Below are 144179 nucleotides of genomic sequence, written 5' to 3' on the forward strand. Positions count from 1 at the left end.
GAAATGGGAAAATATTGTGTTAAGCTTGTTGATCTATAAGACTATGTGAAGGATGAGAATAACTTATTTTATTAACTTTTAGGCTCTTTTGACTCTTTTATATATGGTTAATTTGTTGGTTTCTCTCTATTACATATGGGAAAACATCATGTTAAACTTGTTGATCTTTAAGACTATGTGAAGGATAATAACAATTTATGTTATTACCTTTTAGGTTCATTTTTCTCTGTTTGATCTACCATATCTTTTATTTTTTATGTATCCATTATCACCGCTTTAAAGGAAAATTTGAGTCAATGTATCTATAATAAGAGCATTATCTAATTTGAAATCATCATACAGACTAGTGCAATGAATGGTCATGTTATATAGTTAATATTTATCATAGTTGCAAGGTGGTATGTCCAATATACTTTAGATTTAAATGTGGAACATATATTTGTTGTTGAATTTGTCCATGCATGGTCAATTAGTAGTTTGTTGACAGCATGTATTTTGTTAAGGAAAACATGTGTGATGTGTTGTTGCATGTATTTTATGAGTCTTTTGGTTGTTGTGTTTTCTTTAGACATGTCCAAGTTGAAGTCACCCATAATAAAAAGATTTTTCTTTTGTTGGAAATATGGCTAAGTAAGATGAGTAAGAGTTGTCATTGATGGCAACATATTATTGTGGAATAGAAGGCAGATCATACAACTAAAGATTCTATGATCAAGACAAAAATTTGTCTAAGTATCAAATAATTGAATATCACTATAGAGGTAATTTTGATATTATGACATCTATAGTGAGAATTGGCACATGCACAGTTAAGGACAGATAAACTAGAGTGTCATGATGACATACCTAAGTGTGTAAATCAATACGAATGAAGTTACAAGTAAAACACTAGTAAGGATAGTGAATAGGATAGAACAAAGTATAACAGGAAAGGGTTAATAACAGGTTAAGGAATTATTTCGGTCATGAAATAATTACTTAATTATTTAGGGATGCCATCCTAGATGTTTACCCTAAGCTATCATTGGTTAATTTTATGTATAGCCAAACATGTGGAACCATCAAGCCGACTGGACAAAGTTTTGTAAAAGAAAAGGGTATAAGTAAGAAATCATTACTTGCGCAGTAAGTATGCGAATGTAAAGTTTATGGTGTATATGCAAAATAATTATGTGACATGTGAACGTATGTGAGAGATATATGATGCAAATTATGATGTAAGATCAGAGATATGTGAAGTACAATAGTCAATAGATAAAGGTTAATGTATCTATCTTATTTTGTTTAAGGCATTAAATTGTGTAATTACATGTTAGGGCAATGGGCTCTTCTTGCATATAGTTGTAATTGTTCTACCAACTCCTAATAGGGTTGACGCTTTTAACAGGGCCTAATCCTCTAACAAGGACCAAGACATTATATGTAGTTCATGGACTCCTAACAAGGTCAATATTCTTAACATGATTCTTTTGTTTAGTGGATCATCTTGTGGGTACCATCCCCACCAGGGTTTCCCTAGTTAACAAAATATGTTGTTATGAGTTCTCTTTGTGTATGGATTTATTTACTATTCAACATTATTGGTTTACTTTCATATGCATGTTATAAAGTAATTAATAATATCTAGTTGTGGGAAAAAGTTTGAAGAATACTGATTCACCTCGCACCCTACCCCCCACTCCCCCCCCCCAGTATTATCTATTTCTAACAATTGGTATCAGAGCTTAGTTCATAAGAGGCTTAATAGCTTAAGTAAGATTCCTATTGATATGGAACAATCAAAGAGGAATCTTGAAGAAGCCCTGGAGTAAATTGACCTTCTTACAGAAGAAAGATACAACCTGAAAGAAAGGTGTGAAGATGCAAAAAAATGCATTGGGAAATTGAAGGATAAGATTGATTATCTCAAATCTTAAAAAGAATCAAAAGAGAAGGCTAGTGATAGTGATGAGGCAATAACTCTTAAGAAAGAAAAAGAGATTTTGAAACATAAATTGAAGATTGTTGAATTGAAGTTGAGTCTGAAGAAAGATCATGACAAGTTTGATTCCTGTCTAAAATCTAAAATGTGGATCTAAGATCCCATCTGACTCAAGTAACATCTGAATTAGATTCTATCAAAATAGAGCATGCAAAATTAGAAAAATACAATATCATTTGAAAGGAGAGTTGACCCAGGCTAAGCAACAGTTAGAAAAGTTATATTCCAGTAGTGAGAAAATTGATGAACAGTTATTCTATCAAAGATCTTCTTATGATAAGACAAGTCTTGGATATCTTTGTTGGTGTAAATAAATATTTACTATTTACACTTTACTTAAGTTTCCTTAGGTTAGTGCATTATTTTATTATTTTGCACTATTTTATTATTTATTTTGTGAGACACTTAAGAGTTTGTGTACTTTTTTGAGTTGTCATGTTGACAACAAAGAAGTGTGCAACTCTAATTTAGCACATGGTGTCTACAACACTGGAGTTTGCATCATTCACTGTGTTTTCATGTAGACAACACAATTATTGCACTCCTAATTTAGCACATGTTGTCTACAACATAGATTTGTGTGCTACACCATTATAGGCTTATCCTCTCATCATTGCACTTACTTACATGCTTAATGGAGGATAACCCATATCTGGTGGACATGTGCCTATTTGTATGACTTATCATGATGCTAATTCTTTGGCATTCTAGATGCATCTTAAAGGCCTTTATATACAGGCACTCCTAGTGTACTTTTACATTAAATTGAATACTATACAGTTATTATGATCATACTCTGGTCTATTTTGTGCTTGTGTTTGAGTTCCTTGGTCTTGGGTGAATTCTGCCCTAAGGAAAATTCTTACATGGTATCAGAGCAGAGGGAGATTCTCGTCACATAGCCATTGGAGACCTTGTTGCTTCATCTCTCGAAGGGACCTAATTCAGATTTGAAACATCAATTGGGAACATCTAGAGCTGAAGCAGACCTCGTTATTGTGTCTGAAGCGATGATTCGGTGAAAATTGGCTATAAATTTGCCTATTTTAGGCTATAGTTGATTGTAAGGAAAAAAAATTGCAAACCAAAACTCGAAGGCCCGAATTGCAAATCTGGTATGGTCATTGTTTGATCTACAATTTAATTTTTAGATCAAACTATTTCTCTGTATTTTTTGAAAAAAAAAATTGAATTTCACCCAATCAGGCTTGCAAAGAATTTTTTTTCAGAACTGGGCAATCACCTCCCGGCCTTGCAAGGAATATTCTGTATTGTTTAATCAAAGGGCTTCAATCTAAATTTGGTGGATTCAATTTTCGAATGACTACAAATATCGGTGTTCAAAATCCGATGGGCCCAGCATTACATCACGGTGAATCAAATACCACACGTGCTCATTGTTTTATTTCTTATCGTGGGCTCAACTATTCATTTGGTAGCCACCTCACTCTACCCATGAATGTGAGATATTGTTTAAAAAATAAGTGGCTAAAAGAACCAGATCTTGTCAGCGGCTCAATTCCTGTTCGGCGAATAAAAATTCAGGCAAGTGCTCGGCGATCTACGGCTTCCCACCATGTCACTCTCAGAATCGGACATGCGAACAAATAAAATGCCTCCATGTGGTGCTTCATCTGCAAACGTACCATTACACAGTTGCCCCCCACATCATCGACTATAGGTGCACAATTAGTCGGGTACAAGTGACATCTACTACCACATAAGCACTGAGCAGATGTCCACATCACTTGCTAGCCTATTGCAACCGTATTGCCAATTGTCAGTCGAGTCACCATACAGTTAGTCGACCGTATGCCAACTCAGCAAACATTGTTAGTATTTTCCATACCATCCGTACAGTACGGTCATACTTTTTCATATGCTGACATCATCCAGGGCTTGCATTTTCGTTGATGTCAGCAAACTACTAACCTAAATTTGATGGTCATTTGACCATCATTCAAAGGCATTTTTGAACTGCTGCAATGATCGTTTGACCATCAAATTTAACATAGTGTTTTCCTCTCCAGACCCCTTTTTAGATGCAATTTTGATTTGGAAGCCCGACTTTGAGAGGCCATAACTCGATCATCCAAACTCCAAATCAGGTGCGATTTATTTTGATTTTGGGTGAAATTTCTTAAACTTTTTAGTGGTGTAGCTTTTTTCTAGTTTTGGTGCACAAATTTGTCAAAATAAGCATTTTTTTGAGACTGTACCTGTCTAATCTTGCATTTTGCAACTTCAAATGCATCATATGGGCTCATCTGGACTCCTTTTTAGGTTCCATTTTTTTTTAAAGTGCATATTTGTTTGTCTACTTTTCAGATCTGCAGTCATATTGTAGGCTTGTGTGGACAAAAATACCACTTTCAGAAATAAGTCTTTTTTTGCATTGTATTGCTTCATAATTGTTGTATTTTTTAGCTACATTGTAAAATTCCATACTTGTACTCTATACTGAGGTTATAATCAGCAAAATTAGAAGCCCATTTTGTCCATTTTGACAAGTGGCCTATTGTAAATGCACTATATATAAAGTGTCAAAATCATTCATTTGGGGTGGGGGGAATTTTTTGATTGAGTGAAAAGGGGGGGTGTGTAATATGTATTGTGTCTCCTTGATCTTGTTCTCTTGCATTATGGGTTCTTTTCCAAAGTTAACTCCACATAATTATGCTACTTAGAAAGAAAACATTAAAAAACCATTGGTAGAAAAAGATTTACTGCGTTATGTAACTGGTGCAACAAAGAAACCTCCTACTAATGTTGATGAAGCTCGAAAAGAAGACTGGGAATCCAAACAAGAGATGGCTCTAAGAACCTTGTTGAAAAATATCTCTAATACTGTCAAATTTCACATTAGGAAGCTTACCGATCCAATAGAGGTTTGGGCTAAACTTGAAGCATTGTATGGAAAAATAGATGAAGACATGGTTTACACCACAGGGGACAAACTTCTCAAGTTGGATCCTAGGATTTTGAACACCATCAAAGACTATCTTACCCAAATAAACATGTATAGGGCACAACTTAAGGATTGTGGTGAACTCATCAAGGATGGAAAGATGATCAAACACATCATAAATCATCTTCCACCTGAATATGCTCCTTTTGTTTCTAGTTTTAATACACACAAATTAACAATGGGCAGTGCCTATGTTAAGCCTTCATTTGAGAAATTTTTAGAAATGTTGATCTTAGAACATGACAATCTAGTGGGTATGGGAATTCTTGAGTCCTCCAAGACCAAAGCCTTGGTAGCAAATGAAGGTAATTCAAGTGGTAAAAACTCCAATAAGCAGCAGAAGGAGTAGAAGGCTAAGCCACAAGATGATACACAACAATCCTCCTTAAAACACCAATCTTCCTCAAATCAATCTTCTTCCACTCAAAAATCTTCTTCACAACAAGGGAAGTCTTCTTCCAAAAATAACCAAAAGGGGAACAATTCCAACAAAAAGGAGAAGAAAACTTGTACCTATTGTAAGAGGAATGGTCATGATGAACATGAGTGCAAGGATAAGCAGATTGATGAATTGGTCAACATAATGAGGAAACATAAAATTGATGTACCAAATGCATATAAGGATAAGGGATCTTCATCCACTTCAAAGGGTAGGGGACAAGATTTTGTGGCAAGTACAAACAATGTTGAGGAATGGGTTCTTGATTCAGGAGCAACACATCATATGGGTGCTTCAAGGGAGTAGTTTTCCTCTTTAAAAACATCAAATGTACCTTACATCTATGTACACAATGATACTCAAGTGGAAGTAGAAGGTAAAGGGAATGTTGAGTTGGAAAATGGCATCTTCAAGGATGTTCTACATGTTCCTAACCTTAGCACCAACCTTCTTTCCATCTATCAAATCACTCACTATGGATGTGGCAACAAAGTAGAGTTCCTCCCCGATACAGTTGTGGTGAAAAATCTCCAAGATGATTCTATGGTGGTGGTTGGAAAGGCTAATCATGAGACAAAACTTTATTCTTTCTCACATGTTGTGCCTAAGTCCATTTCCCTGGCCTTGTTGACTCATTCAAATACACAAAGTAAACTATGGCATGAGAGATTTGGACATCTTAATTATCACTACCTTCAACAACTCAACAGCAAGGATATGGTCATTGGTCTACCTCAAGTCAAGTATTTAGAAGGTGTATGTCTGGGTTGTGAAGCAAGCAAGCATCTCGAAGGGAAATATGAGAAGGGGAAGTCTTGGAAAGCAACTGTTGTTCTTGAATTGGTTCATAGTGATGTAGCTGGCCCATTTCTAGTGCCATCATTTGGTAAGGCCTACTATGTTCTCACATTTATTGATGACTTTTCACAGTACACTTGGGTCTTTTTTCTTTCTCATAAGAGTGAAGTATTTTATAACTTCATCACCTTCAAAGCTCAAGTTGAGAAAAAATCAGCGAAAGCCATCAAGATCCTATGAAAAGATAATGGCAGGGAATATGTCAACTCCAGGCTTATAGATTTTTGCACACATGAGGGTATAGATCTTCAACATTCAGTTGCATACACACCATAATAGAATGATGTAGCTGAAAGAAAGAATAGAACCCTTAAGAAAATGACGATTTGTATGCTTCAACATAAGTCTCTAGATAAAGTGTTTTGGGTAGAAGCCATGTGTTGTGCCAAATACATCCAAAATAGAGGTGTGCATAAGGCCTTAGATGGAATAACACCTTTTGAGACATGGTGTGGCAGAAAACAAAGTGTAAAGCACTTCAAAGTTTTTGGTTGTCCAGCATGGGCAAGGATACCTCCACAAAAGTGAAAGGCATTAGAACCACAAAGAAAACCATGCATATTTGTTGGATATCCTAACCTTCTCAAGGCATACAAAATAATGGATCCAGAGACTCATGAAATCTTTTTTGAGAGGAGTGTTCACTTTGAAGAAACTTGTCCAAGTTTGGCTTCTTCAACTCCTCCTTCTTCCTCCTTCATGGACAGTGATCATAGTGATGATAGTGACTCGAAAGATGAGATTCCTCTAACTTTGACTCGCAAGACACCACCTTCACAGGGTCAACAAATAGTTGAGGACATTCCTCCTTCTTCCACTAAACCTCATTGGGCACAACAAACCCTTGATGTAGTAGGTTCATTGGTAGGAAATCCTTCAAACACTCAAAGGACAACGTCACAACACAACTCATTTCCACATGCATATATAGCCATTGCTTCAGATCCACAGTCATTTAAGGAAGCATCGGGGGTTCCAGAATGGGACAAGGCTATGGAGAAAGAATATAATTCTTTGATGAAAAATAGCACTTGGGACTTAGTTCCCCTTCCTAAGGGAAGAAAAGTGGTTCGATGTAAGTGGATCTATCGAACCAAATTTGTAGCAGATAAAAGTGTGGATAAGCATAAGGCTAGACTAGTAGCCAAAGGTTTCTCACAGGTTCCAGGTATTGACTATATAGAGACTTTTGCACCAGTTCCCAAGATGAACTCCATTCGCCTGACACTAGCAATTGTTGTGGCTCATAGTTGGGTTGTACACCAGATGGATGTTAAGAGTGTCTTTTTGAATGGTGATCTTCATGAGGAAATTTATATGGAGCAGCCACAGGGGTTCGTACAGGATTTTACTATGGTTTGTAGATTGAAGAAGTCTATTTATCGTCTTAAGCAAGCTCTTCAGGTTTGGTATGCCAAAATGGATTCCTTCCTACTCTGAGCAAGATTCAACAGGTGTCATTCTAATTCAAATGTATACACTCTTCAGAAGGATGACTCACACTTGATACTAATGCTTTATGTAGATGACTTGATCATTACAGGGAGCACTTCATCCATCATTGCCAGTGTCAAGACCTCTCTACAGGATATATTTGCTATGACTGACTTGGGTTTGCTACATTACTTCCTTGGTATTGAGATCACACAGTCTTCAATAGGGATAACACTTTCACAACCCAAGTATGTTCTTGACTTTCTTTCTTGGTTTCACATGAGTGATTGCAAGCCTACTCCCACTCCCTTTCTTTTAGGTGTCATGTTAGAGGCTAAGTGTACCACTCCACTTGTTGATGCTACATTATACAGATAGTTAGTTGGGAGCCTTATCTACTTGACACATACACACCTTGATATAGCTTTTGTAGTTGGCATGGTTTCATGCTTCATGCAAGAACCGCATGAGCTTCATTAGAAGGCCACCAAGCACATTTTGCACTACATAAAGGGTACACATACACATGGGACATATTATGCAGTAAGTATAGGGCTTCAACTGGTTGGATACACAAACTCAGACTATGCAAGGGAGCTTGATTCTTGCAAATCCACTTCAAGTTACATATTTCAGCTTGGTTCCAGCCCTATTTGTTGGCAGAGTAAGAAGCAACATAATGTTCCTCTTTCTTCGATAGTGGTTGAGTATCGAGGAGTTGCCAATGCAACTATAGAGGCTCTTTGGTTACAACAAATCTTGGAGGAGTTTGGATTTGATCTACCTAAGCCTACAATTATTCATTGTGACAATCATAGTGCTATTAAGATCTCTAAGGAATCTTTTGCTCCTCGTAGAATGGCAAGAATGAAAAATTTTCCTTATGATCTTTGGATGGCTCTTTAGGAACCATATGGAGATCCATGTGTTCCTCCATTTCCAGAGGACATTCTACATTCAGTCACTCCAATTATGCTACCTTCAACTCTAGATGAGATTACACCTCCAGATGCTCTTGTTGCTCTTATTGATCCTATTTTAGCCATAGATGCTTTGGATTTAGTGCAGCGGGACACTTTATGTCTTCCTACTTTACCTGCATGTGACAACTTCCTTCCCACCATTGTAGGTCTGTTCATGGAGTCTCACATTGAAGATGTGAGAGACATCTTTGATGATATTCATCTTCTCTTTGAGGTGAATTATTCATCCATTTCCACGGTGATTGATTCATGTACTTCAACATAATAGGGTACACTTTGTCTTCCAGTTCCTGCCTCAGGTCATGACTTCTTGACTGACATTTTAGGTTTGTTTGTAGAGTCACACACAATAGATTTGGAGGACTTCTTTGATGATATCTCACTTCTCTTTGATGAGGACAATGCTTCTACAATTGTTGCGAGGGCCCACTCTAACCCTCATGTCCATTCTCTACATGATCAATCTTTACAAGTTGGTGTGATTATGGATACTTATGTACATCGATTGTAGGAGGTCTCTATCATTTGAGGATATTGTTGGTTCTTTGAAATAGGTTCTACAACAATCCTTGCTATATCTGCACTTCTTCTCAGCATTTTTGGAAGGAGCCACCATCAATATCAACATAGGGGCACTTGAACAAGTCTTAGAGACACCTTTCATCATTGTGATTCTTTCCACACATAGGGGAAGCATCTCATCTATACCTCTACCATTATTTCTTCTAAAGGGGAGGAACATCATTCAATGGTCATGGATCAGCTTCTACATTGGAGAAATCTTGTTGGAGAAAAATAAGCCAAGAAAATTGAAGTTAGAAAGGAACAAGATCCAGTTGTTGAAACTCCTTAGTTGAAACCCCTAAATCTAAGGAGAATTATCAAAATAAGATTGAACCAAGTAAGTATATAGAAGTATCTAAAAAAGTTGAGCAAGTAAATCAACCAGAGAAATGTGATGAACCAAATCAAATAGAGAAATTTAAACCACCTAAGGAGGTTAGACATGAGTTTAGAGGTAGATGTTTAATATGCAATGAAGTTGGTCATATGAAGAGAGATTGCACATGTAATTCTTTTAAACCTATTACAAATTTATATTGTTATAATTGTCATGGTTCTGGACATAAAGTAGTAGATTGTAGAAATCATAAGTTTGATAGTAATAATGGAAATAGTAGAATGTTTAGGGATACCACCATTACCGTTAATGAAAGAAGGAGATCCTCAAGTAGATCCAATGATGAAGAAAGAGCTAATGGAACAAGAAGGAATGTTGTGTGTTATAAGTGTAATAACTTTGGATACATTGCAAGGAATTATAGAGCTCTAGATAGTCAGAATGGACATAATTAGAGAAGAAATAGACATGTATGTCAGTTATGAATTAACTTTGGACACAGCAAGATTTTGCAGAATTGATAGAAGGAATTTTAACATGAATCCAAACTACAGAAGGAAAAATAACATAAATGACTGAAGAAATAATAATAGTAGCAATAAAAATTAGAAGGAAGCACTTAAAGAGCATGATGAATAATTGAAGGAAGTATTTGTGAAGGAAAAAGATCCAAAAAGTTCATGTGTAGTTTTAGAAGAATAGTTTTTTGATGCACCTGATAGAAGATTGAAATTAGCCATAGTGTACAATTCATCTTATTTGAAATAAGCACATTTTATTGAAGACAAAGTATCAGAAAAAATAAATAGGAGTTAGAAATTGAATTAGAAGTTGTGAAGTTATCTGAAGGTAGAACAAATCATAAGGAAGCTTAGGTTAAGAGTGCAAATCATTTGGTGATAGCATGAAGGAGAACAAAGGTAAACAAGCTTACTAGTTAACAAGAACAATTTTTTATGAAATTTGGTAGATGTGCAACCAATGTGAAGTTTAATTTGAAAGATTTAAGGAGTGCAAACAAGATCCTGAGTACCATTCGATTGTGTGAAGAATTAAGGAGCAATTCAAAACAATTTAATAGTGAGAAAAGATGAATTTGAAGTGTTCATATTGTGAAGTAAGAAAAACCCTAGTTACATGATTTCCAAGTATTTTATGATATCCTTGAAGAATTTGAATCAATTGAAATGAAGAATCCTACTGTGTGTGATGTAAGTAAGAGGCCAAGGTATATGTTTAAAAAGAACCCATTCATATCTCAAGTAGATGATCCCTTAGGAGCATTTTCACGAGTTCTAGAAAATGTCTTGCACATAGAAGATATTAGATCATACATACATTGCAAGTTTGAGTGCATTGGAGACAGTGACATTTATAAGGACTTAGACCTAGTTTTCTGTGGAGATTTATCATTGAAATAAGAGCTCACATATTTGAAAGAACTAAACATAGTGAATCATATGTTTTATATGGATTTTGATAATCACGAGTGGAGTAGAATCATTCTGAACCGAATTCATGAAAGTTTTTTTTGGGTTGGAGATATGCTTGTCATGATTGATAATGACATGATCCATAAGTTAACAAGATTGAGCAATGAGGGAAGAAATCCAGTCAATGAGAAGAATGTAAAGAAGATGGTGGAAACTAATTTGAAGACCAAATCCAATGGAAAGAACATGATGATTGACCCCATAAAGTAAATTGATGTAAGGGTGATCAACAAGATCATTGGTTACAAAATGAACCATAGTTTAAGGATAAACTTAATACTTTCTAGGTTTATCCATGCACCATACTTGATGACTATGAAGAGAGAGAAGGTTAATATGTGTGAGATCGTAAGACATCAACTATTAGACAACATAGAGAAACTAAAGAAAACAAGAAGTGTGGTGTTCAGGTTTGAAGCACTACTGACACACCTATTCTTCTAGGTAGTAAGGCAATTCCTTGGTATGCCCGATAGGGAATGGAACAACAACCAATGCACCATGAACTTGGTAACATACTATTATAGAAATAAATATGAGGAGAGGATGGTAGAAGAAATAAAAAAGATGATAAAAAACTTCCAAGTAGCAATGAAGAAAAGATATAGAATTTCACCCTCGCTGGTGGAAAAATATAAAGATGGTATATGTTTCATGATTGAAACAAATGTCACTTGCATGGGGGAAATGGAGCTGAGAGTTAAGTTCATAGACCCTATGGGCTATGAAATGAGTGAAGATATGATAGAAGGGTATGTGAAGATCATGCTCAAATTTGAAAAGGATAAGGATAGTCTTAGAAGGGGAACCTATGCTAAAAAGATCAAAGAAGTAGAGAGAAAGCTCTATAGCAAGGAGATAAAAAAGAACATGAGAAGAAAATTAAAATAATTCTCAAGGAATCTGGCATGACTAGACAAGAATATGAAGAAGTAAAGGGTATAGCCATGGAGATGAAGACCAGTGGATAGACTGGGGTTTTTTTAGCCACACCCCTAACAGTGGTAGGACCTTTTGAAAGTGTCACCATAGTAGAGTCATCTTCGCAGATACCTATTGTTCCCTATGCCGCAGTTGCACAAGTGCAACCCACTCCAGTCCAAATGCATAAACATGAGAGGAAGTGCAGATAGTTGAGAAGAAATATGTTACTCCTCCAAGCACAAGGAATTCTGAGAGACTCGCCAAGGTGAAGAATAAACCCACAGAGTCCCCCAACAAGAAGAGATTCAAACAACAAGCAAGTGGACCTAGTAAGAGAAGAAAATAACTTAAAATTGTTGAATATGAATCAAAAGATGAAGAGGAGACTAAGGAAAAACCTACAAAGGAAGTATTAGGAGAAGCAAGAACTTTAGCTAGAAAGAAGCTTTGGAAACCAAAGGTAGAGAATTTAAATGTACAGATTATAAAAAGTAATAATTCCATTTAGTTAAACAAGTATTATAGTATGTATAGCAATATGTATAAATTATAGTTAGAGAATGCATTTGTGAGAAACATGGTTTTGAAGAATAAAAGGTTTGAAGATGTACAAAGGCACATACTAGAAGACTTGTACAATAGATTGATCAATAGAAGAAGAAGAGTTATAGAAGAAGTTAAGAAAATTAGGAAAAATATGATAAGAAAGCTTTGTGAAGTTAACACTGATGATGATATAAATAGTATAATCAAAGGTATTGAGCCCTTGTTAAGAAACAAGATAAGAGCTATTCTTTTAATGGGAGGAAATTATGAAGAGGTTAACAAGGAAACAGAGGAAGCCATCATCAAATACATGACCTTTATGCCTAAGGTCATATAAGAGAGAACGAAGAGAGGGGGAGAAATCCCTATGACTAATAAGAAGACCACTTTAGCAACAATAGAAGTAGAAGTTAAGGACACCAAAATGATAGATCTATCTTCGCAGATCTCAATTGGGACAAACACCATGAAAATTGGTGCCACAAAGGTATCTATAAACACTGCAAAGGATACTTTTAAGAATCTTGGCCCCTTCATTATTGGCAATATTATTGATTACTCCAACTCTAAGGAGGAAGAGAAGAAAAAGAAAAGAGAAAATAAAAAAGGAAAAGGAAGCTAGTGAGATAATGAAGCAAAATTGGAAGGTTGTGATGCAAGAAACTGCATTCCAATCTCAGCTCAAACATGTCAATGTAGAAGTTGACTAGGTAATTTTTCAACATGAGATAGATGATTTGTTTGTCACACCTATGACAAGTAAGTTACAATTGATCCCTATATTGTCAGTAGCATCAAATGATGATGATGACCAAAAGGGTCTCATATCTTCAATGAGTAATTTATTAGAGAAGAATAAGACAATAAAATCTTTTGAGAGAACATTAGGAGAAGTCTTGAAGAGAATGCAAAATGTAGTAACTTCCAAAGTGATAGAATCAGACTTGTAGAAAAAGGCTAAGGATATGGTAAAAGTGTTTGATGAAGATTTCATAACACTGACAAATATAGCATTGATTCAGGCTCAGGCAAAACATGATGCATGACTGTTTCATACAATTTGCATAAATGTACGCAATGATCTGCAAACATTGGATGTTTGTATAAAAGAGTTGAAAAATTGTCTTGTAGAAGGAGAGAATTTGTATGGACAATGCACTATGTCCTACAACCATCTTAAAGACATTGACAGTAATATTTTGGCCCAAATGAGTGAGCTTCAAACACTCACTTATAGATTACAACAACTAGATGTATGCATTGAAGATATTGACAATGAGTTGTAGAAAGTTCATGATGCCATCCGGGTTAGTGAATTAAAGAGGGAAATGGTGATCAAGAGATTATTTATTCTTAGAGAACACTTATCCCCAAAGATTAGTCTACTTTAGAGGTAGCTAGAAGATGTCTTACTGCTAAGACATCATATGAGAATTTTTCTTACACTAACTTGAATGTAATGGAAGTGGCATTCTATGCCCCGTGCACACTCTTGAGCACTACAAAGGCATTAAGAGACACATAGAAGAAGAAAATGGAGAGGTTAAAGATAGATTTTGTAGATTGTATCTCCAAAATATCAAGTTAAGCCACAAAAGATAATTTAACTTTTGACATGTAAATAAGTTTTGACACCTTTGTCATTGATGTCAAAGTGGGAGTAGTATTAGGAAAATTGAAATGTATAAAATATATGTAAAGGAAGAAAGTGTTGAAGTTGATGAAAGATCAACACCACAGCTCCCAAGAATCACCTACATGCAAACACCTATCACAGAAAGAGAGAAGCAAAAGCTATGGAGGCTAGAATTCTTGGATCCATGGATGAGACATTCTTGATGAGAAAAATGAGTAGTTGCTATTATAAAAAGTGAATGAATTAGTAAATTACAATGAGGAATCAATCCTCATAAAAGGAGATCCAAAACCCTAAAAGGTAAAACCTAGGTTGCATTATAATAATTAACAAAATAATTAATTATTATATGCTTAAAGTTTAGCTTACGTGAAATAGAGTTAATAAGTGACTTAATATTTAAATCAATATGATTTAATTAATAAGTAAATACTTTATTATTCTAACACCCCCCCTTAAGATAACCTTATGGAGTAGCTAAAAATCCTAGAAACTACAACTAAATGAAGAATTGGGTCCTAGCAACAATGCTTAATGAAGTACCAAGCACAACCAAATCTCTACAAAGAGGAGAAATAGAGAAAGCCACATGGGAAAAATCCTACTCCAAAAATAAATGGAAATAATGTTGAAAGAACTAGTGAAGGGCTGAAGAAGCCTCCAAACTAGGGAATGTCCCAGAAGATAGGAAGAAAAGATGATCATGAAGAACACCACTGAAGCATAAAGCTACAGACACTGCCAAACTGTCGATTTGAAGAACCTTCACTGTATAGAACATGACCAGGTAGAGAAGACTAAGTTTGAAGAGCTGATCAATTAAAGATGAAAGGTATCTTCATGGCCTCAAAAAATAGGAATGAAAGAATGTCTATATGGTAAATGATCCATCTCATCGAAATGCATAGTTATCTAGCCACTGCAATCGCCTAGTACATAGGATCAAATACTGAATACATAGCTCACTCCATCAAACCAAGAAAATAATAGAACCAACATAACCCCTCAATAAAGTTGAGAGGTAAGACTTAAACATTGAAACTGAATGCAATATCCCCTGCAGAAAGAAGAACCATGAACATCAAGAGTGCTAAAGAAGTACAAACACCTATAATGGCAAGTGTCATCGACACATTATGAGGCTAATATCATGGAAGGAACACTCACTTGAAAAAGGATGATGGAAAATATGTCCAACATGAAACCCCCCAAGGCACTTTTAATGTAGTGCGAGTACAACAAAACACAAAGATGTTTAAGATCCCAAAATGCAATAGAGGGACACTTTATCTCAGTATGTTTGCAAAAATACTACAAAAGGATGTCAAGAAAGATCAAAAGAGACATAAGGATGATACAAGAGATAGTACAACCCATGAAAAATCATCTCAAAAAACAAAATTGATCTCTAGACTTGAAACAACCAAGATATCCACCAGAATGCAAAAAAAGAAAAAAATTGAATGGGATGTGCCTGGAGTAGAATCTAGAAAATAAAATGTCTCAAGATATGTCTCATGGAGTGAAAAATAGAACCTCTATTTTTTATTGCATAAATTGGAAACCAAATAGAGTCAAAAGTCCAAATAAGCTCAGAACTAAATTTTCGACAATATCTTGTTTGCGAAAAACAGAGTTCAGATGAGCAAGTTACAACCAAAAAACTACATGTAGGTCAAAGTAGAGCTGGAAGGGCCACAAAATAATTACTACCTTGGGATTTGTGCTGAAATGCATTGAAAAGCATGCCCATGAGTACCATCCATTACCTCAAGAAGCGTGCTAGTTTTGCACCTAAATTGTCTTAATATTTGTGTCAAGTTTTTTTATTCAAGTACCAAAAATCACGATTTGCATAGCAAAAAATCTCAATTTTCATGTTGACTCGATTTCTATGCCAAAAAATATAAAATTATTGCCTTGAGAAATGTGCCCAATCTAGGAGCAATATGTTTGCCTCAAATTTTAACTATGTCCAAATTAGGCAAATTTTAAATGAAAATAGGGGTTTTGGGGTGCTCTGAGCTCAACGGTGATGTCTATTTTGGCTCAAAGTGACCCAAAAATTAGTGACCCCCTAGATCCAATATAAAAAAAGCTTTCTAAAAGAAAAATACAAATCTAAAAGCCAAGCCAAACTTCTCATAAACAAAATCGGCCTATGAAGATCTGGAGCTCTGATACCATGTTGAAGTTGATGAAAGATCAACCCCATAGCTCCCAAGAATCACCTACATGCAAACACCTATCACAAAAAAAGAGAAGCAAAAGCTATGGAGGCTAGAATTCCTAAATCCACAAATGAATCATTCTTGATGAGCAAAAAGAGAGATTGCTATTATCAAAAGTGAATGAATTAGTAAATTACAATGAGGGATCAGTTATAAAAGGAGATCCAAAACCATAAAAGGTAAAACCTAGGTTTCATTATAATAATTAATAAAAGAATTAGTTATTATATGCCTAAAGTTTAGCTTAAGTGAAATAGAGTTAATAAGTGAATTAATAATTAAATTAATATGATTTAATTAATAAGTAAATACTTTATTACTCTAATAGAAAGCAATTATATGATAGTATGATAATAGTAGTGATATACTAAGAGGGAGTTTATCTATTTGGATAGGAGTAATAAGGAGAGATGGTTATATATGTAATGTTCCACAAGATTTTGAAATTTTGTAAAGGCCAAATTTTGGAGAAGTTTTTGATGTAACATTTTTGGACTTAGTCAATTTTCCCATATGTTCCCATCAATGCCAAAGGGGGAGATTGTTGGCAATATGGATAAGTAAGATGAGTAAGAGTTGTCATTTATGGCAACATATTATTCTGGAATAGAAGGCAGATAGTACAGCTAAAGATTTTATGATCAAAGATTAAAAAAATTCTAAAAATATCAAATAGGTGAATATCAATACAAAGGTAATTTTGATATTATCAAGTCTGTAGTGAGAATTGGCATGTGTGCAATTAAGGATGGATATACCAAAGTGTCATGATGACATACCTAAGTTTGTAGATCAGTACAATCAGTACAGATGAAGTTACAGGTAAAACACTTGTAAGGATAGTGAACAGGACATAACTGAGTATAATAGGAAAGGGTTATTAAAAGGTTAAGGAATTATTTTAGTCACAAAATAATTATTTAATTATTTAGTGATGAAATCCTAGATTTTTATTGTTGGAAATAAAAATGGGAAAGTAAGTTATGAGAGGGGAGGTGAATCAACACTTAAAAGTTTTACCTCTAAAACATTTCACTATACATCCATCTCATAACTTAACATGTAAATTGATATAATTAACCATTCATCACATATAAAGCATGAAATAAATCAACACATAACACATAACACATAAGATTTTGGTTACCCAGAAACCCTCCAAGGAGAAGGTAAAGCTGAAGTGAGGATGACACCCACAAATCTTCGCTATTGTAGTTGTAAAGTGTGGCCTATTATGGCTACAAAGTTTTAATCATAATCAATGATCTACCCTATGAAAGGTATTCCCTTTTAAAGGCTTACAAGACTATTAGGTCTCACCTTGATTAAAGGATTTAAACTTGCAACTAAGTAAGAACTTTGTTAAGAGATTTACAAAAGCCTGTTAGAACTACTCTATTAAGAGATTTACTCTGTATGACTTGTTAAAATGATTCAACACCTGATCCTTCAGTTAGCACCTTGTTGCTTGATCTCATATCTCCTCTTTAATGATTATCTCTTGATCCTCTTGATCAAATCTATCATCTCTATCCTTTCACTATCTATCTTTGTTCTTCTCAAACGGATTCTGCATTGTAGTTCCATAGCATAACTTAGCCATTATTTCCACCATGAAATGTTCTCTATGCTCTTAGCATTCCTCTCCTTGCACATGTAATGCTTCTCTTCACAACTTCTTCACATGCATACTCCTCCTTAGGTTTTAGCTCTTTAAGTAGGCATTATGGAGATGGGCTAGGTTAAAATCAATTACTATGGTTAATCCTAATTGCCACCTAGCTCTTCCCTTTAATAAATTAGCTACATGTAATGGTATAGGGCATAATATGATTAGATCCTTATTCCTTAATATCAAATATTCATTTTCATGTTAGCCAAAAATGTTTTACATAGAAGTTTGTGCTATAAAAAACTTATATGTCAAAGATTGGTAACTCGACATCAATAGACTTTGATGCTCAGCCTTCACTGTGCTCTTTATATTGATACTTGACTTTTGAATGGCTTGGCACTTACTCTTGCTCGGCATCCAAATCACTCAACACATATTGTTTTCTCAGATCCTTCTATTTTCTTGGCACCTAAGTGACTTGGTACACGTTGATTGCTAGGCACTAATTGTCATATTACTCGGCATGTATTTTCTGAAAGCTTATGCTCAGCATACACTATGCACTCGACTTGCACTATTCTTTGGTAGATAATTACTGAGCATTTTGTCACTACTTTGTCAAAACCACAATGAGATTAATAGTTTACCCTAAGTTAGAATTGGCTAATTTTGTATATAGCCATATGTGTGGAAGTATCAAACCAACTAGATAGAGTTTTGTAAAAGAAAAGGGTATAACTAAGAAATCATTGCTTTTGAAGTAAGTATGTGAATTCAAAGTTTATGGTGTATATGCAAACTTAGAATGTTACATGTAAACTTATGTGAGAGATCTATGATGTGAACTCTAATCTAAGATCAGAGATATGTGAAGTACAATAGTCGATAGAAAGAGGTTATTGTACCTATCTTATTTTTTTTAAGGCATTGAACTGTATAATTGCATGTTAGGTAAGTGGGCTCTTCTTGTATACAATTATAATTATTCTACCAACTCCTAATAGGTTTGAAGAAAATCCTAATAGGGTTGAGGCTTTTAACAAGGCCTATTCCTCTAACAAGGATCGAGACACTATATGTAATTCATAGACTCCTAACAGGGTCAATATCCTGAACAAGGTTCTTTTGTTTAGTGGATCATCTTGTGGTTACCATCCCACTGAGGTTTTCCCTTGGCCAGGATTTCCCTAGTTAATAAATATGGTGTTATGAGTTCTCTTTGTGTATGGATTTATTAATTGTTCAAAATTGTTGGTTTACTTTCATATGCATGTTATAAAGTAATTACTAATATCTAGTTGTGGGAAAAATTTTATAGAACACTAATTCACACCCCCCCTCCTTGTCTTAGTATTATTTATTTCTAACATCTTTGTGAGCGGATGTGTAACTATTTCAATTATCATGGCCATGATTTTGGAAATGGAAGCATTGGGTCATATTTAGACATTGAGTTCATTGTTGTTGTGACAGAGTGTCGATGTTATGATTTTACTACTTTGTGTTCTATGTTCTCTTCTATTCAAGACTAGTAGATTGTTTGTTGCAAAAGTTGTTATGTTGTGTCTATGATTCAATGTATGGCTTTGTATTTTTAAAGGACAGTCTTATGTGATGGAGGTAACTACACCACTTATAGGCACAAGATATGCCATGATATAAGGCCATAGTCATTCTTAATATCATATGTATGGGTTCTTAAACTTTGACTATTCAGTGAGCATAGTAGTATGTGTGATGTTTCAATTAAGAAAGTTGTTAGATTCTCAAGTTGTCATTGTGCATTTGAGTGAAGGAGAAACATTTCATGGTGGATATTTTGTTTGACTTTGGAATATTTCGCTTGAAAATGTTATAATAGAAATAGCGATTCAATTGTCTTTGTTCAAGAAAGTGTTGTGTATGTTAAGCCATGTTGTATAATTCTAGTTGGGTTAAATGCAAGCCCATGCAATGTTAGTCCTTGAGATTGATGTATTGTTTGAGCACATGCAATTTATATTGGAAATAGTAGTTGAATTTTTATTTCCCTGTTGGTTAGTACTTTTGGAATGGTCCTAGTGGTTCGATGTATGGGAACCCAATGTCTTTCAATTGGTATAGTATAGTATTGAGCTACTTTATTTCTTTGTTGATGGCCAATTTCAAGATCATTAAATTGTATCCATATTATATCATGATATGCTTGTATTGTGTGGGTCTTGAATATACCATCCGGTCCATTAAGAAGGTCATCTTTTGTGTTATAGTTTCCTGTAATAATCTCTACAAGGATATTTGGTTTGAGGAGGATTTGAGTTGTCGGTGTTGTTGCATAGTTGTAAAGTCATGTCACATTTTAATTATTGTTTTTATTGTCAATTTCATCTAATATGATATAGTTCCTTGGAATTATGGATATCATATTTTTTTTATGTGTGTCAATGTCCTTCCTCTTGGAGACCATGTATGGAAATATTGGATCAAGTGGTGATGTTCATAAGCAAGTTTGATTGAGGTATTGTATGTCATAATTTGTTTGTGATCCTACGCATTTGCTATTGAGTGTTGCCATGAATTGCTCATCCTTTTATCACATTATTGTGGTTAGTGAGTGACACTTGACATTGTCTCTCAAAAAATTGGAAGGCATTAATTCTATTGGACTTGGTTTATTATCAAAGACATCAAAGTATAATACTAGGAAAGGTTGGTATAGGTCTAGAAAATTGTGTCAATGTTGTCAAGTTATGTAGTGGGAAATTGCATAATATCCTGTAGTCATTTGTCTATCTATCACAAGAAAGTGGATCCTACTAATGAAATCTCATCTATGAGAAGTACATGTAGTTGCTTGTAGTTTTTTAACATCGTAACCAGTGTCTTTGTATTCAATGGGACAAGTTTTGATTTATTGAAAGCTATGTGGAATGTTGAATGTAATGTTGTTCCACCAATGTTGTATGTTTCTTTCCTTGTATATGTGCTCATTATGCCTTTTGGTTTTTCAAGGTCATTGTCAATGTTGACACCTAAATTTGCAGGTGTCAAACTTGAAAGGGAAGTACTTTTTGTACTAGAAAGTTTGATTATTTCATTAGAAATTATATTTCTTATATTTAAAAATTAAAAAATTAAAAATAATATTTACCATTGTCATGCTTATGAAATCTCTTATTAGGGTAAAATTCATCAAAGGTAAGAAATGATTAAGTGTCAAATATTATGATTTACAATGCATATTTGATTAATTTATCCTTTTTTGAAAGTAAATGGAAATAAAAAATGGTTTTTATGTGAAAAGATGGGGAGAAGGAGTTGAACACCCAACCTCTCAACCCTATCCTCTTTCCTATTGTAATTACCCATTATACTCTAACTAGTTGTTCTATTATATTCCTTGAGGATGGTTGTTAGAAAGGAAAGTAATAATTACAATGTTTTTGTAAAAGGGATAATTAATATTTCTTATTAGTTAAAATAATGAAAATTATTTACATTAATACTTGGTTTTGAGGGAAAATAAAATTATAGTTTAATGTAAATGATTACTATGATGCATTTTGCTTAGCTTTTATTTAAGTATATTATTTCCAATGAGATATATTGGTAAAGTATCATTATTGAAAATTTAAAATCATTTATATATCCCTAGACCTTTAGTATAAAATATTTTCATTTTATACTTCATTTATCATATAAAGGAAAGTTTTCAAAGTAAAAATATATGTTACTTGAAATGAAATACTTGTAGAAATATCTTCTTGGCATAGAGATATTATTTTACCTTCATGAAAATATATTAAGGTTTTTACTAGAATGGTTGTTTACTTTGTAAAATTTATGAAACCATTTTATGTGCCTTTTATAATATTCTTTGAATATGATTACTTTGACCTAATACTTATGTACGGGAAAGAGCTTTGAAAAAATCTAAATTAAATGCAAGACTTTAATTTATTTCCTTTATTAAAGTCTATCATTAAGTTATTTTATGTGTGTAGGGTTTATTCATTGAAATTATTAAAGCACTTGTCAAGAGAATTAAAAGAGAGGTCGAAGAGGCATTGAAGACTTGATTACACCTTCAAAGGGATGTGACTTACAAAAGAAATGAGTTTCGAATCAAGTATTTGGTTAAAGATTTTGCATTGTAATAAAGTGTTCAATTACATTTTAGGGTTTTGTTAGGAAGCATCACAATGATCTGAAGCTTGTATGCATCCTTTGAATTTATATAAAGGATACCAAGATCAACAAACATAAAAATTCATTCATGATCACTATTTTTATAACCTACATTTTGTCAATTGAGAAGGGATTTTTTTTATCATTCTGGATTCTGTTGTTATCTGTATGCACCAGCAACACAAAAGTTTGTGATGAATAATATCGAAATAAATATAGATATTTGACATGCTCATTTGATCTTTTGGTGATATCATCTATCTATTGTTTAATTTGTTCCTTAGATTAAATTTTGAATTTTCTTTAATTGCTTTTAGATTTGCACGAATGTTTTAAACTTCTTCAATATTTGTAAAACAAAGTTATCATGTTGATTGTTCAATCTATATCTTAGTCTTATTCATTTCCTAAGGGGAAATAAATTCAATAGGACTTAGTATTGAAGCTATTTTAATCCATTTGTCAATTTGAAGCATTAAAGTGATAACAGTTGTCTTAAAGGGATCAATGATAGTCTCTAAGGGTTACTTTAATATTTTAAGTAATTGATAGTAATGTTATAAATATTCCATTGGTTAAGGAACTAGTCTGTTGATTATTGGTTGAGTTTTCATGCTAATTGCAGAAAGGGCACAGATCTAGGTGACGAAGATCCTTGATCATTACACATCACACACACATATATACAACATAAATAAACTTTTATTCACCTTTAACCTCTATTTATCTTTTTTTTAACTTTTTAATCAACACCCAAGATCCTCAAATTATCTACTCTAAAAAGCCTCTAGGGTGTGAGGTATAGGCATACCAGCCTTGGTTCATGTAGAGCCAGAATTATAGAGGTTCGCATTCATTTGGAGTGGAGCCTGTCAGTTGGCAAATTGCTATCAGGAATTCACTTAATTCCCATAATTTATAATGTTGGTGTTTGGTTGTCTACCATATATCGGTGCATTGTCAACCCAAATTAGGAAATGACCATGTTTATTTCCACAATTTTGGAATTTGGTGACTGAGAATTAGTCTAATACTTTTCCAAATAAAGAGTGATTTGTGAAGATTAGTTTCTTTAGTGCATCTATTTTATGTCTATAATATTATGCACAAGTTATCAAGTCTATCTTGATTATTTGGTATATATCTATTTCATTTTGAAATTGGAATCTTCTTTTGTCGATGAAAAGAGAGAGTTATACAGGTCTCTTAGTGTGTTTCTAAGAGCTACCAAGTTCAATTCAGTGCTAGTAAATGTGAGGAAAAATGTTGGTGTACCTAATTCTAGTATCAACACAAATACAATATGTTTTAGGTGTTGTATAAAGTCCAGCAATTTTTTTTTAAAAAAATTCAGCATAACCTATATTTTATTTTAGTAATGTCTCAAGGTTCAGCTTATATTTGACATCTTTTGTGAATACCTTCCTTCCTTTAAGTTGGCCTTTTTAATTCTTATCCAAATTGTAGATAATAATTCATGTATGGGTATCTTTATTTTTTCGAAGAAAAGGTTTGTTGTATGATATGAAAATTGTGTTTTTGAATGAGATAATTCCCATTGTGTTATGTTATGATAGCTAAATTTGCTAACAGTATCACTATCTCATAGGTAACCAAAGAATAGTGTTGGATTTTCTTCTATATATTTGTCTTGAAATATTCCAATAGGGTATTAGTCTTGAGAAGGTGGTATTCCTATTAGTTTGTCCTGCATTTTATGCATATTTATCGATTTAGTGAATCTGTGTGTTCGATATCAATATCAAAGTCATTGTCACTTTTCAATAATTAATTGTGTTCATCATTGATTCAAAAAGCTTGTCTCCAATTTTCATTGAGTTGCACATTTTGCATTATGTATAGTGTTGTTTTTTCAATTCTTGAAGAGCTTTCAAGATAAGCACTGTGTGTACCATACCCTTTTGGAAGGCATTTCTATATTCTAAATGTCTTTTTAGAGAGACAATATTTTTTGTTGTTTTAGTAATTGGTAAAGACAAAGCTCTTTGTACAATAGTTGTATCAGCAAGAACATTAATGATTGAACCAATTAGGCCCATTTGGGATCTCTTGTATCCTAGGTTCCATATTTGTGCAAAAGCAATTTGTAAAAAGACTAGGCGCTCCTCTAATTGTGTTAATATGTGTACATGTTGCAATGCATTATTGATTATGATATTATGTAAGCTATCATACTTAGGAAGAGTGCAATCTTTTAATGCATTGTTGCATGTTTGATACGCTGAATTTTGATAATGTATTGTTAGGAGATTTTACTAGTGTAAGATACATTTGTTTTTGTTCATTTCAAAATGTTCTAATGCATTTTTTGAAACATAATGTTTGGCAAATAGTACATGTGTATTTTGGTGTGTCTTGAAATTTTTTCTCCAAGATTTATATTGATGGTGATGTTGGTTTTCTTTTTTCAGATACACATTGCTTGTTTGGAAATGTTTTGAGGATACGATGAGATTAGTAACAAAATTTGAGGGATTTTTTAATTCATTTTTACTATTGCTCTTGATTTGTCTTTTGATGCTACAAAGTGATGTTCTTTGATGTATGTTGTTCTTGTCATCTATTGATGTTTGTATTTGGTCATTTCACATTAGTTCTGCATGATTTAATGTATTTAAGCACAAATTAAGTTCCTTTTTGTTGGTTTTCTTCAAGTTTCATTTCAAAATGATAGCAGTTCAAAGTGCCCACAAAGTGGATTAGTATCATGAAATAATATTGAGTATAATTATGTATCCAAGGATTTGTTGAAGCACATGTACTTCTTTCCTATTGTTAATGACAAAACACATATTTTTATTTTTAACCACTTTGGTAACCAATGAATGCAACAAATATCTCCCCATATGCCTATTTCATTATTGCTTGTTGTTGGGTTTGCAAACACTTGCATTCTTTGTAAATATGTTTTCGCACTTGTTACACTATACAACTAGTATAGTGTTTGTGATTCCAATTCAAGGTTGTATGATTTGATTGCTTCTATTTTGTCCCTTTCGAGATAGACCTTAAAGTAATCAATAACTTAGTTGATGTGTACCTTTTGTTTAGTAAGAATTCTAACATAAGTCAAACAAGCAATCTCCAATGTTATATCTAAATATGTTTAATCTATATAGGCCTTGTTTCTAAAGTGCGATATCAATATCACATGGATAAAGGTGTATTGTAGTTTTCTATTTTTCTAGATCTATAATGTGTGGTCTTTTATAGAAACCTAGTTTATTTGGTCATTATTTTTGTCCCATTTGCAATTTGTGGCTTTATCCATTGGAGAAGCAAAAATATATATTTTTAGGTAGGATTGTAGTATTATATGTTGTAGAAAATAATTAATATTTTGTTGTATCTTGTTTTGAATGGATTGTACCACATATTTTGCAATGGTACTTTAATATGTGCCTAAGAAAAGTTCATAAAATTTGGAAACAACGAATACATTTTTTGGTTCAATTTAGTACATTAGTAGGTTGAAAACTAACAGTTGTGAATGTTGCATACATGCAATAGGAAATTGGTCTTAGTAGTCTTTGAAGCACTATTGGACTTTGTGAAGAAGTGTTTGTTGAACACGAGAAAACATAATCTACATGATTTAAAATATGACAATAAATACAATGGTTGTTAAACATGGAGGGTTTCTTTGACTTTAAATTTTACTTTAGTCTATTTGCTCGTAGGCAACAAATAAAAATAGATCTCACTAAAAAAAATGTATAGATTGTTGAATACATACTTATTTTCTCAATCATCACATTTTGTATTCTATATTAGCTCTGCAAGACTTTCAAATATCTACATGGTTATGAAAAATACATGTTAATTCATTAATATGAATTCAAGCATGACATGTTTATTTTTTATTAATAGGAGTTGAATCAAGTTTGTAGAAAAAAATTATATATATGAAAAGTGGCATGATAATTACCTAATGGTTATGTAAAAGTCTTCTAATAGACTAGCAAAAATGCATGAGAATATCACAGAAATATTTGTACAAATAAAATTTAAGATGAATAAGAAAAAATGGTCAAGCACAACGAATGTTTTTTTTGATGAAGTAAAATAGGTTTTCTATAGGAGTGCTTGAAACCCACTAGTTAACAACAAAATACTACTTAAAGTGCAGTGCTAGTAGCAAAGCAACATAAAACAACAAGCCAAACCAAGCCACTAGAACTAAACAAAATAAAAATAGCCACAAAGAGGAATAGGTAGACAAAAACCACCAAAAACCAGGGGATAGAAAAAAAATAGGAGTACGAATCAAGGCACCGTATCTTTGACCAGCTCGATAATCTTGAGCTCTAGCTCTCCCATGGTCTCTGTCGCAACAGTCTTCAAATTAATATCATCCTGAGACTCTTCCTTTTCCCTCTTCCTCTTGTTTGATCCCCTTCTTTTGCTCAAGCTCTCATTCTACAGGAAGTCATCTTTATCTACAACCTTAATTTCCTCTTTGTCCTTTTCCTCCTCCCCCTTATTTCTTTCCTCCATCATTGAGTGTAGTTGAATTATATTGTCCTTTAATCCTTTGATTATGTTGAGGCTCTGGTTAGCAGAGCTATGGAGAGAGCTCTCCATCCTTTCCACTCTTTTTTCTATCTCAATAACCCTCGCATCCAGCTTGCTTATTCTGATGGTCTCGTCCCCCCTTTCCATCCTTTCCTACCCTTGCATCTTGATCTTTATCTCTTCTATTTAATGAAAAATCACTTAATGGACCAAAAATTGTCCACCATACTATTATGGGTGTTGTTTAGGGGGTTCATCCCCATTTCCCTTGTGTTATCACTTAGAATCACCAAAGTCGAGTCGATGAGTTCCTCCAATTGAATTCTGCCATCCCTTCCCTCCAATACCTCTAGATGGATATGCTCTCTCACTAGACCCATTTTCATTGTGCTTGTTTGAAAGTTCCTCTGTGCATTTTTCGTACCCAGGAGTACAAGTGGTTTTTTCCAAACCATATTCCTCTTTACTCTCTTCCTGAGCTTTGAGATTGGTCTTCTTTCCCTTACCATGTACCTTTTTTGCTTCCTTCTCTTCATCCCTCCTCCTTTTTGTTAGGTTATCATCCTTGTTTTCCTATGCCTTACTGGTGCCCACCTCTTTCACATTACCCTCCTCATTTGTTTCCATCCCCCCTTCCTCTTCATTGTAATCCTTCGCTAAGTTGACCTCAGGCTTAGTCTTTCCCTCTAGTCCTTTCCTAATTTTCTTCTTCTTATTCTTGTCCATGTCCGTCATAATTTTGGCCACCTTCTCTTCATCATCCGAATGCAGTCCTGCACTATCCTCCATATCAAAAGGAAGGTAAGAGCTTTATGTATCCTTTGAGGACTCCACCTTGGGGGCTACAACTCTTCCACAGGTTTAAGCCTTAAAGTGCTTATATATAAGTATCAACAGACCCTCATGGAAGGTTCGATTAGCATACACTTTCTTCTTAGAACCCATGATATTCTTATTTGTAGAGAAGAAAAGGTAGAAGGGGATGGAGATTTTTTTTCCATACTTGAAGTGGTTTAGGATAATGAAATGGTGAGCACGGATTCTATCATACCTAGTGTCAAGCATTATGTAAGAGATAATCGCCTTTAGGACAAACCTCCAAAGTTTATTTATTGATGCAGGTTCATAGTATGCACTAGTCTTCACTAATTCCTTCATCTCTTTGGCATCCTTAGCAAAATATTTCATAGCATTCAGGTATATTTTCTTATCGCTAAAGAATTTTATGCCCTAATTAGGAGAATCTATGACCTTTTTTATGACCCCTTCATTGACCTGGAAATGAATACCATCGATCTTCACCTTCTCATCTTTCCATGACTTTACCATAAGGTCTGTTATCTTAGGATCCCAACCATTTTTATGAAGCTCATGATGCTGCCTTCTCTCAACTTGTCCCACACCTTCGATCTCCTCTTCCACTTCTTTGCTTCACCCTCTAGCTCTCTACGATGCCTTCCCCCACCATATTGTTGCATAAATTAGAACAACTACTCTATGTTCTCCAAGTGCAAAGAGCTTAACACTGGTTTTTCTCACAAAAATTGTACTTGCCTTTATCCTCAGTAAAGCAATTGTAATAACAATTACAATCACCTAGAAAATGTACCACAAAACCTTGCAATTATGATAAATTTGTTTCGTTCCATGCCAAGCTTTCATTAGTTAAAAAGTAAAATTGATAGCATTAACTTCCATTATTACACTTTATGTTTCTTGTCCTCTCCTAGATTCTCTCAATCTCAATTAAACTTTTAGTGGTCATTGGAATCCCCTCATCACTTGGCCATCTGTGTGATGTATCCCTTCTAACTACCTCATTTACCACCTAGTTAAAAATTGTATTAGCCTCACGGTAAACATGTGACACATAGACCCTCTCGAAGGTAAGTAATATTTGTTTAGTTTCTTCCATCATATTCTTTATACTCTAGGATGGGGGGTGTTCACCCCTTAGGAATTTAATGATATTATTTGAATCCATCTCAAGCCATAGGCTTTTTAATCCTACTTCTTTTGCTAGCTTGGTTGTTTGAAGGGTTGTACAAGCCTCAACATAGTGATTAGTTTGGTGTCCTGGAGGGAAAGTAATTGCCACTATACTATACACATGACAATTTCTGATCACCCCTCCACTGCTCGTAGCTCTCGAGTTACCTTTAGCCACTTCATTAGAGTTGACTTTGTGCCAACCCTCTAGGGGTAAAGACCAGTGAAATTCCTTTCTTCTTTTTTGAGTATCATTACTACTACCAATTTTACCTGTGAACGAGTTAGATCCTTTATTAAATGTATAATTTTTCAAAGGGGCATTTTGAATTTTACTAAACATAATATTGGTAGGGAGGCTGGCATCCCTGAAGATACAATTATTGCATTCCTTCCAAATTCTCCATCCAAAATGAGGCAAATCCCATTTACTTATTGCTTAGAGCCTTGATCCCTTCCAAGAGTCATCCCACTGCCTAAAGAATTCAATGGTCGAGGTAGGAGCACACTAGCTCATCCCAAAAGCTTGATTGAATATATACCACACCTCTCTAGTGAAGGAGAAATATATAAATAGGTGATCCACATATTCAACATGGTTTTTGCAAAGAAACATCTATTAGGAATTTGAAGACCCCATTTGCTAAGATTGTCTTTAGTCAAGATCCTATTCTATAGTAAAAGCTAGAAGAAAATGTTAATTTTAGGGATAAGGCTAGGGAACCAGGCCTTAGCCCAGTCCGGTCTTGAATCTTGCCTCGTAATAGCTTGGTACCTCGAAGCCACCGAATAGATGCCATTAGAAGTGTTCTCCCAAACAAGTTGGTCATGATCCTCATTCAAAACCATAGAGTGGAGAATAGTCATCAGAGGTTTTAGGTCCTCGAATATTGAAGAAAGGTCCCTCCAACCCTAGCATGGTCTATAATCACTAACATATCTTCCATACCTCTAGATTTTTACACAAGCCCATTTTTCATATTCAGGAATATTGAGAAGAGTCCCTTAGATCAGCCAGTTGCCCTGCCAGAAAAGGGTATCCTTCCCATTACCAACACTCTATTTCGCCTTACTGTTGGTCATCTCTCTAGCTCTTAGAATTCCATTCCATATATTTGATCCATTGAGAATTAACCCTCCATAGAGACAGTGTCTATTTTTAAGGTCTACAAAGGTATTTTTCTTCCATGATGTCCCTCCAATCCCCCTTGTTGGAAAAGATTCTCCAAATCTATTTAGCTTGGAGAGTTTTATTGAAAGGTCTTAGTTTTCTTATACCCAACCCCCCATTTTATTTTAGGAGGCACACATTGTCCCATGCCACCAGGGGAAATCTCTTATTGTCTTCTAATCTAGACCAAAGAAAATTCCTCTGGATCTTCTTCAAATGATCAACATACTTGCTGGGAATCCCATAGAGACTTAGAGCATAAGTTGGGAGATTCTAAAGAGTTGATTTGACCAACTAAATCTTGCCAGCTTGGCTAAGAGTGAACTCTTTCCAACCAGCTAATTTCTTATTAAATATGTCAATTAGGCTATTCTAGAACGAATTGGGGGGTTTGAGGCCCATGGGGAGACCCAAATATATCAAAGGGAGGCTTACTAATTCACAGCCCAGAATAGTAGCAATCTTCCTCTGTCTCTTAACTAGAGTGTTAATGAAGAAAATAGAGCTCTTGTTCTAGTTGATTAGTTGCTCTGAACCCCTAGAGTAAGAGCTCAAGAACTTTTTCACCACCCTAGCTTCACCAACCATGGCTCCCCCCCCCCCCCCCCCCCCCCATAATAGTGTCATCAACAAATTATTGATGAGAGAAAACTAGGGGACTAGAAGAAGGTTTGATTCCATATAGAGCACCAGAATTTATGTTGGCAAAAATCATCCTTCCAAGACATTCAACCAAAATAATGAAAAGAATGGGTGAGATCGTATCTCCTTGCTTGAGCCCTCTTGAAGGTTTGGAGAAAGTTGAGGGGGATCCATTGACCAAAATAGCCAAAGAGGTAGGTGTCACCAATTGGTTAATAAGTTTGATGACCCTTGAATTAAACACAAAGGCTCTAACAACTTTGAAAAGAAAGGACCAGTCCATCCGATCATAAGCCTTGGACATGTCAAGCTTGAGGAGGAAACATTCTCTCTTTCCTTCTTCCAAAGAGTGGATAACTTCATGAAAATTCATAATTGAGTCTAGGATTTGTCACCCCAAAACAAAGCCAGATTATTGAGGTGCTATAATGGAAGGGAGGACCTTGATAATCCTTAAAGCCAACACTTTAGAAATAATCTTGTAATACAAGTTGCAAAGGCTGATAGGTTTGAATTGGTCCAAAGAGTCTAGCCCAACCACTTTCAAAATAAGCACAAGGAAAGTGGCATTTACCTCATTGAGCAGACTCTTGGCTCCAAAGAACTCTTGAATCGCTTTGGTGACATCTAGGTGGACCACATTCCAGAACATTTTAAAGAAAATAGATGGGAAACCATCCAAGCCTGGGGACTTGTCGGCTATAAGGGAAAAGAAAACCTACTCCACTTCCAGAGGGGAAGGGATAGCCTCAATCATAGTGTTCTCCTCAGGTTAGATCAGAGTTAGGATATTCAAAATGATTTCCAGTTGATCTTGATCCACAAGACTAGGATCTTTCGAAAGAAGATTAGAGAAGAAAGATATAGCCTCAATAGCTATATCATTTTCCTCTTCCAGAACAACTCCCCCCTACTTGATTCTGTCGATTCTATTATAAACTCTATGTTTTAGAGTAGAGGTATGGAAGAACCTAGTATTTTGGTCCCCCTCTTTTAACCAGATAGCCATCGATTTCTATTTCCAATAGGCCTACTCTTGACCAATTATATTGTGAAGCTCTATTAGAATAATTTTTACTTCCTCCTACCTCTCTTCATTAGACCCCTCCTTTTGAATGACATCTTAAATAATGTTGAGGTCCTCTAAGATCTGTGTTTTGGAGTGAAATATGTTACCAAAATTAGACTTATTCCACTTTCTAATTTAATTTTCATCTTTATGTTTTTTAGCTTCTTTTCCACCTTGAACATGGCAAAACCCTCTATGTGGATGTCCCACCACTCTAAGATACGAAGTGAAATATCTGGGTGGGAAGTCCACATTCTCTCAAATTTTGAATGGGAAGTTATGTTTGCTAGCAATGGGGTCCAAAGTGAGAGAAATAGGAGAGTGATCCAATCCTATTCGGGCCATTAAAGATAGATTGTAATAGTTAGAATTCATCTAGTCTAGAGAAATAAGAGCCTTGTCCAATAAAACTTGAATGCAATCTCTACCCACTCTCCTACTAGACCAAGTGAAGAGACCTCCCCGAAGATCGATATCCAACAAAACCATTTCATTGATAAAGTCGTAAAGGTCATGCCTACTATCTAGATTTGGAGCCAGGCCCCCCTATTTTTCATCATCCCTAAAGGCGGTGTTGAAGCCCCCCATGATTATACAAATTCCCACTTGGAATCTAGATAAAATATTCTTTATTTTAACCCAATAGTTCCTACTTTCATTCTTAGTGTTGGGAGCATACACATTCAAAAGATACTTGAATTCTTTATTTTTGATATTTTCAACTTGGACGAGGAGAATATTACCTTCACTGTATAAAAAATGTGACGTGAAAAGATTAGAGTTGCAGAGAGTAAGAAAACCTCCCGAAGTCCTATCCAAATTCATAGCAAAGCCCTCCAAACTCCTACTAAAAGAGATTCTCTCCACTGATTCCTTTCTCATTTTGGTTTCTTGAATTAGGATGAAATCTGATCTATGGTCCCTTAGCATATTACTTATTACCTCTTGTATGTGGGCTACATTTAGCCCACAAATGTTCCAGGATATGACCTTCATTTCTTCTTTACAAGGCAAGCCTCTTGGATGGTCTTTTGGCTCCTATCCACTAGATTCCTACTAATCTCCTCTCTCCTATTCTGATTGTGACTATTTCTCTTGGGACTCTTAGGTTAAGCATAATGAATGTTAAGATGACATTTTTTTTGGTTAAGTTTGATAGACCAGTGTTGTAGTTAAAGACACAACATTGTATATTTTGTACCTGAATATTCCTCAGTGTACTTTTGGGGGAATTATTGGAAATTTGAAGGAGGTGTTTATCCATTGCCAAGAGGACTAATTTGCATAGCTAGAAAGAGGACAATTAATAGAATAGGCTAGATTAATGTGTGTTGCAGGACAACTTGAAAAATAGTAGTGATTATTTAAAAGTTTCATTACTGCTGATAAACATATGATCTACCTTCTATTTGAAATTTGTGTTGCATTTGATGATAAAGAATATTTAACTAAAAAAATAAAAAATGTAAATAATGTTTAGCTAAAATAAAACTTGCGGATGCAAACAAAAAAAATCCATGAGGGCTTGTCACACACCATTTTATTTTGTATGAATATGAAAGAAACAAAATAAAATACTAACATGAAGGATTTTCACTATTTATCTTTCTATTGTAAAAAAAAAAACAAATAATATGAACCCATAAACCTAATATAACACAATTGCAATGATCCAACAAATTCTAAAATGTAGAGAAATCTAAATTAATATTTTAGTGAACTTATTTGTTTGGCACTAGATCACATATAACTATTTTTCATATTTTAGTGAACTTATTTTTTTGGCACTAGATGAAGCATTGAAATTGTTTGCTATTGAGGCTTTGTATCTTCTATATTACTTTTGATGCCTACAATTATAAGTGTACTATTTTTTTAGAATTGGCATATTACAAACTATTGTAACATTGAAATTTTGAAGTCTTTTTGCCTACTTAATAATATTTTAACATATCTATGATAAACTTTTATGTATTCTCTAGATTATATATTGGGGTTTTGGTTTAGGGGCGCCAGTCTAGAAAGAAATAAATCCAAACATAAGGGATTCACATACCATGCAACATTCTCAACACTTACACCAAAGTTTCACATATAAAAATAACAACAAATTAATTGCAAGTAAACTAATATAAATAGAATCATGGAGTCTGCCCAACATTTTTGTTCTTTGGTGATTTATTCAACATGACTGACACGTTTCATTGAAAGTGCAAGTTTTATTATCTTAGAAGACCTTTTTGGAGTATTGGTCATTATCTTCGGTTCAGACGACTAACTTAATTGACTATTTTCTCATTGGAAATGTCCTATTACGTGTCGTAAAGCTAAAACTATGTGGCATTTCTCTCTTCCTCGTCTTTTTTGGGGCCTATGGAAAGAGAGGAATAATAGGGTTTATGGAAATGTTGAAGCTCCTCCTTGTGTGGTTCGTAGGAAAATTCTTGGTGCTATTAAGGAGTTTGTTTTTTTCATTTCTAAGGGGGAAACTATTAATTTTGATATTAATTTTCTTCATATTAGTCAACATATCCACATTTCTTCTTCAAGTCAGGAGGGAGCTCTGTGGATTCCTCCTATAGCTAACTAGATAGAGGCCAATTTTGATGGGGCTTCAAAAGGAAGCCCTAGAAAAGATGGTTGTGGTGGGGATCTTATAGATTGTTATGGTAATTTATTGGTTCCACTATGGTGCCTCTTGGTGAAATAACTAGTCATTTGGTTGAAGCATCTGAAGCACCATATCTGATTAAACTTGCTATAAACCTAGGTTGTATTAAGCTTTGGTTGGAAGGAGATTCTCTTAATATTATTAATACTTTAAATAATAAAAATACATCTTCCTAGGCTATTGAGGTGGTCATTCATGAGATTAAGGAAAATTTTAAAATTTTCAAAAAGGTTTACATTTCCCATAACTTGAGGGAAACCAATAAAGTAGCATACTAGCTTCCCAACTTGGTAGTTAGGTCTAATAACATGATCATGTGGACAAAGTGTGTGCCTTGATCCACCCCTTAAGGGCATTATCAATTATGATATGACAAATGCTACTATAGGAAGGATTTTGTGAATATTATTTACTCTTAATGATGAGCCTAAAAACAATGCATTAAGTGGATGGTGTGTGCTCAAAATATGTTACACTTCTATAAATCATTACACTTGAGAGAACCTATGGAAGAGGGAGTCTCAAGAAGTGGCTTATAGCTTCCTATCTATGACGTGCAAAGATGCAAGTAGTAAAATGGTGGCTCTCAAATGAACCTAGCTTAGCAACCCTTACAAGGTGCACCATAGAATGGGAGATTCAAAGATGAGAGCAAGAATGCTAGCATCCAAGAATCACTATGTGATGAAATGCAAGATGAGAGATAAAATAAATGAGAATTATAAAACCCCCTATTTAGACTAGGTGATCTAAGCTAAAGCATAAAAAGGAAATCTCAACTAAAATGCCATAATGCAAGTATGAAGAATCTAGAATGAGTCTACAAATATGAGAATGCAAATGCTCCAAATCTTCAAAAGCTCTAAAGCACCTAGAAATCATGTAGCATAACATTAGCATGAGCAAAAAAGATGGGGAATAAGGAGAGAGCCTTCTCTTTTAAAGAAAAATGGATGGTTGAGATCAAAAGCCAAGAAATGTTTAATCAAGGGTGGAGGGTGCATCTTGAGTAATTCATGTGCACAAGCATCTCACCTAATCAAGATAAATGGTGGAGTTCAAAAAGGTAAGAGATGTGTGGAGGAGAATGAAGATTTCATCCACCTTGGAAAGTGTGCACCTCGTGAGACAAAAAAGTTTTATTTTTTTATTTTTAAAATAGGAATAATGTTTTATGTGTGCACACTTAAGATAAGTGGAAAGTGGGAGCTTTATTTAATTAAAAGGGAGCAAGTTCTTTTAACTAAATAAGAAATTTAGGATAAGGTGGTCAAACCATAGGTTATAATCAAAGAAAAAATAAATTGATGATTTGATAAAAAAAAAGCAATGGATAAATCATGCAAAATACTAGAAAGAGAGTTTATAGTCTAGATGACCATGTTTAAGTGATTACAACTAGATTGGATTGTGTAATGTGTAATACCCCTCATTTTCTATCATTGTAGACTTAGTTGTTAAAGTTCTATATGACTCTTCTATAGATGTGTTAGCCCTTATCTAATATTTGAAATGCAATAGTTTGATATGTTGAGTAATTGATTATGTTAGGTTGTAACAATTTCCTCCTTGTATTGATGATGCTTTAATTGCTCTTAGTTGGTTAATGAAATTACATTTATGATGATGCCATATGGTGTGTCTTAGAAAGATGTATATCATGTCCTCACAATGATGAGATACTTATGTTAGAATCTGATGTTATTTATATTTACTATTTACTATTATACTTACCCCCATACTTGCATGTGTATGGTGTGTGTGTGTGTGTGTGTGTGTCTATTTTATATTTATGTTTGACATGCTTGATATGGTTGAGGGAGGGAGCCGTAGTCACCTGCTAGTCGGGATCTACACATTCCCATCATTATATGTTTAACTTAGATATATATGCACATGCACATGCACATACTCATCTTTTATACGAATTTGTAAGTATTGGGTATCGACTTCCCTAAATTGTCAGGATGAGCATGCCCTATTGCGATAACTCAATAGTAAGAATAAGGAGATGATGTTCAGGTCCAATCCCAACCATAGCCTAATTACTTGTCCCAAGAAGGTGGACATATATCTGACTTTCCACCCTTTTTAAACCCATGAGTTTATCTTTGCCTATGTTGTTAATTTAATTTTGAGTTTTTGTTAGTTTGGTAATGTTGCTTTTATGTGGATTTGGCTATGCGATATATTTGGTAAATTGTTTAATTATAATATTTGGGTTAATTGTAGAATATTGAGAATTATTAAATATTATTTGATTAAAAAGAAAATATGAGAATATTTAATTATTAAAAACTAATTAAATATGTGCTTTAATTTAAAAGGCTTAGTTTGGATGTCTAATTTAGAAAATTAGTTAAAGAGATTAAAATATGATGGTATTTAAGTAATTAGAAATTATTTAAATATGTACATCAGTTTAAAAGATTTAATTGAAAAGTCTAATTTAAGAAGTTAGATAAAAAGATAATTAAAAAATTAAAGATTTAATATTGTTTTATTATAAATATTAAATTAATAATAATTAAATTAGAGTTACATTTAAATAATGAGTTTTAACTATTATTATTAATTTAAATAATAAATTACGCTTTAAGCAGTGCTTGCACTAGTTAATAAAGTGGAGGAAAAGAAAATAAAAGAATATTTTAATTAAAAAGTTTTTTAAGTTTGCATGAGATGATTAAACAATTAAAGTATTAATATTTTTAACAAAGTTAGTGACTTTTGAAATATGAGGAATAGAAACCCTAGTTAGGGTTATGGTTCTTTATTAGAGGGTTTGTAGTTTATTTGAAAGACACATAGGTTTTGAGGAGCAAAATTTGGAATTGGAGAAAAAGAATTGTTGAAAGTTTCAGAGAGTTTGGATTTGTATGCATTCACAATTGTCTCAGATCTTAGTTGTTGTTTTAAGGTAGGGTTTGAAAACCCATTGTAGATTTTTTTTGAAAGATCTATCTACATTGTGTCTTCCTAGGTGTTTGCATAATGCTTATTAATTTATTTTATCGATTTTTGGATTAAGAATTATGCTCTAGATTTTGGAAAGGAAAATGTATTGAGCAAGAAAACTTGACTAAGAAAATTTGTAGAAAATTTTAGATAATTATTATGATTGTATTCTTTAAAAACCCTTTCTAATATAAGGTAAATTCAATTATAGAAAATTGGAAGAAAACAACAAATTAAATAGCCAAGGTTTCAACTTTCAAACCATGTGATTATAATAAATTTTCTAAATAAAGATAAATATTCTTCTTATATCTAAAATAATTTGGTTACAAAATTTATTGGAAAAACAAAAGATTAATTGAGAGGAAAGCATGTTGTAATTGAAACTTATACATGCATGTGAAAATAAATATACTTAAGATAGAAAACTAAGAATAATATGCTTGCATGATTTGAGATACCAAAGGCATATGAAAATACTAATTGTATGTTTATTTTTATTCTATAAAAGTATAATTTAATTATTTAATTTTAAAAAATTAAATTTAATCTTTTATATAACTTATTAATTTCAAAAAAAAAAATTAAATAGATATTTTAAAAATTAAATAAATAAATACTATTTATTTATTCTTATAAGTGGGTTTTTAGTATCAATTACTTTTAAAACTCTTAGTGGGGTATAACTTATTATATATTTATTAATGGAAGTGGGGTTACAAATTTTTAATAAATAATTGTGATTTAGTTATATATTTAAGAGAAGTTATAGTGGAGTTCACCATATAATCATCTATTCATGAATATTTAATATTATGAGAGAAATTATAAATAACTTAATTAAAATTAAAATTTCAAATTTGAATTATCTCTAGTTACATTATGAATTAAAGGAATAGTAACTAGCAGTTGCACGTTTGTGTATGTGCAACCATGAGCAATAGTTTGTGAAATGTAAAAGGAAATATATATTTTATTATTTGTTAAATATTATCATAACTCTTAAAGATTGTTGTCTTTAACAAGTTTATCATAGAAAATTCAGGTTGTTAAAAATACGTCATTCTAGAAAGCAATCAAAATTACTTAATATTGAAGTGTGTAACAAATTCATTCTAAGAAAAATCAAAGTTCAAAACTAAACTCATTGAAGAGGAGCATACATTTTTTAAATATATAATTATCATAAAACACATAAATTAACATTCACATTAAAATTTTAATTATATGATTTATTCCTTATCATATTTAAATAACTCTATCATATCTAATGTTAAATCTATTCTTTAATAGTAAAATTTTATATTTAAAGTTACTCAAAATATAATATTAATAAGATAAAAAAATTAGTTACAAATTTTCTATCTTGTATGTATTTATTGGTTATGTCTCCACAAAAATTCTATTTTAATAGAGTTTATCTCTTACAATGTTTTCAAAAAAATCTACAAAATTACATATTTGAAATTTTGGAAAGTTTTTTAAATGAGATAAATTACAATATTTAAAAGGAAAGTATCTTAAAAGAATAATTTATTTTTAGAAAAAAAATTAAATGGGTTTTAAGTCACATCGAAAAATAAAAAAACCGACATGGTCTTACAATTTTTTTGACAAAAAACTAAATTCTAGGTGCAAAGCTCCCACACGACTTAATTAAAAATATTAATATTGGACTTAAATAGAAGTCAAATTAATATTTTAGAAATGAAATTGATATTAATATTTAATCTAATAATATACATTTATATTATTAATTAAATTATTTATGATTTGAGATTTTTTTAAATGAATAGCATGATAATATTGCATGATATTTTATATGTTCAAAGAGATTTGACATTTAAATAGTTATTGATTTAAATAAGTATATTAGCATAACAATTTAAATTAACATTCATATTCTTACTTTATTTCTAAACACATCCTTATGATCCAAACTAAACAAGAGAAATTGATCAAATTAAATCATATGGCTGAAAATTATGTTTTCTTATATTCTATTTATAGTCCTGTGATGTTTATTTTCGTGATAGTTTTCTTTGTGGGTTGTTTAGTTGGCTATGTTAGGATGTGCACTAGAGGTATTTTTGAGATTTCTTTTATAATTATTTGACTGATGTCATAATGTATTTTATGATTCAAATTGAGATTTATTTATGAGATATCTTTTGATGAACATTTATGAGAACTTGGGTTTTGAGAACCAATATTATTTTCGATTTGCTTATTAAGGAACCAAATTCAATCAATATTACTTTTGTGGTATGTGACATAATTGTGGTTTGTGAGTTTTGGGAAGGTAGTCTAGGTGCATGTTAATGGGAGTGACTGGCAATGGGGGTCGAAGCCCAAAGTGGCTACCAGGATAACTCGTTGTAAGTTATGTAATAAGTGATAATCTAGTAATTAATATTTAGGAAACACACTCAAAATATAAGTTAGAGATATTGCCTCACACATGCCTTAAGCACTTGTATAGGCTAAGGATGAGAATAAGATAATGCCCAGTGAGAGGTATGACTAGTTTTTCCTCATCTTCATGAGATGATATCCTAGTTTTGCATTGGTCACATTGAGGGTCTGAGGTCCAAAGTGACTAGTCTAGGGTATCTCAAGTAGTTTGACCATATTTGCTACTAATAAGGAGACAATTTTTGGGGATCCTATTGTTAGGATTAACCTAGAGGAGGTCATTGAGGAGGCTATCATTATTAAAGGGGAGAAAAATAATATTGTCACTATAGGTGTGGATATGGAGATGACTAGGGCCCTTGTAAAGATCAATGATGTTGCCTCCCCTACCAATGGTGCTAATAAGGATGTGTTGGATGCTAATGTGGAGATGGGTGTCAAAGTTTAGAAGGATGATCTGGAAGTGATTATGAAGGAAGGGGTTGATAATGAAGACGTCATGATTGAGGTATTGGCCCTTGCTCCTAAGGTTCCTATTGAGGAAGAAGCCCCTATTTCTAAAGAGGAGAAAGATTTTTTCTCTAATGAGAAGGATAAACATATATCTCCACAACATAGATTTTAGGACATTGAGAGTTTGGATAGCAAAATTGAGTTCCTAAATAAAGCAAAATTTTGAGTGGATAATTCACTTTCCATGGGCAATTGGCTTCATAACAAACTAAATACTTTGAAGAACAAAGTTGAGAATCTACAAGAATGAGTGGATAAAGAAGTGAATAAAAGGAAAGAGTTAGAAGACAACATTAGTAATATTCCATAAAATCTCCTAGAACATGAAGGTAACCTTTATCAAATGCTCAAATCTAGTGATCCAAATATGAAAAATGTCACTACTAGCCTTATGGAAGTTGCTGCCAACATGGGCAAAGAGGCTCGTAGAGATTCCTGCCAAAGGGTTTCATGTTGTTGGAGTTACTACTTGTGGTTTGAGAAAATGTACCAGGTTTAACACAAGGAAAAAAAATATTGTGCCTACCACCACTGCTGTTGAAGACACTATTAAGGAGGTTATTGGTGTGGGAAAGCAACTAGCCAACATCCTCAAGGAATTGGTTTAGTTTCTTTCTTCTTTTCTTGTTAGTGTCTCTTGTTTCTGTTGATATCTGTTTAGGTCTAGTTATTGGTTGTTGGTTGTTCCTGGTGGAATTTTGACCTATCTAACACACGGTTTTGGTTATTTGGCCCCTACTATGGATGTTTTTGTCTTCTTTGAATATCTTTTATAATGTGTTGTTTGGGGTTTTAGGTCCCCTCAAAACCTATCTTTTGGTCCTGGCAGGGACAATGTGGTAACTTTGGTCATCTATTGTATCTTGATGTATGGAGTTTTGGGTCACCTCAAAACTTATTTTTACCTTAATCCAAAACTAACATGAAGTTAAAATGAGGTAGATTATATATCATAGAAGCTCCCCCTATGCTCCTGGATAAAAAAACCATAGTAATTGTTCATAAAAAAGCATTTACCATGACTTGTGTTGTCTTGTATTTTGTCGCCACAAAATGTAGGTAACAGTACGAAACATTTCAACTTAGTTTCACATTTCTTTGATTTTAGTTCATTATTCAATTTGTTGGTATTGGTCAATCAATCAACCCCAATTGGTATAATGAATCCATTTACTAAAGGCTTTCATCAAGTCTTTTTAGTTTTTTTGTTTGCTGAGCCTATGCTTAATTTTTGAAGCCTTCACATATTTTTTTCTCATTTTTGAGTGTGTGTTTGTTGATTTTTGGTCCTTTTCTTTTGCTCAAGTTATTTCTTTCAGATTTCCCTTCGATTTGGTCTATCTTGAGACTTAATTGGACTTGGCATCAAAACATATGACTATTTTAGTGCCCAAAAAGTGGACTCTCCATGTGCAATTGCACGAATTAAAATATCATGTTATATTTTGAAGTTGACATTCAATTTTTATAAAATATAACATAAATCTACTTTATGTTATGTTTTAAAGTTAATTTATCTTTTCAATATTTCACTTAAAGTAACTATAGAACACTTTATGTTATATTTTTAAGTTGAGCTGCTTTTTAATTTTTCACTTAAGTGACTATATTAACTATATAGTTTGATTTAATTTTTGAATTTTAATTCAAACATCTTAGTAAATATTACTTTTTGAATGATATTTGCACATTATATATTTATCTATATAATGTAATATTATTTATGACCCATTTAAGTAATATTTCTTTGACAATTAAATTGGCATGTGTTTAATTCATCATTTAAATCGTGCATGACATGTCTATAAGCACATTTACTTCAAAATATGTAATTGCATATTTAAAGAGTGAGATATGCATATTTAAGTGTTTTCAAAATATGCAGTGACCCCTCAAAAGTGTGATTTTGCACTAAAGGTCATTTGTGGGCATATTTCAAAACATGCATATGCACTCAAAAAGTGTAATTTTGCACTTGGCCCTTTGTTACATATTTTTAAAACATGCAATCTCTTCTCAAAGGTGAAATTTGCCTTGAAATGCATGCATATGTCTTCATAGAACCCAATTTTGAAGATTAAAGAGAAAACTACATGCACATGCCCTTGAAGAACACGTTTTTGCTTGAGATCTCCAAATCCATCCATTCCAAATCAAGGAAATCTTCTACCTAGGGTCAATTTTCCAATTGAATGCAATCTCATGCATTTGGCGTCCAAATCCATGAAGAAATTGTCACATTTTATGAAGATTTGAAGCCATGTTTTACCCAAAAATGTCCAGATTTAATCATTGGAGATCATGTTTTGGCTCAAGTATAGGTCATTTTTTCCTTTGAATGCAATATTTAATATTGAAGGTCATGTATATTCCTAATAATGTGTCAAATACAAAGATCAAGCATGTGGATATGATAGATTTCTTGTGAAGGATAGAAGCTCCTACCAATCTTGAGATGAAACACATCAAAATGAGTAATATCCATCTGGTGTCTACATTTCCTTGGCTACACTGGAACCAAAATTTGTTCTAGGATGTGCAAAATGTTTTAGTTCAAAGTCTAAAATGATCAAGGATGTAGATGGTAATGTCATTATTAGCCTTGACCCTAAGGTTACTGAACAAATTTTATAAGTACCACAAAGTGCAGAATGTGTAGATTTGACAAAGGATGCATCTTGGAAAATATGGAATGAAAATAAGAGAAATTATCATAAACATGATAATTTATATTGGTTGGATTCCAAGAGAAGCAATTTTTCAAGATGAACTAAAACCATTCACAGATCCAATTTTAAGCCAGAATACAAAGACTTTATTACTCTTCTTAGCAGAATATGGGGTCTCAAGGATTCCAGTGATTTTAAACCATGGATGTACAAGTTCATTTTTCAAATCATTTATAATAAAGAACATATCTTTTGGGGAGAGCTTATCAGTATTGCAATTTGTGAGAAACTGCTCAACTTAGGGACTTCAACACCATTTTATATGAATTCCTACCTTGTTTACATCACTACTGCTATGGGGTCTCTTTCTCGATTTTCAACGAAGGGAGATCATCTTCAAGTTCCAATTTGGGAGCATTATGATAAAATTAATTTGACAAATACTAAATATCACTATAAGAGAGTTCAAGATGCATTCTTTGGACATTTCCTATGCTTGTTTAATAAGTAGATGTTTGTCAAAAGAGTGTCTAATGAGGCCTAGGATAAGGTTAATCAATGGTTGCATCTTTATTTAGTTTCTAACCTTTGCCTATTTGAAAGTTGGGCACTTCAAACGATAACCATATAGCTTACCTCGGTATGCTACTAACAAAATCATTCTAATGGAGTTGGCCAGACAACTCGTAGAGGTCTAATCTAATTAACATATTATGTGTGGACCAAGTTTGGGTATCACCTTTGCCAAACCCTTGGTGATTGGTTATTACATGATCAAATTAGTACACAAAGAAAAGGCTGTGGAAGTGAAACTTTAGTTGATTATGTTGGTGTTTATGAAAGATCAACCCCATAGCTCCCAAGAATCACCTACATGCAAACACCTGTCATAGAAGAGAGAAGCAAAAAGCTATGGAGGGTAGAATTGCTAGATCCATAGATGAGACATTCTTGATGACAAAAAAGAGAAATTGCTATTATCAAAAGTGAATCAGTCAATAATTACAAAGAGAGACCATCCTTATAAAGGAGATAGAAACCCTAAAAAGGTCTAAGATAGGTTGCATCATAATAATTAATAAAAAGAATTAATTATTAGATGCCTAAAGTCTAGCGTAAACAAACTAGAGTTAATTAGGAAATATCTAATTAATCTAACACCCCCCCCCCCCTTAAGATAAAATTAGAGAGTAGCTAAAAACCTAGAAACTACTACAAAAAGTAGATTTGGGTCTCGACAAACAAAAGCCTGATGAGGTACCCAAGCACAACCAAATCTCTACAAAGAAGAGAAATAGAGAAAACCACATGGGAAAAACTCTACTAAAAAAAAATATGGAAAACATGCTAAAAGAAACTAGTGAAGGACTGAAGAAGCCTCCAAACTAGGGAATGTCCCAAAAGATAGGAACAAAAGATGATCATGAAGAACACCACTGAAGCATATAGAAGCTACAAAGCTCTGTCAAAAGTAACTATTGATCTGAAAAACCTCCATTGAAATAGAACCTGACCAGGTAGAGAAGATTATAATATGCATTGAATCAAGATATTCACAAAGGAAAACAACTAAACTCAAAGATACAGATGGCATGAAACAAGAAATCCTAAAGAGTTGATCAACCAATTGTGGAAGACTACAACAAAGTAGGAATGAAAAGAAGAGTGTTTATATGGTAGATGATCCATCTCACTGAAATGCATAGGTATCCAACCACTGCATTCACCTAGTACATAGGAATAAATACTGAATACATAACTCACTCCATTGAACCAAGGAAGCATGAGAAACAATAGAAGAACCCCCTTTAATGTAAATAAGGGTGAGGTGACAGGAAACTGGAAAAGTGGGTCAATAGAATTGCATGTCAGGGAACCACGATCAAGATGCACAAAAGATTACATATGTGTGTACTGAAGTGATCAATCGCAAACACGTCATGAGGATAATGTCACAAAAGAAAAACTCACTAGACAAAGGAAGATGGAAAACAAAGGAAACACATCAACCCCCCATGGCACTTTAATCATGAGTAGTGCATGTATAATAAGACATAAGATATAATGAATCCCAGGAATACAATAATCTATACGAGTGTCCTCAAATGAAATTGCTCGAATCAGAAGGCAAAAAGAGGCAAAACAAATGAAGCAAAAATACAGATGGAGTATGACACTTTATCTCAGTGTGTTTGCAATAATGCATACAAATGATGTCTAAATAGATAGAAGAGACATAAGGCTGATATAATAGATAGTACAACCCATGAGAAATCATCCGAAGAAATAAAATCAATCCCTGAACCTGAAACGACCAAGATATCCACCAAAATGCAAAAATGCAAATGACAGAATATAATGTTCCTAGAGCAGAATCTAGAAAAAACAACTAGCATCACTCGAAAGAGTTTGGAAAGACCTTTTCAATGATATAAAGATTTCTTAAATCAGAGATCAAATGCTCAAGATATGTCTCCTAGAGTGCAAAATTGTACCTCTAACTTTGACAACAGAAAAATCCATTAAAAAGCATCAAAACTAAAAATCACTTGTATCGTTGTAATGGGCTTGGAACCAGCTTTTTAGTGATATCTTTTTTACAAAAAATGGAGTTTGTATGCTCGAGATATGAGCAAAAACATGAAGATAGGTCCAAATAGAGCCTAAAGGAGTGACGAGATATGCTGATGCAGTGCTGACATGTAATGGCTCTCCTCAAATCTGCTCTCAAAAAATGCTGATGAAAGCTCAAGGAATTTCATCAAATAATTCACATGAAAGGGACATATGAATAATATAGTATTTCAGCTGGCTTTAAGTGACTCTTTTTTCAATTTGCATCAATGAGAATCTTGTGCTATAAGACTCCAAATGGACTACACAATGACCTAACGTGAGTGTGCTACTAATTTTGTCAATATTCAGTGCATATATATGATCTAAGCATGAGAAATGAACACCTACAGCCAACTGATATTTTTACAAATAGTTGGTATGCAAACTAACTAGCTAATAAATAATGATATTGAATTGCTTAAATGACACCAACAACTATTATCTTCTTAATTTGCAATGAAATTTCTAATACAATGCTCATGAAATATGGCCAAGACTTTTGGTATTTACATGGATTACAAAATGATAATGCTAGTTTAATGCACACTTACAACTAAAACTTATAACACCTAAGAAAGCAATACTAATAAAGGAACTTGGTTGTAGATGGTTGTAATAATTTTTCTTCAATGCTGCCCCTTCTGTTTTGCTTTTCCAATTTGCTTTTTCAAACTGCTTTTTTGGATCTGCTTTTTGAACTGTTTTTACAGACTGCTTTTTCCTCCTGCTTTTTCAGTTTTTCTTTTTCAGATTGCTTTTTCGTATCTACTTTTTCGGACTGCTACCATGTTGAATCTCAAGACCATATCTTTCAATGGCATCAAGATTTCCAGCTTGAAGGGATTTCGTCCTTCAAACTATTGAGACATAATCTCTAGAAAATTTCCCAATTTCTTTGATATTTCCAAGCATACTAAAAAGAAGCTTTTCCCTTTCTTTTTATAGTGTTCTCACAAGAGCTCAATCCTTCATTTTCTCAATGTGGGATAAAACATCACTCCCTTTATGTAACTTATGTCTCCAATGTGTTATAAAATAAAGGGGACTCCTTTAATTTAAATATTTCCGACAAACTATAGTCTATGCATTAATAGAGTTAAATATTTAAAATAGCTATAGTTTATCAATGCATAACAAATCTTATCAATGATAAACAAGTCTTCTTGTCGATTTTAAACAATTACCATCGACATATTGTTGCCACTGGATGTCCGACCATGTCCATGATGACTTACTATAAATAGTAAGTATGCCCAAAGTTGCCTCAGAACCCATCAGAAAGACCTGCAACTGAAACTATCTAGGCCAAATGGCCTCTAAGTCCCTTTAATATCCTGATTAGCCTACGAGACCATGGGGAAATAGGCCAACGACAACATCATGCTATGAATGCTAAAAAGGGGACATTACATGACATCAGCAAGTGACGTGCATAAATTTGATGGGAAAACGGTCATTGAGGCAAAAAAAGCCTAAAAAATGACCCTTACCCAAAAAAAATCTAGTCATCGAAAACATGTGTTGGGAAAAGAGCCAGTGCTTGAAAAAAACTGGTGGCCAATAAAGCATTTTTCAAAAAAAAGCCCAAAAAGAACATGTGAAAAAAAGTCTTACAAACTACAAGTTAGAGATGGGGCCACTGTCATAAAAGTAGAGGTTATAAAAAATGAGAAACAAGGAATTAAGCCATAAAGGAAGGCCTTTGAGCACATCTCATTGACCCCAAACCGTTAAGCAACAAATGAAACCACCACTGTGCAAAGTGCTAAACCATGGAATGGACTCCAAGAATGCAAGTAGATTCCCACACAAATACCGCCAAAAGTAGAAAGGTCGTTGACATGGCCAGCCAAAAAAGACTGCAAGTACATTGGAGAGTCCCAAAAAGATGAAATTGAAGACCAAATAGAACTCCCAATCACCATGAAATGCGCAGATTACATGGGCATGAAAGCAGGAGTTAAATAAATACTCCACCAAAATTTGAGGTCCAACCAGCCTGGCACATCTACATACAAAGTGCTTTGGTATTGAATGGGATGCATGAGGCTTTAAATCACACCAATGAAGAGCATCATTCAGGTAAATGTCTGAAGTTGGAGCCCAACTCTTAACGCAATCTCCAAAAAATCCACAAAAAAAAGGTCCTACTCGAAATGGAATGTACCCAAAAACCATGTGCTCACCCTTAAAACTACTTAATCTGCCCAAATCAAAGTGCACTCCTTTCAAAACACAAGGCAATGTTGATAGTATAGAGGATGTTGACACTAAAATTTGGATGCGATCACAGGCAAGGTACAATAAGCAATTAAGGGACTCAGACATAGCTCAAAAAATGGTGATCTCCAAAAAAAACATGTTTCATTAAAACACCAGAGGTCATAGGAAGGTGCGAGAAGTCCCAAAAATCAAGTGCTGACATAGTCTGTGTATTCTTGACATTGATATAGAGAGGGTCGACCTCCAACTAGGATGTGCACCAACTCCAAAAATGTTATGTGTGAGGCCAAGGAGTACGCTGCTAATGTGCCTAATGAAGCTTGTCCAAAAAAAGGCCTTACCCTCCAATTTTTCACTTTGTAAAAAAAAAGCCTCCTTTTAGAGATTTTTTTTAAATCCAATTTTTTTTTAAAAAAAACATCACCTCGATTTGCATGCCTAGGCTAAAATGGCCTGGGTGCAAATTTTTTTTGCTTCAGATTTTGACAACATCCAAACTAAATGTAATTTATATGGAAATGGAGGTTTTCGAGTGCTCTGAGCTCAACGGTGATGTCTGTTTGGCCTCATAGTGCTCCAAAAAATAGGTCCTTCCCAGATCCAATACAAAATCCTCTAAAAGACACAAATCTAAAAATCAATGCCAAATCTCTCAAGAACATAATAAGGGCATGAAGATTTAGTGCCCTGATACCATGTTAGTATTGATGAAATATCAACCCTACAGCTCCTACGAATCACCTGCATGCAAAAACTTGTTAGAAGAGAGATGCAAAAAGCTATGGAGGCTGGAATTGTCAGATCCATAGATGAGACATTCTTGATGAGCAAAAAGAGAAATTGCTATTATAAAAAGTGATCTAGTCAATAACTACAAAGAGAGATCGATCTTATAAAGGAGATCAAAACCCTTAAAAGGTCTAACCTAGGTTGCATCATAATAATTAATAAAAAGAATTAATTATTAGATGCCTAAAGTTTAGCTTAAGAAAACTAAAGTTAATTAGGAAATATCTTATTACTCTAACAGATTACATTGAAGAAGTTCAAAGCCATTTATGATTTTGATTATAGAGAGATGCATTCAAAAACTAAGAGAGCATTCGCTCATGTCCATCATATAGAAGACATTTGGATTAGTCACAATTACAAATTATAAGCAAACATGGTGCATCTTCCTCTGACATAGAGAAATCTCTCAAATTCAAATTGAAAGGTGGAAAAGTATTTAAATCATCTTAGACACCTAGACAAGCTCAAGAGTCAGAAGGACAACATGATGAAGGACTTGACAAAGACGAGGAGGAGGAAGAAGGAGAAGTCATGATCATATCTCCTCCATGACCTACACAAACTCAAGGACCATCTAGGCAGGAAGCACCTTTCTTGGGTGCAATAGATGATGATGAGGATGTATTCTCCACTATCTTCATACCTTCTATCCCAACCTTAGAAATAAATACATTGGCACTTCTTATATCTTCAATGACTCCTCCCATTTTATCATCTAAACAATGCAAACACTTAGGGAATATATTTGAGGATTTTCTAACCCTCATAGAAGGCCAAGTTTCTCAGATTGAAACATCCTTGACTGGTTTTGAGTTGTTCATGATAGAATCTTCTTATTATGCACCGACGAATACAAATGTACAATTGATTCATGCTTAGTCACAACAGAGATACAATCAAGATCAATGCCTACAGTCATCATTGTACCTATTTCTACAAATGAAAATTTCAATTTTCTTGCACGGTTGAGCAAGATTACGATGAAGAGAAGAAAGGTTATGGTACCCCTAGATAACCTTCCTATTAAGAAAACTAAGTCTAAATATTTGAAAGATAATATTTTTTCTAGAATCATAGTTGATTTCAAAAAGGGTAAGTTACTGAGTCATTGGTGGACAAGCCAATTGAAGAACTTAGCCATTATGATTACAAGTTCACCGAAGTATAAATTGGAAAGTAGTCATGACTGAGTTGTTTACAAGATGTTCAAGATGCACTTGCCAATGTATCAAAGAGTAATCATGAATTATGGGAGAAGCAAAATCATATCAAAGAAGAGGTTGTTCATTTAAATGAGGTCATTCAACAACAATCCTCGCAACATGTAGTTGTTACATCCTAGAAACCTAGAGAAAAAAGGATAGTAGAAGCTGCAAACTCTTAGATGGGACAAATCATTTTTGAAGGAGTACATGCCATTGTAGATACAACCAAAGTACTTGGATGTGTTAAATGTGTGGAAGAAATGGTACATGATTTGATTGCATCTTTGACTCGGGAAGCTAACACTTTGAAAGAAATTTTGAATGAGTGGGATGAGATTGCCAATTTTGATCTGGACACCATGGTCACATGTGACATTGTTCCATCTTGTGAAATCTTCTACAAATGTCATGGACTCATGGATTATAAAGAAGAGACACTAAGAAAGCTTGTAACAAAGTTGTAGGCAAACTTAGAAGATTGTTAGGCAATAGAAACTAGAATCATGTGTGACTTGGAAGAAATGGGGTGTCAAATCCTTGATGAACATGGTAAATTGATTGTAGTTGAAGGAATGAATTCATAATATACAATCATAGTCAATATTGATTTAGATTCTTAAGATTTTGGTTCCCATACAATGAACATGTTTTCTTTGTACAAATCCTTAACAAAGCACTTATAGGATTCTCTATCAGCAAACTCCAAGATTGTGAAATCACCACATGTAAATGTAGTTAGGATAGAAGCCATTTCAAAGACAATGGAGATTTCAGATCTTCCAAAAGTGTGTGATGTCATCATCAAATTCAAGGCACTAAAGAATAATCATTAAGATTGTTATTTTGTTTTCATGTTCGTAAACTGAAGAGGATGCATTGCATGAAATTATGTAATTACATGTAATATGATTTGCATGTATAGTGACATGTAATCCAATAATTTCTCTTATTAATTAGACCAAGTCAAAGTTGGTTGAGTTGCTCCCACTTTTTCCTCCTTCTTTTTCACAACTCCCTTGCTTATATATAGGAGTGTTCTCTTGTTGTAAAAATCACATTTTTTATTTGTATGCAAGAGAGCTTTGGAGAAATTGTGCAAGCATAACTTTGATTGTGTAATGCCATTTTGAAAGAAAAGTGAATACGAAGAGTCAATTGAAACTAAACTTTGATTGAGTGTAATTGTTGCATGTGCAAGTTGGAAGCTTTGACTGTGATTTGCATTTGTTACCTTTGATTCATGTGTTTTTTGCGTCTTGATAATTGAGTAAAAAAATAGCTAGGAACCAATCGAAGCCAAAGATTTGACTAGGAGTGGTTGTGGAGATATATAAACTAGGAGCTTTCACTATAACTTATATCTCTTTCTTGATTCACAAAATAGTTAGAATCCTTTACTTTTGGAAGTCTTTGTGCCCCAATAGTAAAGATTATTCTTATAACATAGATTAAGAACCAACTTAGAGCCAAATTGGTACACTTTCAGCTAGCCTTTAACTTAGTGTCAGTGTATTAGTATCACTGTTTACAACTCTAGATCGAAGTGCAATTCAAGATTTCATCTTGTCCATTACTCGCTCTGTGAGTAAGTGGATTCTTTCCTAAAAGATAAGAGGAAAGAATATTGGTAATACCCTTTCAAATCTCTCAACTTGTTGCATACCTTGAGTTGAACAATGAGAAGGGGGAGCCTTCCCTTTAAGGTAGGAGAGACTCTGTCTCACAAGCTATGGCTGGTCTACCTATTTTGCGATTGGATTTTACCCAAAACTGTTGGTTGCAAAATATCCAGCCAACAACTTGTACACTGCCCTTGTTCTCCCATACTTAGCCAAATTCTTCTCCAATCCTTTGGTATACCCAACATACAAGGAATGGACATCTAAATCATGTATGGTTTCCATAAATGATAACATGTAAGCCATCAAGAGTAGTGTCCCTTTCCAACAAGCAAATAGGTTATTGTCTTGTAAGGTCTAAAAGATTTGACCCTTCGTACTCGAAGATTTAAAAATCTCATATTGTTGTTGTGTCCATAGACACATTTAAAAGTTTTCCTCTTTTGTCTTTTTCTTTCACTACCATGCAAGAATTTTTTTTAGATTACGGTAAAAGCAAGTTTTGAAGGGACCCTAAACCCTTTACAAAATACTAAGGATAATCAATAAAGCACTACAAGTTTTCTAAGGACCTTAAACCTAAAGTTTTAAAAAACATCCAAACTAGGTTTTATAGGTACCTGAAACCAAAAGTTAAAACCAAATAAACGGCCAGGATTTACATGGATCTAGAACATAGAGTTTTAAACAAATTGGAAAGCAAAAGAAAAAAACCAACAAAACTCCCTAGCACATAAACTAGCACACCCGATCCACAACCAACAACTATAGCAATTCCTTGATAATCTTCACCACCTTTTTACCTACTTCGGCAATACTCTGGATGATGTTAGTTGGTGAAAGAATAGGAGCCCCAAGAGCATGCTAGAAATTTGTTGGTTCAATTTATCAATAGTAATTTCAACACTTTTGCCAAAAAAGAAAATCATCTATAAATAAAAAGAAACCTCTTTGTACTAGGAAAGGATAAAAAGCTCAAGGTAATTTTGAATTCAGGAAAATTCAATTAAAGAATAAAACCAAACAATAAGGATAGGCAATCCCAGATGAAGCCTGATGTTCCCATTCACACATGTTTAGATATAACAAATTAACTTTCCAAACCCTAATGAATAAGGCAAAGATAAATGATAGAGGGATAAATTAAACCAAATACATCTTGTAAAAGGAACATGATTCTTTTTTCTCATACCTATGGAAAAGTAAGCTTGAATGTACAAAACTCCCCCGTTAAACACACAAAACCATTGCATATATGCCTTCCTTTGACAATATGTTCTCGAATGATTTACTTTGAGGGAAAATATTCAGTGTTATTGACATAAGGGTGATGACATAACACAAAACTATTTTTTGAAGATTAATGTTCCATTTAGGAGAACAAAGGGAAAGAATAACACAATACCCCAGTCATTTGTTCATTGCTTATATAGAAAATTCCTCTTTAGATATAGTTAAATCCTCATTCACAGACCTAAAATTTGGAGCGGGTATTGAAACATCTCTCTCTCTCTCTCTCCTCGCCCCCCCCCTCCCCACTCCCCCCCCACCCCCCCCTCCCTGTTGTATAAAAAGCATCTGCAACCTTTGTCTAATGATTCCTTGACAATGTGCCCTCTTCCATGGTCAACAATACAATAACTCAAAATAAATGGTAGAGTGATGCAAAGGCACTTGAGACTAGTACTTGCATCTTGAAATTACTTGTTACTCTTAGGATACAATATGATCCATATGAATCTAAAAAATATCAAAGGAAAACATCAATACAATATTCTATGCTCGATTCCATTTATACAAACTCAACTCATCCATATACACTAGGATCTCATACCTTCACAATACACATTTTATGTGGCTCACCTCTTTGGAAATGTATTCACACCTCCTTCCATAATATGTTACTCACAACACAAATAATCTACCCTTCGTATTCTTGAACACACTCAATCAATGTCATTAAACATCGCATTACCAAATAGCTAGTCAATCTTGAAAATATAGTCTTCAATTCTGTCATTCTAGATAGACCTGTACACAAAGATTCTAAACTTCTGAAACAAGACTTGTTTCTTAAAGCCAACCATTGATTTTTAGCGCAATTTGGTCTCCAACAAAATATCCAAAACTTTAAAAAATTAAATGGTAGAATCAAAAGTTATGGTCTCTACAACAAGACCCATTTTTACTGTGACTCCATTAAAGAGGGTCAAAAACTAGTTTTCACTGAAATTGTCACAACTTTTACGAAGCTTAACAAAAATGTACCAAACCAATTGAGTTAAAAAAACTTATTCATCTCCCTTTCAAAAGTATAATATTTTTACCTTTGAAAATCCATTAATCAATTGTACACATTGCTTCAATATGACTGTATTTTGAAAAACTATAAATTATCATCCATAGAATACTCATAAATTTCTCAAATACGCATGAAATTAACTCAAAATAAAAGAAATGGAAGGATTATTAATTTTTCCATTCTACCATATCAATAATACATTGTTTCCAAGTTGTACATGGTCATACAAAGCCTATAAACAAAAAAAGAACTAGAAAAACCAATCAAAATAACATGTACAAAGTGCTCCAAAAGATCTTAACAATTCACTTTTCTTCCCTTCCTTGCTTGGTTCAACCTAAAAATAAATTTTCTAGTTTATTGATTAGTTTAGACCTTAAAAATACGATCCATGACCTTTGGACTTTCGTTTACAACTTTAATACAATTATACATTGTTGCATTTTTTGCAACTCTTCATCTTCTTGACAACGTTTAAGAATTTTGACAAATACAATGCCATGACTTTGTATAAATTCAAGAAATATCCAAATGACCATTTAATAACCTTTTACATTATTTTAACCTTCTCAAGGGTTATTTTATAGCTTTTGATGTACTAAACCAATTGGGACCTTAACTAAAAAATGTGGACAACATAACCTTTTTTTTTACAACTTTTCTTTTCAATTGAACTCCATTACATGGAATGACATTAAAAAGTAAAAGATGAACATAAATAATTAAAATATCCATTATGATCTATTGTAGTCATATGATAGCTAGGTGTTCTTGCACCATACTCCTGAGCTTGAAAAATTCCCATGTCCCACAGGAATGTGGTGGTGATATCCTGCAAAAGAAATTTTACCTCTTTGCCTCCATCTATCTATGATGCCTTCGCTAATCTTCCAATCTTTCAACTATTACTCCTATTAATGGAGTTCAAGTGGCTTCCTCCAAGGTGTTGTAACCATAATAATTTCACTCCATGATCCTACATCACACACAAAAAACTTGCCTCACCTAGGAGTTATCTCTTGCCTCTCTCCCCAAGTCTTTTGGAAACCAATTGGACCCACTTCTCAGGACCTATACCATATCCTATGGTCCTACTGGTAGAAATCCATGTCCACTCATCTACACCGAGTGAACGTGCACCTACAACCACAAACTTCACTAAAAAAAAATCAAATAATTACTACTCAACCTAGATCTTGCGTTGAGATTTGATACTAATAATGATGTAGAGACACTTGAGGATAGTACGTGCATCTTGAATCACCTATTATTATTAGAATCAAACATGATCCAAATCAGCATAACAACTATCAGAGGCAAACATCAATACAACATTCTATGCTCAGTTCCATTTACACAAACTCAACTCATCTATATGCATGAGGATCTCATATCTTCACAATACACAATTAATGTGTCTCACCTCTTTGGAAAGTTGTTTATACCTCCTTCCATAATATTTTACTCACACAAATCATCTTCCCTTCACAATCCTACAAACACTCAATCAGTGTCATTAAACATCACATTAACAAATAGCTAATCAATCTTGAAAACGTAGTCTTCAATTCTGCCTTTTCTAGGTTGACCTACACAAAAAGATTCTAAAGTTTTGAAAAAAAGACTTGTTTCTTAATCCAAAAATTAATTCTAAGTGAAATTTTGTCCCCAACAACATACCCAAAACTTATAAAAATCCAAGGGTAGAATCAAAAGTTATGGTCTCTACATCGAGACCGATTTTTATTGTGACTCCATTGAAGAGGGTTAAAAATCAATTTTCACTAAAAACTATCATAACATTTACAAAATTAAACAAAAATGTACTAAACTAATTGAATTATAAATTTGATTCATCCATCTTTCCATAAGTATAATATTTGTCCCTTTGAAAATATATTAATCAATCATACACATTGCTTCAATATGATTGTATTCTAAAAACCTAAAAATTATGATCCATAGAATGCTCATAACTTTCACATATCTGTATAAAATTAACTCAAACAAAAAGAAATGTAAGGATTATTCATTTTTATATTATACCATATCAATAATGCATCGTTTCTAAGTTTTACATGGTCATAAAAAGCTTGGAAATAGGAAAAGAACTAGAAAAACTAATCAAAATAACAAGTATAGAGTACTCCAATTTTTTTTAACAATTCACTTTTCTTCCTTCCCTTGCTTGGTTTGACCTTACAATGGATTTTATAGTTTCATGGTCATTTTAAACTTTTAAAAATACCACCCACGACCTTTGTACTTCCTTTTACAACTTCAATGCAAATTTTATATTATTGCATTTTTTGCAACTCTTCATCTTCATGATAACTTTTAAGACTTTTGACAGATATGATTCCATAACTTTGCATAAACCTTCAAGACATCCAAATGACCATTTAATAACCTTTTATAGGATTTTTACCCTTTCAAGGGCTATCTTACAACTTTTGACATATTAAACCAATTGGGACCTTAACTATGATACTGTGGACACCATTACATTTGTGTTACAACTTTTCTTTTCAAATGGATTCCATTACAAGGTATGCCATTACAAAATATAAGAATGAACATAAATTATTAAAATATCTATTATGATCTCTTGTAGTCATATGATGGCTTGGAGGTCTTGCACCATAGAGGTATTAAATGACAATGTGGAGAAGACAATTAGGTTGGAATGAAAATTGAAGCTCCAAAATTTAGGGTTAGGATAAGAATGGAATAACCTATTATTGAGGATGAATGGTCTGTTTGGGAGAACAAAAGGAAAAAATACCACAAAATCCTTGCCATTTTTCTTGCTACTTCTATAAAACATTCCTCTTTAGTTTAGGGTTTACGTTAGTGATGCTATTTGTCGATTAGCAAATTTTGCACATCAACCTACGTTGATTTGGAAAATCAACTATGTTTTAGATAATTACAAGCACTGAACAAGATGTCTGGAAAAAGCATTCTTTAAATTGTAGATTTAATACTGATTGTAATCTTTGATAATCTAACAATCAATTTGATAATTAATATTTGATTTAATATTGATTTTAATCTTTTGATAATCTAACAATTGATTTGGCAACCGTACAATCAATTTCTAGTCATCGATTCATTCAGTAATCACGTCAAGTGCACATTTGCTAACACATTATATATATATATATATATATATATATATATATATATATATATATATATATATATATATATATATATATATATATATATATATATATATATATATATATATATATATATATATATATATATATATATATATATATATATATATATATATATATAAATATAAGTAGAAAATCACCTAATACAATATATATTTTCTCCATTAAATGAGAAAAATCACCTAATACAATATATATTTTTTCCATTAAACGAGAAAAATCACCTAATACAATATATCTTTTTTCAATTAAACAAGAAAAATCACCTAATACAATAATTTTTTTTCCATTAAACGAAAAAAATTGCCTAATACAATATATATTTCTTTTGTTAAATGGGCAAAAATTGCCTCATACAGTGTATATTTTTTCTATCACAAGGGACAAAATCGCCTCTTACATTATATTTTTATTCAATCACATGGGAAAAAATTACCCCGATTTTAGGAAATTTTACTATGGTCAGAGAGAAATCGCCCCTAAAATTACACTTTCATTAACATTGAAAAAAATTGCCAATAGAAAATTATTTTTTTCCCCCGAAACTAATGTTGGATTTGCCATGGATTTATAAATTTTTTGAGGAGGGGGTTTCTTAAAGTTATCCTTGCTTTAGATTCAGTCAAACTCTCATTCACAGACCCTAAAATTGGACACACACACACACACACAAGTTATCCTTGCTTCAGATTCAGTCAAACTCTCATTCACAGACCCTAAAATTGGACACACACACACACACACACACACACACACACACACACACACAAGCATCTGTAACCTTTGTCCAATGAAAACTTAAAAATGTGCCCTCTTCAATGATCAACAACACACAAACTAGTAGCAAATGGTAAATGCATTCAACGATAATATGGAATGGAAGATTAGGTTGGAGTGAAAATGAAGCTCCGATATTTAGGGTTAGGTTAAGAATGGTATATTATAAGACATTTGCAAATAGTTTCTAGGTTTTGAAGAATTAGCCATATAATAAGATTTGGGAAATAAATAAATAATCAGAAAAAAAAGAAGAAGAATACATTTACATAAATATTAATGTTATATAGTACACTTATTTTAATATTGTTTATATGTATATATTTCATATTGAAATTTTACATGTTAAAATGCTCAATTATTGGAACATATGCAACCAATGAGAACAGGTGGTAATTGACTATGATAGGTAGGGGTTAGAAAAATGACATTTTGGACACATTTTACTTAGATGAATAAAAACTATATCAAATATGATATTGAGGATCCAAAGCCTTAGTTATATAGGTAGGTAGCTAGTTGAAAAAGAAGTTATAAATTTCTTAGACAATTTTATCATTGTTATGTTAGAATATGATAGCCTCAAATTAGAGTGCATGACTACAAGATCCTCTCCCCTATTGCTCGCCTCACATCTAAGATGGTAGGACCAATTATAGCCTCTTCCTTAATTTCCACCCAATAAAAACGATATCAAATATGATTATTACGACCCAAAGCCCTAGTTATAAGTATAATTAACTAGTTGAAAAACTTTATAAATTTCTTAGACAATTTTATCACCGGTATGATAGAATATGAAAACCCTAAGATTAGAATGTAAGACTATTAGGTCCTCTCCCTAATTACTCCCCTCACATCTAAAATGGTGGGACCAATTATAGTCTCTTCCTTAATTGCCGCCCTCAAGTAATCTTTTCTACTTGGGTTACTCCAATAGACCCCATATCCATTTCTCACAATTGGAGAAAGTCTTCCATTCCCACATTAAGAAAAAGACCCCATATTAAAAAAAAGACCCCATATGGTTTACTCCAATAGATTGAACTCCTCGATATTAAGTAAAGACCCCATATCCATTTCTCACAATTGGAGAAAAGTCTTCCATTCCCACATTGTGGCAGCCAACAATTCCCAAGGCTAAAAGAAAACAAACGGAAACAAAGGCAAAGGATGGGACCCACAGAACAGTTAACACGGTGGACCGTGGATTTTCCCCGACCAAACCGCGGCATTTGCGCGTTAGTGGATAACCGTTCAGCTTCGGACCAATGCCCTACAATCCCCCATTCAATAAATTTTCATTTAATACATGTCATACTATAAATAAATGTGTGTTCAAGTACGCGCTAACCTCCCGTCAAAGCAACGAACCTTCGGAAAAGAACATTTACTCGAGAATGTATTCGTATTTCTACGAGATACGTGGTTCCTACCTACGCCGCAGGCCATACGTGTCATACGTAGAGGCGCGTTTCAGTAGTAGAAAATGAAGACGAAGGGAAAGGTTTTCTTCCTTTTTCCTCTTCATTTGCATCAAACGAGGAGAAGCCCTCTGTATTGTCGCGCTCTGTATATTTGCCCGTCGCCGTCATCTTGCGGGAGTTTCATTCATCTGCTGAATCTGGTGAATTTCTCTGCTGATCTGTCGATAATTTGGTGAAATGGTGAAGGAGTCTGAGTACTATGATGTGTTGGGAGTCAGTCCAACGGCAACCGAGGCAGAGATCAAGAAAGCTTATTACATTAAGGTCAGTTGTCGAATACGCACTTGTTTTCTTTTCTCAATTGGCTTTTGTTGTTTTGTATCAGTTAATTGTTGATTCTTGAAAACAACAAATCTGAAAGATCGTAGTTGGTCACGTCGTGCTTGAGGGTGTCAGTCGTGGAAGGGTGGATTATCCTGTCTTAACGAGATTGCTTCTCGCAGTTCGCTGTAAAAATAAGTTTGCAGCGTGCTGACGGAGATTTGTTTCAATATTTGGCAGTTTCGTTTTGATTATTATGTGCAGAAATTTGGTGGTTGTTTTTGTTTGGTAAAATTGATTAGTCTTTGAGAAGAAGGGGTTTGTTTCCAATTCTTGAAACTGAGCACCGTTTTACAAATATTGTCTGTAACCGGGCAAGGTCTAGGTCACGATGTCGAAACTTAGGGTTGAAAAAGTAGGAACGATAAATATAGTATTTGTGAATGAATAATCGGACGAAACTGTGTGAGAGGCTTTTGTATTTGTATATGAATTGTGAATGAAATTTCTTAACGAAAATGCATGGTAGACCTTTGTATTTGTGAGTGGAAAGATGGAAAGATTTATTTAAAACTACAAGTTAGAATTTTACCGTTATTGAATGAAATTTTGTTAAAACTACGCTGTATTTTCGTTGTATTGTGATTGGAAATCTGGATGAAACTGTGTGGTAGATAAGATGCACAATAAATAGAAATAAAATTTCTTGTGTGTTTGGTTACCTACTCCAGATTGGGGTATGACTCGGGCAAGATCTATATGTAAACAAGAACCATTATGGCCTCAGTCAAGTTATCGGTGAAAATATGGCAGGTCATGTTTTTTGGATTGGGAAGGGATAATTCTCTTCCCCGCAGTTGTCAAAATCTTCTCTTAGAGCGGCAAGTTTTACAGGTGCAAAATAGACTTGAATTTAGAGGAAGAGCGATGAAAGAAGTAAAAATAGGTGTGATTTCGAGAAAAAGGTTAAAGAAACCTTGGTATTTTAACGTTGACTATATCTGAGATAGTGGCCTGGTTACAGTGGAGGGCCGCACATGGTTTTTTAATTCGTGGCCAAGTGTGGCCACAGTATTGAACCCTGTTAGATATCGCTATACCCAAATTATTGAGAAAATTACTGTGCAAGATGCTTCCCTTCATATTGAGAAGGGAACTGAAAATTCTGGGTACAGTTGACATGGAATGCTATTTTTACCGAAATACTTATTTTCAGCAAATGATAGATAATTACAAAGGCAAAGCAATAAATTAACTTAAAGTAGCTGTGATTTTGTGAAAATGTTAAATAAAGCCTGATATTGTAATTCTCTTCATCCTTACAAACAAAGGCTTGAAGTGTGTCTAGGCCAATTGATGCTTTTTGCTCCCAAAGCGTTTGCAGGGCTGTGAGATGTACAGAAACTAGTCTTCCTTCAACGCTGAAGCTTTCTGGAAAATTGTAGAAGGTAAACACATCTAAGAAGTGTTCTATTTAAGATATAATTTTGTTGGCAAACTGGATTCCTCCTGCAATAGAGTTTTTGGGTGTTAATTTTTGGCCAAGACCTTCTGAAACGCTGTAAACACCAGGAATTTTATATTGAAGACATTGATTTTCGATCAGAATCAATCTCTCTAGCAGTGTCAGGTGTTGCAATGGAGTATGTAAAGTCTTGCTTGCATACTTTTTGAACTGTCCAGTTCTCAGAGCATTTCTTCCAAAATAAGAATGATGACATATGAGAGCATAGAAGGATCATCACAAAATGACCATGTTTTCTATAAAGTGTTCTTGGCGCAGCAGGAGCCAGGAGAAATATATTGTGGATTGCGTGCAAATGTGTGTAGAAGTTATGGTTGCTGGTTTATCTGGTCATTTATGGTTGTTTCTTTGTTCAATGTCATAATATAATGTTCTATCACATCACGGATCATAGAATATATTTAAAATGAGGAGGAGTGTTTGAACAAGTGCTGTTGCTTCTGGTCATTGCAGCCCTCTGTTACCTGTTTTATAGTGGAACCAAGAAACAAATAATAAATTCCATTATATTCATTCAGCACTTTTTTGACATGACATTGGCTACGTAGTTCACAGACTTGGACTTGGAGAGTACTTGGCAAGCCCATAATTTTCAAATTGGTGAAAAATCGGCAAAAACTGGCAAATAAGAAAAATTAATAAAAATAAGATCAATTGTATAAAACAAGCAACAATTAAACTATAAATACAAATAAGATAAAAAAAGCTAGATAAAAATAAATAAATATATGAATTGTGTTGCAAAGGTGTATAAACAATCATTTGTTTATGTTTTTGCCTGTGTTTTTGTTTCCTCATGATTTTTACGACCTTAGGATACAAACTGGTGAATCCTATGTGGGCAGTGGGCTTGCTTGTACTGCATTTCCTATGAAAGTATAAAATTAGAGGAATTGAGTTTCCTTAGTGGAATTTAATTTCCTCATCTGTTTTTGGCTCTGATTATCCAACAATATTTTGGACAGTTTTGGTTTAGTTCTTTTTCGGTTCTGTTATTGTGTGGGTCATTCTAGGGATTAGCACCATATTTTTGCCAAGTCATAGGTTCCTGTATTTTAGTGTTGATTCAATATGAACAATTCTACTCATCAATTTCTGAAATGTTCATAATTTAATTTTATTGTAATATTGCTATCACAATTTAGTTTTATTGTTCAATTCTATTCAGTATCACAATTTGACTTGCTGTGGGGAAAAAAAAAAGAAACTCCTATTTATCAATTTAGTTTTACTTCAGTTTTCTACATGTGATCAAACACATTTTGTTCTAAATGTTTGGACTAGGTTATAGATTGTTTGAAATGTGGTGCAATTTATAATATGCAGATGATAACAGAGAGGCATCTGATGTGCTTAAATATATGTAAGTGCAGGCTAGACAAGTCCATCCTGATAAGAATCCAAATGATCCTCAAGCGGCTGAAAAATTCCAGGCAAGTAATATTGTTTCCTAATCCATGCTGAAATTTCAATACTTGTCTAATCTGTGCTTAGGGTGCATCCTAATTTATTAAAGCAGGGCCTTGAGGTACACAGACTTGGACACACTACAAAATGTTCATTTGGATGGCAGCATGATATTATTATTGAACTTCTGATCCACATAATTGTCTAAAATATTTTCTTCTGTGGCATTAATGGTAGCTTTGATATTTGATATTTTTATGGTGATGAATATTGTGAGTGTTTGATCTCTTGCACATTTTGAAGCATTTAATTATTCTTTAATTGGACTTAAGCATTTAATTAATCTTTAGTTGCACTTCATTCACTCCTTTTAGATTTTTGGAACATGTTAATTTGAAGCTAAATTCTAGTTTTGGTTACTAGGAATCTAGGATAAGTGCACATATCCATGCTTGCAATACCTATTAAATTATTAATTGAAATTCATACTCCTATGCTATTACCAACATGTGAACTCCCTTTTATTCTAAAAATCAAATAGCACATGTAACTCATGAACTTTAATTTTTCCTAAATGATGTTTATGAGAACTCAATGACTGCTATTTACCTCAAACATCCATTATGTGGTTGTGTAAATGCACATGTAGATGCCTCCAGTGCCTATAAATTGGAGTTTACATGTCTCTGCTATTATCAACATGTGGACATTTCTTTAGTCTAAAAGATAAATAGCACAACAGAGTGTTGATTATCTAATGTGAGATGGAATTCAACTTTTTTTTTTTTGTTATGAGAGGTAATCATTTTAACATATCAACAAAATGCTTGATTAAATGAAGAAAGTTGCATGGAATGGAAATAAGACAGCAAATTAATCAAACAACATAACAAAGAGCAATATCATTAGTCTTTACCCGTCAAAACCCAATGTGGGGTAAGTGCAGAGAAGTTTAGCCGTGCTTCCTTATCCCCACTCTTATCTTGCGTCTTTCTATAAGTCAACTGTCCGGTTTGAGCCTTCAAATGCACCGTAGCTTTTGCTATGCATCTTCACCATGCTCTCCTAGCATGCTTTGTTGTGGATTGCTTGCTCACTATGCTAGTCTGCTGCTTTTAGCTGTTGCAGTTATCATCTGAATACCTCCCTTAGATGACTCTCACAAATGCTTGAGTTTTGTCCAGTGCTATTTGTTGATCCATAGGTGGTATATATGTGCTAGAGGATGGAAAAATCAAAACGAATCCTACAGAGGATTCAGATTTTTAACACATCTCATATAAAGAGATTGGAGGAAGAACATTCTTATGTTAGATTTCTGATGAACACAGTAACTTAGGATCTAATATCTATGAATTAACCTTGAAAAATAATGCTTTTTTATATTAGTTAGATAGATTGAGCTTGCTTGAGCAACAATGCAATCGACAAAATACAAATACGTAGGCCTCTTGGATGAGTGAGTTAGGATGGCTATTGTCAAAGAGGTAGTAAGTTAATCCAGTCAAGTGAGACAAAGCTGGTCTTTGATTGGACAGAGTCATCTAACTTCCATTAATCAAGAATCGATGAGAAATTGTTAGTACTTGATAATCCCAAATCAACGGTCACATGTCATTATTAGTGTAGATGAGTGAAATTAAATATTCTATTATCCTGAGTAAACTTAATAAATAGGTGCACAATTACACTTTGGGATGAACACCAACCTAGGTGCAGTATAATATTACACATACATTTTACTTACGTTTGGATACTTTGTTTGCTATTTTGTGGTGTATGGCCATACCTATCCTGGCAAAAACATTCTACAAAATCTGGTTTCCCATGTGGAACTTGGTCTTTAAACAGTGTGCCGCGTGTTCACATGTTTGAATAATTTTTAGCTCCACTTTACCTGCATTACTTGTTTAATATCAAACTCTGTGACTTTGCTTTGCCTATCTGTATGTTCAATTTGTTTAGCTTTTCTTGTGTCTCATGAGTTAAGTCAGTAAACTTAGCTATGGTGATTTCAGGATTGAAATTGGAAAAAGAAGTCAGAACTGGTTTCTTGCTAAATGTGACATCTTTTTGCAAAATGGCATTGGCTCTATTAATGGATGCTTTATAATTTGTTGAATCTATTTGCAATTGCATTGGAAATTTATTAAACTTTTACCACATATAATGGTCACTGAGATCCCATTTTGAGGAGCACAGATTTAATTTTGAGTATAAGTATATTGTGCATAATTTCCTTTATTTGGGATATTTCTGATATTTTGAAAGGAATCAAGTCGGTCAAGTCATGTTAAAAAAATCATTTAAAAATGTGAATGGTCTTAAATTCTTAATACATATTTGGCCATTCAAGCTGCAGTATTTTATTATAACTACTACGTCTAAAGAAACTTGAAAGTGGATATCTTGCTACAGGTATTGGGGGAAGCTTACCAAGTTTTAAGTGATCCAGCACAACGTGCATCATATGATACTAATGGAAAAGCAGGCGTGTCAACGTAAGACATTTATCGTACCTTTAAATAACATGACTGGATCTTACTCTTATAATCTAGTTCTCTTATAATCTAGATAGCATTGCAGTTGTCACCCATATCAAATATTTGTAGAGTAATTGATCTTGTGGCACTATTTGTACAGAATGTAAATTTTAAAAAGCTATGATTGTGATTTATTGAGTGTTCAAAGATTCTAGATGTAATGTTTATTTTGTGCTTAAATTACCAAAATCATTGTTCTTTTTTTTTTTTTTTTTTTTACTTGGGAGGATCAAATGAATGTGTAAGCAATTCACATAAACTTTGTTGAATCTTTTAATTACTTAGCAATATCTGGTTTATGTTGCTGTAAGACTTACTGATTTTGAACAATCGAGGAATAACTCACCATTGTCCAAGATGCTTCTTCCTTCAGGGATATGATGATTGACCCAGCTGCAGTCTTTGCCATGCTCTTTGGAAGTGAGTTGTTTGAAGACTATATAGGTCAGCTTGCCATGGCTTCAATGGCTTCATTTGAAATATTTACTGATGGTGAACAAATAGATTCCAAGAAACTGCAAGAGAAAATGAAGGTATGCATGGTGCTTTGTTGAAATAGGTCTATCGGCATACAATAATTTCTGGAGTCATTTTTGTGTAGAAGCAAAAGATTCCTAGCTTCATAGATATAGTTAGTAACTAAGTAACATGTTAAGTATTGAATTTTGGATCTGTTATATACTGATAACATCCGGCATATTTGATCATTTTGTTTGAATCTCTCAAGAACATAACTGGCTTTAAAAGAGCTTTTTGTATATTGTAATTACCAAACTTTATTACTATTAATGTATAACAGGCTTATGCCTTCTGCCAAAAATAAATAATTTAAAAAATTCCTTGAATCACATCATTTAATAAAATAATTATTTTACACAAAATTGTTGGATGAGAAGTGCAAAAGCACGAGAATCTTTGGAAACTTGCAAGTTAACAATGAACATAGTGCCTGAGGCCAATCCTTATGAAATTTGATTGAACAGTGTTATAATTGTTTTTGATAAATATTAAATATGCGAAGGTAAAATTCAAGTTTGTTGGAGATCATTATGCTTATTCACTTGGTCTAATGTGCTGGAGGAGAATAACAAATAAATTTCTTTCTCAGTTCCTCTATATTTTATTCTATAGTTGCATTTCTATGAAACAAGAGCATGTGCATGTGTCTTGTTATCTTAGTCTCTGGAAAATGCTTTCCATATTATTTAAGTGTTTTGCTACAATTTTATAATTTTATTTTCGTCAAAGGTTGAATCATGGATTACAATTAATGTATGATACGAATTTATTTATATATGCATATTCACCTGCACTAAATGTGATTTATTTAATGTGGAATATTCTCTAAAGAGGCAGGGGATTTAAATTTTTTGAGATGTGTATCGATTCAGCATTTCATTGCTGGTAATTCTCCAATTGAAGTTGTGCTGTTCTTTTTTGTTTTGTTTTGTAACTTTGTTGGTTTCCTCTTTGTAGGCTGTACAGAAGGAAAGGGAAGAAAAACTTGCAGAGACTTTGAAAAATCGTCTCAATCAGTATGTACAAGGTGACAGGGAAGGGTTTACACAGCATGCTAAAGCTGAGGTTCTGCGTCTCAATAATGCAGGTAAAGTTAATCACAGTTAATATTATATATGAAAATGAGTTTCAGTATAAGTATACTTTCCAATGAGTTATTAGAACTTTGGATCTCTCAGTTGAATAATTATTTATTTAACAAAATCAAGAGCTTTGCGTTATCATAAGGTATGGAAAAAGTACATTCCAAATTCAATCTTGAGTCACAGACCGCATTGGAGATTGTCATGTATTTTTAATAGTTCAAAATAAAGCAAGAAATTTGAGGTTTGAAACTGGCTAGTATAGATGAATGTTATAATGAATTAAGAATCCACATTTACCAATACCATTACAGATCATCATTAACTGTTTCTTTTGTTGAGGAACATGTGTTTTGTTGGTTTATCACATCATCTTTCAGCTGAATAATGATTAATTGAATAAAATCAAGTGCTTTGGTTAATCATAAGATACGATCTTATTGTTCAGTCCTTGGTAAACCTTATATTTATCTATTAAATTAGAATGGGATGGTGTGGCATGCAGCAAAAATCATTTTGGGAAAAAAACTGGCAAACCAAAAACATAATTTTTTTTGAAAAAATGGATTAAGAAAATTTACAAAATTGTAGAAAAATGGCTAAAAAGCAACTACATTTTTTTTTTTTGGAATTTGTGAACATTTGGTAGCTTCAGTTGGATAAACTCAAAGAGAATAAACTGGAGACCGCATTGGAGATTGTCATGTATTTTTAATAGTTCAAAATAAAGCAAGAAATTTGAGGTTTGAAACTGGCTAGTATAGATGAATGTCATAATGAATTAAGAATTCACATTTACCAATACCATTAGTGATCATCATTAACTGTTTCTTTTGTTGAGGAACATGTGTTTTGTTGGTTTATCGCATCATCTTTCACCTGAATAATGATTAATTGAATAAAATCAAGTGCTTTGATTTATCATAAGATATGATCTTATTGTTCAGTCTTTGGTAAACCTTACAGTTATGTATTAAATTAGAACGGGATGGTATGGCCATACAGCAAAAATCATTTTGGGAAAAAAACTGGCAAACCAAAAACATAAGATTTTTTGAAAAAATGGATTAAGAAAATTTACAAAATTGTAGAAAAAAAGGCTAAAAAGCAACCACATTTTATTTGAAATTTGTCAACATTTGGTAGCTTCAGTTGGATAAACTCAAGAGAATAAACTGGGGTTATTTATAGTTTATATATCTTATATGTGTGTGTGTGTGTGTGTTTGAATAATAAATTATTATATTAACAAATGGATGTCCCTTGAAGGAACACGACCCCTCATGGATTATGCTATAAGAGAGGGAGTCGCATTTTGGAAAACATATACCAAGAAGGCAATGCAACTATATATGCAACAATCCACCAAATCTAACATGGTATCAGAGCAGCGTTTGTTTCCTGTTCCTTCTCTTTGATGAAAGAAAGATTTGAATTTTGTAATCTGAAAGGAAGTATTGGGATAATACATGCTGGATGCATGGACATTCCAAAGGTTTTCTATGCCATGAGTAAAATCTTGGTCATTATCTATGCATGCCATGAGCAGGCCTTGGGAGTTTGGGAATCAAGAACTGGAAATATCTTGAGAGTAAATATTAATACTCCTAAGATTAGACCGCCTGAAGACATTAGTGTATTACCTCCTATTGCTGTGAAATATTATTTGCTAGTTGCCATGGGAAATAGATCTTGCGGAGGCATGGAAACTTTGATAAATTATTTCTTCCTCATATACCTTACCGTGAGAAATCTAGAGTGCATCTGAAAACAAATAGAGGAGTCGCAAAATCCATTAGAATGGCTTAATGCGAGGGAACAGTATTGCTACCAAAGTCTATTGCACGGGCCAATATTAGGTTTTGGAGTTCAACCCAAGCAGATATGTTATGACATGGAATTCTCTGTGTGATATAATTTTAATTTTTTGGAAGCAACGGGAACCCTGAAGTAATGATAAAATCTCTGACCCACGTCACTGTTTAGAAGATGGAGTTAAAAGCATCGAAGGAGTTTAGAGGAACAGGTTAAGAATATGATGACCTGAAATAAAGAGAGGTGTATTGGGCCATGTCAACACATGAAGACAAAAAGAAGGAATACCATACTGTAGAAAGCGACGAAATAGTGTCTCTTCGTGACCAACAAATCTGTATAGACATGAATTGGTCAAAAGGACCTTGGATTGATATATTCAGGAATACATATATGCTTGGCATCGTTTTGGAGTTACAAATGAAACCATGAATGCAGCAATATCGCTTGTTTCACTTTGAGTAGATGAGACCGCAATTGTGCATGTCGCAATTTGTGTGGACTCAACAAGGATATTGATCGTATTGTATTTCTCTGCAATTTTTATGTCATGCAATTGTTGCGATAATTATTGCATATAATTGTGATGATGATATTGTGAGGCCTCTAAGATGGATGTCACAACTGTGTATACCGTGTGATGATGATGTCATTTTGGTTATGCTTATCATTGCAATCTCCAATATGGGTGAATTCACATGTGGTTAAAATGCAGTGCTAATGTTGAAAATTACCAAAGCTATCGAGAAATTTTATTGATGATGTCTAGTAGAACCAGAGTTTGGTATATGTTGCAATTGTAACTGCTATTGGTTCAATGTGTTGAAGGGAGTATGTTTCCTTCTATTGGTTGCAACATTGATAAATATGCACTCTTAATGGTGGAGAATGACATTGGTTGCATTAAGGAGAATGTGATATTTGACAATTGAGAAGCTATGTTATTTCTTGCTTTCCAACACTATGATTGGTCAGAGAATTTGTGGATTATTCCTTACCATGTCCGTTGGTCATGAGGAATTATGAGGAGATGGAAAAGCTTTTGGCCAAGGTTGAGCAAGTAGAAATGAAATTAGGATGTCTATTTATCCAAATGGGTGATGAGTGCGATGCCGAGGATGCAATCCAAAGGCTGAATAGCACAAGATTTGGAAGGTAGAGACATTGGCTATATGGAGAATGAATGATAGAACAAATGATTATGCAAGTCCTATACGAAGAGAAACTTCTCTACACCTATTGGTTGCGATGTTGGTTGACATGGCATGTGAAGTTGAGATTGCTGCTCTGCTTGCATTAGAGGATGTGAATGAATGTTTTGAGACCATTGTGATGGTTTGTGCATTACACTTTGGGGTTGTGACTACAACTGACCTTACTACCCCATATGCATCTATGTTTGCTTGCATGGTTGTGGTTGAATTTGCACTAAAATTTTGTTCCTTTTGCTTGGATTGAATGTGTTTTCCATTGACCAATATGCACTTGTTGTCAAAAGGTTGATATCAGATTTAGAGGGCACTTCTTCAAAGGTAAAGGAGCTTAGAAGATCTATGTTCAGAGGGAGTCTGCCACATTCGTCAGTAGGAGCAGATAGAGGATATGTTTCAACCTTTGGTGATTTAGAGGGACTAAACCATATTGAGACAGATTCACCAGTGATCATTAAGTTGTAGTTGTCAAGAGGACTGTGATTCATGAATATACCTAGTGACTATGATTTTAATGGGCCTACCCCTATGTACATATGAGGAAGTGTGATATCCCTGTCACTATTAGTACCGTATAATATAGATAGGTAATAAATTAATAATATAATTATGATTTATTATAATCCTATTATAATATTGAATAATATAGTACTTTTGAAATATGAGAATTTAAATATATTATTAATAATATATAAAGTAAATATATTATGGAATAGTATTAAAATAATATTAATAACAATATATAGTAATAAAAAATATTTTATTTTATTATTAATATAATATATATTATGTTATATGTATAATTAATATCCTTTCCTTAATGACAACTGCACTTTCACTATTAGATTGCCTCCATATGTTCCAATTAGCACTGGTTACCATTCTAGACAATGACTCTTTCACTTTGGGAAGGTGTCTCAAAATAATAATTTTGGAGGCAAAGTGGGTCTCAACAATCTATTTTAAGATCAAAACGATAGTAGATTCACAATTTAAAATCAAGTAATCTATTTAAATTTAAAAACATAAAAAGTTTACTAAACTAATGTGACTAGATTTCTAAACATGTTTAAATTCTAAACAATTGAACTTACCTTCAAGAGCTCCAATTTTGAGAATTGTCTAAATATGACTTGTGTCATATGGTGGTTTGTGACAAACATTTGGATATCTTGTGCCTCGTCATACATTTGTTTTATCCACTCTACCTTAGTGCTAATTTTTTGCAGCACTAGGTTGAGTGAGTGCATAACACAAGGTGTCCAAGAAATGTATTTGTACCGTTCTTCAACCAATAAGCCAACAGCCCTACAATTCTTGGCATTGTTGCTTACTACTTGAACAACATTCCGAGGGCCAACTTGCTCAATGGCTTGGATGAGAATGTTTGCAATGAAAGGACCGTCCTTTATCTGACCTTCACAATCAACAACTCTCAAGAACATTGCATCGCTTGTAGACATTGCAATAACATTCACCAAAGGACGGTTCCTTGCATCTTTCCATCCATTTGATACTATTGTGACACCTATTTCGGTCCATGAATCCTGGATGGGCAGCATGGCAACCTCTACATGGGCCACCTCATCATCAAGTAAAGTGGTGTGTATCTTCTCATTACCAGGGCTCTTGAACCCCTTCGGAGCCTCATTAACTGCTCTCACCATGTATCCACTCTACCTTAGTGCTAATTTTTTGCAGCACTAGGTTGAGTGAGTGCATAACACAAGGTGTCCAAGAAATGTATTTGTACCGTTCTTCAACCAATAAGCCAACAGCCCTACAATTCTTGGCATTGTTGCTTACTACTTGAACAACATTCCGAGGGCCAACTTGCTCAATGGCTTGGATGAGAATGTTTGCAATGAAAGGACCGTCCTTTATTTGACCTTCACAATCAACAACTCTCAAGAACATTGCATTGCTTGTAGACATTGCAATAACATTCACCAAAGGACGGTTCCTTGCATCTTTCCATCCATTTGATACTATTGTGACACCTATTTCGGTCCATGAATCCTGGATGGGCAGCATGGCAACCTCTACATGGGCCACCTCATCATCAAGTAAAGTGGTGTGTATCTTCTCATTACCAGGGCTCTTGAACCCCTTCGGAGCCTCATTAACTGCTCTCACCATGTATTGCCAATATGGTGAGCAAACAACCTTAATGATACTCCAAGCATATACATATCTCACTATGGCTTGATTGCCAATTTGTCTAGCTTCATTTAGAAATGATGCTTCCAATGGTCCCAATGCTTTCTTACTAACAACTTGTTGTTGAGGAGAATGTAAGAATGGATGACCCTCAGTTGGTGGTTCATTGGTAATGTATGCTGAAGACATAGATGAGATTTTCTCTTTCTTTGAAGGCTTACCTCTTTGCAATGGATGAGCAACACTTGCCCTCCCAACAACTTCATTTGCTTGCTTTTATTCTTGAACGTATTTGTCCATAATGTGGTTTGGAAGGAGGGTTTTAGGTAGCCTTCTGTTTACTCTCGGTTTCCCTGTGCAAAATTTAATGCCTTTTTGACGAATAAAGTACAAATGTGCGTTCACTCTACTATAGGAACTACTTGATTCCTCTTTGCAGTGGCTGCAAATCCATACACAACCTCCACCCGACTTTGGTCGAAGCATTTCCACGTATTTCCATAATGGGGAGCATTTGTCGATTTTGAAGTGGGGGTTTTCGGGTGCCAAAACAACTTGCAACTATTTTGTAAATCTACAAAGAACACACAACCATTATGAGTTTGACAAAATAGTCATTTAGCAGAAAAGAAGAGTTTCACTATGTGAGAATTTGACATTGACATTGTAATATTTGCAATGTTAAAATAATTTTAACCTTATGCAGGACTAGAAATGGCTTCCATTTGCATTCAGAGCATCATTCTAATTCTTTCTTACAAAAGCTTTGTTGTAGTGATGGTGCTTTAAATAATAAAAAATGGTTATTCTTTGCTATGCTCTAAAATAGAAGTATAAACCTAAAAAATGTGCCTTTAACTGTATTTACATACAGGTATATCTGCAAATGTGTATATGCATTAAGTCTACGTGTCTATCTCTGTATCTGTAGTTGTGTATAGCCTAAATTCCCTTCAATCTTCCCATCGCAAAAGAGGAATGTCTCAGTCATCGCAAATGTCTTAGTCATGGCATAAGAGGAATGGCTAAGTTTTACAATTTTAACTTAGCCAATTCAATGTCGGTTGTCGCTTTAGGGCTACATTGACTAACATGGCAAACAAAATAAATTAAAAAACTAAAAGAAAATCGTGCTAAAGTCCAAATTCACCTCGAATTCGCTCAATGTTAGTCAAAGTCGTTCTGAGTGCGAAAATTAAAAACGAATTTCGTTGGCACGTGGCAAATTCGTCGAAGGTCCTACAAGTTGAATTTTCAGCAAATGCATATTTGACTGTGGGCAAATTTACAACAATTTTGAATCGCATACAACTTGGCATTGAATCGACTAGCGATTTTGCCTGGGAAGCAGTAAATATGGCAATTTAGTCAATATGTGAACAGAAATATTTAATTGTAAGTTCAGCAGTGAACAATATCATAAAAATCTGGAAACCTAAATATGCCCAAAGGCCAAAGGGCTGCCATGAAGTTCATCATCATGTTCAAGTATAGAAAACAAAATATAGAAAATGAAGTAGACTGCTGCTCCTATTTTGCCTTTGCCACTATGGCATCAAAATCAGAGTCCTCATTGTCATGCTCCATAGGAAGTGTACTTAATGGAGTCCTGTTGTCGTCTTATCCTCATCTATCTAGGCCACATCCTCAGGCCCAGCATCCCATCGCAAATTTGGAATCTGCTTATACTTTGGAGTTTTTGGAGTTTGATGATCTGCAAGTCAAAGAGCATGATGCATTGGCACTAGCGTCTCTGTTTGTTCAGAGGTAAGTCTATTCCTCTGGACGGAGTGGATAAATGAATTCGTGGACCAATTCCTCTCTGAGCAGAGGAACTAGCAACTTGTGCAAGGAGGCGAGTGGCAAGGGCTTTTAATTCAGATCTATCTTTCCCATGCCATGTCCATCCAATAGGATCTCTTTGTGCCAAAAATGCTCTGTCCAACCTCGCTCGTGGCTTAACCAAGTTTGGGCCACAAAGGTTGGTGAAGTCAAGGAACTGTGCACAAAGAGTAGGGGCCTCTTGAACTGAATACCTCGGGATCATCAAATGGGACGCCCCTTCCACCCAACTCTGTATACCATTTGAGATTTAGAGCAAAGGCTGCCATATGAAGTGGGGTATTCATTGTGTTCCACCTCCATGTCACAATAGGCTTAATATGCTCCTTATTAAGCCTCAATGTAGGATCTTTCGCTGCAACAATTCTCTTCATCTTCCCCAACATGCTGTCAAAATTCTCATATATCTCTCCCAGACTAGGGGCGTCAGTATCAACATATCTAATGACATCTACAATGGGTGCTCTGACAGAGCAAATATATTTGCAAGAGGCAAACAAAAATTAAAATAAGAATTAGAAATTAAATTTTTTTAAGTTAGTATGAATAATGAAATTCACCAAGGAAAAGACAAACATTTAATTTAAAAATTAGTAACTTACCTCATTGTGGATCACCAACTCTCATCAAGGTTCCTTTACTTCACCAGTTTTCCTTCAAAGGACTTAGAATTGGGTCATCGTCCCTTGGATTCACCACCATTTATTGGAGGGCCTCATACACCTCAATCATCATCTCCATCAAGATGAAGTATGTGCAATACCTATAGAGACAATTATAAATTAAAATAAAGTTAAACATTAATGATTAAACACATCACATGTAAGTTAGTTGTAACAATTATAAATAAAAATGAACTTAAAGCAAACTAAAAGTAAACTATAATTAAAGTTGACATACCTTGTCTCCGCTGGTTTGAGGAACTCCTCCTTAGAGAAGGACCTGAATAGAGCAAGTGAACTGTGGTGGTTTCATATAAACATTTGCTCTTCTCTAGCTTCTAACACCATTTGTCTCACCGATTCGATCTTCCCTTTGTCCTTCAATGCATGAACACAACAAGGGTGAAAAGATGTGCCTACAAGCACCCTCTACCATTAAACCTGTTGATTTGCACACACGTTTAGAATTTGTGATAACTGTCCCCACTCTAGATTCACCACCATGAATTAGAGGGCCTTATACACGTCAATCATCATCTCCATCAAGATGAAGTATTTGCAAAACCTATAGAGATAATTATAAATTAGAATAAAGTTAAACATTAATCATCATCTCCATCGATCTTATTTCCTAAGCAATCTATTGCTTTCAAAAAATAAGAACCAATAGGGGATGTGACAATGATATTAACGAGTGGCTGATGTCTAACATCGAACCACCCATCCATCACAATAGAGCAGCCCATCCTAACCTAAGTACGTTTCATATCCTCAAATAACGAAGCAACTGTAGAGGACTCGTCATCTAGGATGGTGGTTCATAGTTTATGCTCACCAGGGGGTACAATTGAGGGATTCATATTCAATATATCTTTCACCATTTGTTTAAAATAAGTGGAATAGGTTGCATGATATGGGATACCATTAACAACAAAGAATCTACCAATGGATGCCTCACACTTTTCCTTTGACTGTGCATTAAACAAATTTTCCACCGAGCCCTTCTCACCAATACTGATCTTCTTCTTCCTCTAGACTTAGTAGGGTTGCCACTAGTACCAATGGTGGATGACATATGCCTAGATGATTGTGACTGAATAGTGTTGTGAGGTTTTCACACCATCGCCCCAAAAATTTTGGGGACCCCCATTTTTTAATCGCCTTGGCAAATTTTTTGAAGTAGTTTAAAAAATTTTAATTCGATTTTTTTTGAAAACTTTTAAGTCTTGGACACCTTTAGGCCAGATTTAACTTATTTTCACCCAATTCCAGCTTGATTTTTCAAAACGACCAATTTCATCCTTAGGTCAGACAAAATTTGCAAAAATAGGATAAAATTGCAAAATTTGTACTTAAACAATTTCTTTTGAAAATTTGGATAATTTTCAAAAAATGAAATTTTGTTAGATTTGAACTTTTTTTGGAAAATCTTGAAATTTTTTTTTTGGTGAGAAAATTAATTTTTGTTATGACGAAAGCAAATTGCAAAATCAATTTAAGACTTTAGAGAAATAATTTTATGTGTTAAAAAAACTAAAATTGCTTAGCAAAATCGATTTGGACAAAAAATTGCAAAAATCAGCTTTAATGGATTAAAATTGTCTTGAAAACTTTTTTGCCATTTAATGAAATTGGTAATTTAATATTGAAAAAATGGCTTTTGGTTAGTCAAAATCCAATTTTAATGACGTATTAATTACTAAATCCTCATTAATGGAAACATTTAGCATCTCCAAGGCATTATTTACTTTCTTTTTGCAATTTTGGTCTAATTGGCAATTTTTAAAAGTAAATTTCATTTTGGCAAAGTTAAATTTGGGCTAAGCATTTAATTGGGGGCCATATCTTGTGTTCTAATTAATTTATTTTTGCTCCCAGGGTCCCTGTCGGCTAGCTAGGGAGGATGAGCAAGTAGGGTATAAGAGGAAACTCTTTCCTCTCATTTCCTCATTCCTCACTCCTCTTTGGTGCTTAGGCAATTTTTGGCTAAGGGAAGATTTCTTCTTCCTTGGACGATTTTTGCAAGGGCAGATTTCTTCTGCCTTGGACAATTTTTGCAAGGGCAGATTGGTATTTTCCTTGGATGATTTTTTTTGCAAGAGCAGATCTGCACTCTTCTTGCTTGGCGAATTTTGTGGGAGCCGAAATTTGTGGAAGATAAAATTCTGATTTTCAAGAGGGGCTTCGATTTTCTCCTAGAGCTAGGGCCTCAAGATTTGCAAGGGGTTTGAAATTCTCAAAGTCTGATCCTAAATTTCGAAAAGAAGATCCGACTATTGGTGAAAGTAATTTCAAATCATTTAGAGTTGAAAGAGGTCTTTAAGCTGATTTCTTTCTTTCGTTCTAGTCTAAGGATTGCCTCCCTTGGTTCTGCTAGTCTAATTGTCCACCACTTTACCATCCGTTAATAGGGTGAGGAGATGGAGGATGGTAGTGCAAGCAAAAATCCTAAGGGAACAAACATTAAGAAAGACAAAGAGGATATGATGCCCAAAACAACTTTCTTCTTGAAAATGAGGCGAATAACAGATCCGACTATTGGTAGAGGTGACTTTTAATCATTTAGAGTTCAAAGAGGTCTTTAAGCTGACTTCCTTCTTTCGTTCTAGTCTAAGGATTGCCTCCCTTGGTTCTGCTTGTCTAATTGTCCACCACTTTACCATCCTGTAATAGGGCGACGAGATGGAGGATGCTAGTTCAAACAAGAATCCTAAGGGGGCAAATACTAAGAAAGACAGAGGATATGATGCCCAAAACACCTTTCTTTTCGAAAGTGAAGTGAATAACTGATACCAATGTCGGTATAATAAACATGATACAAGTCAAGGACAGACTGAAGGAAGGACAATCCCCTTTGGCAAAGAAGATATATAGAATGCGGTTGCAAATCACAGCGCAGGCGTCGATACTTCCATTACAACCATGATGAGCGACATCGGAGCAACACTTGATTTTGAAGATATCAGAGAAGAGGACATCAGTGAAGCAAATATTGGATCGAGATTGGATGAGCTAGGAAAGGTTACTATCAACAAGAGACATTTGAACACCCTTTCCTCCTTCAATGTTTTTGTTGGATTCGCAAAAGAGTAGGAGAAGGATCATGAGAAGACACTACAAGCAGCAAACAGTGTGATGAAATCGACGGAACTTAAGATAAAGCACACACCTTCTCCCATGGGAGAAATTAATGAAAGGCTAGCTAGGTTCATTGCCTTAGCTAAAAGAATGAAAGAAAAAGGGAGTCATATTAGAAGATCATTTAATGTAAGCCCAAGTGGCAAGTTCTCTTTCTTCTAGAATAGGCAAAGTAATGTGACTCGGACTCGGCAAGGGTATAACTTGATTCGTGACCCGGCTCGGACTTGGAAATGACTTGGCAGTGACTCGACAAAGTGAAAAAACTTCAAAATTTTGAGATTTTTTAGGATTTAAAGAACATTTCATGCACCCATTATTGAATAAAGCTTAAAAACACAATAACATCATTAAATAGGAGATAATTTGATCATAATGCACATACTTAAAGTTAAAAGTCAAACATACATCGATTACATAAGTACACTGCACAATACTACAAAGTTAAATTGCTAAATACTATATTACTAGTAATTAAAGTTTAAACAACAGCTGAAGGAAATATTATAAAAGTAAAACATACAATCATATATAAAATGATAAATCCATGCAACCCATCAAAATGTATATGTATTATGTATTATGAAATCCAACAAATTAAGATTCAATGAATCAATAGTCATCATCAAATGTTCCAAATTTTGATCATATATTAAGTTAAACAAAAAGTTAAAACAAGACTATAGCTATGGCTCCTAGTCGGAGTCGGAGTCATCATCGTCATCGTCATCTTCATCTTCATCTTCATCTTCATCCCCAATCTCAACCTCAGGCTCAATATAATCTATAAAATGCCTCTTAGTAAGGTGTTTAAGGTAGGTCTTCGATGACTGATTAGCCATAGCATCAGACTGTGAGGTGCCTCTAGGATCAACTGTAGTCTCTGGCTCTGCCAATGCCTGTGAGGTGCCACTAGGATCAACTGTAGTCTCTAGCTCTGCCAATGCCTGTGAGGTGCCACTAGGAACAATTGGAACTCTCTGGTCCTCTGTTGCCATAGTCACAGCCTTAGCTTGACCTTCTCTATCTGCCTAGTCAACCCACTGTAGGTCCTCATCATCAAAGATAGGATCAGTAGCCTCAGTGATCCGCTTAGACTTTGGATCAACCTCCTCTAGAGTAATCAGAGAGGTGTCACATTCCAAAATCTCCCTGGTCCTAATGTGCAGGTTGTAATGCACAAAGACTAGCCTATTCATTTTCTCCACGGACAACCCGTTACACCTCTTCGAGTGGATGTGCTCGAACATGCTCCAGTTGCGCTCACATCCAAAAGCGCTACTTGGTTGGCTCAAAATGCGGATGGCGATTTGTTGAAGGTTTTTGGTTGAAGGCCCAAACATTTGCCACCATCTATCTGAATTTTGAAAAAAAGAAAAGAAAAAAATATTAGTCTCATTTCAAAATTTGAACTTTAAAGTTTAAACTTAAAGTTTAAAGCTAGAAATTTAGAAACTACATTGTATAAGGTTTAAGCTGCAATTTTTACCTGGTTGCAATTTTGTACGACCTTCTTTGCAAATTTGACTTGAAAAAATGGGCCTTGATGCATTATTATAGGCATCCATCTCAAGCAATATATCTGTGGCATTAGTGGCCATCTTCGATATCACAGTGTATAGGCCCCTAAGAACCTCCTCATTTGCCTTGAAATCATCACGAATACGGTATGCCAGATTGAGGTAATAGGTTGCTGCATGGATGGGCTTATGAAGCTAATTTTGCCATCTCCTAACAATTATGTCCCAAATAGGGCCATAGTTTTTCTCAACTCTGACATATTTGGCCTTAATAGCCTCTTGACCCTATCCATACCTTCATAAATGTAGCCCATAGAGAGCTTCTGGCCATCAACAACTCATAGGAGGGCTACAAGGGGCTCAGTGATCTACAAAACAATTAAACAAAAAAACAATTTAGTGAATGATGAAACTTTGCAAAGTTGCACCATGAAAATAAAACAAAAATATGTATGAGATAAATTAATTTATAAAATTTTAAGACTTAAGCTTTTAAAATTTAAATTACCTCCACAATCTTCGAACATGGCTCCTAAAAACCTTCATCATCATAAATGCATTTTGTTGCATCTATCCCTGCAAGGCTGGTGGCAAAGGAGGAGGAACTCCATTTTGGACCAACAAACATGCACCTCAAAGCTAACCTTGAACTCAGCAACGATTTTAGTGTGATAAAATTAGAGACAAATCTTGTGATACTAGGAGGAGCCAACTCCTTTCCCTTCGTGTATTGCCTCATAGTGCTGAGGACCAAGGCATGATTATAGATGAACTTATAAATTTATAATTTTTTTTGGCCTTGGTAACACATGATTTCACCCATACAAGCTTGCCAATATACTCTAACATGAGGTTGATGCAATGGGCCGCACATGTAGTCCAAAAGATTTTTGGGTGTCTCTCCATCAAAAGTTTTCTTGCAGCAATATTAAATTAGTTAGTAAACAGTAAATTTTTTTGATGTATTAAATTTTTTTTAATTTTCAAAATTTAATGAAAAACTAAAACAAATTTTTTAGAAGTAGAACTTATAAAGTTAGAAGTTCAAATTTTATTTGCAGCAACATATTAGTTGCATTATCAATCACCACTTGGACAACATTCTCTTCTCCCACCTCCTTTATGACCTCCTCAATAGCCTCACATAAGAATTTTGCATTTTTCACATGTGAGGAAGCATCTATAGACCTCAAAAACATGGTGGATACGGAAAGTGAAAATGAAACAAAGTAATTATCATTCAAGAATAGAATCAATAGTCAATAAAACAAAATTTTCGTTATTCAATAATACATTAAATTTTAAATATAGACTTTAAGAAGTAGAGGATGATGAATTACGTCCGCTAGAAATAAGAAAATTTAGGAGGGTCCTATTCTTCCTATTTGTCCATCCATCCGTCATAATGGTACACCCCTTTTGGCTCCAAATTTTTTTATGGTCCTCCAATAGTAAGAGGGGGCCACTTAACTCATCTTCAGTGGGGGCTTTGAACCTCGCACCACAGATGGAAACTACATCAATCATCCCCTACCAATAAGGAGTCTTGTTACATTTATAAAAACATTTTAATTAGCATATTTTAAATTTTCAACATCAAGTTAAAACTTAAAAGTATAAAATTGAATTTAAATTTTAAAACTTAAAACGTGAAATAATCAAATATAAATGAAGTTGAAGTACCTGGCTGCTATAAATGGAATGTTGCAGAAAAACCAAAACTTGCAAATTGCTCTTATTCCAGCTTCATGTACCTCCCTATTCCAGCCCAATCTCTCAAGTGAGGGTTGTGCACTAGGAGTGGAATGCGGTACAAAAAAATTGTCCAACTTAGATTTTCTGACTCTAGGACAAAAGGTAAAGCCAGTAGGCCCAGTACTACTAGAGGGGGCAGTAGCCACAGCAGTAGCACCACTAGCAGTGGAGGGAATAGATTTAGAAGAAGTATGACTAGCAGAAGTACTAGGACGATAGGGGGGAAGGGAAGAACCTTTTCCAACACAACCTACTGACTCAAAAACATTCTAGATGAGTGTGGAAGAGAACTAGAACCAATTTGAGCTAACTCTTCTAATTGTTTTTTCTTTAATTCATTTTCTTGTTCATATTTTTCCAAGGCTACGTAACAAAAACGTTGAGCCTCAACAGTTGCAGCTCTACAAGACTTAGTATCATGACCACATATGCCAGCAATATGGTATTTCAATCTATTTATCCCCCCACTATTAATGGTTTTGCAAAATAGGCATTTTGTTTGAGTTCTAGTTCTACCCGGAAAGTCTATGGTGAACTTCCAACACTTATCTTTTTTATTGCCTTTAGAGAGCTTGGGTTTTTTTAACCTCCAGGAGCCATTATGAGCAAGGAAAAATGTAAAGGTTGCTGCAATAAGATATTTTAGAGCATATATTACCATTTAAGCATTGTATTTTATGAAGATCTAAAGTAAAAAAAAACTCATAAACAAACAAAAAAATTCATCCAAAAAACTCATAAGCATAGAGAAAAAAATCATAAAAATCTAAAAAATCAACTCTTACCTCTTTCAAATGCTTTGGGAAGTGTTGAGAAGAGCTTCTATAAACTCCTTGATGATTTCAATGCAAGCTCCAATGTCACAAATGCAAGCTTTTCTCCTCTTCCTTTCAGTTGGTTGCAAAACAAGGACACTCTGTTTCTCTTTTACCTCTCTCTCTCTTTCTTCTCACAATAGAGTGTTATGGAAGCCCTTTTAGGGTTATAAGAGTGAGTAAGAAGAAAAAAAAACTTTAAAAAAGTATGCAAAAATTAATATTTTAAGCCAATCAATTTTATGTTGCCGCGGTCGAGTCAAGCAGCCCGAGTTAGGCGAGTTACGCAAGTCACGCCACCCGACTCGCCGCTCTCGAGTCACGAGTCATAATGACTCGGTTAGGTATTGGTAGCTCGCTGACTCATGTGACTCGCCTGACTCGCAGCGAGTTACGTTACTTTGAGAATAGGACAAGTGTTTATTTCTAATTGGCCGTCATTTTGGTGCCTTCTCATTGGTTGCCACTTTTACACTTTTTTCATTGGTCCATTGACAATTGACGAGGTGGCGTCTTCTCATTGGCCGATGGGGTGGCAACCCTAATTAGGGTTTCTAGGATTCAATCTGGATTGTCGATTTTGCTTTTGATCTCTACCGTCAGTTGTAATTTTGGCATTGCTCTCATTTGTAAGGGTCGGAGAAAATTGTTGCGTAAGATAATATCAAAATTTGCTATTTCTTTCTCATTGTTGTGACTAGCATTGATTAAGGGCCTTTGGTATTGTTGCATGGTTTCTACTTCCAAAAAAGAGTAAATTTCTTTTCAAGTTTTTGAAGCAAATTTCATTTCAAGTTGCTAAGTAAGAATAAAGTAGATGGATAGTTGTATGGTAGCATTAGTAGGTGTTTGATAGGGATCAATACTAGACCACTAGCATTCAAGCGGCTTGTTGGGAAGCCTTGTGGAAAACTAGTTTATTTTTCCTTTGAATCATTGCACTTGTGGAAGTGAGGCTGCTGATTAACTTTCATTAGGTTCGATGCCCGTCCATTTGCTAACCTTTCCATTCATAGGAGTAGGAGTAGAATAGTGAGTAGTTGGAGTAGGAGTAGAATAGTGAGTAGTTGGGTCGTCAAATTTCACTCTAAGAAAGTTAGGAAGGTAGAAATCATTAGAAGCATTATTGCCTCCTCTTTGCACAATCAACACTATCTGGCGCTACATCCTCCACCATCACCGTCACCATCAACATCACCTGGCACTCATACAAAATCATCACCATCTCACCAAAAACCCAAGTCATCCTCGAATGAATAGCGTAAGGCCGCCTACATGATTACCAACAAATAACATTGATAAAGCTGAGCGAGAATCCACAAGAGTAAGGAACATTGGAGTTATTCTCATATCCCATGAGCAATAACTTTTCAAGAGAAGAATTGTATGTTTGATACTCCATATCAAATATTCAATTACTAATATGTTATGTAAGTGATACAAAACTCGCAACAACAAATAGATGGTGATGTCATTGTCAAATTTCGGCCCCCCATTTCAGCCTCTAAATGCAATCTTTGGCATTTGAATCTCTGTGCATCAGTCAAGTTAGGACAAGCTTTGACTCCATGACATGCAACATCTAAAAAGTGTGACTTCACCCTTGTATAGCTGCCTCTAAAATCATCAAGACAAACATGACAATCCCACACCTTAGTCTCTCTTGCATTCTTTTTATCTTTTGGTCTAGGTGTGACAAATTGAAGAAGAGGTTTATTCCTATTGAAAGGACCCATCACAAAATCCTTCATGATTGTGGAAGGGCATTTAAACAAATTAGTTTTAGAATCAACTCCTTTCCTAGTCCAACTACTAGCAATATCACCCCCAACTATATTTTCGTCATCACCACTACTACTAGTACTTCCCTAGCCAGTTGCAACACACTCCAACTTCACAGGCAGAACCAAACAAATGACAAAACAACCATAATGTGGTATTATTTAACCTTTTAAAGCATTTGGAGGGGCGGGGCCCGCCTGGGTGACCAAGTTAGGATTATAAAATTTATGTTTTTTTGTTTTTTCTTTACAAAAATTAGGGATGGCCAAATGTCTCATCGAACATCCCCAGTACAATCATGGGACGTCTAGACGTCCCCTTTTACTATTTCGGGGATGACTTGCCATCCCCTTTTTCCCCCCAAACGTCTCCAAATACCAGGGACATTTGCAATTTTTGCCTATCTGGGGACGGTAGGGGGACGGGATGTGCCCCCCCTCCCGGGGACGTCCACGTCTCAGAATCCTTGGCTTTTCGGGAGGGGATGCATCAATGGGGTACGTAGCTCTCTTTTTATCATGTGTTTTTTCATTTTTGCATCATGGGTTCTCCTAGATTTCTACTTTTAACTCCACATGATTATGCTACCCGGAAAATTGATCTGTGGAGTAAGCTGATGGAAAAAGGACACCACTACTACTAGTACTTCCCTAGCCAGTTGCAACACACTCCAACTTCATAGGCAGAACCAAACAAATGACAAAACAACCATAATGTGGTATTATTTAACCTTTTAAAGCATTTGGAGGGGCGGGGCCTGCTTGGGCGACCAAGTTAGGATTATAAAATTTATGTTTTTTTGTTTTTTCTTTACATAAATTAGGGATGGCCAAATGTCTCATCGAACATCCCCAGTGCAATCATGGGACGTCTGGACGTCCCCTTTTACTGTTTTGGGGATGACTTGCCATCCCCTTTTTCCCCCCAGACGTCTCCAAATACCAGGGACATCTGCAATTTTTGCCTATCTGGGGACGGTAGGGGGACGGGATGTCCCCCCCCTCCCGGGGACGTCCACGTCTCAGAATCCTTGGCTTTTTGGGAGGGGATGCATCAATGGGGTACGTAGGTCTCTTTTTATCTTGTGTTTTTTCATTTTTGCATCATGGGTTCTCCTAGATTTCTACTTTTAACTCCACATGATTATGCTACCCGGAAAATTGATCCGTGGAGTAAGCTGATGGAAAAAGGACGAGTTCATTATATTGATGGAACTATTACTACACAATCTGATCCTAAAATTGATTCCAATGCTTTATTAGAATTGATCACTAAAAATGTTATGGCTCTTGGAACTTTGAGGAAGTTTGTATGAAAGGATCTCATCTTTCATGTTGAAAATTGTACCTTAGTCAAAGAGGCTTGGGATAAATGTGGCAAATTGTAAGGCCAAGTTGATGAGGCTTGGGGTTACAAGCTTGATAAAGAACTCAACAATCTAGATCGCAAGGACATTGATACAATCCAAGACTCTGTGACCAAAGCTTTAGAGCTTAGAGCTAAAATCAAGGATTGTGGCACAAAATTAAGGATGAACATCTCATTCAAAATTTGTTGGATAGTCTTCCATTAGAATATTTAACATTTGTTTCTAGCTTCCAAACCCATAATTTGACTAAAGGTGCTTCATACTAGTGAAACATGGGTACTCACACCCCTCCCAAAACCTCAAAGCACCCGTCCCCAAGAAGCCCCAATTCCGAGTACGTAGAGTACCCAAGTACCTCTTGCCTTTGCCATTCCACAACCATGTTGCAGCTAGGATGGGTACCTTGAATTTCTTTTTGAATTTTGATTTTTGAATGTTAATATTAGGTATGTACTATGTTACTATGTTAAATGTTCAATGGTTCTGGTTAGTGTTGCAATTTTTCTACGTTCAATTATTTCAATTTGGTATGTCATATTGAAACATTATATCATAAGTAGCATATCAAGTTTTACATGTGTAGGATACAACAACCCCCTGCCTTGCCATTGCCCACCCCCCCCCACCGTCCCCTTTCGTCCTGAAACTAGGGCTCATTGACCCCCCTCCACGAAACTCGTCCCAACGTTTCAATGTACATCAATATCAGTATTACACTGCTTCATTCATATGCCTTCACAAAAATGTTGATGTTAGAGCAATCAAAATTGATGAGCATGGGGATTCTCAAGGAAAGGGTTCCTACAAGAAGCTGAAATAGTTGAAGCCAAAGACACAAGAAGAGAAATTACAATCAACCTCCTCACAACAAGGCAATTCTTCATTATTCCAACAAGAAGGGAAGTTAATTTAGGAAGGAGAGACCATCTTGTGTATTTTCAAGATACCTTATCACGATGAGCATCATTGCCATACTAAACAAATTGACGAGTTAAAGAACTTACTAAAGAGGATATACCTACAAAGAGAATGATTCATCACCATTCACTTCCACACAGTCAAAAGGAAAAGGGAAAGCATTTGTGGCAACTACAACTTCTTTAGAGGAATGGATAATTGATTCAAGTGCCACTCATGACTTGGGTTCTTCCTTGAAGCGGTTTGTTTTCAATGGAGTCATCTAAGGTACCCCATATCTTTGTAGGACATCATACACAAGTGGAAGTTGAAGAGAGAGGTTCTATTGAGATGGATAGTGGAACATTCAAAGATGTACTTTATGTTCCTAACTTAAGCTCGAATCTCCTTTTAATTTACCAAATCACTCATTATGGAGATGGAATGAAAGTTGAGTTTCTAACTAATTTAGCTGTGGTAAAAGAACTTAAGTATGATGCTTTGCTAGTAGCAGGAAAAGCAAGTCATAACAAATGCCTTCCTCATTACTCCCACTTTATGCCTAACTCTCCTATAACCTTGTTGACACATTCAAATTCACAAAGTAAGTTATGGCATAAGCAATTTGGACATCTTAACTACTGGCATCTTCAACAACTTAGCTCCAAAAACATATGATCCACCTACAATCAAGTTTCTAAGGATGTATGTTCAAGATGTTCAATAGGTATGAAGTGGAGTAGGACAAAGGGAAGTCCTCATTTGTTCTTGAGTTGGTTCACAATGATTTAATTGGTTTGCCTCACCTCTCTTATGTGCCTCCTTAGGCTTGGTTTGATGTTGACTTTCTTTGGAGAAGTCCCTAAAATTAAGAACTTCCTTTTTAATTTTAAACCTTTTTTAAAACTTAAGCTTTCTTTTAAAAAAGGAAGCCCCTTGTCATACTTTTAAAGGAAGGGATCCACTTTAACATGCATATCATTGCATGTAGATTGAAGGTTTTGTATACTTTTTTAACGTGGCCCCATTGTAGTTGATTTTTGATTTGGGGATTTGGGGTCATACTATTCCTTCTTGATGCTAGTCACATGCATCTTGTGCTCTTTAGAATTTTTATTTTGGGAGAATATTCCAGTGGGGTCTATTTTTGCCACATTAGCACCTAGTCAGTAGTGCCATGCAAACATCTATTTAACAGTGCCATGTCAGCAGTTGGTAAACTCTTTGACCAGTTTGACCTCTCCAAGACATAAAATGTAGTTTTTGGTATTTTGCTCATAACTTGGTCATATGGAGTCAAAATTCTGCAAATCATACATCATTGGAAAGCTGATTCTGGCGTAGATTGTTTTATAGTGGTGATTTGATCAGATTCTTCACCAATTTTCCATACCAAGCCTCCATCAACCTTAAATTTTATGCTTTTGGGGCTATATCTTGCACATTCAGACTCCATTTTCTTATTTCTGCACAGCGAAGGAAAGCTCTCAGATTTCTCTATGCAGATCTGCAATCAACTTTTACAGATTTTTCTCCATGTACCTTTTGTTCATATTTTTGTGTTATCACCATCTGCTCAATTGCTTGTATGTTTTAGCACAAAGGATTGTTTATTGGTGAGGGTTGTATATGATTTTCTCTACATGTTTTGAGATTCTTAGGTTCTTATTATTTCATTCTAGGAGGTATCATGGGTTTTATGTTCACCCTTATGTCATCAGCCTGACAAAGGGCAATTATGGTAGCTAGATATGTTGCCATATTTGTATTGACTTGTACTTGAACCTGCATTTCCAGGAGGTAACTCTGCTTGGAGCAATCTTACAAACCATGTTGGAGGTGTGATTTGTTATAGTGTTGATTATGACAGTATGTGTGCTTTATCGTACCTTGAGTGTCCATGTGCATTTTGGACCCAACTTTGGGAGATATATGGATACCCTCATATTTCTCCATTCCTAGAGGATCCTGTGGCAGATTGTCTACTTCCCCCTGCACATATAGATTTCATACCCTTTGATGATGATACACTAGAGGAGCTTGAGTATATCTGACATATTGCATTTTCTGATGGATCAGAGGCATATCTTTAGGTTCCTACTCCTCACATTGAGCTCCCATCTCAATCATCTTCATCTTTTGTTCTTCCTGACCAGATTGGCATTTGCTCATGCATAGCCCTCATTGATTTGACGCAGCAGGATATTGTTCTTCTAGACATATCAATTTGGGATTTTTATGATATCATTCAAGTTTGTGGAATCTCTATTGCAGACTTGGAGGATTCCTTTGAGCACATTCATCTCCTCTTCATCAACTTTTGCAAAGTCTCTATGTGTCACCTTCTACATTGATTGCGCATGTACTTGATTGGTTTGTCGCATTATCATCTATCATGGACATAGTAACATTTGAGCAGTTTTTAGATGCACATATAGCTTGGATTTGGATACCTACATCTTCCAGTTTGTGGGAGTGGCTTATCCTATCTCCAGTGGATCTATTTCTTCCTAAGCGGAGAAATGTTGTTTTCAGGCAGTGGACAATGTTTTGTCTTTAGACATTCATCATTGGTACAAGAGCTACTGCTTCATGGGGATTCTTATCTTAATATTCTCTCTCTTATGGAGGGGTGGGGGAAGGGGATATTCTGTACAAAGGAGATGAAGGATCCTTATATAGATTTACAAACACGTCGTTTTTATAAGAAACAATTGTGAACTTAAGATGAAAATAGAAACTAGTGAAATAACTAAATACTAACTAAGATGACCATTAAGGAATAACATTCTAATACCCTCCATTAATGGTCATCATCTAATTACTGTCTTCTGGTCACAAATTTCTCAAAACATTCTGCTGCTATTGAGACCCTCCTTGGATTCTTGACTTCATTTTCTCTCTCTTATGGAGGGGTGGGGGGATATTCTATTACGGTAAATCGATATTGTTGTTATGTTGTTATTAAACAAAGGAGATGAAAGATCTTTATAAGAAACAATTGTGAACTTTAGACGAAAATAGAAACTTCCTAATAAACTAAAGACTAACTAAGATGACCAATAAGGAATAATATTCTAATACTCTCCATTAATGGTCATCGTCTAATTGCTGTCTTCTGGTCACAAATTCTTCAAAACAGTCTGCTACTATTTAGACTCTCCCTGGATCTGCAAAATGTTAATGACTAGGAAAACATTCAAGAAAAAAGAAACAAAAAAGGGTGCCCCCTTCTTTAGAATGCTTTACAATAAAAAACAAGAACTTTCCACTGTCTTTGCTGCTGAGATGAGCTTACTACTGATTCTCCTAGAGACAACAAATCTTTTGACCAGAAATCATCACAAAATTCCAACTTTATGTTGGATAATAGAGCTGTCCTTCCCTGTAGCTAGAGACATAGCAAGACCTACTGTCACCATTTTGAGGAAAAATTGACAAACCTTCCAAACTTTGTAGATGACGAGGATGCCCCAAAACAAATTGCAAGATACTACGATTTGAAGTTTGCAAAGCATCATTTTTGAGGAGAAAAATCGATGAAAACCCAACACAATTTTTGAGGTGAAAAATTGATTAAACCCAACATGATTTTTGAGTTGGAAATCCAATGAAAACTAAATAGAATCTGAGACACATAACAAAATATAAGTTTTTTTCATTTTTGAGGAAAAATGGTAAAATCCAACAAATAATTTTGAGGTAAAAATTCTTAAAACCCATCGGATTTTTTTAAAGGGAAAACGCTATGAAAATCCATTTGATAATTTTTGAGGAAAAAGTTATAAACGCACTAGACAAAATGAGGCAAAAGTTATATACCCGACAGAGAAACCTTCATGTAGAGAAGGATGATACTTCACATGGTAAAACACACATGCAAGCAACTTGCAAATACATATTCAAGTACATGCAATTTTAAAAAATTAGAGACTTTTGCTCAAAACAAAAAATTGCACAATCAAAACCCTTCACTAGACTCATGATTTTTGTTATGTTGTTATTAAACAAAGGAGATGAAGGATCCTTATATAGATTTACAAACACATTGTTTTGTATAAGAAACAATTGTGAATTTTAGATGAAAATAGAAACAAGTTAATAAACTAAAGACTAACTAAGATGACCATTAAGGAATAATATTCTGATACCGTCCTTTAATGGCCATTGCCTAATTATTGTTTTCTAGTCACAAATTCTTCAAATTCTTCAAAACATTCTACTGCTATTGAGACCCTCCTTGGATTCTTATCTTCATTTTCTCTCTTATGGATATTATGGAAGTAATTGGTAAAATACTTGCTTATTATTAACAGAGATCGAAAGGTCATTATATACAAAAGAATAAAATGATGTTTCCTTAGGAAACGATCATAAAGAATAGAAACATTCTATTCTAACAGAGAAAGCTAAAATTGCAATAACAAATTAAAGCTAACTAGATATTTACAATAGATTACCATTAACTAATAATAGACGACTATCTATTATTGTAATACCCTCCCTTAATGGTTGATCTACCGAGAACACCAAGTTGTCCTCTGAATGTGAGAATGTGGTAGGAACATACTGCAAATCTATAGTCTCGTCTTCAACTAGTTGTATGTAATGATAGTAAACATCCACATGCTTGGTTCGTTCATGGAAGATTGGATTTCGTGCTAACATGATAACGCTTTCGTTATCAACAAATAGAGTAGTTAGTCGTGCTGGTGACATCTGCATATCCCCAAGCATTCGACGAAGCTAAACAACTTCACACCTTAGCCTTAACAGTCCCTTTGTATTCGGCCTCTGTAGAGGAGAGAGAAATTGACTATTGCTTCTTACTGGTTCATGTGACTGCACCGGATCCCAAACTGAACAAATATCTAGAGGTTGACTTTTTATCATCAACAGAGTTTGCCCAATCTGAATCTGTGAACCCACTGAGTTTAGGATTAGAACTTTGAGATTACAGAAGTCCATAATCTAAAGTGCCCTTCACATAATGAAGCACACGCTTTGCTGCTATCCAATGATCAACATTAGGAGCTGTCATAAAGCGGGAAATATAGCTAACTGCGAAGTTGATATCAGGCTTAGTAGCAGAGAGGTAGATGAGGTTGCCTACTAGTTGCCTGTATGTAGTATCATCAACGGAAGGAGAATCAAACTTTGCGGATAGCTTGAGACCTTTCTTCATAGGTGTAGATGCAGGCTTGCAATCTTGCATACGGAATTTGTTTAACAGGGCCTTGGCATATTTGGATTGAGAGATGAATATACTAGTAGACTATTGCCAAACTTCAACACCTAGGCAATAATGCATGAGCCCAAGCTCAGTCATATCAAAAGACTGGCATAAATTTTGTCTGATTCCTTGAATCAAAGATGCCGAGCTGCTAGTGATGATCAAATCATCCACATAAATAACCAAAAGGATGATGTCATTGTAAGTAGTCTTGATGTACAAATTCGAGTCTGAAGAACTAATCTTGAAGCCTTGATCATTGAAGTACTTATCAATTTTTATGTACCATGCCCAAGGGGCCTGCTTCAAGCCATAGAGGGCTTTTACCAATCAAGAACCTGATGGTCTTTACTAGCAACCTTGAAGCCAGGAGGTTGCGTCATGTAGACCACTTCATGGAGATCACCATTCAAGAAAGCACTCTTGACGTCCATCTGGTGGACCTTCTAGCCAAATTGTGCTGCCATGGCTAGCACTAATCTGATGGTGCTCATCTTTGCAGTAGGAGCAAAGGTCTCCTCATTATCAATGCCTTGATGTTGAGAAAAGCCCTTCGCCACTAAACGAGCTTTTGTACTTATCCAAAGTACCATCCAATTTGTATTTGATTTGTAGACCTATTTGCAACTAATGGGTTTCTTCCCAAGTGGAAGATCAGAAAGGTCCCAGGTGTTGTTCTTTAGCAGGCTCTAGTGTGAAGATTGCATGGCTTGTTCCCACTATGGAATTCCTTTAGCCCATGTTTGAGGTTCAAACACACTGTGAATGTTGGCCATGAGAGCAACATTAACAAAATCTGTAGTTTTGCTTTTTTTTCCGAGTAGTTCTCCCATCAATGAGCTCGTCATCACAAAGATCAGCAAGCGTCTTAGCCCACCACTTAGGCTGGATAGGGGAATGACCAACATGAGTATTAGGAGATGCTTGATCAACAGGTTCCTCATCAGAAGAATCTGGATCAAACTCTGGTGAAGCATCTACAAAACTAGGTGATCTTGCAGGAGAAGCCAGAGGTGTCTATACGGGTATCACTGGTATAACTGGAGCTGCAGGAGCTACTAGAGCCCTCCCATTAGGTGGACCTAATGGAAGCCGAACTCCCAAATCACGAGCTTTCATAGGCTAGTTTGCTGGATCAGGAACATGAGAAGTTGGCATGAAAGGTCCTCGCTACTCATCAAAGACTACATCACGATTGTAGATGAGACGAGATGTCTCAACATTGATCAAGCAGTAGGCTTTGTGAAGAAGACTACTATATCTAGCAAGCATGAGTTTTTGACTTTTGGCATCCAACTTGGTGCGTGACGCATCAGGGATCCAAACAAAAGCAAGGGAGCCAAAAACCTTTAGGTGACTGATTCTGGGCTTGCAACTTGACCAAGCCTCTTCCGGAGTTTTACCTTTGACCGCCATTATGGGTGACCGGTTCAACAGATAAATTGTAGTGTGAACTGCTTCTACCCAAAACTTCTTTGGAACATGTCTGTGTTCGAGCATGGATTGAGCCATCTCGGTGATTGACCTGTTTTGACGTTCAACTACACTGTCATATTGTGGCGTTTGGGGTGTGGTTAATGGGCGTTTGATGCCACGTGTATCCAAGAAGTTGGAGAAAACATCAGAACAAATTACCCCCCCATTCTTTGATCTAAGAGTAATAATAGATTTCCCAGAGTCTTTTTCAACTAAATGTTTAAACTTTTGAAATATAGGAAATGCATCTGATTTCTCTTTTAAGGAAATACACCCACATTTTTCTATTGAAATCATCAACAAACAACAGAAAATACATGGACCCAAGAATGAAAGGAGTTGCCATAGGGCCGTAGATATCGACATGAACAAGCTGAAGTTCTTGAGAAGCGCGCCATGAATCACCACTGGTGAAAGGTGTGCAATGTTGCTTCCTAGCGTGGCATGTATCACAAACTCCAAGCTGTTGGGTTTGTATTTCTGGCAATCCAAGAACAAGCTCATCCCGAGCAAGTTGTGAGAGATAATGCACATTTAAGTGCCCATATCGCTGATGCCAAAGTGTGTTGATAGAAGATTGCTGAGCAACCATAGCTAAGTCTTGCTGGATGGAATTTGAGAAAGTTGATCATCAACCACGGATAATTTGAGAAGCATCACTGCCTCTTGATTATTTAGATCCCATGTATCTTGATCGGGACTAGGAGAAGTCAGATGCTTTGTAACACCCAGAACAAGTTGATTGGTGTTTTGATATTCAAAAGTTGCTTGGTGTTTTGATATTCAAAAGTTGCAATGATCCGCTATTTCCAAGTGCCATAATTTTGACCATTGAATTTGGAGTTGTGCTCGAGCAGAATGTTGGTTAAAGATGCCATGGCATGTTTTTCAATGAAAAATTGTGACAATCTGTGAAGACATGTTTTTCGAGGCAAAAAAAAAAGACCCAAAAAAATTGGAGAGTAACCCAAAAGAGAGCCCAAAAATTCCAAAAGGAATATGATGTCGTTTTCTGGATTTGCGGGCTTGAAAATCGAGGCACAAAAATCAAGGCTCCCAGAAAAATTTGATGACAACCTAGTTGAGCTCTCGAAAAACCCACCAAGAATTTGTGATCAATTTTTTTCCAAGGTTAAATATTAGGGTTTCGAAAAAAACACAGTCTACAATAATGAAAGCTCGGATTGCAAAATAATGGAGTTTTGGAGGCAAAAATATTGGACGTTTTCCATAGTAGAGGCGTCGATATGAGGTGGTAGGAAATATGATGTTTTGATGCACAAAGTCGGGTTTCTACACCAAAAAAAATGAAATAGCGACCTTCGGAGTTGTAAGAATCGCGAATTTGGGGAGCAAAAACACAGGTTTTTTAATGTTTAAATGATGATAGTGGTTTGCAGATACAGGCCAACCAGATGAAAGAGGAAGTTACATGTTGTAGAAGAAGAAAGCACACACGAAAATTGCGAATTAGCAGCAAGAAAAAATTGCGATTTGAGTTGGCAACCTAGCAACAATGCAAAAAACCCTAGCAATAATACATTCGTTACTTCCAGCAAAACGTGTTTTTTTGCATTCAAATTTCTCAATGTAGAAACCCTAGTTGGGTTGTAGGAGAAATTGACTGAAAATTATTTCTGAAAAAGTTAAACAAATAATTTCAAGAAGAAATTATAAATTTTGTTGAAATTTTTTTAGTATTAGCTCTGATACCATATTAGGGAAGTAATTGGTAAAATACTTGCTTATTATTAATAGATTTTGAAAGGTCATTATATACAAAAGAATAAAACGATGTTTCCTTAGGAAATGATTGTAAAGAATAGAAACATTCTACTCTAACAAAGAAAGCTAAAAAAGCGAAAGAAAACTAAAGCTAACTAGATATTTACAATAAATTACCATTAACTAATAATAGACGACTATCTATTATCGTAATAATGGAGGGGTTGGGGGATATTTTGTTACGGTAAACTGATATTGTTGTTATTAAACAAAGGAGATGAAAGATCCTTGTATGGATGTACAAACACGTTGTTTCTATAAGAAGCAATTGTGAACTTCAGGTTAAAATATAAACTACCTAATAAGCTAAAGACTAACAAAGATGACCATTAAGGAATACTATTGTAATACCCTCCATTAATGGTCATCATCTAATTGTTGTCTTTTGCTCACATTCTTCAAAACATCCTGCTGCTATTGTGACCCTCCTTGGATTTGCAAAATGTTAATGACTAGGAAGACATCCAAGAAAAAGAAATAGAAAAGGGTGTCCTTGATCTTTAGAATGCTTTGCAATAAGAAACAAGCGCTTTCCATTGTCTTCACCATTGAGATGAGCTTGCTTCTCCTAGAGACAAGTAATCTTTTGACCAAAAATCTTCACAAAACTCCAACTTTATGTTGGATATAGCAAAGTTGTCCTTCCATGTAGCTAGAGACATAGTGAGAACAACTGCCACCATTTTGAGGAAAAATTGACAAACCCTCCAAACTTTGCAGATGATGAGGATGCCCCAAAACAAATTGCAAGATACTATGATTTGAAGTTTTCGAAGCATCATTTTTGAGGAGAAAAATCGATGAAAACTCAACACAGTGTTTGAGGTGAAAAATTGATCAAAACTTAGCATGATTTTTGAGGTGAAAAACCAATCAAAACTAATTAGAATCCAAGACACAGATAACAAAATATAAAAATTCATCTTTGAGGAAAAATGGTAAAACCCAATAAATAATTTTGAGGAAAATAATTTTAAAACACTCAAAATTTTTCAAGGGGAAAAACTATGAAAACTCATTAGATAACTTTTGAGGAAAATGTTATAAACCCACTAGATAACTTTTGAGGCAAAATTTATAATCCCAACAGAGAAACCTTCATGTAAAAAAGGATGAGACTTCACATGGTAAAACACAAATGCAAGAACATGCAACTAACAAAAAACCTATGTTACCCCGAGTTTCCGGGACGGGGGGGACGAGGAAACGGGTTTCCAGGACGGTTTTTTTTTTTTGGCTGAAATAGGGGACAGCAGGGGACGGCTATATATATATATATATATATATATATATATTGTTGAAAGACATTTTTATCTAGCCGATTTTATAGCTGACCTGAGCAACTTAATTTGGTGCTGTGTTTCAGCACCTTTGTAGTTAATTGCACTAGGATTTGTAACCTTCATTTTGGGCCATTATAACTTGGCCATCATTTCAAGGACGACTTTGCATGTTTGATATGTGTAAACCCTATATTTATGTTTTTTGGACAGCAGACTTCTGGGCAAGTCGAGTATCAAAATCTGCATATCCATCTCTATTTTATCTCAGAAATAGTAAGGAAGGTTATATTTCAAAACCGAAATTTCTAGGGCAGATATTAAGATTATTGTATGTTTCTAAACTCAGAATATAATCCAAAAAATTGTCTCTAGTTGATAAACTCAGATCTGATTTTGACATAACATTTGAGCTGTAATTGACGTATTTGAATGCAAATAAATATTCAGAATGTTTGTGCCCTAGTTTATAATATTTGTTATCTTTTCCTAGCATCCCTATTTGAAGATATTACACTATAACAGCTTCAAAAGATGAAACTTTAGCATAAAATATTTAGCTAATCATGAATAACAGCTACGTAAAGTAGAGTGTGAAATGTTTTCTCTATTGTACCCCTGGGAAAACAATAAAAGTATTGTATATTAACAATTTAATAGTGAAATTTTCTGGGCAGATACTAAGATTATTGTTTGTTTCTAAACTCGGATTACTGTTATGTTTCTAAATATTTAACTAATCATGAACAACAGCTAGGTAGAGTGTGTATCTAATATTTTCTCTATTACACCCTAGGGGAAAACAATAAAAAATTGCATATCATTAGTAATGTTTTTTTAAAGTTGAATTTTATTTTAAAATTGGAAACTTCAAGCAGTCCCCAGGACGGATAGGAAACAGCTACGGAGTCCCGGGGACGGTCAACACCATCTGGAAATACGTTGACCGTTTTCGAATTTTCGGGGACGGGTTTCCGATTTTTTTGCTTGGGTGGGGACGGCTTGGAATCGTTTCCGACCATCCCCAAGTCCCAAAACGGGGACGGTTTCCGAAGCTCAAGGCTTAGGGCAGGAAACGCGTTTTCGGGTAACATAGCAAAAAACACATGCAAGCAACTTGCAAGTACATGCAACCTTAAAAAAATAGACTTTTGCTCAAACCAAAAAATTGCACGATCAAAACCCTTCACTAGACTTGTGATTTTTAGCAAAATATTTCGAATATACGATAAGCTAGGATAAATTTATTCATGTCCAACAAGAGACTATGGAGGTTTAAGGGATTGGAAAGAGTACAACAAGGCAACAACCGGTAGCAAGAGCACCAAACAATGTTCGCGGGAAGAACAAGCAGGTAAGCAAAAAGAATAAGGAAAATAAAGCCAAATACTCCTCACAGAGAAAAAGTGGTCTAGAACCAAAAGCTACGGTTCAGGACAAGGGTGTGTGTTGGGCCTTTGTAGAGAAAGTACAAAGATTTCATAAAATACCTCCCACGATTTTTATTTCAAGAGGCTCTAACTTAGCTTAAAAAATTCGCCAAATTTTATGAAATGTAATGCCCTGCCCGAAGATCCTTGGAACAAGGATAAACAAAGACATATATATATATATATATATATATATATATATATATATATATATATATATTTTTAAGGTTAAGGTATAATAACAACAACAACTGACATCAAAAAGCAACGAAAGACTAACATAAATCCACACCAAAGATCCCCAAGCGTCACTACTTACCAATTTAGAATCAAATATCACATGGTTCATAAGAAAACCCAAGGTAGATGTTCTTTTTAAACCCGAAGTAAAAGTTCCTAGCATGATTATCATTAAACATGCATGTCTATTTCGGATTTCCAACCAATCATAGCATAATCAAGAATACTAAGCAGAGATTTTCAAACAGTCATGCACAAGACAAAGGTTTGAGGTTATTACCATTCATCTACTGGACACCCTGTTGAAGGACAAATGCTGAGCCCTTAAATTTGGCTAAGTTTGAAATTATGAAGCCTTGAAATTAGGCTAAGTTTGAATTTTTGATGCCTTGAAATTAGGCTAAGTTTGAATTTTTGATGCCCTGAAATTTTCTAGAATCTTTATCTCAACTCCTAGAGGGCTGGAACCTATCTCAAATGAATCGTTGCATATATTAAAATATATCTTAAATTCTTAGACTTAAACGATATATTTTATGCACCCTATAGCTGATCTGTTTTAATATAGGAAGATGCGGGACCCTAAAGGGTACTCAAAACTAGAATTAACATCTTCTCGAAGTGTGTACAAACACTCACTGTTTCCCATGCGAGAAAACAACTAGGATGCTCATGCGAGTCAGGATTTGCTCTTGCATGAGTAGTACCAACAAGCTGCGTGAGTTTTCCCATCAGACACGCGCAAGACTTTGTCTTGTTGTGCGAGGGAGTACATACTTGCGAGAGAGAATGCATGCTTGTGCGAGAGACTGCATGCTTGTGTGAGAGATTGCTCTTTCCATGCAACAAAAACTAACAATGTATCAAAAAAGCAAGAAGAAAATGCAAAAAACATGAAACCTCCACATTGGGGAGTACCATACCCACATAATTCAAGGAATGGTCACTGGAGAGCATAAAAGTAGATCTAAGAACTTGAATGAAGCTAAAATACACATTGCAATTACATACATCCATCTAATCAACAACATCAATCTACAAAATGAGCATAAGCAGCATTGCAGTGAAACGGATCTATCAAAGAGATAATCGAATAAAATCAATCGTGCTTGTTTCCTCCCTACCATAATGGCATCATGAGACCTCAAGGGCCCTAACCATACCCCTGAGCATGAATCTCAAATTGCCAAAAGGATTGTTGGAGTTGTCTCATGTGATCGTTCTTACAAATAACCATCAATTAACATCATAAGAACAAGTACATCCAACATGCTAATCTACCAATAGCATCAGTAATCCTAAGCAATGGTAAGAAGTCTCCACTAAGCAATATGATACAACACCATGATAAAAGAATGCATCAAGTACCTCAAGCATGAATCTCAAATTGTCAACAAGATAGTTGGAGTTGTCTCATGAGATTGTTCTTACCAATAACTATTAATTAACATCATAAGCACAAGTACATCCAACATACTAATCTATCAATAGCATTACTAATCCAAAGCAGTGGTAATAAGTCTCCACTAAGCAATATGATGCAACATCATGATAAAACAATGCATCAAGTAACACAGTATACATCATCCAAATATGATATCAAATGCATCCAAAGTAAAATATAAATCACAAGAGATCATACTTTGGATACATTGAAGTACCACATGAATATCCAACACTGGCCTCAAATTGGAAGTAGACCATCTTTGTACACCGGTCCCCAACAGTGGTATAGGTAGCTACGCCTCCTAACCACGTGGTACCCGTAGGCCCACATCTGCCGTGCTCATGGAGATAATAACCCGACAACAATCATAGAAGACAATTACCCATGGCTTACACACACGCCAATCAAGAACATGATACAAATGTCTATATGATCAAGAAAATAATGCAGTACAATAGGTCACTAGTCAGATCCACTAAGGATAATTATGTAGTGACTCTAGTGGAGTGTCATTACTTGCCATTGGGTAGTGCAAGTACTGCGAGCCTTCGATTAACTCCCTCGGGAGGCCAGACTCGGAATGTGTTTTTGATCAACTCTTGTAGGAGGCTAGATACTGTGCCTTTGATCAACTCTCTTAGGAAGCTAGACACACACGTTCAATCAATTTCCTCAAGAGGCCCATAATCTTATCTTTTATTAAGTTTATTTACCCATTAGTTAAATTGGTTTTCTCTTCTTAGAACCTCTTCACATTACCTTGTCAGCCACTTTCAGGCCAGGGTACACAAGAGAAGCCGCTCCATACATCTACCCTACATACCCATGCTCATCACATGATGAGTGCTCAAAGGCAATGGAAGTTCCCAACCCAACCCCCAAATGAATAGTCTCTCAACTGGCCTAAATCCGGGAGTTCGGGTCTCGCAAGATCCTGTCATATGCACATGTACGTGCCTATGTGTGGGCACAACCATCCCCACTAAATCAATGCTAAACAAGGGTTGGATGAGAACAAGAGCCATCAAGTATAAAAATATGCTCAACCGGGCATATTGTTGGGAGTACGGATTCAATGAAGTTAGGACAAAGAAACATGGTTGGATTGGAAACCTAGAAACAACCAAATCCACAACCAAAATTCTTGTGCCAAGAAATTGGATGACACAAATGAGGCGATGCAAAATCTCTCCAAAACAAAGGTTGTCGAAACTTGACGAAATTAAAACCCATTATCACAGTGGGGCCCAAACTCCCAAAAGTCCAATAAAAATTGAGTTCCAAACTTGTATGAGAAAACGACCAGCATAACGGCTCGAAATTTCAAAAATCCCAAAAGCAAAAATCCCAGTTGCTTACACACACCCAACGGGGCCAAACAAACAAACCGAAACAAAAGGGAACACTAGTTCTCAACCTCTGACCCTAAAGCAATCAAGAATTGAAGCTGAAACGAACCAAAACTAATAAAATAGAAAAGCCCTACCTCACAGTCAAAAGGGTAGAAATGAAAACCGACACCAGAATATATCGGAGATGCCAAGGTCGATAAAATGTTCGGGAAAGGAAGAGTTTCTCGCTTCAAATCCAATGAGCCTTCTCTTGTATCGATCCCATGAGCGTAGCTCACACAACTAATAAATCTCTAATCTTCTCACAAGGGGTTTGTAGGATTTTCTTCAAACTTCTTAATTCAAAATGTGAGAACTGAGATATTCTCTCACTTTTGGGCCATATATGCACTTTTAAACAAAGTGACATATAAAGGGAAAATAAATAACGTAATTAAACTAAATCCCCTTTTAAACCCAAATAAATAAAGTAATTCCAATTAAATGGAATTCAACTACGACAAATTTGCCGATAATTTAAAATAAATTAAATAAATTATAAAAATTCCCTTAATAAGAAATTGCAATAATTTAATACTGGACACTTCATTGGACTAGTCACAAATGCATCATGAATTTGGATTTACCAATTAACCAGAGATTTTATTATTTTAATTAAATAGCGTACGTTGCACATACATGGACAACATTGGCTAGGTATGAACCATTGAATCACTAACTCCATGTGCCACTGTCGAGGATACAAGTCCTGCACAATAAACAACACGATCTAGTGTAGATGCACAATAAAAATATAGCCAAAGCAACAATGCATGAAATCATGTAAATAATCATTTGATTAGTTGCATTAACATAATTCATGTAAATCATTCATTTGGATCATAATAAAAGTTTGCTGCAAGAACGATATAAATATTTGTAGCACAAACACATCAACCATAATCCAATAAAGTCTATCATAAATCCATAAAACAAGGTTTATATCCGAATAGAAAACTAACTAGATATCATCATAAGGCATCATGTCACATCACTAGCATCATCATGTAGATATGATCAAACTGAACAATGTAGTATCTAACATCTATTAGCTATGATATTCACAATCAAAATTATGTCAAAACATCAATGCATTTTAAAAGCACATGAACATGAATGCCATAAAGTATTATCGAACAAAACAACTCATGGTTAATGCAAACATGGGAGGCACTACTTGAAATCCCATCATTCCGCTCTGATACCATGTTATGGTAAATTGATATTGTTGTTGGTATTTTATTAAATAAAAGAGAGGAAAACTTCTTATATAGATTTACAAGGATGATGCTTCTAAAAGAACCAATCATCAACTAAGGATGGAAATAGAAACTACCCAATAAACTAAAGACTAAGATGACCAACAAAGAAACATTATAATATTCTAGTATATTCATTTTATTATTGTGTCAAATTCAATAAATGGAGGGGCACTTGGAGCTCCTCATTTTAGTCACATGCAGTATCTATTTTCCCTTTTTTATTGCATCTCTTGCTTTTGGAGAGGGGTTTTTCCCATGTGTTTTTCCTTCTTTCCTCTGTTTAAGAGATCTCATTGGTGTGAGTGCGCTACAGGACGAGAAAATTCTGCAATATCCCTAGCCCAAGGAGGTGTTTTTGGTGGGAATTTTGTACTGTAGATTGTAGACTTGTGAAACTTGTTCTGTTGACCCTTTTTAGCTCCCAATAATTTTCCCTCTACTTCAAGACTTGTATATAATAAAAAGGCTTGTGGAGAAATATATCACATATTCACTTCAAGGGAGACATGTCTTCAACAGTGAGGGATTTGTTCTCCCCGACAAATGGGGACTTCCAGGATGCCAAAATATTTCCAGTTTAAATGCTTTTAGTGCCTTCTAGTGCAAAAGAGTCACTTCAAATGTCCTGTGCTAGTTCTGATTTTAATGTGTGACAAATGACAAGTTTAGGATTCATGTGTCAGTATGCTCAAAGAACCCTTTTCCTTTGCATATTTGCAAGTATTGCTGCTGAGACCAATGTATACAATATTGCCTGTGGGCTTTTTTGTGTTGTTTCCAATGTCCAAGCATATTTTTATTACATTGCAATGTACAATATACAATGTCCAAGAACATTATTTTTTACATATATTTGCATAGTAATACTAATTGTTCAAGGAAAATGCATTCAATTGTTTATGGCGAGTTTGATGGAGAAGTCTCCTCCTCATGTTTGAATCTTGAAGGCGATGTGGTTTGTACTTCTCGAACTACTTACACACAATGACTTAAAAGACTACATACGTATATAATATTTTCTTAAATTTATTTAGTATATCTTTTGGCTCCAATGACATACTATTCTGCTAGTTGAGACTTTTCATAGGGCTGTAACCCAGTGCCCAAGTGCATATACTTTCTAGCCCGTGGCTATACAGCCACGAAAATGCACTTCCTTCACATTGCTTTTTCTAACTTTTAAAAAAATTAACTAACTCTTCTCCTTCGTATGGCAGTGCATTTTCGTGGCTGTATAGACGTTGCCGTAAAGGTTGGTACTCTGGGTTCAATTAATCCACAATGCAAAACATCAGTAGTTATATCATTTCAAATAAATTAGAAACCTCATCATAATTCAACAGAATTTAACAAGTACGTTTGAAGTGGAAACACTTTTTTATTTTGAGAATAAAGAGGAAGAGAAAACTGCAACCTTATCACACATGTAAGTAGTAGAGGGGAATGAATATACAACAAGGACTTGCTTTTTTCAAAATCCCCCCAAAATGACCACAATTAGTTGATAAATCAAGATGCTTTGAAAAATAATGTTGCATTGTCATGGGAGGTACGGTAGAGAAGCCCAATTGCCATAATGTTATGCTAACAAAGCCATTATGAGGATGGACTCTCTCAGACTTACGTTATCAGTGAAGGGGCCTTATTGAAAACCGACATAAAATGTAGAGGCTGCGTTAGAAATAGTGCCTATTGAGATCATACTGTTGTGGATCCTCATGGGGTAGAATCATGTGGATTATCCTTGAATGAGTAAATAGCTGTTATGATTCTATATGTTGTTTGTGACAGTAGCTCTGGAATTATGAGTTTTGTGTTAAACCTGTCATGGAGCTTTATGGCCATTTTCATACACCATAGATTTGAAAAGGTTAATTTCTTTCTACCTGCTTCCCAAACAAAACTGCACTGAAAATTAAATTTACCAAAAGTTATAGTAGAAAAAAATGATGCTCCTTGTGTTCCTTTCAACAAGTGAGCCGTGACACGGTAATTCAGATGGGGATGATGGTCACACAATCAAGGAAAAAGAGGAATCATTTTACAAATGTTACAAACTGTTTATGGGAAAAAATCAAATGACAGTTTTCTGTTTTGGATATACATGTCCCTATTCTTGTGTGTCCCTCCTAAACATGTTTTTGATACATGTTATTTCATATGCTTAAATTTTCCTTATAGAGACAAATAGATTGAGAATTGATCTGCAAAGTATCAACATTATCACTGGGAACATTTTTAGAGAAACATACTGGTGTGAAAGTCAAAGAACTGAGAAGACTGATGTTGTAAGAATTTTATTTTAAGTATCTGCTAGGATCATTGTCATAATTGAATTGGTCTATCTATTGGACGCCTGCAAAATATTTAGCAGTTTCTTGCTAAATTTTTAATTAACCAGGTAGAATCCAATACTTTCTTTTGCAGTTCATGTCTTAGTACATATGTCATGCTATATATATATATATCTGATAGGGACTCACATATTTGTTGTATATGGTGAATAACCTTTTGGAACATTTAACTTAGATGCCACTACTGAGAGATATTGCTTCCATCCGGTTGCCTTGGATTTGGACCAACCACAGTTGTCTTGGTATTTGTACTAAATGTGTTGGATGTGGTGTTATACACAATCTCAACATTGCCATGCTTCTTGGAAATTTGAACTTGGTGATGCATTATGAAGGCTTTAATGCTTTTACTACTTGAACTTGTTCCATTTGATGCAATTTGTGATATTTTTCATTAAATTTTCTTTATGATTGTTCTCCACTGTAACATCCTTAACAACTCTCGTGGTGAAGAATCAAGACTGTAGAAATATGATCTAACTGATGCACAGTTTTACATTAGAATTAGTCCTAGATAGATCTGAAAACTTTGGTTTGACTATTTAATTATATTTTTGTTGATTGGTTCCTTCAACCTTCCTCCAACAGCTTATGGAGGGCAAATGCTGCAAACAATTGGCTACATATATGCAAGACAATCAGCAAAGGAGCTTGGAAAGAAAGCCATTTATTTGGGTGTACCATTCATAGCCGAATGGTTTAGAAACAAAGGGCATTTCATAAAATCCCAAGTCACAGCAGCAACAGGTTAGTCCATGCACTTCTGCTTTCTTGGATGTAATTACTTGTTTGATAAATTGCTTATCCTAGAAATATTAGCTAAAGATATACTCTCAGTGGTTTTATTTTACCTTCACTTTTGGACACCTTTTCAAGGTGTTTTGATTCCGCAACATATTTTTAATTTGGTAGCCATATGGTACTTACATTAGTAGTTTAATTTGTACCTTTTAATTGGTTCTTGGTATGACAGGGGCCTTTGCCCTTCTACAGTTGCAAGAAGACATGAAACGGCAACTCAACTCGGAGGGGAACTTTTCTGAAACTGAACTTGAAGCCTACATACAATCAAACAAGGATTTGATGATTAACTCACTATGGAAATTGAATGTAGCTGACATTGAAGCGACTCTCTCTCGTGTGTGCCAGATGGTAATATTTTCAGAGAAATTCATCTATATTTCGGCCATCCTGGGTCTAGTTCCTGATATAATGATTTCATAACACACTTATTTTGGCATTTGTATTTAGGTTTGATGAATTTGTTTTCATATACAAAATGCTTTTTGTCTGGTTTGTAAATAGTGACTTTGTGTTTTTATCCTCAAATTTAATTAATCAGGTTTTAGATTCATTTAGATTTACTTAAGAAGGTACTGACAATTGAATCTTTCTATGCTATAATGAATTTATAACAGATTTATTTTTGCCATTTGTATTTAGATCTGTTGAATATCTTTGCATTTACTATTTTGTCTGGTTTGTAATTAGTGACAGTGTTTTTTATCCTCAAATTTAATTAATCAGGTTTCAGATCCATTCAGATTTACTTAATAAGGCACTGACAGCATGAATCTTTCTAACAGGTATTGCAAGATACTACTGTAAAGAAAGAAGATCTTCGAGCACGTGCGAAGGGTTTAAAAACTCTGGGGAAGATTTTCCAAGTAAGTTTACTCATAGCTCTTTTTTCAGTATATTTATAATCTCTTGGTTAGGGGGATTGTCATTGTGTTAGTCAAATACTTTGTAAAATTGTTTTTTTGATTTGTTTTTCTTGAAGGAATGACTTTTTAGAGATTTTTTTTTTTTGGTCTTCAAGGAACTATATTTTGTGGTGTTTGTAAATTTCCATTATTGTAATTTCAGTTCTAGCTTCAGTTTAATTATTTGTGTGTCATTGTTGGAGAGGATTATCTGTTGTTAAACATCAAAGCATGGACATACCTTTCTAGTACAGAAAATATATGGACCTTTGCTAAGAATAGGATTGTAGCCCAGGATCTCACTGATTTTTACAATGCATCTTTTTGTTTTCAGTCATTTCCATGTGACTAACATGTATTTATTTGGAGGTTTTTTGAAGGTTGCCTGTGTTTTGTGCTTAAGTAAGAAACATAGGAATGAAAAGTCAACTTCCCACAATTCAATTCTGCACAATGCTCCTAGTTCGAGACATTTATGATTTTTACGCTAAAACATTAATTCCAACTTAAGAGTTATAATTGCATTATATCATAAATATATATTTACGTAGAAAGATGGAATTTTATTATGATATTCAACTTGATTACTCTAAGAATATTTCTGAAAAGAAATCTCATCTTGATTTTCTGCTGTCACCACTAATTTCAGGATTCTATGTAATGCATCTTTTTCTAGGATTACCCTCTATTTTACCCACCCATGGATAAGAATGCTACTGCCTACAATAATCTTTGGTTTCTAATTCTGATCACTGTAATGTATGTGTCTTCTCTTATGAGCACTGATGCTTTCAATTGCTTTTCCTGGTGGTTTAATGCTCTCTTGTTGATTGATCGAACTGTATGTAGGTGCTGACTGCTTTGGTGCTGATCTGCCCTAAGTTTGAATCCAGAATAGCCATAGTTATTGATGGAGATTGCTTTCCCTTATATAAAGATGGTCACTGCTTCTTGTTTTGATTGCTGTTTCTAATTTTCTCTAATTCATTGTATAGGTCATTTTTTCCTGGCACAACTCCCACATACGTTCTATCCAAGTCTTGGTTAAACCTCCGAGTATGGTCACCTTGCCTGTGTCGTACAGGCTAGATGACAACCCCTCACCTCTTATTCATACAGTGGCCTCTTCCCAGCTGTATGACTCCTTGCCTACATGTATGGCTCTTCACAACACCTGTAAGGATAGTTGATTCTGTCACTTGTGCAGCTAGATATGTTGTAGTTGTCAAGTGACTCGAGGTCACCAAATTTTTGGAGTGAAGGAGATAGTCACAAAAACAAGCAAATATATGAACATGAGTCAGATATGCAGAGATATCAGATTGTATATATATCATAGATTACATCAAATTGGCTTTGATTAATAGGCAAAATAGGCTGAGGAGTTAATCCCATTGAAACTGCAGATAGCAAATAGGATCTTTCACCTCCGAAATGGCAGACAAGATGAACTCCAACGGAATTTGCACATATAAAGAAAATACCAAGTGTGCAGACCTACAAAACTGACGAACTCAGTCTTATATATGGTTCTTAGAAATTTCTCGAAGGATTACAAATGTATCGACATGACCAAGACACTACCAACTAATAAATAAAAAATGGGTTCAAGAGATATTATTATTAATTTTGAGGCCATACAAAATAAATCTTTAATTAAATTATTAAATTATTATTTTGGCTCTTTATTTTTAAACTAAATTAATTAATTAAAGATGCCCTATTTTATTTATTTTTATGACCACTTAATTGCTTAATTTAATTGACTTTTTAAAATTGGGGACATTACAATTCCTTTCTGCCCAAAGAATTCTCGCCCTCAAGCAATCCTCTCCAGGATCCCAAACAAATCTCCTTGCTGCAACACGATCGCATGCACACAATTGGAGTCAAGATGAGTAAATTCTATGTTCCCTCGAGTTTCCAAGATGGGGATGGCAGGGGACAGCGGGACGGTATTTTTTTTTGCCGATTTTGGGGACGGTGGGGGAAGACAAATGGGGACGGTAAAAGTGACATTTTTGTTTATTTTTAATTTCTTTTTTGTGTTAAAAAATTGGGTATGGATGCAAGTCCCCAATGAAGTTCCCGGGACGGGGACATCCTTGTCCTCGAAACACTGGCTTTTTTGGGGGGATGCGTCCCTGGGGGACATAGGTAAATCTAAGTCACAAGGTTCGAATTCGAATTCGAGTTCGGCAACCATAAAATTCGGACAAAATTTGACAAGAGCATAAATTCGGAAAAAAGTTCGACATTAAATTTGCCAACATATATATATATATATATATATATATATATATATATATATATAAAAGAGTAAAATAACAAAATATTTAAACTTTGTTAAATAGGTTTAAAATCATTATAAAAAGATTGAAACATTTATAAAATATCAATTACGCTTAAATTATATGATTAATTATTGAATAATATAATTTAATATATATAGAATAAATGAGCAATATATTTTATCATTGTTAAATAGTTTTAAATTCATTTCAAAAACATTGACACGTTTAAAAAATATAAGATATTTTTAAGTTTATGATTAAATTTTTATTAATATAAATTTAATATAAAACATAAAATTATAACAATTTAATATTCTAATTTTGTTTAAACAAAACTAAATACCAAAAATGAAAAACTATATGACAATATTAAACTTTAAATAAATCTCAAACAATGATAAAACCTAAAACAATAACAATAGTAATAACGCCTAACTATGTTGGCCCACATAAAATTTGTCTAGCATCGCATTCGGAAAATGTGAGGCGCTTAAAAAAACTGGATAAGCGTTGGAATAAGCATTGGTTCTCAGCTTCTATTAAGCCTCCCACGAGTTTTTACAGTGAAGTCGAGAGCTTCCAGATGCAGCTACATGTAGAAGCAGATGGACTCCAAAAAGCAATGAAGATAGTTGTTGGCCTCCGGTTAAATAACACATTCACTGTTGCCTCTCGACTGCAATATATGATAGCTTCAACTAGGGTAGCCAATGGTGAAAAGGAGAGACCCCGAGCAGCATTGTATAGAAAAAGTGTAGTCAAAAACCTTTAACAATAGTATTTCAAACTCCTAAAATCTGTTATAAATTTTTTGCCTTGATGAAAAAGCCCGTCCTCATTTCCGTACGAACACAAGTAGATTTTTAACGAATTTTATGGAAACTTTTGAAGTTCGCCCAAATTCGAATTTCATGCATGAAATGCGGCGAACTCTGTGACACAGAGGTAAATTGTGGTCAAGCTTCCGCTGTGCTACTTTCATATACACATTGCCATGCTGAGTTAGGATCCCTCTGAGGCCAATCATTAAACACATCAATGCCTCCAAGCTATCATGCCATCATGCCAATCAATCACTTTCCAAGAATGATGGTCTGGAATCTCAAAACTCATTTGCAATTTGTTCTTCCCATGTAGATGCCACTCTGTCTGAAAAGCAACTATCATTTGCCAGGAAGAACTTCATACTTATCAGGCTATAGACCTTGCCCATGAAAATGTTTACTGCAGTGTTTGCATCTCCATGCAGTTGATTGATCAATGTTGGCTTTGCAAACTCCATGCAAGTACCCTCTGTAACCATGTGGCTGTCATGTAGGCTAATTTTTTCTCTACTTGTAGGTGTAGTAACATGTTATCACAGATCCTTATGTGGCTCCACATCACTCTTATTGCTGTCACCAACTGCCTCAGCCTTGTGCGATTGAGACTTCAATTCTTCTTCACAATTCTTGAATACATTATTCACCAGTCTACATGCTACAATAGAAGGAATGCATTTGTAATTATGAGCAGCCCACAACATAGGTATGATAGGTCAGGATATTACATCCTCACCATGGCAGAAAAAAATATTTTTATCATGGTGCTTTATTGTGACTAAAAAATGATGAAGCATAATTGTGGATCAAATCTTGCAATCTTAGATCTAAGAGGAGGTTACTTACTTTGACTTTTGCTCAAATCTCCAGTATTGTAAATCTCCTAGCAAACAAATGACTACTGATATCATCAAGGCTATGAAAGCTGTCAATAATCAAATGCAATATCTCTATCATGGTGTCATCATTTTACATGAGAGGAGATTCTCAAAATCTCACTTAGACGTATAGTAGTTGCTAGCTTGATTTCCTTGTCGTAGTGTCTTAACAAACTAGGTTATCTTAAGGCGACCTCGACCAAGGTGAGGCTCCTTTGTATAAATTTTGAAGGTAACTGCTTCACCTTACACAGACATGTGTCTAATATATTTAATGGAATATCAATACCATTGCCAATCTCTTTGACAAACCTTTGTAACACATTCACTCACCTCTGTCCATCATACGGTGCGATAGTGTGCTATGAATCCCAAAATTCTCAATCTACCCCAACATGTTGGCAAGATCACAACTATGATACCACTGTAATCTACCAAATGTCACGCCTCAATGGAACAAGCCTTTCACCCTACTCAACAACACACTACAACCGTACCAATCAACACTGCCATTGTACTAGTCGTCATTGTAACCACACTGGTCGACATACTACCATGTACCACTCGACACACTGCCACCTGACACCACTAGACATCGCCACTTGCCAGTTGGCACTGCCACCTAACACTGTCACTTGACACTGCTACTGTACCAACACGCTACTACCTTGACAATGACACCCAATGCTACCACTTGATAGCACTATCTTGACATTGGGAGTCAAAATTGTCACCTGGAGACTACGATCCAATATTGCCACCTACTATTCAATACACCTACCACCTCACATTGCTACCCGACATTGCCACTCACCACCTGATATTGTCAGTTGGCCAGTTGACTAGTGAGCACAATGCCAACTTGGCACTTCTACGACTAAACTCTATTGGAGGATGTTTGACCTCCAATATTGTTGTATGGTGTGCAGTGTGTGTTTGCTAGTCGTACGATCAACTCCTAGTACAATTACTACATATAGTTTACCCAAGTCTTGGTCAAACCACCAAGTATGGTCGCCTTGCCTGTGTCGTATGGTCCAAATGACTAGCATGGTCTTGATGACTAATCCATGCCTCCTATGCATATGGTGGCTTCTTCCCAATCGTAGGACTCCTTGCCTACTTGTATGACTCTTCCCAACACCTGCACGACTAGTTGATTCTGTCACTTGTGTGGCTAGTTATGTCATGGTTTGCCTAGCGACTTGAGGCCACACAATTCTGAAATAATGGACATAGTGACAAAACAAGCTAGTATATGAATCAGTCAAATATGTAGAGATAGATCAAATTGTATATATATTGTAGATTACATCAAATTAGCTTTCAAATGAAAGCTCCATAGGTTTGGAATAACAAGCAAAATGGGGTGAAGAGTTACTCCTGCCGAAATTGTGGGATACCAAATAGGGAGGATCTCTCACCTTTGAAATGGCAGACAAGATGAACTCGGCACATACAGAGAGAATACCAAGTTCACATACCTACAAAACTGACTAACGTGGCCTTATATATGGCTGTGAGAAACTCTTCGTGAAGGATTACAAATGTGTCAACATGATCAAGTCACTACCAACTAATAAATAAAAAATGGGCCTGAGAGATATCATCATTCATTTTGCGGCCATACACAAATAATCTGAATTGAACTATTGTATTATTATTTTGGCTCTTTAATTTTATAACTAATTTAACTGATTGAAGACGCTCTATTTAATTTAATTTTTGGACCACTGAATCAGTTCACTTTATTAAAATTGGGGACATTACATGGTATGCTATCTTTTTTTATATTTATGTTTAGACATTTATGGCTTAAGGCTTAAAGCCATTGTTGTGTGTGTCTTTCTACACTAATACCCTGATGTGTTATGTTCTATCATGCTGTAGCCTTACCTTTATTGCTCTTTCTACTATTATAGATTCAGTGTATTGTCAAACTTGTTTCTCAAGCTAAACAGAATCCTTTTGTGTGATATTCATATGAGTACCTGGGGACATACCTTTTGTATTTATTTATAATATGTGGACCTTATTATTGGAGACTTTGAATTGCTGTTTAAGACCATGCAGCACTTGTTTTTGGCACACTGGCAAACGATTGTTTTTTGTGTGTCGACTGATGTACTTCACAAATATAAACATTTAACATTGGGTGCCAATTGTGCTTACAGACTGCAAAGCTACCCAGCGAAAATGGAACTTCACTGAAAGATACCACTCCTAAGCTGAATGGACAAGAATGCAGCAATGATGCTGCTAGCTCTCCAGACTCGTCACCAAAGGTTTCTTCCAGTTCAACTCCTCTTCCGGCTCAGGTACTTTGCAATGTTGTGACTTCTATCTGATTGTTGAACTCAATTGCATCATAACATTTATGGGCAAAATCTACAAACTGTTCATATTTTTTCCTAATATTTTCTTGGACTTGATTATTGAGGAGACATTTTACCATATACTTTCCATGAGATAAAATTAATCTTCTTTTTAACCTATCAAAGTGCTGCAACTAAGATATAATATTGTCAATAGTTATATTTTTCCAGCACGCCCATTTGTTGGCTGTAATAGAAAACTAATGTTGGGCCGCATTCATGCATCCTAAATTTTAAATAATGCAGTTCAATGTTTAACAGGTTCTGTAAATTAAATCGGGTATGACATTTAATTAATTTTTATAAACATAAATTCAAGAATTTTGGAAAAATGACTGCTTGAAATATGGCAGAATTGGATGGCACCCACTTCAAGGAGTCTATACTTATATCTGCTATTGTAGGGGGAGGTTCTGTGGTTGACTTAAAATTCAAGTTGCTTTTAGAACATAATCAATTTGGTGTTATTCTCTAATTAACACAAGCAACAAATGCCTGCATATAAAGTCCATAATAATCTATCTATTACCCAGTACCTCTCTATCTATTATCCAGTACCACTCTTAGTGACAATGTTGGAGTTAGAATAGGATCAAGAAGTTAAGTCATTTGATCGACAAGTTGGTAATTAGATCTGTAATAGTAGAGAAAAATATCATCATTATCAACTAACCGATGAATTTATTGTCTAGCAATTATGAACATTTAACGTGCTTTGTGTGGGCATGATAAATTAGGCTCTTCATTAGCTTTAGAACTCCCACAAAACAATTCTTCATAATCTAGGCAGGTTGTATATTGCTGAAAAATGGCATGAGTAATGCATTTCTAGTCTTCAATTGAAGATAAAGCTCTGGTTTGCTAAAACTAACTCTGGCTTAAAGCAACTCCTACGTCTGAGGAGAAAATATAGTCAATAGTTGAGCTTTGATAATCAACTGAAACAGCTCAATTGAAGTCCACATATCTTGTCAACGTAAAATAATTTTCTCTCAACTGAAGTCTACCTGAAGAGTACTTTTGACGTGGTGTTGATTTCTAGCCAACATACAAGCTTCTGTTGGGCTAAAAATCAAGAGTGGTAACCAAGAACGGAATTAATATTGTGGTGTGGATCTAGATTTATTAATGTGCTGATTGATTGTTTGGAAGTAATTCAATGATCTACATCCTAGCTTCATAAAAGAAATGACTATTTATGCTTTTTGTGCAAGTTCTTTGCGTGCAAGTGATAAATATCAAATAAATTATGTCAATGGCAGGGTTGATCATCCAATTTAATTCCTGCCTGCAACCCACGGTTCAGGAAGATACTGGAACCAACTACCTAGCCTTTCACTGCCCCTCTTCCATGTTTTCAGATCCTTGCTTCTTTGTCATTGCAAGATTATTTACTTTTTGTATCATACAGGCATCTAAGAAATACTACCACCTGAAGGATGCTTTCTTAAGCACAAATTAGGTCTAATTTTGTATGTTCACTTCGTACTTAATTTTTTAAGTGCTTTTCCATTGTTTGGCTAGATTGGAGCATGAAATTACTATTAGTGACGGATAATCTTCAACAATTGGTATAAATATTTTTGTTCTAAAAAATATTGATAAAAAGCATTGTTTTTAACTTCTAAAATTCCTCTTTCGTCATTTTAAAGCTCTACAAAATGCATATCTTACTTGTTTTGTAGTTTTGAAGATAATTATTGTGTACCTTACTGAAAGGTTGTATTGTGAGGACAATAGTGTGAAAACATATTTATATTGTTGGCATGTGCCCATGTAATGGCCACCCAAGCAGTAAGGTTGTTTCTTATTAACATGTTTAGAAATTTTCTTTCGTTGTGGACCAAGCAGTGAAGCTTAGGTCTTTAGTTTGAGACCCTATATTTATGGTTTCTCTTTTGTGAAACGCTTGGATGATGCTGGTTTCCTCATTATGTATATGCAATTTTGTTCATGAGTGGGAGCTTTGATCATTATTGCAACTATTGTGTATGATTTTGGGTTTTTTGGAAGAGTGCATGTTAATTTAATTCATAATTCATGTAATTGGCAGTCTTTTGAACAAAGCTGCATATGTATTGTAGTAAGTAATAAATCTACAAAATCATAAGACTAAAATTGAGATTATTTAATCTGTGATTAATCTTTTTCTTTTACTTACTGTTGGGTTTTATCTTCCTCAGTACTTTGAGAAATATAAATTATTGACTTTTTGTTTGTTTGTTTCAGAGTCCATATGTTGAGTCACCCCAAGGTGTTCAAGATCAATATGTGAACTTCCCAACACCAACGCGACCTTCAGGGGTAGGGGTAGTTCAATCACCATACCCAAAGGTATAAATTCTCTGGTGTGGCACTGTATCCTGTGATATAATCTCTCGACTAAATCAGTTAACAGGGAAAACAAAATTCATGGTTTATAATGGGATTCAAATTTACGTGGCTTTTGATCATAAGAGATTTTGTATTCATTATTTAAAAGGCTCTTTCATGGAGGTGATCAAGCAGCACTTTGTATCTTTAAAATAGATTTAGATTCCTGGAAAGTTATGTGAGTTACAATTTTCACCTATTGTGTACATCATATGCTTTGTTTCATTTCAAAAGTTATTGTATTCTAGAAGCCGATCCAGCTCTATGTAAATTTAGATCTCTTGTTTAGGTTCTCTCTAGTATTAGGATTTCCACCTTGGACATTCAATTTTTAGCGATCTATTTTTTGTTTTTTTGCTATATTTGGCAATTTTAGCTATTTGATCTTGTGATAGATCATGTTGGACTCATACGTATTGTACAGTTTCAAAAACATATATTTACATTTTCTGTTGGAAATAAAGATTTCTTGTGCAAAGCTATACTTTGAAAGCAGATTTCCAAGTTAATTGAAAGAAACAATTGAAGCAGGTTAAATTCGTTAGGAGGACAAATATTGTACATCTGTTTAGATCTTTGTTTGGGCAAAATCAGTGGTGATTAGGTTGCAATGGACTAATTGGAGATAAATGTTCGAAGAGAACCTATGTTGGCACTAATGTTCATTAATGCTCCTGGAACTCTCTCGTCCACCACTTACTCCCCGTCCCAATCACCTTCTACAATGCAGGATATCATACATTTTTTCTTATAGAACTTCGTTATTTCTCAAGCTTCAACTGGGGCTTCACTGTTTGCATTATGCCCCAAATCAATTGGCTTTTTAGTGTTTGGCAATATTAACCTCTAGTTTTATTGTGGAAGCATCAAGTGACTACTGTAACTTATGGTTATGGTGGATGATCCAAAAATTATGACTGTTCTGTGTAACTGGAAAGATGATATTGATTGTGGTGGTGATAAAGTGAGGCATTGTTACCCTTGTTTTGATCGTTATTTGCATCTATTGTATAACAATGCCATATGTAATTTGTATTGATGAACTCCATTGAAACATCCTGAACATTGGCTAGTTTACTTATTAACCAAACATATAACGTTGCGGCAGCAATGGATGGATGGTTTTACCCTTTCAAACCTCGCCTTTGTAAGTGAAAACCTTTTCATTCTTTGGAGGACTTTCTTGCAGTCGCTTAATGAATTGCCCGCAAAATTAGTCATTTGATTCAGGAAACAGTGCTTACAAATTGGGGTTGTGGAAAACTTTCTTTGAGTGTGGTCCTTGAATCTTCAAATAAATTTCAACTGACATGTCCTTTTTAATTTACCATAAATTATGACTCGATTTTCTTTAGACGTTATTAGGCTCATGCTAGTAATCAATACACAATTAAAGCCATTAAAAAATGTTCATTTGAATTGGACATGTATAACCATGTTTCACAAGATTAAAATAACGTACGGTTCATTGTTGATTACTAAGTTGAGGAAAGAGGAGATAAGATAATGATCTTAATGTCCCAACAAGAGAGCAACCAGGGTCTATGGGACTGAAAGATGCGACAGTACAGAAAAGAATAACACAGCGGGAGCGCCAAAAAGGCGTCCAGGGAAAAGACAACATTGTAACTTTGATGCAGTACATAAAGAGAATGGTGATCGACAGCCATATTCAAATGTGTCGAAGCACTCGGTTTCATGTAAAGGAATGAAACTATTGTTAAAATCAGGATTTTTATTATTGTTTCATGAAAGGCATGTGAGATTCAAAACTCGTGGTTTGATGTAGAGTTTAGTGATAAATAGTTAAAAGCAGTTAAAAGTCGGGATATGGGATGAGTTCGTTTAGTGTTAACTTAGATGTCTTGAGGTTTTACAATTTATCCACATTGCACAATTTAGACGATTAAATTCTTTCTCCTACTTGGGTAGGTCCATATGCAGCTGAGCTTCTATTTTGGCTAGAAGCTGCCGCTCCATATTTTTGGCAGTTATTTGTGGAGTATTTTGTTGTCTATTTTCTTCAAAATTATTTAAAAAATTACATTAAAATGAAATCTCTAATAAACAAGAGCTCTTTATGAACTGGAGTCCACAGTGGGGTTGTAGTTGTAACAAGCCCAAAGAATGTGAAATTGAAAAATATAAAATGAAAGAGAAAAAATATAAAATGCTGAAACTATTGATTCAGATTTTCTAGATACATTTTGAAACATACAGAATTGAAACTAACAATGATATTGAAATGATACTGAATATTATATTGGAATGATATGAATAATATTGAATAATTTACATTGATGTCTGAACATCTTTATATAGCTTTATTTTCCCTTACAACAACTACTTATGGGATACATATGGGAATAACTTCTTGTTGGGCGTTCGTTTTGCACAAGGTCAACGACAGGAATCCATAGTGTAATTCCTCTCTTGAAAAGCAAATCTTTTAAAGGATCCACTCCAAGGTTTAGTGTTTGTCTTGCGACGTACCAAAATTCGCTCAGTAGAAAATAAATGTGAATGTTCACGAGAAGGCCTTTGTTGGTTCCAAAAACTCTTTTACCTTGGAATCAAGTAAAATCTGTTCATTTTCTCAAAGTATCACACTAAAAGAACAATATTTTTGTATTTTCTGTTGTTCAATGAATGCAATTCTAACAATGCAGCTAGTATGAGGTCCTATTCTAACAGGGGGTTAGCAAAGCAAATAACGAAATTGAAAGCAAATAACTTGAAATTGAAATTCTTAAACGGACATAAGCTACAGAACACAACACGTTGCGAGTTAAACTTTCGAAAAAATCGGTAGGAAACCAATGAAAACAAGAGCAGCGCTTCTTAGAATTCACTGATGCAATCGTCAGTGAGAATCTTTAACAAATCGAATGATGTTTCACTCTTCATCAAATCGTAAGGCTACAGAAAGTGCGCTCATCCGAGACAAAAAGCTATGTAGACACAATCGGGTGATCTCTTCTCAAACTTGTTACGTCAATGGAATTCATATATCTGTAGCAAACACCAGAACTAAAAGATCGCACAATTAGAAACAACGCAATAAACCTTTGGCTCAATCACAATCTCATGAATAAAATTCACAAAACAATGACACATCCAGGCAAGAATAACTACACTTCGAATGCTAGCACCAAAAACATAACTTTATTGCATAGTAACGATGGCCCTTTTTACATTTTACAATGGGGTATTTATAAGAAATCGTCTTCTCAATTTGAGTTGAGAGTGAGATATCTTGATGCAATAAAATGCTTTTAAAATATTAAAATAAACTAAATATATACAAACTGACAATCTAACTGGTGCTTAGAGGGACTCCATCCATATTTTGTTCATTAATTGGATGCATGAGCCCTTTACATGTCAAAAATAATGAAAGCATGAGAGAGAAAGTAGGAGGAAGCCATCAATTGAAGTGGAAGTGCATGGAGACACCAAAAATAGAAGCTGGCCCTTCACTTGATGTGTGTCAGAGTTAACTTGCCATCAAAATGCATTTCCAATATATGGAAAGTGATATTTTTGGAATTGGCAGTCAATTGTCGGCGCACCTTTGGATTGCAAAGCTACATGAAAATGCAGAGCTGCGTACTTGCGGACTTGCTGATCTGCGAAGCTCAATTCGCCAAAAAATCAAAGTTCTCAATTTTGAAAATAGTTTTTGGGTTTTGCTCAAATGAGGTTTTAAATCATTTTTTGTATACACTCCATGCCCTTTTTTGATGATTTACACCCTTTTTATAGCCAATTGCTTTCATAAACTTGCACTCCCTTTTCTTCTTCAATCGAAAAATCTCAAGGCACTTGCATTGAATTTTGTCCCCAATAGCTGCATAAGATGAGGAATTTGATTTGCTTTATGTGTCCAACCTCTGTATCTTTAACCTTTGTCTTCTCTCCACCTGTACAATCCTTCTCGGTGAGAAACCAAGTGATTCAGATTATCCAAGACGATCAAATGTTTGCAACTTTTTCATATTTTTTCACAAAATTTTTAGGCGTTTTTAAATGACCATTTTGGAGGTCTTTTGCTCAAAATTTCAAGTCAGAACCTTCATCAGTCCCTAAAATTGGGCTACCAAAGGCTCACTGCTTTAGGGACTGAAATTAGATCTTCAGTTCTTCTTTCCAACGGTGTAAGTCGTTCTAAATTCCGAGGCTCGAGTTAAAAGTTATGATCTCGACAAGTTGAGGATGCAATTTTTACCTACAAAAGAAGCAAACATTAGTTCGTAGAGTTAACAATGCATAGCAAAAACACACTAGCCATTCAAACAAAACTGGAGGTGAATCTTGAAATCTGGCTAAGTCTGAAATTTTGAAGCCTTGAAATTTGGCTAAGTCTGAAATCTTGAAGCCCTGAAATTTGGCTAAGTTTGGATTTCTGAAGCTTTGAAATTTTTTAGAATTTTTACCTTATCTTCGGGAGGTTTGAAACCTATCTCAAAAGATTCGTCGCATATATTAAAATATATCTTAAGTATAAGGAATATACGTCAACTTATATTTAAACGATATATTTTAAACCCCTCTAATGGCTACTCAGACAACATTGGAGGTGAAAAGGCAGCTTGGCAAGCACGCATAGTGCCTTGGGAGTGCGATGGTGCGAATGTGCACAAGGTTCTTTGGACATGCGTGCATGAATCGTGACCGTGCGCGGTGCTTGGCGCTTTGCGCGGGCGCATGAGTGCGGGGGCGCGATGCGCGGCACGCGAGCGTGCAGGTGCACGACGCGCGGTGTCGCGGGCGCGGGCGCATGGGTTGCACAAGCGCGCGACGCTTTTTTCAACTCTCTTTTTTTTTTTTTTTAATTTAAAATTTTTATGTTTTTTTTGATTTTTTTGTGTTTTTCAATTTTTTTTTTGGTGATTTTTGGACTCAACTTTCAAACAAAAATTCTTCTCCTGACTCGAATTGTAAGTCCGGGAGTCGAAAAAAGTAGGGGGTCCCCATTCCTCACTAGGAATTGGGAGTGTGTTTGTGGAGATCACAACACTTTCCAACAACTATATATTGAACTGATTTTATTAATCTAATCTAAACACAAAAAACTAACCTAATTAATGTAATAAACCTAACATTTCCCCCTTATTACATTAATTCAACAATCGTTCTTGCTTATTAGAAACTAACCTAATTAATGTAATAAGTCCAACATTCCCCCCCTTATTACATTAATCCAATAAAATTGAAAAGTCTTCACCAATATTATACTTTGATGAAGCTCCTTCACCAAACTTGAAAGTAGTTTGCAACTTCAGATTGCAAATCCTAATTTTGAAGTTGAGCTCCTTCACCAATCTTTGAAAGTAGTTTGCAACTTCAGATTGCAAATCTTAACATAGTTCCTCCACAATTTCACATCTCCATGGAGCGTGCTCGATGCCTCCTTTGGTGCGGCACATGAGATGCCTTTCTTGAGAAAGTCCACGTCTCCTCCAAGTGTGTCTAACGCCTCCTTAAGTGTCGTAGAAACAATCACCACTAATATGTCTGGATATCTTTCCTCCGAAAGTCAACATCTCCTTCGAGTGTCTCAAACGCCATTGTTGAAATCCTGCCCCCCCTCACTCAATAGAAAGACAATCACGTAGCCAAGCCCCCTCTTTTCTTCAAGGACACAAATCTATCAATTCCCCTCTTTTCATTAAGGATGAGTTTGCCAAGCCCCAACTTTACAGAGACACAAATAGGTGCTTCTCATGTAGTAATCATCTCTAAGCAAGAAGCTAGCTTGAGATAATAAAAATTCTCCAACCTCCATTTGCCTCCAGCGTCCTATTTTATGCACAATAAATAGGGTCTAGTCATCCAAAATCTATTAAAAGCACTCTTCTTCCCATTGATTAACCTGCTATGATACCACTGTAACAGGCCCAAAGAATGTGAAATTGAAAAATATAAAATGAAAGAGAAAAAAATATAATATTGAATAATTTACATTGATGTCTGAGCATCTTTATATAGTTTTATTTTCCCTTACAACAATTACTTACGAGATGCTTACGGGAATAACTTCCCAGCAACTATATATTGAACTGATTTTATTAATTTAATCTAAACACTAAAAACTAACCTAATTAATGTAATAAACCTAACAATAGTGTATGATTTTGATTTTGAGTGTAGTTTTAATAAATGTAATCTAATTTTAAATTTTTATTCTAGAATAGAGTGCAGATACAATTTATTCTTGTATAATCTAATTTTTTTTAATATGACAAATAAAAAAACTAAAAATAATTTCCTATTTTACAATTAAAACATATTTATTTAGTTAATTAAATTGTATTCATACTTAGATTAATGATAAAATTAAATATTGCATTTAAGCTTTTAGGTTTAAAAGACATTATATTTGTCGAATTGAAGGAAATAATGGCTTTGATTGATATATATTATAGGGTTATTTGATGCAGCTTTCATGGCTAGCATTTATTGGTTAGTTGACAAGAATTTTAATTGCATAAAAAGATAGGATTTATGCTCACAAAAATAGTCTTTTGGTCAATTAGAAAAAGGGATTTATGTTCTCATAAATGAATTAAAAAATATATAGTCTAAATTTTTAGAAATATGATAATGGCTTACTAAAAAAGAAATAGGTAGGGGTCAAACAAAAACATTGCTTCCCAATGACTAAAATTGGGAACATAAATTGTGCAGCTACTTGTTATTTTCCCCAATTAGTAGTGACTGCTTATTCTAGACACCCTTTTTTCAATGCTTTTATTTTTAAGCAATTCTTGCTCCTCTAAAATAGGTAATGATTCTGTCATTCAAAATATGCATGGGAACAAAAACTTTTAAGGTACAAAAAAATGATAATTGAAAGTTCATTAATGAATATATTTGGTTTTATACATGTAATACGTGTTCCATTCATTCTCATAAGAGACGGATTCTTGTGAACCATTGCACATGAAATGTGGGTTAATGAGTTTGACTCAAATATTACTCAGTTGAATCTTCTTAATAATATTACAAATATATCACGTGCTAATAGATGTCCTCTTGTACCCTTCAGAAGGAATGTTTTAAGGATTATAAGGCATTTTGTGTAAGTGTTGACAAATTTTGATTGAGTATAAGGACATTTGCGTGCAAGTATTGACAATTTTTGAGGTGGTTGTAGAGTGTTATTACTGAGGACACATAACAATAGCTCTAATAAGCTAAGTTGCATACAAAGACAACAAAAAAGAATAATCAAAGTTTGTAAGTGCAAGAAGCTAGATATTATGCCCACTACTACATTCATTCTAGTAATAATGAACACATAGGTAATGAGTTTGGAAGTTTCTTTGCAAATGTTGGAATGAAAGCATGCCAATTTAGAGGTAGCGAAGAAATTGTACTCTTAAAAGAAAGGTCACAAGTTCAAAATTCATTAGGTGGTAAGGTATGTACATTTTGTGGGAAGCACAATTAAGGGGCTCTCAAAAGAAATATGAAACAATTATATCACTACTATTATGTATAGACCGGGTTGGTGTTGTAGATAATAAAAGTTCATTTCCTTTCCTTTTTCAAATGGAGTAGTAACAAAGAGGATAAATGTTGAAATGTGTAACTTTCTCAAGAAGTCCAATATGTTGTAGTGTACGTAATAACCCCAAAACAACAACAAAGAATAAAGTTGCATGAAAATAGTATAATGCTTAAAAGGCTACGGTGAATTAAAAAATTAAGCTAGAATGGAAGATGAAACAAGCAACCGGAATTATGTGTACATCACACAAGTTAGTCAAACCAAGATGACATTTTTCAATGAAAAGCTTGCAGAATATTGAAATGTTAGTGGACGCTATCATGTTTTGTGGGCGTTCATGTATTGTGTTGGCATCCAAGTCAAGTGGAATGACAACTTGGTAAACACAAGTACAATATCACATTGGTTAATAGAAAAGCTACACTAAGGGCATATCACAAGATGGAATATCACAAGAATCAAGTTGGCATTGGGGGTCGTAAAGTCTTTAAAGGCTATGACTAATTGAACTTAAAAGCTACACTAAGGGCACGTTTGGGTGTCAGAATTACCAAATGCAACAATTGTTTAGTGCTGGTATTCGTCGAATGTTAGATTTGTTAATTTGAAATTTGGTTTTGGGAATATGATTGGACCCATTTGGTTCATCTAAAATTCGAGAATATGTTTTTCCCATATTTAATTATACAAAATTAGAATTGAAATAAGATTAACTTTTTAAATTTGTTTTCAAGTTAAAATTTCACGTGTGGCCACTTCTAAGTTGTGACACAACCTTAAATCGGAAAGAAGTGATAAATTCATCCTACTAAGAATTTTGAGTTCTACGACATGAGCTCTTGCTTTTACTTTTTCTATCTTGTTCATAGAGATAGTTCTATAGAAGCATCACAAGAAGGCGACAGTGGATGAGGAAGATGACTTTCCAAATGTCCCTCAACGTATTCACTTCCATAGAGTTTCGGTTAGCAACAAAAAATTTCAAGAATAAGCTGGGAAGTGAAGTGTTCAATTATATTTTCAAAGGAACTCTTGTAGATAATATCCATATTGTTGTTTAAAGGCTAGAGCATTCAACCCAAGCAGAAATGCAATTCCGTGCTGAAATATGCACCATTTGCGACATTCAATATGTAAATCCGTTCATGCTTCGAGGATTCTGTGCAGAGGGTTCTCTAAGGCTTCTTTTTTACGAGTATATGCCCAATGTAGCTCTAAACTCTGCTATTTCACAACAAGGAAATTCGAGAAGGGGGAAAGGCATTGGATTGCAAGACAAGGTTTGTGATTGCATTAGGCATTGCTTGGGGATTAGTATATCTACATCGGAATTGCTGAGATTGTAACATTCACTGTGACATTAAGTCCAAAACATTTTCTTAGGGTTTGTTTAGTTCGTGCAATTTAAAAAATCAGGATTTTTACAAACCTTGGTTTAGCCAAGTCAAGGTTTTGCAAATCTTCATTCTGATTTTGGGGATTTTACTTGAACCATTTGTTTCACTCAAAAGATGCGTGTGAAGACACATTTTTATGCTTAATCGTGGAGTTGAAGGAAAATTTCAAAAAGTAGTTCAATCTATTGTTTTTACACACCTTAAAAAATAAAACCAGGTTTTGATTTTCAATTCCTACTTGCTAGTAGAAAGTTGAAAATTTGGTTTTGAGGCAAAATTGGAAGTCTGGTATGCTAATTCCATTTTTTCAATTTTGAAACAAACACAAAAATTTTCAAATCCAGATTTTGAAAAAGCCAATTCCTATAATCTTCTAGGAACCAAACAGACCCTTAGATAATGAATTTTGCCCAAAGTTCACTACTTGTGGGCTGGCAAAGCTTATGGGTAGAGATTTTAGCCACTTTTTGACCAGAGAACAACAATGGCGTTGTCTGAAAGTTCCAAACTTTCTTCACCAGCCGATCCCAAATTACATTTCAATTGTTGGGCAAATTTAATTTCTAAGCACTAAGGGCCTGTTTGGCAAGCGGAATAGGAATAGGGGAATAAGAATGTGTATTCTGGAATAGAAAATGGGGCTACGTATTTTTGTTCTTTGTTTGGTTCAGCCAATATTTGATGGGAATTCGCAGACCCCAAAATTTATGTTTTCTAAAATTAAAAAAAAGTGGAATAGGAATACGTATTCCAATAACACCTATTTGGGTGGTATTGCAAAACTCCATTTTTGGGCCAAAATTGGAATACGTATTCCTATTTTACTTCGTATTTCAATTCAGTTTTGGTGCATCCAAACGAGGAATTCAAAATTTTTGGAATTTACATATGCCTATTCCTTTTGTATTCTATTCGCCAAACGGGCCCTAAACTCGAAATGTTTATGAAATATGGGTTAGGGGAGATGAGAATTGAAATTGCTAATTCCAATTCCACCTCATAATGTGGAATGAGTAAATCCTCATTTTGGGTTAAAATGGTAAAACAAAATCTAAATGTCAATTCTGGTTTGGCACATCCAAATGACAGATTAGAAATTTTAGGAATTGACAAATGCTAATTCCAGTTCAATTCCGGCTAACAAATAGGCCTTAAAGAGTTACTAACATTAAGATGAGATCAAAGCTTTTTTTGACCTACATGTAATAGGATGATGACATTAGGTGTTTGCTATGTTCAAGCATATAAAATAAATGACAGGTAAACATATTAAAAAAAATGTGATTAACATTTTAACCAAGAGAAAATACCATTGATTAAGAGGTTACATAACAAACATATTAAGTGCTAAAAAGATATGGGAGTGCTAATATTTTTTAATTATTATAAGTAGCTTGACCATTAGACAAAATGATTTCTTTATACTTAAAGAAATGATTTCTTGTTATCAAAATTGAATTATATATACTTTAACAAAAATTGAATTAGTTATCCAAGGTCTAGATGTATAAACAAAACTTTTCATAGCTTAGTGAACCCATAAAACATTTATCATCATACATGCATCCATAAGATTATGCAATCACTTAAAACTTGTAGGTTATTGTCAAATCAATTTGCAGAAATGTAGACATGAAACATAACATATTCAACAACACACTTGACATAATGATTTACATGAAAACCCAATTTGGAAAAAACCACCAGTAACATACTACTCTTTTTTTCACTCTTCTGAAGTAATGCCCTGTGAAAGGCCAACCTTGTTAAAGGTTACAATACTCACTATTAAAAGATTTTAATCACCTTGTTAGGAGTGAGCCTTGCAAGAGGACTTTAGACCATTCGCTTGGAATGTCACCCGGTTAAAGGATTTGCAAATTGTTAGGTCAACCTTAATCCAAAGGATTTACCCTAGACTGATACAATTGTTAGAGAGTAATAGTAAGGCTTGATCTAATAACAACTTACAACTCCATTTGCAAATTACAAATCTCTATTTCAGTCCTCTATTCTGCTTGGCTTTCACACATTTCAACTCTGATAGCTTGTTTACCCTTCAAGCATCCATACCCTTAAGCCTTCTTGCTTAACATGCCAATGCAGACTCTCAGTTAGGTCATTGAATGAAGCAATACCGTTGACTCCTTATCTTCCTTAGGTTCTTGCACGCATGACAAACTTTTCTTTTGACCAACCATCCCTTTAAATAGAGAATTAAGATCTTTTGTCATTCATTCTCCATCGTCCAATTTAAGGTTAGGGCAGATTAGGTAGGATTCAATGAATCTAACCCTCATTTCATATCACTTCTAGAAGCTTCTCCTTAAATCCTCTTTGAATTTGCCTCAAAATGGGTTTACCATAAATTCTGTGCCACCAACTCATCAATCTTATCTTCCACTTGATTCATACAATCCAAGAAAATAAACTTGTCAGCTTAGATCCATCAAATTCATGATCTTTCTAATAATTTTGACACTCGGTGTTAACTTGCTTTTGATGCTTGACACATACTGCATTTCTTGGCATCCTCTGTAAAATCACTCAGCATGAACTAAAGTTTATTGGTGCTCGATATCAACTAGAATTTACTTGGCATCCATTGTTTTTCTTGTCATACATTAAAATAGACTTTTACTTGGCTCCAACTGATTTTTTTGCTCAGCTTGCACTAACTTTGCTTGGGACCTACTATCCATTCAGTCAAGCTTGGTAGACAAACTTTGTTTAACTCGTTCTTTTGAACTTGCTTAGTGTAACCAACCTTTGCAATCTTAAGTAGATTATCAATGCACTATGATATCACTATCTTATTTGATTCTTGTACTCCTTTTTATATCATAACTCAACCTTTCCTCTAGGTGCTATTGTTACATCTTTTAATCAAATCCTCTTCATCAATCAAATAAGTGATAGTAGTTAAATCATATAAACAATTGTCTTACCAACAAAATAGTAGGTTTGACATCAGTGAAAAACATTGATTGAAACACATTTATCATACTTGTATCAATCTATTTTCAACAATATCCTTCTTCAACATTCATGGCTTTCTATACAATTTTGACACTTTGAGCAATTTAGGTCATGACTGGACAACTTTTACAATTTTGGCATTCAACGTTACATTATTGTTCCAATTGACTCAAATTACTTTAATACATCATGAATGACTAAAATGAAATGAAATTTATCATATTGTGACCTTTGGCCTCCTAGTATTATTGTCTTCATAGGTTCTCTTCTACTATACTGCTGGCCTTGAAAGATCTCAATTTCTCATGGAAATGTGCTTGCTAAAACCTACAAGCAAACTAAGCATCTTTGTCTTCATCTTTTTTTTAAAAAATCTATGCCTTTGATACTAATATCTCTACTATGCAAATTGATTCCATCAATAGAGTTCAATTGGATTCCTCAAATGGTGCTTCTCTTATTCCAAAGTTCACTCCTTCATGCAGCTCGAGATACCAACAACTTTTGTCCCTCACCTGGGAGTCCTCTCCTTGCCCCTCTCTCCAGTCTTTTTTCAACACTCAATGTACCATCTCCTATGACCCTCTTTGGAAGACCTCCATGTCCACCTACTCCATTAAGTGAACTTTGACCTTCTGCCAAAACTCATTAACAAAATTCATATATCCAAATCTCCAAGGTCTTGGTGTGGATTGCCTCATTCGGCGGTCTACTCGCACACTCAAGATCTTCAAAGCTTTGATACCAATAATGATGCATAGTATCCTAAAACACAAACCAATAATTAGAATCCATGCTGATCCTTCAACATCCATTCAAAAATTTCATTATTTAGAGGCATCTCATGACGTAATACAAAGCATGTTTCAACACAAGTTTATCAACAATTCTCCGTTCACATAGTTTGATTTCTATATCAGATTGTTCTATTCAAAACGTTTAATACATATATCTTCTTGTAAAACTCTTTGGTGAAATTGTCAAGAACTACAGATTTTAAAACATATCAAAATCTGATACCAATCCAATTATTAATTTACAAGTTACGTTCTCTTCACCGAGACCCTTTTTCATTGTTATAAACCAGAAATGATACATGCAACCCTGCATAGGGAATCCAATATCTTTCACAAAACGGAACAAAATGATCCCAAAATAATTTATTATTAAACCCTTATGAATCTAGTTTCCAAATATATAATCCATTCAAGTTTCAAATCCATAAATGATTATTTGAGCACAAATCTTTGCCAACAACTCCATTGAAGATATTGAAAAACCAATTTTCACTAAAAGATCCATAAGTCTCATAAAAATTCATTAAAAAAAAAGAAAAAAAGAAAATGAAGAATTATTTGCATATATTTCCAATGAGTCTATTTAGAGGTCATAAATCATCCATATGTATCAGTACCACACACTGTAACATGATTGTTGTCAGGGAATCTCAAATTTGCAAACAAACACTTTCATTAAAATACTCACAACTTCCTCAAAACTAAATGAAATAAATCTGATTTTTGTTTTAAGGAATATAATTCTTCCTAATATCAAATATATAAGTTATATAGGTTTTCTAGGCCATAAAATTCTGTACAAGGTCTAGAAACAACATAAAAATAGCTAACACCAATCAAAATAGTTAGAAATGAATGCACAAATTTGTACCAAAATGTTCTCCTTCTCATTATGATTTGGAAAATCCAATAAATGTTATTTATACTATTTTATGCATTTAGAAACCATCCAACTACCTCTATTACCTTTCATCTTCCTTTTTACAACGTTGAGTGAAAAATTGCGATATTACAACTTTATAATTTTCTAGTTTCTTGACAACTTTTAAGACACTTCTAGAAAATAATTTCAAACTTAGTAAGTAACCTATTGAAATATTGAAATTACCATTTTGGATATTTCAAATTATTTCTATCCTTTTTGTGGCTTTATGCACAATTTTGACCCTTTGAGCAATTTAGGTCCTGAATGGTCAACTTTTACAATTATGGCATTCAACCTTACATTATTATTACAATCGACTCAAATTCATTCAATACATGATGAATGAATAAAATAAAATAAAATAGATGACATTATGACCTTTGGCCTCATGGTATTCTTGTCTTCCTAGCTGCTTTTGCACCACAAAATAATGCTTATAGAAAGGATGAGAAAAAAGTTGAAGTTGCTAATAAATGAAGAAGAATTGAAGGGTATATTGAGCAAAGGAAACTGCAAATCAAGTGAATGAAAGAGTTGATATGAAGTGTGTGTGTGTGTAGATCAACCAAGTAAATAAAAGTGTGAAGAAGAGTATTGAGTAGAAAGGAGATTTGAACTAGAAAAGGTAGTTTCTATTTGTACATATCATTTTACTATTAATTTTTAACCATTGTAGCATAAAATATCTTAATCGATTAGATCTAACTGTCTTATTTAAAAATCCTTTGTAAGGTGTTATTATAATGAACGTATTAAGTCCTTTACTAAGGGCACTCATTGAGGAGTGACATATCTAGTTGATCTTTGTTGAAAATTCCCTAACAGAGTCATAGACAAATGTGATTGTAACTTTTGATAGGGTTGGCTCTTAACTGAGCCCACTTTAGAAGAGTGAATATCTTTGTGGGTGACAATTATTGTAGTGGTCTTTACTCAAATTGGGTTTCCATATTGAATATTGGTGTTAATGTGTGATTGGATGTGGTTCATGTTGGTGACGGGGAAAAGAGAGACACATTAATAGGACTGTAGGTCTCCCTATTTTCTAGGCCACTAAGATATTCAAATATGCATGTGAAGGAAAGAGGAGAATTTCCAAATATGATTCCAATTATGATCCAAATCGGATTATCTATAACCCAAAGGAAGAGTGCCAATACTAAATTCAAATTGTAAAGGGGAATGTAATACAAAGAAATACTCTCTTTGGCCCTTATAGGATAATGTGGATGTAAAACTGAACCAATTACTTAAATAATGTAAATCTAGATGATGTATATATAATTATCCCAAATAATATATAGATCTAGGGTTAAGATATGAAGGAAAATAAAATATAAAGAACCCACCTTGAAATGTGTAGAGGAAGATGTATTTTAACTTTAAAAATCACCCAAAAAATGAATAAAGGAACAAAACCCAAAATTCTTCCTAAAAAAGGGCACTAAAGGTCTAGGTAAACTTAGAAGGGAACCCTACAACTAGGTTGATGTGGTTCAACAATTTGCAACAGACTTCTCCATAACTATTCCAAAAAATAGATTCCAGATATGTAAGCTCTGATTGGTATCTTGCAAATAAACACAAAAAATAAGAGTTTTGGAGTTTTTTTGGGGGGAGGGTTTCCCATGGTCATGCCCCAGGTTAAAGAATTAACCATAAATGATAAATGTAAATGTAAAGGAAAAAATATAAATGTAAATATTCACCTTGCTTGTAGAAACCCTTGTCAATAAGGATTTGTCATCATGTATGTTGTAGAATTTGATATGAAAGATGTAGGATATCTCCACAATTGCAATGTATCTACCATAGCCACATCATGGATCCATGGATGTAAATGTGCACCAATTAAGAAGATAATTAATGCTTCAATGCATATCTCCTCCCGCGATGGCCAATAAAGTGCTAGATCTTAAAGAGGAAATGCTAACACAAGATCCTTGAATGCATTAAGAAACTTGCTTTCTTGAATGCTTGGACACTTTGAGCTCTAAAAAACCTTGAGTACTTGATGATCTATGAATTCTTGATGAATGAGATGTGAAAATGGATCCCCCCAAACCTCCTTTTATATTAGTTTTCTGGTGGGGAAATAGTTAAAGGCTGACTTAAGGTTGTGTGTTAAACAAAGAGTTAATTGTAGGCTAATTTTTAAGTAGAGAGTTAATTGCTAGCTAACTATTAAGCAAAGAGTTAATTATAGCCCGACAGGGGAGAGAGATAAGTCGGTAAACTCGAGACCTTTTGGGAATTGAAACTCACAATCATGAGGGACCAAGTCAACTTGGGTTGACCTTGACCTAGAAGATGGAGGAAAAAGGTCTCTGAAAGGATTAGGTCAACTTGTATTGAGCTAGTCTAGGACTAGTTTGACCTAGGTTGACCAAGTTCTAGATGATGGAGAGAAAAGGCCTTGAGAAGGCCTATAAGGATGTGTAGACGAGACTAAAAGATATGGTGTAAAATAGGAGAAAAATCACATTGAATAGGGATCCATCCATGGTCTAGGAAGTTAGTAAAGGATGGGTGCTAAAAGGTCTTGAAAAGAAAGTGCATTCATTTTAAGATTATAAATTTAGCCCCCACTTTAGTAGGAGAATGAGTTGCCTCAAAGTCATGGTAAAGTAGATCAAAAGAAAAAGAGAATCTTATCACAACTTAGGAGACAAAGAAATCATCAAGCTAGGAACAATGCATAGATTTGATGATAAACCATAAATCATACCAATCTAGAAAGGTTAAAGTACTCTAACCATACTCAAAATCTGTATTTTCCCCTAAGAAAATTGAATCTTTATCAAATCTCAAAATTACAATAAGAGAGATGTCACTAAAGGGAAAGAAAGAGAGAGAAGGGGCTGTGATCAAATCATCCAATAATGTTTGTATTCCTCATTGTGAATCATGCAAAAGGGAATATGATTGAATGGTCTAACAAGTTGTTAGGGTTAACCTTAGACATAAATTACAGTTACATGCAAATATAACTAATACTAGAAAATAGTAGATCACATAAAAGAGAACACAAGACACTAAGATTTAACATGGTTCAGCCAATCACTGAGCTACATCCACCAACAACAAGTCCAATAATATTATTATCCAGTGATTACAACTTGATTACAATCCGTAATCCCTTACAACTCAATACCGTTGCAAGAACCAATTTTTGCATCATACTCTATGAAAATCCCTAACCCCAAGCCTTTTTATACAAGCTTTTTGCCACTTCAAAATTAAGGCTAGAATAATAGAAAAATAATAGCTAACACCTTTTAAAATATATGGTCATTTTTGGCTTCAGGGGTGCTGCCCTCAAAAACCCTCGTGGGGGATTGAGCTATAAGGGATTACGAATTGTAATCAGGTTGTAATCATTGGATAATAATAATATTGGACTTGCTATTGGTGGACATAGCCCAGGGATTGGATGAACCACGTTAAATCTTGGTGTCTTTTGTTCTCTTTTATGCGATCTACTATTTTATGGTATTAGTTATATTTGCATGTAACTGTTATTTTTGTCTGAGGTTAACCCTAACAAGTGGTATCAGAGCCAAACGGTCATCATTTTTTTCAGCTAGACTCTCATCATTTTTTTTTTGGCGATACTCTGTAGGAAGGTCTCACGATTGAGTGGGAGTGATGGCAGATGAGGGTAAGCTGAGGGTTGACAAGTTTAATTGGTAGAACATTCAGTTATGAAAAATGAAAATGGAGGACTATCTTTATTAGAAGGATTTATGGAAGCCGTTGGAAGGAAAAACTAAGAATCAAGGATCTATGACAAATGGCGACTAGGATCTTTTAGACAGAAAGGCACTTGGAAGCATTCAATTATGTCTAGCACAATCAATGACATCTAATATTACAAAAGCAAAGACAACATAAGAGTTGATGCAAACCCTAACACAAGTTTGTGTTCCCAATACTCAATCCCATGAAAACAAAAATAGGTAGGATTAAATGGTTTAACAAGTTTTTGTTCTTGATAGTCAATCCTACAAAGAAAAGGAAATAAGAGGATTGAATGGTCTAGTGGGTTTGTGTTCTTGATAGTCAATTCCAAAAACTTGCACCTTTTAACAGCTTTACATTCCCATGATATAGTACTCCTATATTACAAGAATGATTTTGTGAATGCAATAGGACAGGTCAAATTGTATAGAAAGTGTGTGTGGCATGTTAGTCAACCAATCTAGGACATGTAAAAAGAGGGAGTAACTAGCCCTAGAAAGTTGTGTCATGCAAGTGTACTCTATATGGTGTGTTTGAAAAATAAAAACATATGAAAAAGATAAGGGTACCATGTATGCCTTAAGGAAGAAATGAAGAAGGATAAAAAAATTTCATCATCAAGATAATATCCACAAGAAACACCCAGTCCAAACCAAAGAGGGCACAACTCTTATGAGGTCATGGAAGGGTAGAATGTAGAGACACCATGGAAAAAATGAAAAAGAAATCCTTAAAAGGGAGGATACACTATTATGAGACTCCAAGGTAGGTGATCTATCTACCATGAAAATCCTAATGTAAATGATGTTAGGTTTAATGTCACATGATAAACAAATAACACTCAACCAAAGGAAATAGTGGATCCGTGAGAAAGTGAAAAAAAAGGAAAAGATTCAATGTCCCCCCAAATATAGGAACAAGAGAATAGAAAAAAAACCTATTATGTTACTTGCAAAGCAAACCATGTATGAAAATGAGCCCTTAAAAAAGAAGGCCAACCATGTTACTGTTAGATAACTGAGAGGAGGGGGGGGGTGAGGGTGAATTAGTTATGTCTAGTTATCTCATAGTCCCTTCAAACTTTCAACTCTATCAAAACAACACAAACATTAAAAATAATACATCCAATAGTTCAGTAGATAAATCAAACTTAATACTTAACTCATACATCCACTTCTTTCCAAACTATTATAAAACTATTCCTTGCATTATGGACTCTCATTAAATTTCTACTTATTAAGAAGTGATATCTTAGTAATTACCAAGTTGCAATAAATTGTTAAAACATGTAAAACAAATTATAGCACAAATAATAATCACACAAATTGACACCAATATTTTTTTATGTAGAAACCCTATTAAGGGAAAAACCACCTAGAACTGACAACCCAAAAATTTCACTCTTCTGAAGTGATCTTTGTTAGGAGACTACCTTGTTTAAAGTTACATACACTTTGTTAGAGTAAACTTGTTAGAGAATTTCACCAAAAGATCACCTAAACCTTATCACTCCCTATCATTGACTAAAAAGAGCGTCCTTATTTAAAAGACTTACTTGATAGGTCCACTCAGTACTTCTAGGATTTTCTACTACAATCGTTACATAGTAATAGTTTAAAGTGATATGTTAAGAATAAAAACCACATTCTCTTGTTTAGATCTATTTTATTATTCCTTTTTTGTCTTTCACTCACTCGATTGATATAGTCTTCTACAAATTTCTTCTCCTCCTTTCATTTCCCAGTTCACCTGGCTCAACAATCTCCTTCCACCTTCTTTGGCTTCACACTTTGATCTCTTCTTATCAATATGATCAAAAAAAACATTAGCCAACATTAACTTTGAACCAATAACCTATAACTATATTTAAAAAAAAAAAAGATTTGTCAATGCTTCTAGATCCTTTCATATTTTTTTGCTTAATCGGTATTGTCGGTCTTAGGTTTACAACATAATTCTTTCATACGATGACTTTAGACACATAGAAAATATAACTTTAGATAGAACTTTGATTCCATCCTTATCCTTCTTGAATTTCCTTCATTGAATCCTTTTTAATTTTTCACCATCGTAGATCTTGCAACAAACTTTTACTCTCGCAATAGACCTTCTTGAACTTTCCAAATTACAATATCAGTTAGGGCTAATAGTTACATGGCATGGAGAAACATAGTAGGGACTTCAATATGTTAGTGTAAATAATTATTATTTACACTTTACTTAAGTTTACTTAGGATAAATGTATTATTTTATTATTTATGAGGTTAGACACCTAGGAGTATGCGTACTCATCTGAGTTGTCATGTTGACAACACAAGAGTTAGCAAGTCTATTTTAACACATGGTGTCTACAACACTAGAGTTTGCATAATTAACTAAGTTGTGATGTAGACTACATAGTTATTTGCACTCTTAATTAAGCACATGGTGTCTACAACATAATTTTACATGACACACATTTGTAGGCTTATCCTCTCATCATCACACTAACTCTTGTGCTTAATGGAGGATAATCCACTCTTGGTGAACATTTTCTTAGTTGTGAGGCTTATCATATTGCTAACTCCTAGACATTCTAGAGGCCTTCATATTCAGGCACTTCTAGTGTACTTGTACATAAATTGAATTTAATATTGTCTATTTTGTGCTAGTTGTTGAACTTCTTGGTCTTGGGTGATTTTTTCCTAAGGCAAATTCTTACATGATATCAGAGTCATAGGCATGTCATTTCATAGCCATTGGAGACCATTCTTGCTTCACCTCTCAGAGGGCCATCGATTCAAATCTAGAGTATCCATAGCTATTGGGAGTATCTAGAGCCAAAGCAGACCTCACCATTATGTCCGGAGCATCGATTCGATGAATTTGACTATAAATTTGCCTATGTTGGGCAATAGTCAAAATTGTGGCAATATTTTTTGCAAACCAACACCCGAAGTGCCAATTTTCATATTTGGTATGGTCATCTCAAATCTTTGAATTTAATTTTTGGATCTGTCTATTTTATCTCAGTCTTTGCAATTATTCTTTCAAATTTTTGGGTTTGCATTATTGGATTTGAAATTTTCCTATTATCTTTCTAAAATTTCCTGTAGAGGTGAATTTTTTGCAGGTACCAGGTGATCAAATCCCAACACCCATAGAAATACATGGCAAAATATTCCTTCACTGCAAATCATGACATATTCTACTATATCCGACCAACCACATCTATCTAATCAACAAACCACAAATCCGGCAATCATACTTCAAAATTTGATGGATTTCAATCTGTTTTAAATATTTATAGGTTCTTATTTTAAAACACACTTAGTTTTCACCCCACGATGAACGTGGGACTAAAAGTCCCACACCACCGCTGGATATTAACCCCATCGGTGGTTGATAAGAACCTCCAATGACATCTCCACGTTGGATCTCTAGTGCCCAACACCTTTGTAGTCACAGAGCCTCATTAGTAGGACAACTCGATGCCACCTAAGCTGCCACACGACCTCCAAAATTGCCATGACAATAGAGCAAGTCGTAGGGCCACATTACAACACAACAACTCAATGCACCACATCAATTGTCAAGTCACCAGACATGTAGTTTCCACGCAACCCATCTGTACATCCATACCTCGCTACACTAGATTTTGTATTATTCTGTACAGCGGACATCACCAGTGACGTACCTGCAATGTCATCTGAGGAGGGCTTTTTCCCTGACGTCAGCTAGTCACTATCTTAAATTTGATGACCATTTGACCATCATCAATAGGATAGATTGCACTTCTGTGACAACCATTTGGACGTCAAATTTAACCTTGCATTTTGCCGATCATACCCCTCTCTAGATTCAATTTTGATTTGACAGTCTGACTTTGGGAGGCCATATCTCAGTCATTTGTGCTCCAAATCATGTGCAATTTCTTTTTGATTTTGGCTAGAATTTTTTGAATTTTTTAGTGGTGCTATTATTTTCTAGTTTTAGTGCATGAATTTGTCAAAAAATTTAGTTTTTGGTGATTGTACCTATCCAATCCTACATTTTGCAACTTCAAACACTCTGTACGGGCTCATTTGGACTCCAAATTAGGTTGTGTTTTTTTTGAAAGTGAATAATTTTTTGTTTACTTTCTAGATCTATAACCAAATTATAGGTTTGTCTAGACATAAATACCACTTTCAAAAATAGATCCTTTCTTTGCATTGTATTGTTTCAAAATTGTTGTATTTCTAAGCTACATTGTAAATTTCTAGATTTGAACTCTAGAAGGAGGTTGTAAACAACAAATTAGAAGACCACTAAGGCCAAAATTGGCAAGTGGCTATTGCAATCACACTAAGTATAAAGTGAAAAAATCTTTCATTTGGCGGGGGGGGTGTGTCTCTTGGTGTTGTGTTCCCCTGTTCTTGATGTTATCTTTCATTTCTTACATCATGAGAAATCTTAAGATTCCAAAATTAAGACCACATAACTATGCTACATGGTCTGTTAAAAAATGGTGTGAATTGATACATGAAGAAGTTTCTCAATATGTACATGGTTCCTTTCTTAAACCAGTAGGTGATCAAGTATCTAAAAGTGATATCGATGCTTGGATTTAGGTAGATAGGAAAGCCCTAAGTGCTCTTAGGTTAGGGGTTGAAGACAAGATCCTCTATCAGATCATGAAGTATGATACATCCAAGGAAACTTGGGATGCTCTCAAAAACCTATATGGTAAAGTGACTAATGAGGATGTTTACAAAATTAAAGATGAGCTTATCTCCCTATATCCTAAGAACTTTGATTCTATACAAGATTTTATCATTAAGGTGAATGTGTTGAGAACAAAACTTGATGATTGTGGCAGTCACATTAAAGATGATAGGGTGATTTATCTCATTCATAATAAGTTGCCATTTGAGTACTCCACATTTGCCTCGTCTTTCAACACCAGAAAACCTACCTTAGGGGCTTCCTATGAGAAAATCAATTTTGATGATTATGCTCAACTGTTAGAGGATGAACAAACTAAGTTGACAACAATGGGGATTCTCAAGCCTTCAAAGTCTAAGGCATTGGATAAATTTATACTTTACTTAAATTTACTTAGGATATATGCATTATTTTATTATTTATTAGGTTAGAAACCTAGGAGTATGCGTACTCATATGAGTTTTCATGTTGACAACACAAGAGTTGCAACTCTATTTTAGCACATGTTGTCTACAACACTGGAGTTTGCATAATTAACTGAGTTGTTATGTAGACAACACAATTATTCACACTCTTAATTAAGCACATGGTGTCTACAACATAATTTTACATAACACACCTTTGTAGTCTTATCCTCTCATCATCGCACTAACTCTTGTGCTTAATGGAGGATAATCCACTCTTTGTGGATATGTGCTTAGTTGTGAGGCTTATCATATTGCTAACTCCTAGAAATTCTAGAAGCATTCTAGAGGCCTTTATATTCGGCACTCCTAGTGTACTTGTACATCAATTGAATTTCATATTGTTATTCTGAACATACTCCATTGGTCTATTTTGTGCTAGTTGTTGAGCTTCTTGGACTTGGGTGATTTTGCCCTAAGGCAAATTCTTACACAATATTATTTAAAGAAATTAGAAGTAAAAGAGAGCACATTATAAGGAGATATATGAATAACCTCATTATTAATGAGTTTTTGGATATTTTAATGTAAAGATTGACAATCATTAGTATAATGATAATGATAAAAATGATACATGCAAAACAAAAGATTCATAAGTTCCTTACTATGTTTCTTTCTATGTTTAGGTCTGGTAGTCACCTCTTCATGGAGAATCTTAGGTAAGATAAGTTCTTGATTAGTAGGAGAAGATACATAAGAAGAGGATGTGAACAAAGAATGAGATTTAATAATTTGTTCTATACATCTCAAATTATGGTCGATAATGGGGCTAAAAGAGTATTCATGCTCCCAATTTCCTAAGGAAGTATGATTTTTATCACTAGATTTAGTAGATTCATCATGAGTGGAAGTAGAATCAAAGTATGTGAAGAGAGGAGATGCATAATTTCTCATGAATGGAAGTTACTCAACTCTATATTCCCCAATGAAGGTGAGTGTGAAATCTAAGGATTCCCAATCATCACCTAGAAGGGTGCTTGTAAAAGGAGGATCATCATTAGATTCTTGATTTTGTTGTTCCTCAACATTTAGATAACTATTTGGTTTAGTGTCCACATGAAGAGTGTAAATGAAATTATTATAGATAATATTTACTTTTTTATGAAGAATTAAAGGGACAATATGCATATCATGTAACCAAGGTCTACCCAAAAGAAGATTGTAATTGAGAGGTCCAGGCATAACATGAGTATGAGTATTTAGAACAACTAGACCTACTTTGACTAGTAAAGTGATTTTTCCTAGTGTTCTATTAGAAACGTTATCAAATCCATGAATATATTTACTATCAAGTTTGATATGTGAAATATCAACATTAATTTTTTTGAGTATATCCATACTATAAACATTATTCCCAGATCAATTATCAACTAGAGTTTGATGAATAAGGTTACCATTGACTAGGAGAACTACAATAAGAGCGTCATAGCATTATTGAATCTCTTTAGGAGGTAAGTCATCATGATTAAACACAATTTGAGGTGGGAGTGATGCAGTATTCATGCATTGTAAAAAGGCATTGATGTTATCTTCATTAGGAGTTGATGGAGTTGGAAGAGTGGGTAATTTTTCTTTTAATGCTTCATGATATGTAGAAGATGTTTGAAAAAGTTCCCAAAGATAAATCTTGGTGGGGGTATTATGTCACTATGATACCAATTAATCATCCAAACCAATATTTTGAGAAAGACAAGGTGGAGGGGAAAGAATAGGCTGATAAGGTGGACGAGAGAGGTAGTAAGTTAAGGATTATTCCTTATATGATAGGTGTGAGGTGCCGCATGATAATCCTTAGAATCACTATGTTCCCATTTAAGAGTTATGGAAGGACAACCCTTAAGAAACATTAACTTTATTAAGAAATTTCTTCTCCATAGACACATCACTAGAAGATTGAGCTATAAGAAAATTGTCAGCATCATCTTTTCCTCAAGAATCTTTAGAATAGGGATTGTAGATGTCTATTAATGATTAATCTCTAGTAGCATCATTGAATGAATGCAAGGTCACATTGATGAAATTATTTATAATGTTCTCCTCTTGTGCTAAAATATCCCTAAGAGGAATGTGTGTTTTAGGAGAAGGAGAAAAATCAACTATGTCATATGGAAATGAGATAGAGGAGGTGTCATCCATGATTTCATTGTTTGTGTAGTGCCTCTCATTTTTGTAGTCTGTACCTTGTTATATTTTTATTCAAAAGATACTAGTACTCTTATTATGTTTCACTTGAGATGACTTGAGGGTCGGATACTATACTTTGATTTCAAGTATCACAGATGCCCTACTGCTATGCTATTTAGTTTATCATATTTGCATGTTGATGCCATTTTGAGATGATAGTATATTCTATGATGATATTTGGTTATCTAGTTTTCTGGGCCTATCACTGATTCTATTATGTGATGGATATTTACTTCTTTCTTGTTTCAATATGCTTTATGCAAACGTGAGTGATGTAAATGGTTAAATTAGGTATTCAATGCATTTATTGCTTCAGCTATGATATTATATGCAATTGCACTTGATCATTTGTTTTAGTGTGCAAGAATTATATCCTTGGCAGTGGCACATGGAGTTAGTGATTCAACTATTCATATTTTACCAATGTTGTCCCTGTATGGTCGACATATCCTTATTTTCATTATTTAATTAAACTTTTTGGGGATTATTAAATTTGAACTCATTTACATTATGTGAATAGACTTATGAGTGTGTCTGTTCATTTAGTGGTTCACATTGTGGCGAAAGTTGTTAAAGAAATTTCTGTGATTTTGGGTTTTTAGGCTTTAAATTTTATTGAATTTAATTTCTGACATCTTTGCCATAGATGAATTCCTATTTCTAGGAATATCCTGTTGGAAATGATTGAAATGATCATAAGAAAAGTTGTTGGAATAATATATGGAACTGGTAAAGAATGTCCTCAATCATTGTTTTGCCATTGATGTCAAACTTGCTACTTGCAGGAATGACAATTGCTTTAGTGATCCAAATACTATCAATTAGTTGATTGTCAAGGAGGAGACAATCAATAAGATGTAACCAGAACACCTAGAGAAAGGTTGAAGTTATGATGTTGTAATGAAGTACAAGGATTAGCTAAGCCATTGATGAAAAACTATATTTGATGACATACTATAAGATACAAAGAATGGGCACACTGAAACATATCAAAGATTTAAGGGTTTAGCTAAGTCTTTTGTAAAGCTCAACTAAGTTCATTAGAGAGAAGGAGCCGAGCAAGCTAGTAAGAGCTGAGCAAATTCCTAGTTAATGCCGAGTAAACTTTAGATGCCAAGCAAGTTCAGATGTCGAGTGACACAGAGTTTATCAAGTGCCGAGCAGAACCAAGTGCTGAGCAGGTATAGGTGCAGAGTAACACAGAGATGCTGAGCACCAGTAACTTAATAATGCCGAGTTGTTGCATTATTTTGGAAATTGAAGATTCGCCAGATCTAAGCCGACAAGGTTGTTATCTAGAAATTTGTGAATTAAAAAGAAGATAAGAATGATGAGCTGGTGACACAAAACACCATGTAGAACATTTTTAAGGATATAATTGGCGAAGTTTCTAGAAGAAAACAAGATATGGGGTAGATACATTGTATCCTAAGTAATCCATTTTGAAACCCTAAAATTGGAGAGAGAGAATTGAGCGGCAAAGGCAAATCAGATTTCTATTTAAGAAGACATAAGTTAATAAAAAAAGAGGAGACAGAGAGGTGGTCAAGCATAAAAACATGAAGTATTGAAGAAGGTGCTAAGGAAGAAGATAACACAAGAATTCTATTTGGATAGACGACCACAAGGATGATTGCATTGGTAGAATGAGTAAGAAGACTCAAGGAGATGAAGCTTGAGAGGAAGACAAGCAGACAGAGTTGAAGTGATTGAAGCCAAGCATAAGTATTGAACTGAAAGTGTGATATGAAATCTGCAAAGTATGTTGTAAGTTATATCAGATCAAAAGACCATTATCGTTACTTTCTAGCAATTATAACAGTAAGTTTAAATCCTATGGACTTAGGTTGGTTTAATAGCCATAAGATAAATCCTTTAACAGGGTGACATTCCAAGAGAATGTTCTAAAGACCTTTAACCAAGCCCATTCCTAACAGTTTGGTGAAATCCTCTAACAAGGTCACATTTAACAGTGTGTTGTAAACCTTTAACAGGGCAGGCCTTTAATAGGGCATCACTTCAGAAGAGTGAGAATCAAGTAGCATGTTATTGGTGATTTTTCCCAAATTGGGTTTCCACGTAAATCATTGTGTCATGTGTTGATCTTACATGTTTTATCTTTGCATATTGATTTACTGTAACTTGCTTATATGATTGATTTAAGTTTGGATGGATAGAAAGTGTATGGATTTATTAAAAGTAGTACAAAGGTATTAATAGGGCATTTAGACCTTGAATAACTGATTCACCCCCCCCTCTCAGTTATTCTAAAGAATTCTAACATATCCTGTTTTTGTTTGGGTCAATTTGGAGTCTAGCTAGTCTAATTGGCTATTTTTCCTAATCGATTATTCACTCAAAAAGTGAATAAGTATTGAAAAAAGAATTTAATTCCTCACTTCCCACTTTTGAAAAATACAAAATTGAGAGATTTTTTGAGAATCCTCTTCTAGAGGATCACGTTTCTATTCATTGTGAGAACTATGGGAGTAGGATCTGCACGAGGTTAGTCTTATTGGAGCTTGGGGAGACCTTGCTGTGCCATGATTTCCAATAGTTTCTATGGGTGATTAATTTTATTGTGCTGTTTCTTGTTTTAGCCCCTCTTGTTGTCAGGTAGGGCTCTCTCATTTTCTTGTTTCAGCTTAGTTTTTGGTAGTTGTTTGTTAGGAGGCTAAGAACTAGTGTTCCCCTCCATTTTTGTTTGCTGGTTCTATTTGGTTTGTCAGGTATGAATGTTTTCCCTATTTTTGGGATGGGGGTTTGGGGTTTTGCATCATTATGTTGGTCATTTTTGTATACGGTGTCCAAACCCAAATTTTATTTGGATTTTTGAGACTTTTGTGCCCTAAGACCAAACAAGTTTTTATTTTGAAGTTTTCTAGTTTTGGGGTTTTAACCTCATTTTGCATGCCACCCAATTTTCTCGTGTTTGCTTAGCATGTTGTTGGTCATGTTGGTGTTTTAAAAAGGACTAAAACTACTAAGCAACAAAATGTTTAATACCAAGATGATAGTACTCATACAATCTAAAGGCTAGCTAATTCTTGTTAACAATTGCATGTGCAAAGCATTTGGACCCAACTTCAACAAAATCAAAGGTGGTTTTCTACTCTTCTGGCTCTGCAAAACCAGGGTGGGTATACCCAAGGATGATTCAAGACTAGGAAAACTGGATGAGGATTATTTATAGTTTCATTCTGATTCTCATCTCAAAATCCTCAAAAAACATACACAATTCTTGATAACTTGATAAACACATCCCATCTAACAGATATGGCCAAAAATTCTCCTATAGATCTGTAGATGTTTTTAACAATAGTGGCAAACTAAAGCTAAAACATTCCATGCAGACAAGTACTAGCCAGCTATGAAGATCTACAGGAAACAAAAGTAAAATTGATTTAATTCTGCATTTTTGACAACCATTTGTGACATATTCCTCTTTCAGCTAGGTCAAATTTGATCGATGCCTAATCCATTGGGGCATAGAGTCTATTACAAATTTCTAGATCTAATTTGTTGCTTTACAACAAATTTTATCAGCACTTCTTATCAGAATTTATCATTCAAAACCCTTTCCACTACTAGAGCAACCTTATCACATTCACCAAAGATTTTACTTAATCCATTGAATTAACAACAGTGATAAATAGATATACAACCTAACTAGATTGCATTCAATTGCACAAGCTTTTACTTATACAATATCAAGATAACCAAGTAATTAAAAGGAGACAAGATTCAGAAAGAACTGATATGGGGACAGTTCACAATTTTTATTCATTTTCTTTGAAAATAATATATCATTTACAATAGACTCAGAATGACCTTTAGAAAGAAACATAGCTCACTCTATATTCATGTATTCTCAGAGAATTGACAGAGAAAATACATCATAAACTTGCTTTCAAAAAGTTGGACCAAAGACAGACTAAGCATATCACTTAGAAAAAATAGAATTCAGACCATTCTTTAGCCTTGGAATCTCACTTAAATAGTGTGAGATGCAACAAGCTTTAGCCTAAGAGAGAGTGATAGGTGTCTTTTACAAGAAACATTTGCATATACTTATCACAAGATGACAAAAATGTGAATAACAGAAAAAGTTTTACATCAAACATTCCTTTTGTGGGCCCTTTCTATTACATCCTCTGGAATTGGCATAATGATTTGATTTTTTTTATCTATTTGATTCCTCAGAATAAGTGACCATAAGGCTTGAAAGTGACGTGTCTCCTTCATTTATCTGTAAGTTTACTTTAACTTGGGGATTTTCTCTGTCTTTTTCATCGACTGTTAAAGTAATAGTTACATCAACATGATCTTCTGTCTTGTCATCTTTTGACATCTGCTCTATAGACATGAATTTGTCCTTCCACCTATTATAGAAAACATCATCTGGCCAATCAAAAATCAGAACTTCTCTTTGTACAGTTAAAAGGGAATTTGCAAATGTCTCCATGTTAACCAATTCTTTTCGGATAGAGTTATAAAATATCTGCACTTTAACCAACTCCTCATTTGGTATTGCCCACAACAGATGGCTAGCTTCATTTATAACCCTATTTATTCTCTCACAAAAAGCTTCATCTAGCTCCCTCTTCCATTCTTCCTTTTCTTTTATTTTATCAACTAACTTAAGAGCACAAGCGAATAAATCAAATTTTTCTGCAAAATACTTGGAAAGGCAATTGGTTAATCTTCTATAGAAAGAATTTTGTTTATCATCAAAATCCTACAACTTATTTAGCAAGTCAAAAATTCCTTCTATCTGATGATATGTTAAATGAATAACATATATACACATAGCAGTGATATCTGAGCCTCGCTCTATCCACTTCTGTACAATGGGTCTGAATATAGCTTCATTTTGCTTTAATTCATCCCTGATTGCTGAAAATTTTGACAATTGATCAAAGAATGTGGGCCACTCTATTCTCTCTATTAGATACATAATACCATGCCTCAATTTTTCTTCATGCTGATTGTTAAGCTCTATATGCATGGCATACAACTTATTCTTCTCTTCTTCAAAATCATCTGCAGTATAGAACTGAGGTCTTTCTAGAGTATCAGGTACCTCAACTATTGGAGTAGCCTTGAAGGGTTCAATAGGTGGCCTTGGGGGGTAGGCAATCCTGGGTTTGCTAGTTTCTCTCATTTTTATTTTCCCTAGTACCTTCTCCATTTGAGATACTTTGTTTTCCAGTGACTGTATCTGTATACCCCTTTCCTCATATGCTTTTAAAACTTCTTCAAACCTAGCATTGAGTTGGGTAAATCTATCTTCTTCCTGGCAAGATACAACACCACCAAGTTTTAGCACTTCTGAGGCCATTCCCATTATTTGCTTACTACTTACCTCACTAGCCCTGTATACTGTCAATTTACCAGTATGCTCTGCAGTGGGAAACCCATGCATCCTAGTATTTTCCCTCTTTTCCATGGACCATATAACAAGGGCTTGGTGGTCATCACTAAATTTGACTCCTCTATGAGCTTGTAATATTTCTTTAGTAGTTGTTAGTTGAACATATTTCTTCTTCCTTACTGAATAAAAAATAATAGCATTTTCTATATCCCATTCTTGCAGAAGGACTCCTGACTGTCTAACTATTTGCCTCCCAGCTTCAGGAGTAAACTGGGCAAAATCATTCAAAAATTTTGACTTCACCTCTCCCTTAATAACTGGGTCAGGTTTATCTGGTTGCTCAGCCTTGATTTTCTCACAGGCTTTCTCAAAATTTCCCATATTTAATCTCCAAAAAAACTGAGCAAAAGCCCTAGATCTTACAAAATTTTCATCATTAATAAATCTTTTAGA

At 34.5% G+C, this 144179-nt stretch overlaps 1 protein-coding gene across 2 annotated transcripts; it reads left to right on the forward strand.

The window, feature by feature from the left end:
* The first annotated feature begins 59051 nt into the window (after positions 1-59051).
* Positions 59052-113860, forward strand: LOC149563936 (chaperone protein dnaJ 10-like). 2 transcript variants are annotated; one of them, XM_089827046.1, is made up of 10 exons: positions 59052-59279; positions 62128-62234; positions 64627-64709; positions 65125-65284; positions 66228-66357; positions 103805-103963; positions 104190-104368; positions 104803-104883; positions 111090-111233; positions 113520-113860. In XM_089827046.1, exons 4-10 carry the CDS (start codon positions 65129-65131, stop codon positions 113628-113630), a joined length of 960 nt encoding a protein of 319 aa, XP_089683172.1. In that variant the 5' UTR covers positions 59052-59279; positions 62128-62234; positions 64627-64709; positions 65125-65128; the 3' UTR covers positions 113631-113860. The 2 variants fall into 2 exon arrangements, with proteins under 2 accessions (XP_089683172.1, XP_089683171.1); XM_089827045.1 differs by having other exon boundaries at positions 62175-62234.
* Positions 113861-144179: the final 30319 nt, after the last annotated feature.

The sequence above is a fragment of the Cupressus sempervirens genome, chromosome 4, assembly GCF_028749045.1.
Source record: "Cupressus sempervirens isolate cs-2001-9-10 chromosome 4, ASM2874904v1, whole genome shotgun sequence".
NCBI classification, from domain to species: domain Eukaryota; kingdom Viridiplantae; phylum Streptophyta; class Pinopsida; order Cupressales; family Cupressaceae; genus Cupressus; species Cupressus sempervirens.

Bases quoted from the DNA above. Each gene is read 5' to 3' on its own strand.
- LOC149563936 (XM_089827045.1), top strand. From the start codon at position 59,193: ATGGTGAAGGAGTCTGAGTACTATGATGTGTTGGGAGTCAGTCCAACG. The intron at 65,285-66,227 runs GTATGCATGGTG...TCCTCTTTGTAG, and splicing joins AACTGCAAGAGAAAATGAAG to GCTGTACAGAAGGAAAGGGA. The intron at 103,964-104,189 runs GTTAGTCCATGC...TTGGTATGACAG, and splicing joins CCAAGTCACAGCAGCAACAG to GGGCCTTTGCCCTTCTACAG.